Raw genomic sequence first — 144,179 nt, 5'->3', positions numbered from 1 at the left:
GTGAAATGCCTCGGGGATCAGTGTGAGCCACTGATGGATCTTGGAACTGCAGTAAACAAACAAGATGTTGTCATATTTAGCCAATGTGATTGCAAACCACAGACAAATAACTAGAGGATAGGGGAAATGCATTCTCTGGCTAGGAAGTTACTGACCATTTTAACCAGGGAGTAGACAGGTTAGAGAGGGAAATTTCTCACTTATAAGTAAATCACTGGGGGGGGGGGGGGGTGACTTCTTCACAGATGTGTAAGGGCCTGCCCCTGCAGAGTGTTCTCTGGCAAGGCTCCCATTGGGAGTTATGGAGTCTAGGGAGCAATCCTACCTTGGCTGGAGATGGACTGGATGATCTAATAGGTCTTATAATATCTATGGACTGCAAGACTGGGCTCTAAACAGCACTTGGAATTCACACAGCATGGCACTGGATACCAGCCTAATTAAACAGAAAAACAAAGCACCATAGCATAGCGTCAATCACCTGGCAACACTGGCAGTTTGCTTCCTTTAACATGTCTTGCTGACCTGGCAGCAGCTAGTGTCACTCCCCTAGGGTTCCACCTTGGAGCACACAGAACATCTCTGCTTACTGTTCTTACCAGTACTAATTCATTTTTAAACGATGCAGGTTGCTCAAGTGCAAGATCTACCTGATCTTCAAGATTGTTCTGAGTAAAGACTTGTCCCCCTTCACTGAAGTTGGACAAACCTTCTGGAGCAGTATGGGCATTTACCCAGGTTAGGCGGATCACAAACACAGCAATGTGCAAGCTAGATTTTACTTTGGGGCTTTGGAGACAGGAAACTCTGTTTGGTTTTAAAACAAAGGTGAAGGCTTTGGGCCAGAAAACCTTGCTTTGGGAAACAACAGATCTTTATTTCATTGGAGTTTGGGGTTACATAAAGGTGACATATTTTACAAACGATGCGTATATCTTCCTGATGGTGAGAGGATGATATTATGTGTTATACAGTATTACCTAATCACAATATGTGTTACAGGATATCATGTTACATTCCAGAGCTGGCTGCACTTCAGCGAGTATATGTTACAGGCCAGATTCTCCTACCCTTACTCACACTGGATAGTACCTTGCTTGGATGCCAGTCCTCTAAATGCTTCCTCAACCATGCAACTTTACCCATATGAGCAATCTCATTGAAATCACATGAGATTACTCGTATGACTACAGATTTCCCTGTACATAAGTGTTTGCAGAATCAGGGCCTTAGTGAGCAGTCCCACTGATTTCAATAGGGTTACTCATGCAGTAAGGCACTACTCATTGTAAGGATGGCAGAATCTTGTCCCAAAGTTAGCGAAGTACTTAGGCCCAGATCCTCAGGCCTAGGTGCCTTATTTCAAAGGGAGTTAGGTGCCTAAATACCTTTGAGGATCTGGGCCTTAGATGCCAAGGAAGTGGGCACTTTGGATGGAGAGAAAGGTGGGGATCCTAGGGACAGTAAAAAGGAAACAATCTAGGGATTCTTTGGAATGAAAAGGAGTATATATATGTATAACAATAATTACACATACAGTTCACAGCTTCAAAGCATTTTCCAAATATACTAATTACTCTCCACCACACTCCTATTAAAGGCAGGCAAGGGAGCACTATTATTTTACAGGAAGCAGATCGATTTTTGAGCTTTTGGGGGCAGGAACTGGCCTTCTACTCTCCATCTGTACAGCATCTAACACAATGGGCCTGTGATCTTGAAGGGGGTCTGATTACTGATTACTACTGTAATACAAATAACAGAAAAGTTAATTGATTTGCCCAAATTCATGTCTGATTTGGGATTAGAACGCAGGAATGCTTGGCTCCTAGCCCCATGCTCACACAACCAGAGCACAAGGCCTTTTGGTGACCTAAGATGCTGTCACTCATTCTTATGTAAGAGATGAAAGATCCTGTACCATGAATAATCATGACTATATAGCACATGCCCATTATGTAACACCTGCTGATGTCAATGGGAATTTTCCCCAGAAGGCAAAGGTCACACATTACAGGTCCTACACCTGTAAACATAGGAAAATACATCTTTCAAATTACACTGTAACCTCACCTCCACTTCCTGTGCTTGCCCTGTTAATGTCAGAATTCCTTACAAAATGGCAATAGCATCAAACTCTGACAATATTCCCAAAACTGGGGTCTGCTAAATTTTCTGTCATTATGGTACGTAAAATAGGAATAATGTTATTCTGCAGAATTATAAGCCTAGTGCAAATAGAACATTCACTGTATTGTCTCTTTGAAAATGAGCACAACACCTCCATCATTAGATACCGACTGCTCCTTGGAGAAACGTACTGAACAATAGTGAAAAGAACCAGCGCTACGTTTCCTCTTATACCTTCCCAAACCCCTGATATGATCTCCGAAGAACTTGAATTGCAAGAATGTGAATGTCTAAAGGTGAAGTGGAAAAAGTTTCCTACTTCCCTTCTCTCAGGAGGGGCTGGAATGAGCCCATTGGGCGAGGTACTCAGGAACTGCACTCAAACCTATAAAAAGAAAAGGAGTACTTGTGGCACCTTAGAGACTAACCAATTTATTTGAGCATGAGCTTTTGTGAGCTACAGCTCACTTCATCAGCTCACGAAAGCTCATGCTCAAATAAATTGGTTAGTCTCTAAGGTGAATCAAAATTGGCTCCGGGATTCTAATTCAACCCTATGAGTACATACATCTATAGCAGGGGTAGTCAATAGGTGGACGGCGGGCCAAAACCAGACCACCAGACGCTTTTGAAGGGACCCCAAAAATCTTTTTATTTACTCATTATCATTATTGTTATTATTTTTTTATTATTTTTCTCTGGAGTTCGGATCTTGACTATACCTTGACCAACAAATTTGGATCTTGACAAAAAATAATTGACTACCCCTGGTCTATGGCAAATTAGGATGTAATTGTAATGCAGGTAGGTGTTCCTGTACTGGCTTTAATCTAGCTAGCACGGATAACAGTGAAGACACGGCAGCACAGACCCTGGTGTGAGCCAGCAACCCGAGTTCACATCCAGGATCCCCAGCAGGTATGTCCTGGGTGGATAGTTCACACTGAAGGCTATGCCACCACATCCTGACTACCACTGTTACCTCTGCCAGCTAGATTAAAGCTTGTGTAGTTATGCCTCCCTGCACTGCAATCACGCCTTCATTTGGGATGTTCCATAGTTTACTGAACTAAGGCGATAGCTACACTACAGCTTAAGTCAACGTAAGTTATGTCGTTCAAGGGTGTGAATTAGCCATCCCCTCCCAAGTGACATAACTGATGCCGATTTAAGTGCTGGAGTGGACCGCAATTGTGTCAGCGGGAGAGCTTCTCCTGCCAACATAGCTGCTGCCACTCGCAGGGGCTGGAGTAAATTAAGCCAACGAGAGACCTCTCTCCCGTCGGCTTAAAGCAGCCACACAGAGAGCTTACAACAGCACAGCTGCATCAGTGCAACTGCGCCGCTGTAAGCTCTCTAGTGCAGCCATAGCCAAACGGTTACATCTCCTCCTGCATGGGACCTAAACCATGTAATGCAAAGCGTAGACGTGCATTCCAGAAACTAAAAACAGGAGGAGAAAGCAAGGACTCAGATCCACCCCCTGAAAAAATCCCTCCAGGCAACATTCATTAAATGCCAGATTCAGATACTCTTCATCCGGCTGAGCAGCACCTTTCTTTGTGACTAGCCCTACTGAAACCAATGGGACCACTCCCAGAATAAGCTACTTCTCAGCTGCACTGAGGCCCCTTTACACTACTAGAACAGTCCCAAGGAGTCTAGAAACTGAGAATCAGGCCTGATGTGAGTGAGGGTAGGAGGATCTGGCCCTAAGACATCACTGTGGAAACCAATCTTTATAGAGAAGCATTTGTCAAAGGGAATGAGAACCGTGGGAAGGGGAAGCGCTCAGCTTTCACAGCACTCCTTTCCCTTGACTATGGTTCCTTTCAAGGTTAATCAGAGGCCATGTCTACACTGAAAACACTCCAGCTGTGCCACTGGACCACTTCAGTGTTGACACTACAACAGTGAGGGGGATTCTCCCACCCCTGTAATTAATCCACTTCCCCAAGAGACAGTTTCTAGGTTGACAGAAGAATTCTTCCATCGACCTCATGCTGTCTACACTGGGGTTAGATTGGTTTAACTATGTCTCTCAGGGGTGTGGATTTTTCGTTCTAATCCTAAGATATGTAGCTATGAAAGTTTTCAGTGTAGACCAGCTCTTAGTATGTGTCAGGCAGGGTCACTGCAATATTACAAATTTATTTGAGTATAAGTGGGCTTTAGCCCACGAAAGCTTATGCTCAAATAAATTTGTTTGTCTCTAAGGTGCCACAAGTCCTCCTCCTTCTTTGTGCTGATACAAACTAACACGGCTACCACTCTGAAACCTACATTTATTACTGCTATTCAGACTGCCCGGCGAGACATCATTTTGCCACCCTTGAGGCCAGATTCTGTGCTCTGTTACTCCAGTGTAGATCTGGAGTAACTCTGTTGAAGTCAATGGAGTTATACCAGTGTAAAACTGTTGTGAGGGGAAACTATGTATGCAATATGCCTGTTACAGCAACTGAGACAGTCAAGATGCATGTAACAGCACTTCAGACACTCTTAGCCATTGTAAGTAATTCCCAGGTCGTCTCAGCGTTAGAGGGCTAACTTCACCTCTAATCAGCCATCATTCTCTACACACCATAATCTGCACTAGAGCTTTCAAACTGTGTTGAGGAAGGAATCTAAGAGAGACCGAAGGTGACACTTCCTGGGGGTAGATTTCATTTTTCTTAGTGAATTTACTGCTGGTGAGAAGTGCAGAATTGCTCTCCATGGCCCTACACACCATCTTCTAGCTAAGCATTTATGTTACTTACATATCTCTATAAGTTTAAAAGAACCCGCGGCAGAAGAACAAAGAAATTCCTCATCAACAATGCCCTTGGCTTGTCCAGTGTGTCCCATGCTTCCAAGGAAAGTAGTGACTTCCAGGCCTATGATTCTGCCGCTTCACAGTTGTTTGCATTTAGTTTTGCATCGTCTAGTACATAGAATATGTAACAAGTTCCACCTTGTGGTGACGCTAGGAATAAGCTAATTCACAAAGCAGGCAATGTGGTTTCTAGCCTCATATTTCACTGCAGGTTTGCTTAGACTTAGAATTTCTCTGCCTGCTCCACTCCTCCCTTCACAACAGCGAATGTGCTTGAGAGATCCTTTTACTGGTGTTAGCACTGATCCATTTTGTCTTGTGAGGGCTTTGAAGTTTACCTGTTGAGCCACGGATGTTCACTTTAAACCCCTGCCAGGCCGTTCCAGAGATCTCTCTGAATCTGTGGCCACACTGCCACTTTCGAACACTAGCATGGGGTCTGCCTGCAATAAGTAATTTTTCAGCCATTCAAAAACTGCATTTCAGAGCAGTGTTTGAATGCTGCTCGGGGACTGGGTTTTGAATCCTGTTCTCACTTGACATGGTTGAGTGCATCTGACGGTGTTGTTGGAGAAGTAATGTGGAACCACTAAACCAGTTAGGAAAGCTGTTTCATGTAACAATATTTCACTTCCGTTGACGAAACCACATTACTGAAACTTCTCTTAAATTTGGATTGTAAGTTCTTGGAGGCAGGGACTCTTTTATTCTGTGTTTGTACAGCACCTAGCACAATGGGGTCCTGATCCGTGTAATAATTCTCCCCCAAACCTGGTTAGATTATTGCTAGCATGGACCGGGCTATGGTTCCGAGCTTCAGAGTGAAGCTGAAAAGCTGGGAGAATTTCCCAGCTTTGGGGGGTTTGCTACCAATTCAAAATATAGCCCTTGTTTGCAGAAAGGTTCAGAAGCCCTTCAGTGAATCTGGGGCCTGAGTTTCCAGCAAGTTGGGACCTATGTATGGTGTTAACTGGGAATCGTGTGAAATTGCACGGTCACAGGAGACGGTTATCTACAAGCACATCATACTTCTCTATGGCTTTCCTGCAGCCACACTTGGTTACATCTCTTTCATCGGTGTGTTAGGTGGAATTATTCTTTGCTCCCCACATCGTTTGCAATGATGCCTGCCAGCTGGGCTGGCCTTGGGGAAAATGTCGCCCTGGGAGAACTTGTATTTTGGCACCCCTGGCCCGTGTTGCCTCACCAGGCTCCCCACCCTCCATCGCCCCCAGGATCTGCTGCCTCTCCCCCACATTGCCCCAAGCTCCCTTCCACAGCCTCACACCCCAGCCTTGCCCTGCTCCTTGCCTCCACGGCACCCCTCCCCCCGACCACAGCACCCAGGGCAGTCTGCCACACTGCCCACCCGTAAGGCCAGCCCTGCCTGCCAGTGCTGTGCATTCAAGGTCAGCAGTTGAAGATCCTCATCCTGGCCTTCATTGCCCCGCACGATCTCAGCTCTGTCTCTGCTCTCCCTTCCCCCTCTCCCCCATTCCTTGCACCCCTTCCAAACTTTTCACCTCCCCTCATTGCCCTCTCCCACTCTCAGCTTTATCCCTGCCCCTTTGCATGGAGCAGCCTCCCGACTTGCCAAGTGTGCTCCTTCTTCCTCTTCAAGTTCCTCATGAAGGCCCATCCCCGCACAAATCCACCCTACAGCTCTGCCTCCACACGCTGGCATGCGTGAACTGTTGACCCACATATTATTTTTGTCTGTGCTTGGGCCTGGTCTTCACCCTGGGGTCCATGTGCATTTCAGCACCCAGCACAACAGGGTCCCAATCCCAACTCGGGGCTTTGGGTGCTACCATCACTATTCACTACGAGTCAGGACAACCCCTGAGGTTAGTTATGTGTGGGTTAGGAATCCTCTCCAGTGTAACCGAGAGTCCTGGTCCCTGCCTTTCCCTATCAGGAATTAACTGTGCTGCAAAGATCAGCACAGTGCCAAACCTTTGGGGAGGTGAAGAGATGGCTGCAGACGACTCAACAGGAACCCCTCTCTGCCTAACAGTGTTAGATTCCAAACAGAGCTGGTCCACTGCCCCAGGTAGAAAAGATAGGGGACTATGACATGTGGCTTCAAGGGCTTAATTCAGGGAGGGGAAGGGGACAATCCTCAGGGCCCTGATGGGGACATGGGAAACAAGAAAGTGAACCATTCAATAAGGATTTTATGAATACTTCTAACCCCTTTACTGTTGACTCCCGCTCCAGTATTTTTGCTGCAGCAGAATGCAGTAGCCTTCCTTAAATGTGGCTGTGGCCCTTCGCACACCGTATAGGCCATGTTTTAACTGATGAACTGTGATAGAAACGCCAGCTGGAGGCAGAAGAGAAACAATTAATGGACTGCAGAATCCGGCTGATTTCTTGCCCAATAAATGGAGATGGCATTTTACAGAACAAGTAATAAGATAAGATCTGAGCCTTGAGGTGCCTACAGTTGAACCAAACAAATCCAGACATGAGGCACAGAAAAGTTAATTGATTGGAGCTGTACTGGTGTAACTGGCAAAACTTGACCAGTCCAGCTCTCCGCCCATCTCTCTTTAACAAACCAGCCTACAAATTCACTGAGCACATTCACTAGCTTGTAATACACGTATTGGACTTTTATGGCTTTTTAGTCTGTACGATCCCTTTAATGTCTTTAGAGTCATAGTGTTTAAGGCCAGAAGAGACCCCCCATATCATCCAATCTGACCTCCTGTATATAACAGGCTACCAACACCACCCAGTACCTGCTAGCTACCCTTTAGGACCAACATTAGACCAACGTATTACAGCCCATAGGAGATTAAACTATTGTATGCCGCAGGTAGAGAACTGATTAAGTAAAATATACCCAGATAATCTTTTAAGAACCACCGGATTCATTAAGCTCAGAATTATTCTGTGCTTGTTGTTTCTTCTGATGTTCTTCTCTTTGTTAATTAATTTTGTAATATACATTAATTATTATATCTCCACTAAACCCAGATTTAGAAACAGAAGGAGCCTCAACGTCTATCTGCCACACTGCCCTCCCATTTTACAATGCACCTATCACCAGAGAATCTGTGCGGTTTAGACACTTTGACATACATGATGGGTCCATATTTCCCCTGATCCTGCACACAGGTAAGCATGTGAGTAGTAACGCTGCTCACCTGAGCAGTTTGGCATGTGAAGGTACTGCTGTGCTTGTGTGTGTGCATGAAAGGGCTCTAATCTTTAAAATTGCCATTTTAAAAAAAAGTTCTAAGATTATGCAGTATTTACTTTTTTGCTTCAGACAAACAGTGAAGAATACAAACAGCCACTGAAATCCTGTCTAACAACTAGCCAGTTCCCAAGACTCAATAGTATCCACTTAAAAATGACCTAGAAGTCAGAATGGGAATGATTCCTCACAGTTTCAGATGCCTTTCTCGCCTTTCTTTTCCCTGATGAATAATGAATTATAATGAATAATTCCCCTGCAATGACTAATATTAACCCCAATTTCACCCCACAGACGGATTTCTAACATCTGACAAACCTGGAGGAAAGATATCCTGAGCATGTGGGAGCTTACCCCCCCGCCCCCATTTCTCTCGTTGAAAATGGCTGATTATATTTAGTGCCACAGATATGCATGGCACTTATTCATTTATGTATCTATATATTTCATTTAAATTGCCTCTATAACAAGAGATCACCTACACAGATGCCTCTGAAAAAGAATAGGCACCTTGAACACACTCTTTCAACATCATAATATCCCATTGTAGTACATAAACCATAGGTATGCATGGTGCTTATCTGTTTCTGCTCATTAAAGAGAATAAAATAACATGAAGTGGTAACATAATAACATAGTAAAGTTGAGGAAGGGAATAAGGGAGATCTGATTAACTCCTCTTCCTGTTATCAAGTGTCCTAGTCGTTGTAAATACATGGATTCAGACCACACAAGTCTCCCTCACTGGAAAGGAAGAGGAGATTTCTTCATTTCAGATACATTTTTAAAGTAGCTTTTATCGTGTCTGGGAAGCAGCTCCTCAGGTGGTGTGAACTGTCATAGCGCCAGTGATTTCAAAGGGGCTAGGACAGTTTACACCAGCTGAGGATCTGTCCTGTCCCATTGTCTCAGGCTATGTCTACACTACGCATCTTTTAGTGACACAGCTGTGCCGCTCCAGCCCTGCCGCTAAAAGGTGTGCAGTGTAGTCGCTCTTTGTCAGCAGGAGAGAGGTCTCCCGCCGACAAAATAAATCCACCCCCAACAAGGGTCCACACCGGTGCTTTTCTTTGGTAAAACTTTTGATGTCGGGGTAGGAGTGGTTTCACACCCCTGAATGACAAAAGTTTTATGGACAAAAGTGCAGTGTAGACAAAGCCTCAGTCTCATCATGAAGAAATTTTAGTGTGTTTCAAAAGGATAGTTGAAGCATAACTTTTTGGAATCTTCCATTCATATTATCACAACTCCACAGCCTTGAAACACATTCCGACACACACAAATAATCCCAATGAAAAAGAAATATCAATTGTTTCCTTGGTGCAAGGTTTGACCAGTGACACATCCCTGTAACATTACTCCCTGCAATGGTTCTATATAAAGTTTTACACGCACGCCCACACTCCCTTCTGGAGGAGTTAGAAAAAGCCCTGCAAATGCATAGATATTTATAGTCCCCACTATTGACTTACTGTTGCAAGGAAAGAAACTGCCATTGTATTCCATTGTGGGGAAAAGTGCAGATGTGAAGCAGCAGCAAAGAGCTCCTGGAACAGATATGCCCAGATGTTGGAATGTGACTTGGTGTGGGAGCCTGACGTGCCAGGCTCACTCTGTTTTCTGTCCTACTGACAAGTCTGTTAGCCAGGCTGGTTGGTATCGCTGGACCCTCACTTTGCGTGGACGTATTCCTCTGGGCTGGTGACTCATTTATTTCTCTGTTGCAGCCGAGAGCTGCTACAGCCACAACACAGAGACTAATTATGAGAGACCAAGAGCCCAACTGCCTGCTCTGCCCACAGCACAGACCCCTCCCAGCTCTCATGTCCCTGCCTGCAGTGGAAATCTAGGCCTCCGCCCATTGGTTCATCCCAACCCTGTTTCTGCTGTGGCTGAGATTGGCAGAAACACCCTTTCATTCACTGTCTGCTCTTTTCAGAGACACTTACGGTTCACAGAAGAAAGTGGATGCCACAAAACTATCCCAGAGGGTAAGAAGCCCCCAATTCAGAGAGACACTTACAGAAGCCACAGCCTGGGCAGTAAGACTAAATGGCTTGTCAGGAGAAATTGCATTCTGCAAAGGGAGTAAATGTGTGTGGAACAAATTGCCAAGAGCAGAAATAGAATCTGCAAACCACAAGCACACTCAGAATAGACACAGGAACTTAGAGAGGGGAGAATTTACAGGCTATAAATTCTAGACACAGAGGTGGAATGTAAAAGAACTCTGCCCTGCCCCAAAATTTTACTCTGTTAAGTTGATTTTCTACAGACGCCTTTCCCTGTTCTTGAGTTACATTTTGGTCTACAACAGAAAGGCACTGCTGACTGCTTGCATGGTGGGAGTAGAGCGCTCCAGTTTGGGGAGAAAACCTCCCCCAAAAAACAAATTGTTTTTTAATCAGGGGCATTTGGATACAAAACTAGAAGAGATACAGTGCAAGAGACTCAGCTGGTATAAATCGGCATAGATTTATAGCCATCAGTGGAACTTTGCCAGTTTGCCGCAGCTGAAGATCTAGGACACAGATGTTGAAAACAAGTGATATTAGCTCACCTAGTCCCTTCCCTCCCAGTTTTGCTATTGTCTACTGGGAAAGAGGATCAAAGTAAAAAAGTGGCAAAGCCCAACCAAAAAATAAAACACAAAAAGAGAAAGTTTTCAAAACAAAATGAGTACAGTATTCTCCTTTCTGTTTACTTTTTTTTCTTTTTTTTGGTCAAGAAGATAAAAAATTTTAAGCAAATTGAAATTTTTCATTTTGGTCAAAAAGTCATTTTTTGTAAAAAAAAAAAAAAAAAAAACCTTTTAGATGAAACATTTTCAACCAGCTCTCTGAATCATTATTATTTGTCTTTGTACTGCAGTTGCACCTAGCCCATTGTGCTAGGTACTGCACAGACACAGAACACAAAGAAAGTCCTGCCGCAGAGAATTTACAATCGAGGGTGACCAGATGTCCCGATTTTATAGGGACAGTCCCGATATTTGGGGCTTTTTCTTATATAGACTCCTATTACCCCGCCCCACCCTCTGTCCTGATTTTTCACACTTGCTATTTGGTCACCCTATTACAATCTAAAATCTTAACCAAGCTGTAGACCGCTCTTTCACTGCCTTTCTACAAACCAGTCCCCCTTGCTGTTGTTACTATTATTATTATTTATTAACATCTATACGCCCACCATTTGCCAGACACTTTCCAAATACTCAAGGAGGACTGTCTCTGGTCTGAGGACCTCACTGTTTCACGACAAACATGGAGACATTGGCTGGGGAAGGGAATAGGCAATTTATATACAAGTCAACTAGTTTCATCATAGGGAAGGTAGCGGACATAGGTCTTGACATAGACAGGGTAGGGGCTTTACAGATGGGCTCAGGGAAGTTCTATCACACATAGAATATCAGGGTTGGTTTGGACCTCAGGAGGTCATCTAGTCCAACCCCCTGCACAAAGCAGGACCACTCCCCAATTTTTGCCCCAGATCCCTAAATGGTCACCTCAAGGATTGAACTTGCAACCCTGGGTTTAACAGGCCAATGCTCAAACCACTGATCTATCCCTCCTCACATACTAGTGGGCCCTGTGGAAGAAAGCATAGAGGTGATTGCACAAGAAACTGACAAATGGGCAAAGAAGCTTGGGAACATTAGTGGAGCTGAAGTGATGGGGGCAACACGATCTTGACTAGGGTGACCAGATGTCCCATTTTTAAAGGGACAGTCCCATTTTTTGGCACTTTTTCTTATATAGGCACCTATTACCCCCCCACCTCCTGTCCCGTTTTTTCACAGTTGCTGTCTGGTAACCCTAATCTTGACAAGAGGGGATAAGTGAAGAGGGGCAGAGTTATTTCAAAGTGGTCACACGAAACTTAAATGTTGTCATCATTTTGTTCTTCTCTGTTTCTCTCCAGTTACCACTATCTCTCTGGTAAAGTAGTGCCCAGAACCCAAAACAGTATTCCAGAAATAGTCGCACCACAGCAGTGCAGAGAATTATTATGTTTGGGGTAGGGCTTCCTCAGATCCAGCCCAAATGCTCCTGGCCCTCTCAAGCTCAGGAGAATTCATATACATGAATGAAACTGTTTGAGTTTCTGTGCTCTCATCCCTTGAGATGAACGGAGGATGCCCAGCACTTTGAAAGGCTTCAGGAACCAGTGGTACCAGAAACAGAAAGGAGAAGATTAAACTGTGTGCATGAATCAGCCAATTCACTAACTCACAGCCTTATGGGTGTGTTTTGTCTCCTTGGTGAACACAAACATAACATTGTGATGTTAGCAGGAGTTATACATGCAAACTCAGGGCAAAATAGACCAACAAGAAAATAACCCACTTAGGACCCAAGTTCTGACCTCAGATAAAGGAAATCAATGGGAGTTGTACCTGTATATCTAGAGGATAGGCCTATGGTATACAGACTTCAGAAGCTGGGACAATATACTTACATAATTGAGCCTTACAGCTGATTGCAAGCATATGGGATGCTGCGTACCTCTCAGCTGGCCCTCATTTCAAGAGAGAGCACTCCTTTTAGTCCCACCATTACTTACATTCCATGCACGTATGTGGTTCCCCTCCTTTGTTTGTTGAAAATAATTTATGCCAGAAATAAAGAATTAGGAAACTGAGGAGATGGAAGGAATCATTTACACTAAAAAGAGGAATCCCACAGCAATTTAAGATTCCTCCATGAATGAAGTCTGTGACACCCTCATTTTGGGTTTTTGTCACACATTGCATTCCACATTTGGGCTTTGGCTGGTGAAGAGGGGCGAATTTAAGAACACAATGAAACATTGAGAACACCGTTCTTCATCTGGCTGAACCTGTATTAGAACAGGATGGGAGCCAATTTAATGTCACCGACACATTAGCGCAATGACAGCCGTCACCAGAAAGCTCCAAGAGAATGTGTTTGTTTTTCGCAATTCATTTCAATTCACAGTTAACAGAGGCTGAGCAATGTTTCCCACTGGGTGCTGTGCTTCATCTTCAAACTTCTAGCCCCATTCTGAATGCAGTTAAAGTTGGCTCTTGTGCTAACCTTTCCACTCTCTAAAGATACTAGGTGCTCAAATACCCAGCTCCTATGCTGTGACTCTGACATAAATACCTAGGAAGGTAGATAGGTAAAGACTAAGCTTCATCCATTAACAGAGCAAATGCCATTGGTAACATTCACAGAAACCAGCACCAGTGTACTTTCTTGAATGAGCCAGAAGGCAGCACTAGTTGTGGAGATGGGTCATCATCTGAGAGATCAGGCATGTCCATCTTCAAGAAGAATGAATGGATCACAGGGATGGTAATTGGATGAAGATTATTTTACCCCTGGATAGACTCCTCAAATACAGAACAAGTTAGTAGCAACCAAAAGTCATTCATTCCCACCAGACAGCCACTCAATGGCTTGTTTCATTGAAATGAACTTGTGGTTTCAGTCCTTTTCCTGAGGAGCAACACGGACCTGATTTTCAGAGTGGCTGAGCGCCTCCTCCTCCCCGTGTCTTCCGCTGGAGTTATGGGTAGTCACTACACCTCTGGAAAGCTAGGTCTCAAATGTCTAGATCACAAAACGTCACCACCACAATCAGCACTGAGTTACGTGCTGGCAGTCTCAGAAGTGTATATATGTGTGACCTTTGTTTCAGTTCCACCATACAAACTCCACAACACCACACATCATTGCTTTCTAGGAAGCTTCCATCTTCATAGAATCATAGAAGATAGAAATGGAAAAGACATGCTAGGTTGGTCATCGGGTCCATCTCCCACCCATGCAGGATTGCTCTGGTCCGACTTACAGGGAACTGGGGAGGAGCACTGAGAAATCACCTGGCATTGCTCTCTAGTGCAGTGGTTCTCAACCAGGAGTCTGGGGCCTCCTGGGGGGCCATGGGCAGGTTTCAGGGGAGCCGCCAAGCAGGGCCAATGTTAGACTTGCTGGGGCCCAGGGCAGCAAGCCGAAGCCTCACCACATGGGGCTGAAGTCCAGGGCCCTGAGCCCTGCCACCCAAGGCTGAAGCCAAACTTAGCTTCACGGGGGCCCCTGTGGCATGAGGCCCCAGGCAATTTCCCTGCTTGCGACCCCTTAATGCGAGCTCTGGCTTTTATATGCAGAAAATCAGTTGTTGTGGCACAGGTGGGCCGTGGAGTTTTTATATCATGTTGGGGGGGGCTCAGAAAGAAAGAGGTTGAGACCCCTGGTCTAGTGATCTCTCTTGGGCTAACTGGAGGGTTGCTATGTGGACTTAGGAGGGATTTTCCTCCGGCCAAAAGGTGGGGCACTATGCCATAGTGGAGAGAGAGGGAGGATATGAGAAGAATCCTCTGGGCATGGAGGTCTCCTTCCTACTGCAACCAGGCAAAAATGAAAAGTTGACATAGTTGGGCCTCTCTACCAACATGGGCCCAGCCCAGCCCAGCCCTGCCCTGCTCTGCCTTGCTCGGTCAGCTTTGTGGTGTAACCCTTCTGCCCGTCAGAGTTGGCAGCAACAAGGGCTGGGTTCAATATCTAGGGGATCCATTCCAATAACACAATGCAAACCGGCTCGAGCCCCCACCCAGTGACCTGGGACAAATATATACCACCCCTGCTGGGCGCCTCCAAGAGGCAATACTTCCCCTCTCGCAAGCACAGAGTCTGAGTGTAGCAAAAAGCCTTTTAATAACAGAGAGAAACAATGTGGCATTATGTTGGGGAAACACCACCAACAGGATTCATAACACAACCCATGAGCAAAAAAAAAACCCACCCCAAGCAAATTGGGGCATGCCCTTTCCCTTTGGGTCTTGAGTCTAGCAACCCCAAATCACCCAAAGTCCCAAAAGTCCAATGACCCAAAAGTCTCTGTCCCTGGTCAGGGCAGCCCCAGAGTTCGAAAGTTTATCTGCAGAGCTTTTAGCTCCCAACCTGGGTGGAGATGGGGGCGGGGGTAAGAGGCACCTTAAATGATCTGAAGCTGACCACCCCACAGCTCCATAGGGCTCCGCTCCGCCAGCCGCCCCCATGAACTGCTTCGCTCAGCTCCACTCTGCGGCCACAAGCAGCTCCCGCCGTCCCACAAACTGCCCCACCAGCCAGTCCACAAACTGCTCCGTGTCCCACCAGCAGCTTCCACCGTCCTATGAACTGCTCCACAATATAGCTTCAGGTTCCCCCACTACTTAACACAACACTCAGTGATTTCAGCTCTTAGTCAGTTCACCTCTTTGGTGAATTCAGCTTATAGTAGGGGAACCTCAGTGCACTATTAGCCCAAAGTGAGCTCAGCAGCCTGTAACTAGACTTCTAATGAAATCAAAATTAGCTCTGATATTCCACAGTGGAGAGAGGAGGAAGTGCAATTAGCATGTAAGGCCCTCACCAAGGCGCCCATGCCACCAAGTATTAATACTTGTCCCCAGCCTCTCTCAATTCACACAGTTTTGGAACCCATGACCCTTGCCTAGCGAGTGCTACTTAGTTGATGGTGAGTCCCTCCATCATAACAAAAGGCCAAGTACAGTTCCAAGCACAGTTCCCATAATCAGGGTAATAACAATTTATTCTTCCTGCCCCAATAACAGAGACACTGGGGATCCCACAGCAGCCAAAGTGACCATTTGGGCAGCTATGGCCTCATTCTAGGCAGGGTGGGTGTGCCTATGCAAATGAGATCGGCCTCTGAAGTTCTTTTCCACAACTTGCCACACCTCACCACCAGATGTCAGGGCGGAGCTCACAATGACACTGCTTACAGTGGCACCAGACTTGCAACTTGCATCATGTTGTTTTCAGTTACTAATATTATTGAAAGTAAACAGCAGTCCTGCCCTGCACCTCGTATTTTCTAACACAAGCTATGATGGCAGAGCAGGTGCCAGAGAGGGTATCAGGGTTTAAGTAGCAGATCTGAATGGCTGCTGAGTGCTGCAGTTTACACAGAGTGGATTGTTCCTGACACCACTATGGAATGGCAGATGAAGCCATTCCAGGCACCAGATCTGTCAATAAGATGAAAATCCAGAATTCCACAAATACTTCAATAATTCACTTTGGGGAGCTACATTTGTTCGCTCCGGTGTCCTGTGCACACTCCACATGCACCCGATACCTCATGGTGAGTGAGGGCCTTAAAGCTGAGTGCAGCTACGCCTCTCACCACAGTGTTTTATGTGCATTTTAGGGCACTCTATTTAATAAATCCCAGTGAGCTGGCATTCTATGGCTGTGAAGTGACCTTCCTTCCCGCCCTTTGTTGCCATGGTATTTAGTCCCAGAATCATTCTTCCTGGCCAAAGAGGAAGGTATGGAATTCTCCAGCAGTGCTAATCAAACTGCATCCCCATCCCCCCACTCAAGGCTGTGTGCTCTGCCTTCGTGGCACTTCCTACTCTGCCAACTCTGGAGTCAGTGATTGAACCCTGCAACATACCTGTCTCACATTGACCCATCTCCAGAGCTTCATGTAAGATCCATCTCTTCCCTCCCGCCCTTTGTCAATAAGAAGGGCTGGGCTGGAGAGGAGGAAGAAGAAAGAAATATAGTAACAATAAAAATGACAACAGCAACTGAGTAATGGCACCTAAATCAAAGAGAGGAAAGCTCTTTGCAGGCAGTTCTTATGTGATTCTTCATTCTCTATCTAATACAAGATTCTGCAATCTTTACTCACAAGGATAAGGGCTGCTGGATCAGGACTCAAAATACTACATTGATGGACCAGGAACCAATCATTTACACTCTCCATATCTTCTGGTCATCACTAGGGCCTTACCAAATTCACAGCCATGAAAAACGTCACGGACTGTGAAATTTGGTCTTGTGTGTGTTTTTCCTTATACGATACAGATTTCACAGGGGAGACCAGCGTTTCTCAAATTGGGGGTCCTGACCTAAAAGGGAGGTGCATGGGGGTCGCAATGTTATTTTAGGGGGGTTGTGGTATTGCCACCCTGACTTCTGCGCTGCCTGCAGAGCTGGGCGGCTGGAGAGTGGCAGCTGTTGGCCAGGCGCCCAGCTCAGAAGGCAGCGCCCTGCCAGCAGCAGCACAGAAGTAAAGGTAGCAGCACCAGACCATACCACCCTTTACTTCTGCACTCCTGCCTTTAGAGCTGGGTGGCCGGAGAGTGGTGGCTGTTAACTGAGGGCCCATCACTGCAGGCACCAGGACAGAAGTAGGGTGGCAATACCATACCATGCCATCCTTACTTCTGAGCTGCTGCTGCCAGCCGCGCTGCCTTCAGGGCTGGGTTCCCAGCCCGCAGCCGCCGCTCTCCAGCTGCCCAGCTCTGAAGGAAGAGTAGCAATACTGCAATGCCCCATCTACAATAACCTTGGGACTCCCTCCATAACTCCTTTTTGGGTGAGGACCCCTACCATAACAGCGCTGTGACATTTCAGCTAAAATTAAATAGCGGAAATCCTGAAATTTACCATTTTAAAAATCCTATGACCGTGAAATTGATCAAAATGGACCGTGAATTTGGTAGGGCCCTAGTCATCACACATTTATGCCTGTTCTCTGTGCATCACATCGCTATTGTGTTTTCCAGCTCTCTGCTGAATAAATTGGGCAGTGAAACACACAACAAGAGGAGGAGAGATGGATTAAGTACATCACTGCTTTTCTTAGGGATCATCATACAATGACAGGTTTCACTCAGTCATTCATCATAAATTATGCAATCCTCCCCTCGTAAATAATGTCCATATACGGCATTACCCTTCTACCCTTATTTGCCTTATATTAAAGTGAGCATTAATAGAACCCATCCCAGTTACAGAAGACGCATAGTAATAGGCTGCGTATCCATCCTCTGCCAGGGCAGGATAGTTCCTTCCAGTATTCCAATCCGGTTTTAAATGACTCAGGCAATAGACCTTCCATTCCCACTCTTGAGAGACTACCCCATGGTCTAACAGATCTCACTGACACGCTGAACACACACTGTATACTAAGGCATATACAGCCAGTGTGCCCAGACAACACACACCAGCATGATAGCTACACCAACTTTAGAAATGGTGAAACATGCTTTCCTCTCTCTGCCTGGCTAGCTCTGCTGACCAAAGATGAGACAGGGGAAGTGGTCATGGCTCCACCTTCACACCACCTCTTCCCATCCCTTTCACATAGGTAGGAGCCACAAAGTTGCTAAGGGAAGAGCAAGGCCTGCACTCCTCAGCCCCACATTGGGCACTGGGTCACCAGGGTCACCAGCTGCCAGCCAAAATCTGGCCCACTGTCCGATTGGGCAGGGCTTACAGCTTCTGTGGAAACCATCGCCTTGATTTTTCAGATGTTCATGTCCTTAAAATCTCAGCTCTATCACCCGGACCTGGTTCTGAATCCTGTACAAAAACAGTTCCTGCACAAACCCTGGAATGTATTCACTCGATGCTGAGTGCTAAAGGGCTGTGCTCCCCAGGGAACATTTCTGGAGGTGGAGAGGGGCATTGGTTTTCAACATTCGTAATAAATGCCGTAACACACACTGGTCTTCAAGCACAGTGCTCTCCTTGATTCTCACAAACAGGCTATGTCTACATCCAGAGCTTCTGACTTTTGCTGGGGACAGCCCCATTCCCCCAGCTGTCTCCAGAATCAAGGAGGCATAAAGGTGGCACACAGCTATTCTTGTCCCCATATATTCCATGGCTCAGTTCATCCACAGCGCAGAATTAGGGCTAAAGATTCCAAGACAGAGACAGAAAGAGAAAATAGTGACTCGCTCAATAATAATCTCCATCTGGAGCGAAGCACAAAATGGCAGCAGGGAATTCTGTACATTGGAAGGTGCAATACATAGGAAACAGAAAGACACCATCTCCTTTTGATGACATAGCTCATACACCATAGTGAGTGGGCCAGATTCTGATCTCATTTACAATAGTGTCAATCCAGAGTCACTCCACAGAAATCAGTGGAGTTATTCCAGATTTTAACCAGTGTAACTCAGATCCGAATCTGACTTACTGTGTTTAAGCATTGCTATTTCAGAGCATGAATGGAGCTCAGATTTATCTCAGTCATTGTGTAATCAGCCAAAGAGCTTACTGTGAGCTCTAACAGACTGCTTTTCTTGCTCAATTTCATCTGCCAATTTAAGATGCTCAGAAAGGAATTTGCAAAAACAGAGGTTTAAAAACATCCAGTTTGAACCTTAACTTCCCAGTTACCAGTGTAGAAATTGACTCTTTTCCCCAATGTGATTAGGAGGGAAGATCAGGGTATTTGCAGTGCCTGGTTAACATATAGTGTAGGTTTACAGTTGGCTGCCCAAGCAAATTCTACTGCAACCCCAAAGACTCTGAGGACAGTGCTACAAATTTTACTAAGGGTAAAGTTCTAAACCTTGATTAGCCTGACATGTGGGGTGGAAAGGAGACCAGAGTAACCTCTGTGGAGATCTGTGTAAAGTGCCCCCACCACCCACCTAGCTTTCCATACTCACTGTAATGATAAATTCCTCAACAGAATAGGAAATGGGTAGGGTAAAGGACAGCTAACCCCACCCCCTGGCACATTCCATGTAGACACAGGTTAAATCAGGGACAATCCATCCATGGGAAGCCAGATGCTTATGGAATTTAAAGGGAAGAAGGGTTGTTGTGCTTTTACTTAGAGGCAAACTCAACTACAATGAAACTCAAATTAAGCAGAGATGGATGTGCTGATCTTCTAATGAAGGCCTGAGGAATGTGTTTGTTGAATGACACTTACAGGAAGAAGTTCTTTATCATCTCAAAGGAATGTGACATTTCAGGATTACCAGGTATTTCCTAAGGAGAAGGTGCCTCCTGGCTGCCTCCGCCCGCCCCTCATTGTTGCCCACACACCCTCACCAAAGAAAAAGTTCTCTGTTACCTCTTCCAAAGTTTGTGGTGAATGCTTTCTTTTCTCGGTGTAAGTGTGGGAATGGTCCCGCTATTGTGCAGAACTTTCCTGGCTTATGAACTACCCGGGTGAAATTGGCCAGCGAAAGGATCTGAGTCCTCGCTCCCACTCCTTTTACCCTGAGGTCTGCCTGACCTCAAGGACTCCCCTTCCACTCTCCTATGTGGCAGAGCTGGGCCCAGGATTGCAGAGGTGCTCGACAACCCCCAATCTTGTCATGGTCACTTAGGCCAGGGTGTCCCCACTCTGGAGTACTCTCTCAGCACTGGACTCTTCCCTGACCCACTGATCATTGCATATAGTTCAAGCAAATACAATTTATTAAACAGCAACCAATTAAAAAAAAATAAGGAAAAATGGAAAAGGTTAACGGAAAACACGTAACCCCACGCTGTGGGCACAGGGACATCACAAACTGCTGTCTCTGGAATATAAGGGAAGCTCACAGTCTGGTCCTCGCATGTGCCAGGCCTTCCTCCCAGGTCCTGGCTGTACTGCAGGGATGCTGCATGGGTCGGACACTTGTTCTGGTGGTGGCCACACACCCTCAGGCTCTAAATGGCAGGACTCTTCTTCCCAGTGTCTGCCCTCCAGTCGGGGTTATGATCCCCCTCCAAGTCTGGCCTGCAAGACCTCTTGGCTGATGGCGTCTCCCTGTGCTGAGCCCTCTGCCCAGGTAGGGTTGCCAACTTGGTAATATTTAAACACCAGCCACTCCACCAGGAGTGCCAGAACCCCTCCTGCCCCGCCTCTTCCTGCCCAAGGCCCTGCCCCCATCCATTCCTTTTTTTTGTTGCTTGCTGCTTTTCCCCTCCCACCCCCACCACCCGTGTTAGGAGGGACACGCCTGCAGAGCCAGGGCTGGGAGCTGCAGCCGCCCAACCCAGGCAGGAGGCAGCCCCAACTGAGTAGGGGCTGGCATGGGTGATGACCCAGCACCTCTCTGCCTCTCCCACCTGCAGCAACTGGACATTGGGTGTCCGGTCAGTAGATCTGACCAGACACTATTGAGTCCTCTTTTTGACCGGACTTTTCAGTCGAAAACCAGGCACCTGGCCACCCTGCGCCCAGGGTGCCCCTCGCTCTCCCCAGCTGCTCACCACACCTAGCTCCAGACTGCTCCAGCCCCAGCTCCAGCCCCACTCTGCCTCAGGGCTGCTGCTGCTCTGCCTCCAGCACAGCTCCCTGGACTGCCCCTCTGGCTCTGGTTGCTGCAGCTCTGCTCCCAGCATGGATCTGCTCCCTGGGCTGCTTCTTGGGCCCCTCTGGCTGGTACAGTTCTGCTCTGCTCTCCAGCTCAGCCCAGGCTCCTGCTCTCTCCTTAGCTCAGTCTCACTCTGGCCCAGGCAGCTCCAGCTCACATGGAGGACAGCCAGGACCCCCTGGCATCCTGATTCCCTCATTGACAGGGGAGGCAGGCCAATCAGGGTAACCTGAAGCGTGGGCCTCTCCCCAATGCCCCAGAGGACTCTCAGTCTCAGAGTCCCAATTTCTCATTGTCCCTTCCCGTTTCTTTTGGTACTAGGAGCTAGCCAACCAAAAATACCTCACTATGGTTCAGTAAGGGGCCAACAGTCTCCTTACATCTGCATGAAGGGCTCGGGGTTTATGCTACAGCAAGGATGCAAGGAATGTAGCCCATATTCAGTGGTTTGATTCCCAGGTTTAGCCTGTGCCATTTTTCATATGAATGGCAGAGGAAATGATACTGAAGCCAAAGTAAAAGAAAGGGTTATATCAAGGCCAAGGTCACTTCTTATGCAGAACATGGACCTTTGTTTGCCAACCATTCCTGCTGGTATGTGGAATCTTTTCCTCCCACTCTGTGTTTACTTTGATTTTAAGTTCTTTAGGGCAGGGACTGTCATTTATTATGTATGTGTGGTCCTCGCACAATAGCGGCCCCATCTCAGGTGGGCTCTCTAGGAGCTATGGTAATATAAATAATATGATAAAAAAATCGCAAAACTTTCAAATGTCAATAGCGTTTCTCATTTTAGGAGCTGCTGAGGCCACTTATTTAGGTATCTGAATGTAGATTTAGAAACCTAACTTCAGGCAAACAAATATGAAAACCTTGTGTAAGCGGGGAAATAGTCCCGCTATTGTGGGGAACTTTCCTGGCTTCTGTACCACCCCGGTGAAGTGGGCTAGAGAAAGGGTCTGAGTCCTCGCTCCCACTTCCTTTACCCAAAAAGAAAAGGAGTACTTGTGGCACCTTAGAGACTAACCCATTTATTTGAGCATAAGCTTTCCTGAGCTACAGCTCACTTCATCGGATGCATAAAGTGGAAAATACAGTGAGGAGATTTATATACACACAGACCATGAAAAAATGGGTGTTTATCATACACATTGTAAGGAGAGTGATCACTTAAGATGAGCTATTACCAGCAGGAGAGTGGGGTGGGGGGAGAGAAAACCTTTTGAAGTGATAATCAAGGTGGGCCATTTCCAGGAGTTAACAAGAACGTCTGAGGAATAGTGGGGGGGTGTGGGGGGAGAGGAATAAACAAGGGGAAATAGTTTTACTTTGTATAATGACTCAACCACTCCCAATCTCTATTCAAGCCTAAGTTAATTGTATCCAATTTGCAAATTAATTCCAATTCAGCAGTCTCTCGTTGGAGTCTGTTTTCAAAGTTTTTTTTTGTTGAAGAATAGTCACTTTTAGATCAGAAATCGAGTGATCAGAGAGATTGAAGTGTTCTCCGACTGGTTTATAAATGTTATAATTCTTGACATCTGATTTGTGTCCATTTATTCTTTACATAGAGACTGTCCAGTTTGACCGATGTACATGGCAGAGGGGCATTGCTGGCACATGATGGCATATATCACATCGGTAGATGTGCAGGTGAACAAGCCTCTGATAGTGTGGCTGATGTGATTAGGCCCTATGATGGTGTACCCTGAATAGATATGTGGGCACAGTTGGCAACAGGCTTTGTTACAAGGATAGGTTCCTGGGTTAGTGGTTCTGTTGTGCGATGTGTGGTTGCTGGTGAGTATTTGCGTCAGGTTGGAGGGCTGTCTGTAGGCAAGGACTGGCCTGTCTCCCAAGATTTGTGAGAGTGATGGGTCGTCCTTTAGGATAGGTTGTAGATCCCTGATAATGCGTTGGAGAGGTTTAGTTGGGGGCTGAAGGTGATGGCTAGTGGCGTTCTGTTATTTTCTTTGTTGGGCCTGTCCTGTAGTACGTGACTTCTGGGTACTCTTCTGGCTCTGTCAATCTGTTTCTTCACTTCAGCAGGTGGGTATTGTAGTTGTAAGAATGCTTGATAGAGATCTTGTAGGTGTTTGTCTCTGTCTGAGGGGTTGGAGCAAATGCAGTTGTATCGTAGAGCTTGGCTGTAGACAATGGATCGTGTGGTGTGGTCTGGGTGAAAGCTGGAGGCTCCTTCACCTGCACATCTACCAATGTGATATATGCCATCATGTGCCAGCAATGCCCCTCTGCCCTGTACATTGGTCAAACTGGACAGTCTCTATGTAAAAGAATAAATGGACACAAATCAGATGTCAAGAATTATAACATTCATAAACCAGTCGGAGAACACTTCAATCTCTCTGGTCACTCAATTTCTGATCTAAAAGTGACTATTCTTCAACAAAAAAAACTTCTAAAACAGACTCCAACGAGAGACTGCTGAATTGGAATTAATTTGCAAATTGGATACAATTAACTTAGGCTTGAATAGAGATTGGGAGTGGTTGAGTCATTATACAAAGTAAAACTATTTCCCCTTGTTTATTCCTCTCCCCCCACACCCCCCCACTATTCCTCAGACGTTCTTGTTAACTCCTGGAAATGGCCCACCTTGATTATCACTTCAAAAGGTTTTCTCTCCCCCCACCCCACTCTCCTGCTGGTAATAGCTCATCTTAAGTGATCACTCTCCTTACAATGTGTATAATAAACACCCATTTTTTCATGGTCTGTGTGTATATAAATCTCCTCACTGTATTTTCCACTTTAGGCATCCGATGAAGTGAGCTGTAGCTCAGGAAAGCTTATGCTCAAATAAATGGGTTAGTCTCTAAGGTGCCTCAAGTACTCCTTTTCTTTTTGCAAATACAGACTAACACGGCTGCTACTCTGAAACCTTCCTTTACCCAGTGGCCTCCCTGCCCTTGAGGACTCCCCTTCCCCTCTCTGGCAGAGTCCTCGTAACCCCAACAAGGCTGGGCCCAGGATTCCGGGGGGGCTCGACCCCCAACCCTGCTGTGTTCACCTAGGATAGGGGCTAGGGTGTCCCCACTCCAGGGTACTCTCTCTGCACTAGGCACTTCTCTGACTCACTGACCATTACATACAATTTAAAGCAAATACAAGTTATTTAATGAACAATTAATTTTAAAAAGAATAAGGAAAAATGGGAAAGGTTAAAGGAAACACATCAACCCACTCGGTGGCAGGGAACATCACAAACAGTGTCTGGAATGTCAGGGCAGTTCACAGTCTATTCCTTGTAAGTCCCAGGCCTCCTGCTCAGGCCCTGGCTGTGCTGCAGGGATGCTGTGGGTTGGACACTTGCTCTGGTGGTGGCCACACGCTCGCAGGCTCTAAGTGGTAGGACCCTTCTACCCAGTGTCGCCCCAGCCCTGTCGGGGCTACGATCCAAGCCTGGCCTGCAGAGCCTCTTGGCTGAGGTGTCTCCCTGTGCTGGGCCCACTTCCCAGGGTCCCCCTTGCTCTCCCCAGCTGCTCACCGCACCCAGCTCCAGACTGCTCCAGCCCCAGCTGCACCACTCTGTCTCTGCACTGCTGCTGCTGCTCTGCCTCCAGCTCCCTGGGCTGCTTCTTTGGCCCCTCTGGCTCTGGTTGCTGCAGCTCTGCTCCCAGGACAGGTCTGCTCTGCAGGCTGCTTCTGTGACTCTGCTCCCAGCCCTGACCTGCTTCGTGGGCTGATTTTCTGGCCCCTCTGGCTCTGGTTGCTGCAGCTCTGCTCCCAGGACAGGTCTGCTCTGCAGGCTGCTTCTGTGACTCTGCTCCCAGCCCTGACCTGCTTCGTGGGCTGATTTTCTGGCCCCTCTGGCTCTGGTTGCTGCAGCTCTGCTCCCAGGGCAAGTCTGCTCTCTCTGGGCTGTGCCTCTGGCTTTGGGGCTGCAGCTCTGCTCCCAGCACAGGGTCTGCTCTCTCTGGTCCTTCTGGATCTGGCCCAGCTCTGCTCCCCAGCTCAGCTCAGGCACCGGCTTTCTCCTTAGCTCGGCCCCACTCTGTCTGACCCAGGCAATTCCAGCTCACACGGAGGACGACGGGACCTCCCTGGCCTCCCGACTCCCTGATTAGCCTGCCCGCCCTGTCATCCATGCTGACCTGGAGCATTGGCCTCTCCCCATTGTTCCTGGGGACTATCAGTCTCAGGGACCTGATTTCCCATAGACCCTTCCCCTTTTAGTACTGGGAGCTAGCAACTAAAACACCCTCACTGAATGTTAGTAAGGGGGCGACAGTCCCCTTACATTTGGTCTTATTTTGCATATTATGATTATATCTCCTTAAAGGGACATAGCACATCAGAGAATAAATAAGATGCATTCGCTGCCTATAAGACCTTAGAATCTAAGGACAAATCCTGCCACTGGATCTACTCTGTCGGACCTGTTCACATAGATGAAGCCTAGCTGACATCAATGGCACCTCTGTCAGAGCACAGGGCTCTGCCTACCTGGAGTCAGTTACAGTACTGGGTCCTAAGAAAGAAGCAGGCTTGCAAGTCAATGGGAGCTTCCAGTGCTCAATACAGCCATAAATCTGAAGTTAATCCATTGACTCCAGCACCGTTATTCCACATTTATGTCTCTGTAATGGAGAGCAAATTCTGACAATAGGAGTAGAAAACTGGTATTGCAGGTATAGAGCCAAATTCAGTGCTGGCATAACCAAGTGCATTGGCACACCACTGCCTCGGCGACACTGTTCTAGACTCAAAGAGTAAGTGCGGTAAATTTGGGGAGCATATACTGTATTTTTCATGCACAACAAAGATGATGAATCCTTGCTTTAAGAGGAAAATGGAACTTAACAATGGAGGCACAAGCAACATCCATAATTATGCTCTTATATTTTCTGTAATCATGGCAAGATCAAGTAGAGCAAACTATGCTGTTGCTTCTATGGATTTGTGGAAGTGAAACTTACTATGATGGTTAAAGAATGTAGAAAGAAACCTGAAGGTTGCCCATTGAGGAAGTAGTTTCATTAGTTTTATAAGGAGTTTGTATTTTTTGGCACATCCGCATGAGATCTGCAGCCTCAATACAGTCAAAGCTTATTGTTGAAATGATTCATTTCCTTCTCTCTCCTGTTTGCAGGATTCTCAAGTAATAAGAGCTCTCAGATACACATGTACACTTCCCACAGATGTTAATGGAGGGGAAGTGGATATAAGCAACTTGGGGGAAATTGTGTCTACGGAAACAATACTCAGAGATTGAAACAAGAAACCATGAGGCTGCTATTAACATAAAGCAACTACAATGCCAGCTAAGTGAGTGGTCTATTGGTTAGAAGAGGGAGTCAGAATTGATGTTGTGGTGGGTGTGTGCTATAGACCACTGGATCAGAAGGATGAGGTAGACTATGATGAGATAACTGGCACTGTGGATATGGGGAAAGTGGTGGATGTGATATATCTTGACTTTAGCAAAGGTTTTGATACAGTCTCCCACAGTATTCTTGCCAGCAAGTTAAAAAAGTATGGATTGGATGAATGGATTATAAGGTGGATAGAAAGCTGGCTAGATCGTTGGGCTCAACGGGTAGTGATCAACAGCTCAATGTCTAGTTGGCAGCCGGTATCAAACGGTGTGCCCCGGGGTCGGTCCTGAGGCTGGTTTTGTTCAACGTCTTTGTTAATGATCTGGATGATGGGATTAATTGCACCCTCAGCAAGTTCGCAGGTGACACTAAGCTGAGGGGAGAGGTAGATACGCTGGAGGGTAGGGATAGGGTCCAGAGCAACCTAGACAAATTGGAGGATAGGTCCAAAAGAAATCTGATGAAGTTCAACAAGGACAAGTGCAGAGTCCTGCACTTAGGAAGGAAGAATCCCATGCACCGCTACAGATGGGAATGACTAGCTAAGCAGCAGTTCTGCAGAAAAGGACCTGGGGATTACAGTGAACGAGAAGCTGGATATGAGTCAGCAGTGTGCCCTTGTTGCCAAGAAGGCCAACAGCATATTGGAGTGTCTTAGTAGGAGCATTGCCAGCAGAGAGGAGAATAATCACTTCCCTCGATATTTGGCACTGGTGAGGCCACATCTGGAGTATTGTGTCCAGTTTTGCTCCCCCCACTACAGAAGGGATGTGGACAAATTGGAGAGAGTCCCGCAGAGGGCAACGAAAATGATTAGGGGGCTGGGGCACATGACTTATGAGGAGAGGCTGAGGGAACTGGTCTTATTTAGTCTGCAGAAAAGAAGAGTGAGGGGGGATTTGATAGCAGCCTTCAACTGCCTGAAGGGGTGTTCCAAAGAAGATGGAGCTAGGCTGTTCTCAGTGGTGGCAGATGACAGAAGCAGCAGCAAAGGTCTCAGATTGCATTGGGGGAGGTCTACGATGGATATTAGGAAATTATTTCACTAGGAGGGTGGTGAAGCACTGGAATGGGTTACCTAGGGAGGTGGTGGAATCTCCGTCCTTAGACGTTTTTAAGGCCCGTCTTGACAAAGCCCTGGCTGAGATGATTTATTGGCAGTTGGTCCTGCTTTGAGCAGGGGATTGGACTAGATAACCTCCTGAGGTCTCTTCCAACCCTAATATTCTATGATTCCTGCATTGTATTTCTGGCTGTGCCATTAATTTTTTTGAGACTTTGGACAATTCCTCAAAGTTTTCTGTACTTCGTCTGTACAGTACATCTGTTCTACACAGCACAAAATTGAGATGTTAAGAACAAAACTAAATCAAGGACCCAAAGAACGTGAAAAGAAGAAATTCTTTAATTATCTGTATACCAATGCCAGGAGCCTGAGTAACAAACAAAAGGACTTGGAATTACTCATTTATGAGCATTGATTTAGTTGGGATTACTGAAACCTGGTGGGATAATTCCCATGACTGATATGTTAAAATCAATGGTTATAACCTATTTAGGAAGGATTGAGTGGACAAAAGGGAGGAGAGTGGCATTTTATATCAAAAATGGAATTTCATGTTTCCAAGTCACTGATATCTTGGAAGAAAATAATCTTGGAAGAAAAGCCATTCTTTTTGGGTGACAGATCTGAGGAACTCTTCCAAATTGAGGTGTCGTTAGAGGAGGTTTTGGAATAAATTGATAAACTAAATAGTAATAAGTTTCCAGGACCTGATGATATTCACCCAAGAGTTCTGAAGGAACTCAAATGTGAAATTGCAGGACTACTAACTGTCATCTGTAACCTACCATTTAAATCAGCTTCTATACCAAATGACTGGAGGATAGCTAATGTGATGCCAATTTTTAAAAAGGGCTCCAGAGGTGACCATGGCAACTACAGGCCAGTAAGCCTCACTTCAGTACTGGGTAAATTGGTTGAAACTATTGTAAAATTGTCAGACACATATATGAACATAATTTGTTGGGAAATAGTCAACGTGTTTTTTTTAAAGGGAAATCATGCCTCACCAATCTACTAGAATTCCTTGAGGGGGTCAACAAGCATGCGGACAAAGGAGCATTGATTTATGGCAGTGGATAGAGTGTATTTAGATTTTCAGAAAGCCTTTGACAAGGTCCCTCACCAAAGACTCTTAAGCAAAGCTCTTAAGTAGCCATGGGATAAAAGGGAAGGTTCTCTCGTGGATTGGTAACTGGTTAAAACATAGGAAACAAAGGGTAGGAATAAATGGTCAGTTTTCAGAATGGAGAGAGGTAAATAGTGATGTCCCTCAGGGATCTGTACTGGGCCCAGTCCTATTTAACATATTCATAAACGATCTGGAAAAAGGGGTAAACTTAGGTGGCAAAATTTGCAGATGATACAAAACTATTCAAGATACTTAAGTCACAAGCAGACAGTGAAGAGCTGCAGAAGGATCTCACAAAACTGGGTGACTGGGCAACAAAATGGCAGATGAAATTTAATGTTGATAAATGCAAAGTAATGCACATTGGAAAGCATAATCCTAACTATACATATACAATGATGGGGTCTAAATTAGCTGTTACCATTCAAGAAAGATCGTGGAGTCATTGTGGATAGTTCTCTGAAATCATCCACTCAATGTGCAGCGGCAGTCAAAAAAGCGAACAGAATGTTGGGAATCATCAAGAAAGGGATAGATAAGAAGACAGAAAATATCATATTGCCTCTATATCAATCCATGGTATGCCCACACCTTGAATACTGCATGCAGATGTGATCGCCTCATCTCAAAAAAGATATACTGGAATTGGAAAAGGTTCAGTAAAGGGCAACAAAAATGATTAGGGGTATAGAACGGCTTCCATATGAGGAGAGATTAATAAGACTTGGAGTTTTCAGCTTGGAAAAGAGGCGACTAAGGTGGGGATATGATAGAGGTCTATAAAATCACGAGTGGTATAGAGAAAGTAAATAAGGAAGGGTTATTTACTCCTTCTCATAATACAAGAACAAGGGGCACCAAATGAAATTAGTAGGTAGCAGGTTTAAAACAAACAAGAATTTTTTTTTTCTCGCAATGCACAGTCAACCTCTGGAACTCTCTGCCAGAGAGTGTTGTGAAGGCCAATACTATAACAGGATTCAAAAGGGAGCTAGATAGATTTATGGAAGGTAGGTCCATCAATGGCTTTTAGCCAGAATGGGCAGGGATGGTGTCCCTAGCCTCTGTTTGCCAGAAGCTGGGACTGGGTGACAAGGCATGGATCACTTTATGATAACTTGTCTGTTCATTCCCTTTGGGGCACCTGCCATTGGCCACTGTCAGAGTATAGGATACTGGGCTGTGTAGCGTTCATACAAGGTTCATGCACTTGGCAACATTCAGGGCACACCCGGAGTGTTGTGTAGGAGCAGTGCACACACGGCTCCTCTCAAGGGCATGAACCTTGGAATCTCGCCCAGATGACATGAACCGTGGGAAGCCTCCCAGGGCTGGGCTCAAGGCCCGAGAGCAAGGAATGCGGTAGATAGAAATTGGTAAATAAGAATGTTAAACAAAGCCAGTGTATTCCTTTTATCTGTTGGAGAATGTAATGCGCGGGGGGAGAGAAAGAATAAAGGAGAGGGTGGAAAGCTGACAGGACCAGCCCGTTGGCAGACCAGCCTGCTTGCTTGCTTAAAGCTTTGTGCTGTCTTGTATTTGGACCGCAACAACTGGCGCCCCAACGTGGGGCCCTCAGCACTCACCTCGCCCGGCAAGGGTTTCAGACGCGTCACTCATCCGCTTCGCGGATCCCAGTGAGTATTTTTTCTTTGTGGTAAGTATGGGAAGCTCCCTCTCTGCTTTGCAAGTGCAACACCGCAATGAGCTACAGTATTTGCTGCGTAAGGCTCAGCATGACTGCCCCACTCGAGAACTCCCTCTCCTGCTACAGGAGGTGAGTGCCCAATGCCCGTGGTACCCTGAAGCCAGAACCCTTAAGCTAGCGGACTGGGAGCGGTTGGGCCAGACATTGCACAAAGAGCCTCGGGCGCCCGTGCAGGCTTTACATGCCTGGCACCTCTGCCGCGACGCGATACAGCGTGTCGCCTCGGAAAGGCCCTCCCTCGTGGGGCTGGTGATCTCGCCACTCCCGTCCGCTCCTGCAGCCATCCCCCCTCCTGGCGATGCGACACAGCGTGTCGCCTCGGAAAGACCCTCTCCCGCGCCAATAGAGGGGCTGCCGATCTCGCCACCCCCGTCCGCTCCTGCAGCCATCCCTCCCCCTGCTTCGCCCCCAGTGCCTCAATTACTGCCGCCTCCTTTGGAGCCGGTGAGTGGTCACCATCCCCCCGTGGGGCCCCATGCTCTGAGGCCCCCCGGGGGGTCATCCGCGTCTGCTCAGGGGCTTTCGCTGGTGCAACAAATGGTTTACGCAGCGAGGACTCGCCCAGATCTTACAGCAGAGGAATTAGCTGATCTGGTCTCAGTTTGCCCGGCGACCTGGCAGGATGATGGCCAGGGCAACGAGCTTGCAAACTGGGTCAGTTTGCCTTACTCGGTGATCAGAGACGTAAAGAAAGCGATTCGCGAGTTCGGCCTCACTAGCACGTATGTACGTGGTCTCACTGAAGGGCTAGGTACTGGGTACACCCTGGTCCCGGAAGACTGGAAAGCGCTGTTGCGCATGATGCTGACGCCCAGTCAGTATGTTATTTGGCTTAGTGAGTATCGGCAGATGGCGGAACGCCAAGCCCAGGTATATAGAGAGCAAGGTGTCATTTATGAGCACTTGGCAGGGGAGGGCCAGTTTGCTACCGTTCAGATGCAATCTCAGCTCCCTCAGGCTGTCTTCCCCATTATTTCTGCCTGCGCCCAGCATGCTTTCCGGAAGGTCCCGGATTCAGGCAAGCCTACCAAAAGCTTTGCCAGTATCCGTCAGGGTGCATCAGAGTCCTTTATGGATTTTACCAACAGATTGCAGGAGGCTATCCTCCGACAGGTGGATAACCCTGCGGCAGCTCAGGAGATCCTGTTAAAAATGGCGGTTGAAAATGTGAACGAGGATTGCCGCTGTGCTCTCCAGGCGGCACAAGCCGCTGGCATTCTAGAGCTGTTGGACATGCTGCGGGCGTGCCAAAACATCGGCACACAAGCCCATAAAGCTGGGGTTCTGGCCGCCGCCCTGCGGAAAAGCGGGAAGGAGGGGAAGCGTTGTTACCGCTGTGGTAAGGAGGGTCACTTTCAGCGGGAGTGCCGCTCATCGACGGCGCCCGCCCGCCCCTCAAAGAAGTGCCCCAAGTGTCGGAAGGGCTATCACTGGGCTAATCAGTGTTGTAGCGGGTCGGGAAACCGCACGACGGGTCCCCCCCGAACCCAGGGCCAAACGGGGATGTTTCCCACTCAGACAACTGTTCCTCTGCCTTAAAATCCATAGACTCCATGAGGGCGTCGACTGCCGGAAGTGCAGGGCTTGATTTGATTATGCAGGAGGAAGCTGATTTTCGGTTGCCGGGGGAGGTTTGCGCCATACCTACACAGGTGATGGGACCTCTCCCTACTGGATTTGTGCGTCTGGTTCTCCCTCGCTCACACGCTGGGAAACAGGGTTTTTTTTGTCATCCCAGAGGTCATTGACGCCGATTACACCAGCGTTATTAAGGTTCAGGTATGGACCCATCTTCCACAGTCGCTCCCGCGTGGACGGTCAATTGCACAATTGATTTTAGTCCCCTATCAGGTGCCAGCCGCAGAGGATCAAGCCCGGGGCGGGAACGGCTTTGGATTGACGCTGTCTCAGTTGCCGCCTCACAACACGTCCTCTCCACTTGTTGCTCTAACAGTGTCGCTCCGCCCCTCAAAACCTCAGTTAACACTTCTCTTAAATAATTTTCCTTTTACAGGGCTGGTGGACACTGGAGCTGACGTTTCAGTGATTTGTGATCAGGACTGGCCAGTCAGTTGGCCAACAGTTCCTTCTAAAGAGTTGTGGGGGATCGGGGGTAGCAAACCCGGGCGCCAAAGTTTGTCTTGGGTCACGGTCTCTAAATCAGGAGGCCGTGCCCTTGCTACGATCCGCCCTTTTGTGCTCCCTGTCCACCTCAATATCTGGGGCCGTGACTTACTTACAAAGCTGGACACCACCCTCGATATTAATATATAATGGCCCAAAACCCTCCCCCACCTACCTTGCCCTCTGCATTACCATTGGTATGGCAATCCTTAGAGCCCGTATGGATTGACCAGTGGCCCCTGCCCCTAGGAAAACTGAAAGCGCTTCATTCACTTGTGCAACAACATTTGCATGCACAGCGCTTGGAGAGCTCCACTAGTCCCTGGAACACCCCGGTGTTCGTTATTAAGAAAAAATCTGGTGCATGGAGGCTGTCACATGATTTAGGGGAAATAAATAAACGCATCCAACCCATGGGCCCCTTGCAGTTTGGGTTGGCAAACCCGAATTTAATTCCTCAAACCGATCAGCTTTGTGTGTTAGATTTAAAAGATTGTTTCTTCACCATCTCCCTTTGCCCACAAGATCGCGAAAAATTTGCGTTTACGGTGCCAGAATATAATAATCAGCGACCCTCTCAAAGGTATCAGTGGAAGGTCTTGCCCCAGGGAATGCAAAATAGTCCAACCTTGTGTCAATTTTTTGTGGATCGGGCCCTCACTCCTTTTCGTGCCCGATACCCCACACTAAAGGTCTACCATTATATGGATGATATTTTGCTTAGTGGTCCACAGGTTACGGCACAACAGTTTGAATATTTGTCTCAGATTCTTGGCCAAAATGGCCTGTTAGTGGCACCAGAAAAAATTCAACGCTCTTATCCCTACCAATATCTCGGGCATAAGGTTTTACAAACCTATGCTGCCCCTGTTCGCCCAGAAGTGGTCCTACCCCAACCCCTAACCCTCGTTAAATTACAACAAATTTTGGGTCATTTAAATTGGATTCGACCCTACTTCCGTCTCCCCACATCGATGCTGCGGCCGTTGTTCGAGCTCCTACGTGGAGTTCGGGCACCGGGCGCAGTTATTGCCATCGCTGAGGCGCACATTGCCTGCATTCGACAGATCAATGCAGTGTTGAGTCAGCAGTTTGTGGATAGACTCACTGAGGTTCGTCCCCTGCGGTTAGTTCTCCTTGCCACCCCTCATACGCCTACTGCGGCTCTGTTTGTACCTCGTACAGACACAGCCGTCTCTATTATAGAGTGGATATATTTGTCTTCCACTCCTCCTCGGAACATTTATCCTTATTTAGACGCCCTGTCCGACCTTGTTCGTAAAGCCCGCCACCATGCAGTGCAACTCACGGGCACTGATTTAGTTGCCATTGTGTTCCCCTTGTCACGTAGTGAATTTGATTCCTTGTACCACACCTCCTTGGCCTGGCAGGTTGCTCTTTGTGATTATGTGGGAGAGATCTCTTATAATCCCCGAAAAGATCCTCGTTTGGTGATTACACAAAAGGTGCCACTAATCATACATCGTCTTAGCTGCTCTCGACCTATTGTTTCAGCTATCACTCTTTTTTACTGATGGCTCTCCACATCGCGGTGTTGTCACCTATCAATTAGGTGACCCCCCTTGTTGGCATTCTCGTTTTACGCTGCCTCAGCGTTCCGCGCAGCCCTCAGAACTGGCTGCTGTTATTTTGGCCTTTCAACTTTTTGCTGATTGTCCCTTTAATTTGATTGTGGACACCCATTATGTTTATCAGGTAATCGATCATTTACCCCTTGCCCTCATTACCCCTCAGATTGATGCGGACCTCCTCCGCCTGTTTTTGTCCTTACAGTATCTCATCACCACTCGTAATTTCCCTTATTTTGTTGCTCATATTCGCAGTCATAGCCCTCTGCCTGGGATACTCACTGAGGGCAATGCGCGCGCCGATCACACGTTACGTGGTTAGGTAAATTCCCTTTTTTCTGACCCCATCGAAAGCCATTCCTTTTTTCATCAGTCTGCCTCCATTTTGGCCCGACAATTTCACATTCCTGCTGATCATGCACGTTCTATTGTTCGTTCCTGCCCCCACTGTGCCGCTGCTGCCCCTACCTTTTCTTATGCCGTTAACCCCAGAGGTACCGCAGCGAATCAGCTGTGGCAAATGGATGTCACTCACGTGCCACAATTCCGCCCCTATTCGTTTTTACATGTTTCCATTGATACCTATTCGGGATTCCTCTGGGCTACCCCACAGCGTGGGGAAGCCACTCCCAAAGTTATTCACCATTTGCTAGCCTGTTTTGCTGTTATGGGTCGCCCGAGCCAGATAAAAATGGATAATGCCCCAGCCTATTGCTCCACAGCCCTCTCCACCTTTTGTGCCCAATGGGACGTCCGTCTCAAACACGTGATCCCTTATAATTCCACAGGACAAGCTATTGTTGAACGTGCAAATCGCATGCTAAAAACCTTGCTTGACAAACAATTAAAACAAGAGGAGCTGCGTCTCCGAACCTTAGGAGACATTCAGCAACAATTATATGTCCTTTTGTTTACTTTAAATAATTTAACACTGAATACAGATCAGCAGACCCCCGCGGATTGGCATTTTCATAAGTCCGAGGTACTGGAAAGACCGCGTGTCTATTACCGTCAGCTGCCCGATCCGCAATGGTTGGGCCCAGTACCTTTAATCACTTGGGGTCGGGGATATGCTGCTGTATCTCTCCCTGCAGGACCATTGTGGGTTCCGGCCCGGTGTGTGTGACCGGCACTGAAACAGCATGGCGTGGCACCAGGAGCTGTCGAACCCCATACCCGAGTTTCAGCTGACCTTGGAGGAGAACGCGGTGCCTCCCGGGTCGACAATGGCGGGATGGAGACGGAGGAGACGTAGCGTCCCAAGCCAGCCCGTGACATGGGGAGCAGTGAAAGCATTGATTGCCGCGGCTCAACGAAGACTGGCAGCAAACCAACAGCCAGAGACTCCTGAGACTCTGTTTGTGGCCATTCTCGCCCAAATTACTGATAATTCTATATTGATTGTGTGCCTTATATGCCTGCTATTCCCTGTAGGGGTTGACTCGGGAGCACCTCCTCCGTTACGAGCCCGAATGACATATAACCTATGGGAAAGATTGGCTTTAATAGTAAATGTTACCCACTTTTGTTTATCTGATTTTGTAGCAGCTGAAGAATTGTTAGGTACGTGCCTTATTCCAGTATGTTGTCACCCTGAGGAAATAGGGAATGAGATGATGCTTGCTGCTTATGCGAACCTCTCTTCCCAGTACTCTAGCATGGCTAACTGGGGCCCGGCCAATTACACTTTACCTTCTTGGGCTTATTTTTTGCTGTTGCTGTGTGCAATGTATTTCCTTTTTGTTAAGGCTTTGTCGAGACCCGCCCTGGCAGGCTCCACGAGTTATGACCTTGTTTGTCCTGGAGTTAATTGGCTTGCAAAAGCAAATTGATGGCTACCATGAGATGGCCGAGCACAAATAAACAAAAAAGGAGGGGATGTAGCATTCATACAAGGTTCATGCATTTGGCAACATTCAGGGCACACCCGGAGTGTTGTGTAGGAGTAGTGCACACACGGCTCCTCTCAAGGGCATGAACCTTGGAATCTCGCCCAGATGACATGAACCGTGGGAAGCCTCCCAGGACTGGGCTCAAGGCCCGAGAGCAAGGAATGCGATCGATAGAAATTGGTAAATAAGAATGTTAAACAAAGCCAGTGTATTCCTTTTATCTGTTGGAGAATGTAATGCGCGGGGGGAGAGAAAGAATAAAGGAGAGGGTGGAAAGCTGACAGGACCAGCCCGTTGGCAGACCAGCCTGCTTGCTTGCTTAAAGCTTTGTGCTGTCTTGTATTTGGACGGCAACAGGACTGGATGGACCTTTGGTCTAACCCAGTATGGCCGTTCTTATGTTCTTGAAGTGCTTGTGGATGAATGTCCTAACAGATAAAGCACAAGATGGTATACTCGCTGTTATCTGCTACAGACCACCAAATCACACTCCTTACACACCTATCTATTATGTGTAGGGGAAAAAGCTGCATGATCATGAGGGAATTCAATTTGAGTAACATATGCTGGAGGTTTCATTCTGCCAGTACTAAACCATCTTGGAATTTCTAAATATCATAGATGACAATTTCCTAACTCAAAAAGTGTTGCATCTAAGAAGGGAGAATTCTATATTAGACCTCATCTTGGCAGATAAAGAGCAACTGATCACAGAACTAAAAATTAGATACAAGTGCAAAGAGAATAAAGTCCAGACCAGTGATTTATATACTTGATGCTTTACAAGGATCAATTTCACAATGCTGAAAACAATGATGAGCCAAATCAACGGGGAGAAAGTATTTAATCAGAAAGATGTGAATGAAAATTAGGAATTTGTTGAACACCTTACTATATGCCCCAAAAAGCACAGTCCCACCCACAATCAAGGAAGAAGGCCATACTGGTTAAATAACTGACCTGGTTTAGAAGGAAAGTGAAATCAGCAATAAATAAGTAAATAAACAAACAAATGGAGGAAAGTGGATGTAGATAGTAATAAATATAAATCAGAAGCTAGGAACTGTAAAAAATTCATAAGAGAAGCAAAGAGACACAAGGGGAAATCTATGGCCAGCAATGTTAAGGGCAAAAAGAATCTTAACAATAGTACTGATCCATTACTAGATTATCAATAATAATGCAAAAAAGGCAAAGTGTTAAATAAATATTTCTGTTCTGTATTTGGAGAAAAATGATGATATAGTCATATCATATGATAACACTTGCCATTCCACTAGTATCTCAGGAGGATGTTAAACATTAGCTACTACAATTAGACATTTTTAAACCAGCAGGTCCTGATAACTTGCATCCAAGATTTTTAAAAGAGCTGGCTGAGGATCTCTCTGGATCATTAATGTTGATTTTCAATAAGCCTTGAAACATCAGGGAAGTTCCAGAAGACTAGAAAAAAATATTGTGCAAATATTTAAAAACAGTAAATGAGATGAACTGGATAATTATAGGCCTGTCAGTCTGACATCAATCCCAGGCAAGATAATGGAACAGCTGATACGGGACTAAATTAATAAAGAATTAAAAGAGGGTAATAATTAATGCCAATCAGTACAGGTTTATGGAAAATTGAGATCCTCTCAAATGAACTTGATTTTCTTTTTATGAGATTACAAGTTTGGCTGATAACGGTAATAGTGGTGATGTATTATACTTAAAATTCTGTAAGGCATTTGACTGGGCAACACAGGACATTTTAATTACAAAACTAGAATATGGCACATATTAAATGCTTAAACTGGCTAACTGATAGGTCTCAAAATATAATTGTAAGTGGGAAATCATCATCAAATGGGTATGTTTCTAGTGGGGTCCACAGGGATCAGTTCTTGGCCCTAGGCTATTTAACCTTTTTTATCTGTGACCTGGAAGAAAACAAAACCACCACCGATAAAGTTTGTAAATGACTCAAAATTGGGGGAAGTGGTAAATAATAAAGAGGACAGGTCACTGATGCAGAGTGACCTGGATCACTTGGCAAGTGGGCACAAGGAAACAATGTGTGTTTTAATATGGCTAAAAGTAAATGTATACATCTAGGAATAAAGAATGTAGGCCATACTTACCTGATGGGGGAACTCTATCCTAGGAAGCAGTGACTCTGAAAGAGATTGAGGTTGTGGTGGATAATAAACTGAACATGAGCTCCCAATGCGACACTGGCCACAATGGCTAATGCAGTCCTCGGATGCATAAACAGGGGAATCTTGAGCAGAAGTAAAGAGGTTATTTTACTTCTGTATTTGGCACTGCTGCAACCGCTGCTGGAATCCTGTGTCCACTTCTGGTGCCCACAGTTCAAGAAGGACGTTGATAAATTGGAAAGGGTACAAAGAAGAGCCATGAGAATGATAAACAGATTAGACTCAAGGAACTCAATCTATTCAGTTTAAAACAGAGAAGGGTAAGAGGTGTCTTGATGACCATCTATAAATACCTACATGAGAAACAAATATTTAATAAGGGGCTTGTGATGGGTTACAGACTCACAACTGCAGCACCTGCTGCTGGTAGCTCTGGGAATTAGCTCTGTCCAGCTGTGGAGCACCATCTGCAGGTGGTATCTCACCCATTGTCTGCTCTGCTGTCTGGGACCTGCATTGCTCCCTGGTTTGTGGCATCCTCTTCTGGACACATCCCTCCGGCTGTACCCCACTCGGTTCTCTCCCCTTCCGGGGGAATCCATAGTCCTCAGTCTGCACCTGCCCTCATAGTCAGCTGCAGCACCAAAGTCTAACCCCTTGCCTCAAGGGCAAGCCACAGTCTGTGCTGGGCCATGCTCCTCCACGGCCAGGTGCAGTGTAAGGGGGAGGGAGAGACCCAGGCCCACCCACTACTCTGGGTCCCGGTCCAGGGACCTTCTGGCATCAGCCATGTCCTGCCCTCCTTGTCTCCCCTCTACTGCTTGTGCTCCCTGGGCCACTTCCCCTTTGGCCCTTGCACCTTCTCAGCCCTTTCTTTCAGGGGCCTCAGCCTGGAGCTTTCCCTCTGCTCCCCTGAGCCTGCCCAGCGCTGCTCTATCTAAGGTGCTATCCCCAGAAGCCAGTCCTCCTCCCTTGCTGGTCAGGGAGAGACCCTGTCGCTTCTGCTTTGCAGCCTTTATATAGGGCCCAGCCTGGCCCTGATTGGCTGCCTTTCTGCCGTTCTCTGATTGGCTGGGTTCTGTGCAGACGCTTCAAGGACTGCTATCAATCCTTTGTCTGCCAAAGTTGGGCAATGGCCCCACTACAGGGCTGTTCAGTCTAGCAGAGAAAAGTATAACATGATCTAGTTGAAGTTGAAGCTAGACAAATTCAGATTAGAAATAAGGCATACATTTTTAACACTAAGGGCAATTAACAATTGGAACAACTTACCAAGGGTTGTGGTGGATTCTCCATCACTGACAATATTTACATCAAGATTGGATGTTTTCCTAAAACATATGCACTAGGAATTACTTTGGGGAAGTTCTATGGCCTGTGTCATACAGGTCAGACTAGATGATCCCTTTTGGCCTTGGAATCTACTAATCTAGTCTGACTGTAGTGGTAGAGATTCATCATATAGCTTCAGACTGGCACAAGGATGTTTAAATTTGCTGTCAGCCCTCATTAAGATATACTACATATTAGGGCTGTCAATTAATCACAGTTAACTCACACAATTAACTCAAAAAAATTAATCGCGATTAAAAAAATTAAAATCTCTGTGTTAATCGTACTGTTAAACAACAGAATACCAATTTAAATTTATTAAATATTTTGGATGTTTTTCTACATTTTCATATACACTGTATTCTGTATTGTAATTGAAATCAAAGTGTACATTCTTTTTTATTACAAATATTTGCACTGTAAAAATGATAGACAAAAGAAATAGTATTTTTCAATTCACCTCATACAAGTACTGTAGTGCAATCTCTTTGTCGTAAAAGTGCAATTTAGAAATGCAGATTTTTTTTGCTACGTAACTGCAGTCAAAAACAAAACAATGTAAAACTTCCGAGCCTACAAGTCCACTCAGTCCTACTTCTTGTTCAGCAAATCGCTAAGACAAACAAGTTTGTTTCCATTTACAGGAGATAATGCTGCCCACTTCTTATTTACAGTGTCACTAGAAAGTGAGAGCAGGCATTTGCATGGCACTTTTGTAGCCGGCATTGCATGGGATTTACATGCCAGATGTGCTAAACATTTGTATGCCCCTTCATGCTTCGGCCACCATTCCAGAGGACATACTTCCATGCTGATAATACTCGTTAAAAAAATAATGTGTTAATTAATTTGGGACTGAACTCCGTGGGGGAGAATTTTATGTCCCCTGCTCTGTTTTACCTGCATTCTGCCATATATTTCATGTTATAGCAGTCTTGGATGATGACCCAGCACATGTTGTTCGAGATTGCACTATTAGTCTTGTATTAGGTGAATTGAAAAATACTATTTCTTTGGGTTTTTACAGCGCAAATACTTGTCATCAAAAATAAATAAAAAGTGAGCACTGTACACTTTGTATTCTGTGTTGTAATTGAAATCAATATATTTGAAAATGTAGAAACCATCCAAAAATATTTAAATAAATGGTATTCAATTATTGTTTAACAGTGCGATTAATTTTTTTAATCGCTTGACAGCCCTAGTATATATTCCTGGTGTAATGATATGTTTACTCTCTTTAAATCTGTAGTAGGAAGGTAAGCAGGAGGGTCTAAAGATGGTTCTTGCACGTGTGCACAGAGGCAGCGCGTGGGGGGGAGCATGCAGGGTCACATGCCCCCCAAGATTTTTCAGGATGGCAGGGACACCCAGCAGCGAGGAGGCAGCGCTTCCCCTGGCAAGAGTGGCTGGCTGCTGACTGAGCTCCTTTCCGCCACATTGGGCTGCTTCTCCTTCCCTGCTTGTACTGTCCCAGCGCTGCTGCTTGCTTTGCAGACCGTCCACTGAGCTGGGGGATGGAGGCAGAGGCAACACATAGGACTCCAGCAGCAGAGAAGGCGAAGCAGCCCATGTGGCAGGGAAGGAGCTCAGCCGGCAGCCAGCTCAGCCCATGTGGCAGGGAAGGAGCTCAGCTGGCAGCCAGCTCAGCCCATGTGGCAGGGAAGGAGCTCAGCCGGCAGCCAGCTCAGCCCATGTGGCAGGGAAGGAGCTCAGCCCCTGATGCTTCCTCCATCCCCTTGTTGCATGGACACACTGACAGTGCCACTACCAGTGGGACTGGTGCCTCCTCACAACTAGGCATCTGTGCCAGAGGTGTCCCAAGAAATCTTAAAAGGTTCTGGGGGTCATGCGCCCCCCCCCCGCCACTAGCCACAGTTACGTGTTACCTCTGCCTATGCCCATCACAGCACCTTTTGCTCTCACATCCTTTGCTCTTACTCTCTCTCTCTCTCCCTTTAGTCTAATTTAAGAAGCTCAGTGTAGTAGAGACTAGTAATTGTATCGGTTTGTGAATCCCCATAGACAATTATGATAGGATTTCAGCTGAGGCAGGAGCCCAGACTGGCAATGATGCTGTTACCCAAGAACCTCTTAGTGCCAATCTGGCATGGGGCACAGAGGAGGTGCACAGGGGTTACAAGAATCTCCTGAGTCTGGTACGTGCATTCCAGCTCACCAAAGAACATCTTGTGAAGTCTGAAATAAAAGCCGGTGTCACATGAGTCATCAATATCATTGTGAAACGTACGTAAAGATACTATCTGAGGAGTTATGTATATACACTGAAAATACTTTCTTAAAGTGTGTCTAGGGACTGGTCACCAGCAAAGGTGAAAAACAGGATTTCTGTCAGACAAGAGATGTTTGTCTATCTATCCATGTTTATATGCAAATTGAGTACTGTCTTGTTCATAGGGGGTCCCTTATCACCAGTCTGAAATGAATGCAAATGAAGGATTGGGAGAACTTCAAAGAAGGAAACTAATACGAAGACAAAAACAGGGGGCGAGGGAAAGAACCCTGTCTGGCGGGTGCAGATCAAAGGTTTGCTCCACTATATTTGGAGGGAAAAGAAGACACCAGCTCACTCTTCACTGACCAAGTAAAAGGACAGCGAGTTTGCTTCATGAAAAAGGGGTCTCAACCAGGCTTGGTTGAAAATTCTGGAGAACTTTGCGTGAGATAAGCTTCTTTAGATAGGAGGGTAACCTGTACATTGAGTTTAGTCTCTTGAAAGTGTGTTATGAATTCTTTTTATACGTAACTGTTTGTTTCCAATAGTCTTACTCGCTATCACTGAAATCTCTCTTCTTTGATAATAAACATTTATTTTGCTTTTAGCTATAAATAGATCTCAGTGCTGTGGTGTTAAGCTAAGTGGTGATCTTGAGTTGAATCTTACAAGCTGGTGTGTACCGCTCCTTTGGGAACAGCAGGCCTGGTCATTCTGTGAGAGTTCAGTGAAAAAAGGGCTGGATGCTACAGAGAATACTCAGAGGACTCAGGGGTTAGTGTGTGCCTGCTCCTAGCCTGCACCGAGCAAGCGAGGCCTGCGGAGGCCTGGAAGGCAGTGCTTGTGTTACCAGAGGCTGTTCATTTCTGGGAGCTGACCCATAGCAAGCCTACATCAGATTGCTTTACAGTAAGGGCAGGTAGTGGGCAGACATCTCACAACCCTGGGTACCCCTGGAGAGTGTCACAGATGTGAGAAGCTCCAGCCCTGTAGCGAATATGAGTCCTGCCTGGGGGAACCCCTTCTCATTGGCTGCCTTCCCTACTGCCATGCCTCTTGGGGCCGTGCAACCAATCAGAAGAGGAAGGAAGAGCTCTCTTCTCCCCAAACCTCCCCCTCAACCCAAAGGCATTCCTATGATGGGGAAGGGGTGGCGAAGAAAAAAAAAACAAAACCCAATTGAGCTGCCGCTGAAGAGGGAGGGAGAGAGGGAATGAAGGACCTGCCGCCGAATTGCTGCTGAAGACCCGGACGTGCCGCCCCAATAATGAACGGAGTGCCGCCACTTTCTATTGGCAGCCCCAGGCATCTGCTTCCTTCATTGGTGCCTGGAGCCGGCCCTCTCTCATCAAATAATAGGTTCTTCTGATCCCAAAGGACTAGCCACACACCCAGGTCAATATATAACCCAGTTCTTACCCAAAAATCACGCTGATGCTAATCCTTTAGTATCTAAAAGGATATTTATAAAAAGAAAGAAAGAAAGAAAGAAAGAAAGGTGAGAGTTAAAATTGGTTTAAGGAATCAAATACATACAGTAATTGCAAAGTTCTTGGTTCAGGCTTGTAGCAGTGATGGAATAAACTGCTGGCTTAAGTCAAGTCTCTGGCTGTTTCGAAATCATTGGAAGGTCCTCAGTCCATTGGTTAGAATGCTCCTATTAATATAAGTTCATAGTCCAGAGGTTTGAGCTAGAGCAAAATAGAGGCAAAATGGAGGGGTTTCCAGGTCCTTTTATATCCTCTGCCATGTGGAGGGAAACCCATTGTTCTTACAGCAACAAGATTACAGCAACAAGATGGAGTTTGGAGTCACATGGGCAAGTCACATGTCCACGCATTTCACCTAGTCATTGCAGGAAAATCCATTAAGTGTAAATAGGTGTCTCCCATGGTCCATTGTTCTTTTGATGGACCACTCAATTTGAATAGTTCCTCCAAGATGTACTGGCTAACTACTTCCTGGGTGTTATTTTAGGAGCAAATATTTGAAATCCAGGTATAGAGCCAATATTCATAACTTCAAATACAAAAATGATCCATGCATACAGATAGCATAATCATAAGCAGCAAATCATAACTTTTTCATAGACACCTCACTTGATAACCTTTGTACAAGATTTGTTGCAAATATATAACAGTGGTTGCAACAATGATCTATATGGCACGGAGAAATAAGACATGGGAAATTATTGCAAAAGAAAAAAAATGATCATCTTCTATTAGGATCAAGCACATTTTATAATGTGTGGTTACCATTTCTGGAGTTTGAACAAAATAAATATACAGACAATGATATAAGGGTGATCAGACAGAAATGGGTCTTTTAAAGGTGGAATAACCAGAAGAGAAACAGGGCAAATGACTCATAAATGAAGGAAAATAGATAGCAGCTGGTTATGACTTACATAATATACAGAGGAAAAATGCCAGAAGAAGGGAAACATTTCTGGAAGATCTCATACATTGGAAGTAAGAGTAACTATTTATATCTGGACAATGTGTACTTTAGACAGTACTTTCTAAACTGGTATTTGTGTTGTCATAAGCTAGAGCTCTGAGAACCCTCTTGTTTCTTTGATGGCTAAATAAGGTGGAATTAGAAGGTGAGGTATGTGTGTTATTAATAAGATTTGTAATACTGTACTTGTGTGGGAATGTGAATTTATTAGATTCATGTTAATGAGAAACATCTGGCTCATTTGAAACTATATATATATATTCAGTTTACATATGTTAATAATGGGGAGGTGGAAAGTAGGCCTAATCTAAAATCTCTGAAGTCAGTGGGAGATTTTCAACTTACTTCAGTCAGCTTTGAATCAGCCCTTAAATTCTGACTGCAGGTTCCTTATTTGATTAGTGAACGGAAAGACTCCAGCTTGACTTTCAGATTCCAGGGTGAGTTTTCAAGGCAGAAGTTAGAAAAAAACATTTTTACCTATAAAAACTGAACAGACCTGATTTATAAGTAATTGTGAGACAAGAAATATGAAACCCCGCAAAGCTATTTTGATAGACACTTTTCAGTGTTGAACCACACATTATTTTAAACAAAAACATCTTTCCGATTGCCACTACTCTATCTGAGCTTATTTTGGTCCACCGGAAAGAACTGCTAAAAGAATATTGGATTTTATTGACTTTCCAGGTAAGTCCATAGATGTTATAGTCAACTGTAACAACAGATGACTAAAAAACTTGGTATCTTGAAGGACTGACACATCTGCATGCTGACATGCAGGGCCAGTTTTAAAGGCAAGAACATATGTAAATTCACAGGGTGCCATCAGAAAGAATAGTCATAATCCTTTTTTATGGGAAAACATTTGCACCTGGCAATACTAGATGAAAACTGAAACTGGTGCCAGATGACAGCAATTTCTCTGATTGGCCTTAGTCTCCTAAGCAGGATATTTTAGAAACCCTGAACTTCCCCTGCACGTGATAAGAAACTATGGCATTTTCATTTCCTAGTAAACGATGTGATCTCTAGATTTCTAAGAATCTCATTTGATAACATATTATACAAGGGAAATGCAGAGTTTAATGGCCTGATGTAGGAAGGATTGTTCCATTTATCCTATTGTAATTAATCCATGCACTGCATACATATAAACACAACTATTGTTAGCTACATTGCGCTAGGGTGACCAGATGTCCCGATTTTATGGAGACAATTCTGATATTTGCAGCTTTTTCTTATATAGGTGCCAATTACCCCCCACCCCCGTGCCAATTTTTCACACTTGCTATCTGGTCACCCAACATTGCACAAGAGTAGAGAGAAAAGAACCCAGGACTTTTTTGCTCACCCTGAATGAACGAATGCCCACTAGCTAGGAGTAGCTTCTGTAGGTGGGCTATTTTCTGCAAATTAAGGTTTCAGAGTAGCAGCCATGTTACTCTGTATCTGCAAAAAGAAAAGGAGTACCTGTGGCACCTTAGACACTAACAAATTTATTTGAGCACAAGCTTTCGTGAGCTACAGCAGTCACCAAGGGGCAGAAGCATGCATGCACCTTAGCCAGTATTTGACACCATCATGTATTTTTCTGCCCCAAGCCATATCTGAAGAGGCCTTCATGCTGGTTAACTACCTTGGTGGTTGTAGAAAAGTGATATGAATTACAATGCAGCTCTCTCAGTCTAAGTCAGAAGCAGAAAAAAAGGGGGGTGGGGGCGGCAAAATAAAAAATACTGGGAATGTAGTTATGGCAAACAGCACTGTCATATTTTACCACCAAAATAAGACTGCCAGTACAACCACTATAAACATGTTCCAAGCTTATACAATTAGATAGGAACAGAAAAAAGGGAGGACTGAACTAAGAAGCCTTTCACTTCTAGGGAACCAGTTTATAGTCCACCTATAATGGTAGTGAGTAAAAGTCATTCCCATCCAATGTTCCCTCTAATTTTTGACAGGCTGCGTGTGCAAAAAATTTCTTCTGCGCAAATTTTTGACAGGCCATGTGTGCAAAAAATTTCTTCTGGGCAAAATTTTGTGCTTCTGTGCAAAGTTTTGTGCACACGGTGTTTCACCGTGTGCGCGGGGTTTAGGATCTGCGTGTGCACGCACACACGCACACAGCTTAGAGGGAACAGTGTATGGCTTTTTGACTGCTTATATGTCAGGAGATGATGATTTCAGTCCATTACTACAAAATCTACTATTGCTACTAGCACTTGCTGGTAGTCTCAACAGAAAGGGCAAGAACTGAGTGATCAAGTCAACTGTATTATTTAATTATCCCTAGATGTGTTCCCTCCAAGTCAGATATGAGGTTCCTACCTTGTCTGGTTTTATGTTTGTTTTAGGCCTAATTCTAAGAGGTGTTGAGCACTGAGGTTCTCATTATTATCAGGATTACGCCATTCATAATGGCCATGTAAATTCTTCAGGGCAGTGCTCCAAATGCCCTGCTCCCATTCAACTCAGTAGGGGCTTTCCCAATGACTTTAGTAGGAGCAGGTTAATAAACCAATATTAGAACTGGCTGAAATGTTCTGAATGAAATGTTTTTTTTGTTGAACCCCCCCCCCTTTTTTTTGCAAAACTATCAACCTTCTCCATTTTTTTTATTTTTTGCCATTTTAAATCATTTAATCAAAGTGCTTATTAATTTACATAACTACTTTGATAAAAATATTACAAAAAATGACAAAAGGATCCCTGTTAAGCCCTGCAAAAGGAAAAAAAACTTCTTTGAAATTTCACATTTTTTCAGAATTGTTTTGCTGCATTGTTGACCAGTTCCAACTACTTTTATTATTAATAATAATTACATAGTGGGATGGTGTCAGGAAGCCTCATAGTTTCTCCATTATTGAGGGGGAAAAGAGGGGAGAGGGATATTAGCCCAGCTGTGATGCATTAGAGCAGTGGTTCCCAAACTGGGGTTCATGAAATGTTACAGGGGGTTCTCAGGGAAAAATTCCCTAATGGCGGACAGAGCTGTCCTTAGAGACCCCAGGCAGCATGGGGCCAGCAGCCTGGAGCCCCTGGACTTCCAAGAGCGAAGCAGATCAAAGCAAGCATATCTATCACACTGAGGAGATTTAAACTTCAAGACTCCTTATAAGAAATGGAAAGGGAGGTGGATATTTTTTGCTGTTTTTAAAATTAAATAGGCAGCTAGTATTGTTTTTAAAATTATTATGAAGAACAGGTTGAAGCTTTGTTTTAATGTGTCGTTTACCTGGACTGCTCAAGACCTGAATGCTTGTGGCGGAGAAACTGTTTGCGTTGGCTTCTTAAATACTTTCATGCTGTTTCACATCGGATATTCCTTGATGAAACATAGGAGCCTTGTCTTATTACAGGCTTATTCAAAGTGATACAAGATACCAAAGTGAGATCTTGGAAGAGTGTTGCCGTTTTCATAATGTAATAAAACTACTGTAATGATAAATAATAATTAATAATAAATCGTGTGTAATAAGCATGTCATAAAAACAAATTGTATATTTCCAAGATCACTGCTTTTATAATTTATACTCAGGTAAAGGAGAAAATCCCCGGAAACATTCATTTTTTAGGAGCTTTGGGTTCGCCAGACTTGACATTTTCGTGAAAGGGGTTCACAGGCTGTTAAAGTTTGGGACCCACTGACCTAGAGTGAACTGAGACAGGAAAAGCAAAGGCTACCAGGAGCCCCCAGAGCTGGAAGTGTGGCCTGGTGGGGAGCGAAATCCGGGGTCATAAGCCCAGGGCTAGATCTCAGGCTGTGGGGCAGCCTGCGAGGGGGCAGGGGCCATGTCACAGAGAGGAGGGAGAGGGTGAATACCGCTAAGTGACGACCACAGCGCACCTCCAGAAAGGGGACGGGGTGGGGGGGCTACAAACACTGCTACCCGCCCAGCCCCAGCTCTGCGCTCCCTGCTGCCCCCAGGGCGGTCTCCCCAAGGAAGGGGCGCGATGGCGCCCAGGCGCTCGCCAGCCCCGGCGCGGGAGGAACCCGCTGCTGGCTGGGAGGAGGCGCCGTCGCTAGGGCAGGGCGCTGGTAAACTGAGCCGGCCGCTCCCCTAGCGACAGGCTCCGGCCGAGCCTGCCCGGTGCGAGCGGCGGGGCCGGGGCTGCCTGGCCTCCGGGCCCCGCGTGGGGGATGGCGGCGGGCGGGGCCCCCAGCAGCCCTGAGCCCTCCATGGACAGACACAGACCCGCCTCCGAGCGGACTCAGGTAACGGCCCCGGCATGGCCCTTCCCCGCCTCCGAGACCGACCCCCGCCCCAGGCCAGCAGGGCCCCCCCGAGACTGAGCCCCCCCCCCCCGAGACCGACCCCCCCAGGCCAGCAGGACCCCCCCCCGAGACCGACCCCCGCAGGCCACCAAGGCCCCCCCCAGGCCAGTAGGGTGCCCTCCCCGAGACTAACTCCCCCAGGCCAGCAGGCCTCCCCCCCGAGACCGACCCCCGCAGGCCAGCAAGGCCCCCCCCAGGCCAGCAGGGTGCCCCCCCCCCGAGACCAACCCCCCCCAGGCCAGCAGGGCCTCCCCGGGACCGACCCCCCACGGGACCGAGCCCCCCCCTCCAAGACCGACCCCCCTCAGGCCAGCAGGGCCCCCCCGCCAGCAGGGTCCTCCCCCCTCTGAGACCAACCCCCTCCCCTCCTAGACAGACCCCCAGGCCAGCAGGACCTTCCCCCCCCACCCCCCGAGACAGACCCTCCCCTCTTTGAGACCGACCCCCCAGGACCCTTCTCCCTGCGAGACCAACCCCCCACAGCAGGCCCCTCCAAGACCGACCCCACCAGGCCAGCTGGGCCCTCCCCCCTCAGAGACCGACCCCCCCCCGCCCCGTAGGGCCCTCCCTCCTCAGAACCTTCTCTTCCCCCCCCCCCCCCCCCCAAAGTCCTCCCCTGCCTTCAGAGATCAACCCCCTACCCTGCACTCAAAGACCAATGCTCCTGCCCGGTCCTTCCCCTGCCCTCAAAAACTGATTCCCCTGCCCCTGCAGGGCCCTCCACACACACAAACCTCCCTCTCTCACCCTCCAATACTTCCCCCCCCCCAGGGCCTTCCCCCCTCCAGACCAACACTTCCCAGACGCCCCTCTGCCTTAGAGACACCCCCCCCTTCCCCGCTGGAGACCCCCTCCACAGAGATACCTCCCGCAACCACACCCCGATGCCACCTCCACCCTCAGAGACACCCCCTCCACCCATGATCCAATGGCTGGAAGTTGAAGCTAGGCAAATTCAGACTAGAAACATGGTGTAGATTTTTAACAGGGTAATAAAACATTGAAACAATTTACCAAGGGTCATGGTGGAGTCTCCATCACTGACCATTATAAAATCAAGATGGAATGTTTTTCTAAAATATCTGCTCTTGGGATTTGCCGGGGGGCGGGGGAAGGGGGGGGGATTTCTATGGCCTGTGATATACAGGAAGTCAAACCAGATGATCACAATGGTCCCTTCTGGGCTAGGGATCTATGAATCACAAAGAGAGAGAGAGACGCACACACCCCAGCAGCCCATTCACTGTGCCTGGACACCCCAACCCATTCAGAGCTCCAGCAGGGAGCCTCTTTGCCCCACTTGGAGAGACACCCCCCAGCCTATCCAGAAAGACACCCCTGTACACACACTCCCTCTCAGACACGCCTCTCTTGGACCTTCCTGTGAACCCCCCTTCTGTGCCCCTATAGTATCCACTGCAGACAGGACCCCCTTTCCACCACCATCTGACATTTCCTCTACCTCCTAAGTCCCCTCTCTGGCAGACCCCAATTCCCCCCTGCAGATAGTCCTTTACAGACAGAGCCTTCCAGCCCTAGAAAGTCCACACCTAGCCACCCACCCAGCCATTCTCTGGAGGATCTGAATGGAATTTGCTTTTGCAGCCTATATCTTTATATAACCCAGATTTCTATAAAGCAAATAGATACACAGAGCTTCTATATCCAGAACATTATGTACATAGTCCCCTTTCTTACCAAAGCACTGGTAATCTGAAGCTACTGCTGTGGAACCAAACTGATTTACAAAAAGAAAAGGAGTACTTGTGGCACCTTAGAGACTAACCAATTTATTTGAGCATAAGCTTTCGTGAGCTACAGCTCATTTCATCGGATGCATACTGTGGAAAGTTTAGCAGATCTTATTATATACACACAAAGCATGAAAAAATACCTCCTCCCACCCCACTCTCCTGCTGGTAATAGCTTATCTAAAGTGGTCACTCTCCTTACAATGTGTATGATAATCAAGTTGGGCCATTTCCAGCACAAATCCAGGTTTTCTCACCCCCCCCCCCCAACTCACTCTCCTGCTGGTAATAGCTTATCCAAAGTGACCACTCTCCTTACATTGTGTATGATAATCAAGGTGGGCCATTTCCAGCACAAATCCAGGGTTTAACAAGAACGTCTCGGGGGGGGGGGGGGGGTGGTAGGAAAAAACAAGGGGAAATAGGCTACCTTGCATAATGACTAAGCCACTCCCAGTCTCTATTCAAGCCTAAGTTAATTGTATCCAATTTGCGAATGAATTCCAATTCAGCAGTTTCTCGCTGGAGTCTGGATTTGAAGTTTTTTTGTTGTAAAATAGCGACTTTCATGTCTGTAATCGCGTGACCAGAGAGATTGAAGTGTTCTCCGACTGGTTTATGAATGTTATAATTCTTGACATCTGATTTGTGTCCATTTACTCTTTTACGTAAAGACTGTCCAGTTTGACCAATGTACATGGCAGAGGGGCATTGCTGGCACATGATGGCATATAACACATTGGTGGATGTGCAGGTGAACGAGCCTCTGATAGTGTGGCTGATGTTATTAGGCCCTGTGATGGTGTCCCCTGAATAGATATGTGGGCACAGTTGGCAACGGGCTTTGTTGCAAGGATAGGTTCCTGGGTTAGTGGTTCTGTTGTGTGGTATGTGGTTGCTGGTGAGTATTTGCTTCAGGTTGGGGGGCTGTCTGCAGGCAAGGACTGGCCTGTCTCCCAAGATTTGTGAGAGTGTTGGGTCATCCTTCAGGATAGGTTGTAAATCCTTAATAATGCGTTGGAGGGGTTTTAGTTGGGGGCTGAAGGCAATGGCCCACCTTGATTATCATACACAATGTAAGGAGGGTGGTCACTTTGGATAAGCTATTACCAGCAGGAGAGTGAGTTTGTGTGTGGGGGGGGGGGGGGTGGGCGGAGGAAACCTGGATTTGTGTTGGAAATATGACCAGGGAAAAGTATAAAAATATTGCTCGGGCATGTAGGAATGAAATCAGGAGGGCCAAATCGCACCTGGAGCTGCAGCTAGCGAGAGATGTCAAGAGTAACAAGAAGGGTTTCTTCAGGTATGTTGGCAACAAGAAGAAAGCCAAGGAAAGTGTGGGCCCCTTACTGAATGAGGGAGGCAACCTAGTGACAGAGGATGTGGAAAAAGCTAATGTACTCAATGCTTTTTTTGCCTCTGTTTTCACTAACAAGGTCAGCTCCCAGACTGCTACGCTGGGCATCACAAAATGGGGAAGAGATGGCCAGCCCTCTGTGGAGATAGAGGTGGTTAGGGACTATTTAGAAAAGCTGGACGTGCACAAGTCCATGGGGCTGGACGAGTTGCATCCGAGAGTGCTGAAGGAATTGGCGGCTGTGATTGCAGAGCCATTGGCCATTATCTTTGAAAACTCGTGGCGAACCGGGGAAGTCCCGGATGACTGGAAAAAGGCTAATGTAGTGCCAATCTTTAAAAAAGGGAAGAAGGAGGATCCTGGGAACTACAGGCCAGTCAGCCTCACCTCAGTCCCTGGAAAAATCATGGAGCAGGTCCTCAAAGAATCAATCTTGAAGTACTTGCGTGAGAGGAAAGTGATCAGGAACAGCCAGCATGGATTCACCAAGGGAAGGTCATGCCTGACTAATCTAATCGCCTTTTATCATGAGATTACTGGTTCTGTGGATGAAGGGAAAGCAGTGGATGTATTGTTTCTTGACTTTAGCAAAGCTTTTGACACGGTCTCCCACAGTATTCTTGTCAGCAAGTTAAGGAAGTATGGGCTGGATGAATGCACTATAGGGTGGGTAGAAAGCTGGCTAGATTGTCGGGCTCAACGGGTAGTGATCAATGGCTCCATGTCTAGTTGGCAGCCGGTGTCAAGTGGAGTGCCCCAGGGGTCAGTCCTGGGGCCGGTTTTGTTCAATATCTTCATAAATGATCTGGAGGATGGTGTGGATTGCACTCTCAGCAAATTTGCGGACGATACTAAACTGGGAGGAGTGGTAGATACGCTGGAGGGGAGGGATAGGATACAGAAGGACCTAGACAAATTGGAGGATTGGGCCAAAAGAAATCTGATGAGGTTCAACAAGGATAAGTGCAGGGTCCTGCACTTAGGACGGAAGAATCCAATGCACCGCTACAGACTAGGGACCGAATGGCTAGGCAGCAGTTCTGCGGAAAAGGACCTAGGGGTGACAGTGGACGAGAAGCTGGATATGAGTCAGCAGTGTGCCCTTGTTGCCAAGAAGGCCAATGGCATTTTGGGATGTATAAGTAGGGGCATAGCGAGCAGATCGAGGGACGTGATCGTCCCCCTCTATTCGACATTGGTGAGGCCTCATCTGGAGTACTGTGTCCAGTTTTGGGCCCCACACTACAAGAAGGATGTGGATAAATTGGAGAGAGTCCAGCGAAGGGCAACAAAAATGATTAGGGGTCTAGAACACATGACTTATGAGGAGAGGCTGAGGGAGCTGGGATTGTTTAGCCTGCAGAAGAGAAGAATGAGGGGGGATTTGATAGCTGCTTTCAACTACCTGAAAGGGGGTTCCAAAGAGGATGGCTCTAGACTGTTCTCAATGGTAGCAGATGACAGAACGAGGAGTAATGGCCTCAAGTTGCAGTGGGGGAGGTTTAGATTGGATATTAGGAAAAACTTTTTCACTAAGAGGGTGGTGAAACACTGGAATGCGTTGCCTAGGGAGGTGGTGGAATCTCCTTCCTTGGAAGTTTTTAAGGTCAGGCTTGACAAAGCCCTGGCTGGGATGATTTAACTGGGAATTGGTCCTGCTTCGAGCAGGGGGTTGGACTAGATGACCTTCAGGGGTCCCTTCCAACCCTGATATTCTATGATTCGGCCCACCTTGATTATCATACACATTGTAAGGAAAGTGATCACTTTAGATAAGCTATTACCAGCAGGAGAGTGGGGTGGGAGGAGGCATTTTTTCATGCTTTGTGTGTATATAATAAGATCTGCTAAACTTTCCACAGTATGCATCCGATGAAGTGAGCTGTAGCTCACGAAAGCTTATGCTCAAATAAATTGGTTAGTCTCTAGGGTGCCACAAGTACTCCTTTTCTTTTTGCGAATACAGACTAACACGGCTGTTACTCTGCAAACTGATTTAATCACTGTTGCATGTATGGTTTAATATTCATGCCCCTCACCCTCAATCCTGTCTCTGTTTCTAAAGATTAACAATTTCTCACCCTAAATTTTTCCCCTTCAGGACATTTCTCATTTGTTGACTAGCGTCTTTAAGAGCACGTATACTGCAGATGTTATAGGGATGGACACTGGAACAAATCTGATCAAGTCCCGTGGAGGAGACAATCTCTATCATGAGAAGTTTGTGGGGGAGCTGCAAAAGGTAAAGCAAATAAACAAAAAACAGAGGCAATTTTCAGAGCTGTTCTGAGATTTAGCAAAATGTTTGTCAATGTTAATTCAGACCTCCCAGGATTTTTTTTCACAATGGTTTCCTAGAATCGCAACGAGATTTTCATGAACAGTTTGAATGCTAGTGGCAAATACCCTTCTTAAGACCAATTTTGCTTGTGTAGCCTCTCATCTCAGGTATTAGCCACCTGATGCTCCTAACTGTTGTTCTGGGAGTTTTTTCAGATGTGAAGTAAAAAACAATTCTCTTTAAAGTTCCTAAAGCACTATCTGCTTTTACCCTACATTCTCCCTGCAGTTTCAAGTGGATGTGATAGTCTTCTTACTATCCTTCAATAAATTGTTGTGTAGTGTTGTTGTATGCTCTTAAGGAGCTGCTGAATGGAGTGAAGTGATCCTTATATAACCATTTCCTACCTCACTGGTGGGTTGTGATACATAATTCATTAATGTTTGCAAAGCACTTTTGAGACAAAAATGATGAAAAAAGCTATAGAAGTGCAAAGTATTTTTTGTAATCCTGTTGCTTCAGTAGGTGCTGAGCGAGAGAATAGGAGACGAGATCACTGTTAAAATGAACAGATATTCTGATTTTGGCAACAGATGTTAATTTTGTAGGCACCATCTATCTCTTCGTACTGTTCACAGACTCATAGATGACTCGTGCCTCCCCATATTGGGGGGGCACAAATCTAAAGGCAAAGAGACATGACCGCACCATGTGTCTCCCCTGCTTGGTGCCCCAAGCCCTGTGCCCAGTCTGGGACCTCTGCACTCTCCCCGCCCCACCAACATTATCTGCAGGGGGGAACTCTGTCCTTCCCCCGCTGTGCCTTCCCCCCTCCCCAGCATGTTCGGCTGCTCTCCCTGGGAGCCGGCCCCAGGCGGGGAGCAGGACAGAGCCATTTCTCACGCAGCTGAAGCTGGCTACTGAGGGTCGCTGACTCTGTGCAGCGCAGCAACTGCCCGAGAGATCCTGGCTGGGGAGATGGTGGCACCTGGGCCTGACTGCTGGGGATAGGGGCTGAGTGAGCCGGAAATGTGCCTGGGGGGAGAGGGGATTCTGGCTCACTTGGCCCCTGTCCCTAGCAGCTGGGCCTAACTGGGGCCTGCCACCTTCCCAACCAGGCTCTCTCAGGCAGCCACTATGCCGCACAGAGCAGTGACCCTGAACGGCTAGCATAAGAAGTGGCTGGTTCTGCCCCTTCTGCTTCCTGCCCAGGCCCGGCAGCCACAGTCAGAGGCCGAGCATGCCAGGGGGCAGGGGCAGTGGGAGAAGGATAGAGCCCCTCTCCTTCCCCATGCTGGCAGCCCATGCAGAAATCTGGTGTGGCACCTGACCCTGCATACCCCACAACGCATCACCTATGCACAGACTGCAAGACAGACAAGCATGAATTTCAGATTCTATATTTTTCTCCTGAATTGAGTTTCTTAAGAAGGTACCAGTGAATGGAGTCTGCTTTTTCTTGACAATATCTGAGTAGTGTGTTTGAATGATCTCTCCTCAAACATTGACATCTTGTCATTTAAAGTAAGATGCTTCCCAAAAGAAGTACCATATATACTCGTTCAGAAGCCGAATATTTTGGTAAAAAAGTGACACATCGAAGAGTGGGGGTCGGCTTATAAACGGGTCTACACCAAAATTTGATGATTTAAAACTCTATGAAATCATTGAATTGAATATCTAATACGTTGTCGTTTTGTTTACCTGGAGCGTCTGCAGGCACGGAGCCCCTCAGTTCCCAGTGGCCGCGGTTTGCCGTTCCCAGCCAATGGGAACTGCGGGAAGTGGCGCCACAGGTAAACAAAACATCCTGACCCTCCAGCGGCTTACCCTGATGGGCCGGGAGCCAAAGTTTGCCAGCCCCTGAAATATAGGGTCGGCTTATGAAAGGGTCATACGGTTTTTACCATTTTTACTTATCCCTCTTGGGGAGGAGGTGTCGGCTTATAAACGAACCGGCTTATGATCGAGTATATGCGGTAGTTAGCATTAAGATAAACCATGTTATCAGAAAGTTATTTAGATTTTCTTTTAAAGTGGGTGGTGCTCTATCCATCTGAGGAACGGGTACAATATGTGCTGTATATTCAGTGCAAATCAGAGCTTTACAAAATCCACTTTCCAGCTTGCTATTGGAGAACAGAAAACTTACAAGTTAGAGGTGGGTGAAACTGAGCTATCAATTCACTTTTAACTGCAGATTTTAAGCTTTCAGGTTTTGAAGGGTTTTTAAAAGTTGTTTTTAGTCCTAAATCTGAACAGATGTGCAGTCTTTCTGAGTCTGTAGACAGGTAATCTTAAAACCTCTCTTGTTGGAGCAGCTGTGGAATGAAATCAACAAGACTTTGGTCATTTTCACGGCTGATATTCAAAACCAGTAGGAAAAAATTGATGATGAATGCTGTTTTGTTGAAACTGAAATTTTCTCAGATCCAAGATGGAATTGGGGGATCGGGGAAGAAGGACAGAGAGAGAAGAATAGTCAATAGCCTACTATTTAGGACACTCACCTGGGATGTGGGAGACTTGGTTCAAATCCCTGCTCTGAATCAGTGAATTAAAAAACTTTCTAGTAACTAGGGGAGAGAGAACACTTTAAATTTAATCATATACCTGATATAGTATCTGGAACACAAGCAGGGTCCAAGCATAGCACCTTCCCTCTTTCCAGTAGTTGAGGTTGAAGGTCAGGCTTCTCAGTAGGGTATTGCCCCTGGAATTCATTGGTAAAGGGGCTCCTTTCGTCATATCTGCCTCTGGTTATAAAGTTTAGTGATCTGACTGGTAGGCATCTGGTAAATGTTTCAAGCCCCACCACAAGTTAAATGTTAGAAAATAATGCATTCTATTCTGAGAGTTTATTCTTGTAAAGCAAAAACATTCTAGCAAGACTTCAGAAAGAAACAGAAAACATTTATTTTTCTATTACATGTACTGAAATTAGTAATAATTTGTGATAGCTAAAAATATATTTATTTATTTACATTCACCAATCTACTTGCCAGATTCATACTGAATATAACCATCGACTGACAGAAGTTGACATAGTAGAAAAGCACATCATTCAGGCAAGAGCTCGAGCAACAGCAGCAGAAGAAAGGGCTCTGAACATGTTGAAGGTAGATGTTGGGGAGGACTTCCACAACATTGGATTGCCACCAGGTGAGGTTTCTGGGAATGTTACCTATCCCAGTACACATTTATGGGATCTGGAGCCAAATTCAATGCTTATTTAAGTCAATGGAAAGACTCCCATTGACTTCAGCGAACTTTTGATCATAATGCCAGGGTTTAATACCACTTATACTAAAAGAGCAGCTCTGAGAAACTGTAAGGAGAGAATCAAAAAGAAAAAAATTAATCTTACATAATAAGAAACTAATTGGGCAGGTCATTTTCAATGCCTGAAACCTGCCATTAATGGTTCTATACCTTAATTTTGTTGCAAGCATATATAAACAGCTGTACAAAAATCATTAATACAAATGTCTTCACAATTGCCCTATTGATAAGTGTTATTACAGGCAGGGAAACTGACACAGAGATTAAGTGATTGGTCCAAGGCCCCAGAGCCATGAATCAGAACTGAATTTAGAATTCTGGAGTTGTTTGAGTCAAGTTCTGTGCTCAGTTTACAGACCATATTTCTCTCCAAAATACTTCATTGTAGTGATGTGAAGGAGAAACAACAGAAATGTGGACTGACCATTGTTAGTGTATCTTAAAATACCAATCTTTTGTTTGTTTTTGTTTTTTTTTAATATTGTAGTGAAGTCCTCCTTTCGATGGTGTGTGGATAATGACCTTCTCAAAAAACATAATTTAATCTGCCCTGAAGATTACATCACTGATAGAATACCCATTACCAAAGCACCTAAAGGTAACTTTTAAAGTAGAGACTAATACGGATTTCTGATAATGCTCTGAAGAATTAGACATGGATAGCCTGCGCATAATGCTCTGTACTTCTGCCTAATGAGCAGAATCACTAAGGGCTTTACCATATGCACACTTAGTTCGTGGCAAGCTGGGGTGTAAATTGACTGTGCTGTAGCCTGTTGTGCACTAGGTGTCCATGTAGACCATGTTGCTGAGCACTAACAGTTCTCTAGTGCACTTTAATGTACCCTGCTTTGAAATGGGAATAGATTAAGGAGGACGATAGACTGTTTAGTCTATGGCAACCGGCTCCACACAGAGATGTTGTGTGCTGCAGGCTAGTGTGAGGTAGATTTGCACCCAGCTTGTTGTGAACTAAGTGTTTATATAGACAAGCCCTAACATTTAAAGTACTAAGAATTAGCTTAAAGGACACAGTAAAGATATTACATTTGTAATATATTACAAAAATTCTCCTTTCTGTGTAACTAATAAATTACTAAAACTGCAATTTGTTTTAAATATCAAATTTACTTTTCATTACCAATGCTGTTTGTTTATTTTTTTCAGCTCACTCACTTTAGACAGCGAATCTGTGGTGGTCAGTTTCACCCTGTGATTCTTCTGCATTAGCAAATGCAGCAGTATTTATGTGATAAACAGAGCAGACAAATAATTAAATTATTTAAATGAAAGCAGTTTTTATTTTAAAAATTTGTTCTGATTAATCTCTGTGCCTTTGTTTTAGAGCTGATCAAAAATTTTCTAACAGAATGTTTTTCCATCTAAAATGCTGATTTGGTTAAATTGAAATGTGTTATGAGAACATATTAATTTTGTCTGAAATTTTTATGGGAAAGTATCAAAACGTTTTTAATAATGTCAAAATATTTCATTTTTACTTTATCAAAACTTTTTTTCAATAAGGTGAAATGTTCCACTTTGATTTTATCATTTTCACACACACACATATATAAACAAAACATTTCAATACGGTCAAAATGAAATATTTCAGAACATTTCATTTTGCAAAAAAATCCGTGGTTTCTACTTTTTGTCCAAATTAAGGATGATATGAAATTTCAAATCTTGGAATTTCTTCAGTGTGAGAATTCCATTTTTTTTATCAACTCTGTTTATCCATTTGTAAAGTGGAGATAGTAACTTATCTACCTCAGAGAGGAGTTATAAGGCTTAATTAACTGTTTTTAGATCATATTAAGATCCTCAAATAAAGGGTGTTAAAGAAGTTGAATGCAGTGTTGTTGTAACTGTGTTGGTCCCAGGGTATTAGAGAGACAAAGTAGGTGAGGTAATATCTTTATTATTTATTTATTTATTTATTTATTATTATTTTATTATTATTGTATTTTGATCATTGTAAGTTTGTCCTAAATGTTATCAGTATGATTTGTGATTGAAACAGATTAACCTACTTGTAACAAAATAAACTGTAAATATGGCGGAAACACTAGAGCACTTAAATATTTAGTTGTTTTGCTAACTCCAAGACCAATCTTGTATTATTAATAATTAGGGCTCTCAAGCAATTAAAAAAATTAATTGTGATTAATAGTGCAATTAATCGCACTGTTAAACAATAATTGAATACCATTTATTTAAATATTTTTGGATGTTTTCTACATTTTCAAATATATTGATTTCAATTACAACACAGAATACCAAGTGTACAGTGCTCACTTTATATTTATTTTTGATTACAAGTATTTGAACTATAAAAAAAAAAAGAAATCGTAGTATTCAGTTCACCTAATACAAGTACTGTAGTGCAATCTCTTTATCATGAAAGTTGAATTTACAAGTGTAGAATTATGTACAAAAAAAACTGCATTCAAAAATAAAACAATGTAAAATTTTAGAGCCTGCAAGTCCACTCAGTCCTACTTCTTGTTCAGCCAATCAAATTTGTTTACATTTGCAGGAGATATAATGCTGCCCGCTTCTTGATTACAATGTCACCTGAAAGTGAGAACAGGTGTTCTTGTCGCACTGTTGTAGCTGGCGTCGCAAGATATTTACGTGCCAAATGCACTGAAGATTCATATGTCCCTTCATGCTTCAACCACCATTCCAGGGGACATGCATCCATGCTTATGATGGGTTCTGCTGCATAACAATCCAAAGCAGTATTGACCCACGCATACTCATTTTCATTATCTAAGTCAGATGCCACTAGCAGAAGGTTGATTTTCTTTTTTAGTCGTTCGGGTTCTGTAATTTCCGCATTGGAGTGTTGCTTTTTTAAGGCTTCTGAAAGTATGCTCCACACCTCGTCCCACTCAGATTTTGGAAAGCACTTCAGATTCTTAAACCTTGGTTCAAGTGCTGTGGCTATCTTTAGAAATCTCACATTGGTTCCTTCTTTGCGTTTTGTCAGATCTGCAGTGAAAGTGTTCTTAAAACAAATAACATGTGCTGGGTCATCATCCGAGACGACTATAACATGAAATATGTGGCAGAATGCAGGTAAAACACAGACCAGGGGACATACAATTCTCCCCAAAAACGTTCAGTCACAAATTTAATTAACACGTTATTTTTTTAACAAGTGTCATCAGCATGGAAGCATGTGCTCTGGAATGGTGGCTGAAGCATGAAGAGGCATACGAATGTTTAGCATATCTGGTACGTAAATACCTTGCAATGCCAGCTACAAAAGTGCCATGCAAATGCCTGTTCTCACTTTCAGGTGACATTGTAAATAAGAAGAGGACAGCATTATCTCCTGTAAATGTAAACAAACTTGTTTGTCTTAGCAATTGGCTGAACAAGAAGTAGGACTGAGTGGACTTGCAGGCTCTAAAGTTTTACATTGTTTTATTTTTGAGTGCAGTTATGTAACAAAAAAATCTACATTTGTAAGTTGCACTTTCACGATAACGAGATTGCACTACAGTACTTGTATGAGGTGAATTGAAAAATGCTATTTCTTTTGTTTATCATTTTTACAGTGAAAATATTTGTAGTAAAAATAATATACACTTTGATTTCAATTACAACACAGAATGCAATGTATATGAAAATCTAGAAAAACACCCAAAATATTTAATACATTTCAATTGGTAGTCTATCGTTTAACAGTTTGATTAAAACTGAGATTAATCGCGATTAATTTTTTCGAGTTAATTGCATGAGTTAACGGCAATTAATTGACAGCCCTATTAATGTTTCTCTGCTTACAGTAAGTTTCTAAAATGAATACTTTTCTCCCTATTGCTCAGAAAATGTCAATACTTTTCTTTGAACTGCAGGAAAAAAAGAGCCTGACTATATCAAGGAGACGCTTAGTTTTAAACAACTCATTTCTAAAAGTCCACGGGATCAGAAACATACAGAAATCCCACACTTGAGGAAAACATTAGATAGTCTGCCAGATGTATCTTTATCCACCTTAACGCTGACTTCAACTCCTGAGCCTAGACATCAGACTAAGAAACAATCAAGTAAGGTATATTTCAGAGATGCACTCTTTTTAGCCCGTCAAACAGTTTAGGACTTATTGCTATCCCTGTAGAAAGAGGCAAGTCCTAGCACATTGCTATTTTAGTGTAAGTTGTTGCTTTCCATGTTGGAGAAGAGAAAAATACGGTAGTTTGCTGAGGGTGAAATTCTATACTGTTACATAAAGCCTAAGTAATCAGGAATAGGTATTTTATATAACACCCCCCCCCCCAAAAGCTGCTGTATTTGACACTGAATTTTGCATCACACTCTCTGTTTGTTTCAAAGAAATCTAGCTCCTCTCACAAATCAGTCTGGAAAGATGATATGTACAAAGCGGATAGAGAACAAGACCGCGTTTACCTTGCCAGACTTGAGAACCGACATAATTGCCTGAAGAATCCCCGCTTTTTCCCACCAAATACTCTTAATGGAGGAAAATCTCTTATTTTTCCTCAGAAGAAGGTAGATCGAATGATAACAGGAAGAAAAGTGACATTTGATAAAAGGTACGTATCTTGACTCAGACCCTGATCCTGCAGAGAGTTTTGCTTTGGAGTTATTCTGGTTTTATACCAGTTTAGCCAAAACAGTATTTTCTCCTGTGTATCTTGATTATAATCATTCAGAAATAATATCTTGCAAGGTTTTTATAATTTTTGTTATTCATGCTTATGGATGCAATCAGGACATTCTTAAGGCATAGATAAATAACTGACAGTGTAAGAGCTCACTGAATATTTCTCAAAGTCTCTCCCATTATTTTATTTCAGTGATCCTCAGTCTGTTCCTGTATTTCTAGCTACCCCGCCCGCTGTTTTGTTTTCTGAGTATGAAGTTGGTCAGGTTTATGAGGTAACAGCTTTTTCATCTACAAAGAATTTATTCTACCTCTGAGAAACTTGATGTCTCTCCATGACTTTCATAGTTCCCCCACCCCTATGCAGACTTCCACATAGCTAACTAAACTCTCCTGAGCCTCATTTTCATCTCTCTTTCAATCATCAGCAGAACTTCCTGCAAGGAGTACTAAGTGTGATCCTTTTCAACCTCAGGTTGCTTTTGTATGACATGTCCTTTACTTCAGATGCTGACAGAAATGTTCAGTTTTTCCATTTACAAAATACCTACCTTCTAGGCGTGTTGTGAGAAGTAATTCACTGCTGTATGCAGAGTATTATGAAAATGAACAGTGGTGCATAAGTGTTATTTGGTATTCTATTCTTTTTTAAACAAAGATGACTATAGAGCTGCAGAACCTGACTTCAGTGTGTCGCCATGTAAGAGTCATTCCTCCATCTACTTCAGCCTTTGCTATTGGGCTGGGTAAGTTGCTATACTAGCTCTGAAGATGCAAAATTGTACAAGAACTAATTTGTCTACTTGAATATAATACATTGATTTTTGTATGTGTCCCATCTACAATGCAATCCAGGTGGGCAGATCCTTAATCCCATAGAGTCTCATATCACTTCTTAGAAGTTAGAGGTTGTCTTACCTGTCTAGGACAGTCTACATGAAACTCCCAGACAGAAGTCTGAGACTCTAGTGGTCTAATTAAAAATGAAATGTAGGGAGATCAGACTGAAACAAAAGAAATGGTATGCATAACACATCTAGACGTAGGCTATGTCTACACTACTGTGGTAAATCGATCTACACTACGCAACTCCAGCTACGTGAACAACGTAGCTGGAGTCGACATTCCTTAGATCGAGTTACCGCGTGGTCTACACCGCGGGTGGTCGACAGGAAAAAATCTCCCATTGACTTACCTTACTCTTTTTGTCGGGGGTAGAATACAGGGATTGACTGGAGAGCGATCTGCAGTTGATTTGGCGGGTCTTTGCTAGACCCGCTAGATCGACCGCCAGTGGATCGATCTCAGAGCATTGATCCCTGCCGTAGTGTAGACCTGCCCTGAGACTGCAAAAACTCATCTAGGTCCTGATTCAATGCCCATTGAAATCAGTGTAAAGAGTCCCTTACTGCCCATTGACTTCAGAGGGAGCCATGGATATATAAGGACTGCAGGGTCAGGCTCTCTTATGGTCACACCATTTATGGCAAATTATCTAAGATAGCACATATTAAGAGTTCACTAAGAGCAGCTTTCAAAGGGCAGAATATGGTCATGAAAGCATAGAACAACTTTTGTATTTGAAATTTTAAATCACCTGCATTTTCTTTCCTAGGAAAATTTCCAGGAGAGGGTGGACTTGTCGCTCCTGGGATGACTTGCCAGTACACAATTCAGTTTATTCCTGAATATTTAGCTAATTATGAAGATTATATTCTAGTGGAGACGCAAGCACCAAACTCTCTCCTAATCCCTATAGAAGCTAGGAGACCACCTCCTGTATTAACATGTAGGTGCAAGCACTCAATAGTTTCTGTTAAGCTTTAGGTCTCTGATTTTTAAAGGGCCTTGACTGTCTCCAACTTTATGGAGGATTGTAGAATAATGTTGCAGGTGCATTTCATACCACTTACGTGTCTAACTGTCTGATTTACATGCATAATCTGATTAATAGGCATTTAAATGCTGTAAAATACTCCCTTAATTATTTGTATCTGCCAAATTGTGCCAACAGTTATTTTCAGGGTGCAGAGCCAGAGGCCCAAAAATCTGAAGCCACTTTTGAAACTCAGATTCTATATATTTGCTATGTCCATCACTTCCTCAATTGTTAAACATTAAATATCTAGGGTGCTGTTTACTGCAAAACTCTCCTCTGAAAATATCTAGCCCAGCCTGTAATATCTCAAATCTCAACTGGCATAAATCTGCATAGCTCAATGGAGTTATGCCTATTTATTCGAGCTGAAGATGTACTGTTAGCCATCAGTGATTTACTTTCCCCCAGCACAAAGCTCTTTTACAAAATCTTCTTTATTGTTATCAAAGTTTGACACAATCCTTAAGTACTTGGAGCTGGAAGCATCATTTAATATGGGAGAGTTATAGCAAGTTACAGCTCAAACTGCTGCACCTTTAAAGTAACCATTTAAAGTGTTTAGCATCTTTAGAGTCTTAATAATTCATATTCAATGAGTCCATGTTTAAAGAGTAATTGATTAAATAACTATTTTTCCTGCAGTTAGCTTTCACTACGTGCGTATTTTCCTTTGTTGTATTGTTTGTTGCAGTGCCTCGCATCATCAATTGTGGTTCCTGCCTTGTGGGGGGAGTAAAAATGACAGAATTTGTGTGCAGAAATGAAGGGTCCAGTAATGGAAAGTTCTGTATTATGCCAAAGAAAGTATGGCCACCTCCTAATTTCAGGGTAAGTGATTGGGAGGAACCATTGGACACAGTTTAGGTATCTCAAAGTATAAAGACTTTGTGGGCCATGACAATCAGCAGGGCTGGCCTGAAGTCATACATGCTCCTCTGTAAACTTCTAAAAAGGCCCCTTGTATCTGCCACTTGATTGTGACAACAGCACCCTTCCTGCCCTCTGCTCCCCCCAGGTAACCCAGAAAACCATGAGGATTTTCTGTCAATTAAGCAATGGTATATACCTTTGAGATTTATTAAAGAAGAAGAAGAATTATATGGAAAGAAAAAACTTTAATTGTCACAGGATGTCACCTATTCTAAATAGCTGGCTACAAAAACCCAACATGATCAATTTATTTTGTTTGTTCTTTTCACTTCAAGGCTGTTGCAACTATTGGTTTTGTGGAGCAAGGTCCATTTGGGATCCGACCTGCTGTTTTTGAGCTAGGTCCAGATCAAGCTATGTTATTAGAGGTCAGTAATTAGTGTTTAATATTTTGTACTTTACCAAATATATGAGCAATATAGGCCATTTTAAAATCCCTAAGTGTGATGCTTAGGGGGTTCACCCAGACCAGTAAGGGATTGTGTCACTGCCTGCCCTATAGCCTTGGCTGCTTCTGTGCTGTGCAGCTTTGGCTCAGAGTCCTGACACCAGCAGCCTGCTTACAGCACAGTGGCCTCCCCCTGGCTTCCAGCAGCCTGGTTACTCCTTCCAGGGTGACACCAAGAGCCCTTCCAGTCCCAAGTCTACCTAAAACCATCTCCTCTGCAGTGTGCAGCCCCTCTCACTGTAGCACTAACAAAATCTTATCAAGTCGCTGCTCCTTTAAAGAGGCAGTATGCAGTACCAGCCTGTAAGTTTGGCTGAGGATTTTACTCTTCAGTTTGAAACACTGCACTTTGATGTTTGTGTAATAAAAGAAGATTATATATTAACGAAGAACAGATATTTAAGTGATACCAAGTAAGGAATTGAGATAGAAATGGTTACAAATAAACAAAAGTAAAAATACGCTTCTAAGACTAAAACCTAACTCAACAAACTAGAGTCTTCTGTTCAAAGTAGATTTCTCACCACAGCTGGTCTTTCAGCATGGCTGGCCAGTCTTTAGCCAGGATCCAACAGAGCTCAAGCTCTTGATTTCTTTGTCTCCTCAGGTGAAGTGTGAGAAATTGGCTTTTTCTCTCTGCCTATATCCTCAAAGTTTATCTTTGTTTTCAAAGTCAAGAAGCCCTCCTGCATCCACCATGGAGTTGACGCCACATTAATTTTTATAGTCTCCACCACCATCATGATAGTTAAATGGTTATCTCCCCCACTCGTTAATTTGATGGCTTTGTTTATCTTTTATGTAAATATACTTCTGTAGGCTTTCTCTTTGCTCAGTTTACATTGGAGACACATTCAAGCAGGTGCAACCATATTCCTTTGTCTAGGGCAGGATGATTTAAGCCCTACTTGCCAAACACATTTTAAGAACGTATTTCCAGCCCATATTTATAATTTTTTGTATATCACCTGTACATATACATGTACATACATGCCTCTTGGAGGTCTCCCATGCATAGGAAGAATGCACTCACTAAGCCACCCATTAGGAGGCTGTAGTGTACACTCCTTTCTTTCACGTATGTGGACAGTGGTGAGGGGAGTGGTGCCATGGCCCTATCACCTTTCTACGCCTTTGGGGAGGCTTGTACTCCAGGAGGTGCTAGTGAGTAGCATTTGAGAGCATAGAGACTGCAATTATAGGTGCTTGTAAGGGGAGAAGGCTCCTGTGCCCTTCCAGCTCTGCTCACATATCCAGGGGACAAGCCCAGTCTGACCCTAATCAAGGGATCCTGTGTGAAGCCAGAGACAACAACAGTTTGAGATCACAGGAGTACATCCCTTACTGTAATGGAGAGAGTCAAATCCAAGAAAGCACTTTCCTTCACAGATTGCCTTGGGAAGGAAGGGCAATCTCTCCTCCTCTTTCCTTTTGGAGCATAAATTCCTTTGTTGCATGCCTACAGATGCTTATGCTCCATTTTGGATGCCGGTTGTGCTCTTTTTGAAGAGGGACACTCCAATTAATATATAGATCTTGCTGATCTGTACTGCTTTCTTTGCTGTCCTTTCCCATTTTCTCAGATCCAGATTACACAGAGATCTTCTGCAGAGTGCTGATTGCTTGAAGGATGCATAGGGGTGGATGAATAACGTTGATAATGATCTCTACATGCTATCCACACTCTTTTGCAGTATATTTATCCCATATTTAAGACTTGATTCTGCCCTCAGTTACATTGGTGGAACACCAGTGAATTCAGAAGGCCTACTCTTGATTTACCTCAAAGTAACTGAGAGCAGACTCTGAACATTAAAGACTTTTTATGACATATGTAAGGTTTTATAATTGATTAATTGATCGCTAGAGTTTTTTTGTAATGAACATCTCTGTATAGAAGTCTAAGAATTGTATGAAATTAATTATGGGCACTGCTATTTCACTGTGTGTAATCGTCTCTTTTAGATACTGTTTTCCCCCTCGTCTCCTGAAAACCTGAAGCAGACATTCACTATTGTTTGTGATAATTGCCAGATCAATGACATCACAGTTACAGGTTTGTTTCTAATGTGTTTTGAGATATTGTATAAAGCGGAAAGTACAAGGTGTTTTAAACATTTTTAAATCAATGGATTTATCAGTGTTTGCAAAGCATTTTGAAGATGTTAACGTCAATGTTCAATGTATGTTATTATTGTTACATTATTCTACTAAATGAAACATTTGGAATCCCAACTGCACTAGAAACATACCTCTTAACTTGATGCATGACGCTGGCCTTTAAACTATGTGAGAAAGTCCTATAATGAATCATAGAAGATTAGGGTTGGAAGAGACCTCAGGAGGTCATCTAGTCTAACCCCCTGCTCAAAGCAGGACCAACCCCAACTAAATCATCCCAGCCAGGGCTTTGTCAAGTCGGGCCTTAAAAACCTTTAAGGATGGAGATTCCACCACCTCCCTAAGTAACCCTTTCCAGTGCTTCACCACCCTCCTAGTGAAATAATGTCCAACTAGACCTCCCCCACTGTAACTTGAGACCATTGCTTCTTGTTCTGTCATCTGCTACCACTGAGAACAGCCGAGCTCCATCCTCTTTGGCACCCCCCTTCAGGTAGTTGAAGGCTGCTACCAAATCCCCCCTCAGTCTTCTCTTCTGCAGACTAAATAAGCCCAGTTCCCTCAGCCTCTCCTCGTAAGTCATGTGCCCCAGCCCCCTAATCATTTTAGATGCCCTACGCTACACTCGCTCCAATTTGTCCACATCATTTCTGTAGTGGGGGGCCCAAAACTGGACGCAATACTCCAGATGTGGCTTTACCAGTGCCGAATAGAGGGGAATAATCACTTCCCTCGATCTGCTGGCAATGCTCGTACTAATGCAGCCCAATATGCTGTTAGCCTTCTTGGCAACGAGAGCACACTACTGTCTCATATCCAGCTTCTCATCCACTGTAATCCCCAGATCCTTTTCTGCAGAACTGCCGCTTAGCCAGTCGGTCCCCAGTCTGTAGCAGTGCATGGGATTCTTTCGTCCTAAGTGCAGGACTCTGCACTTGTCCTTGCTGAACCTCATCAGATTTCTTTTGGCCCAATCCTCCAATTTGTCTAGGTCACTCTGGACCCTATCCCTACCCTCCAGCATATCTACCTCTCCCCCCAGCTTAGTGTCATCTGCAAACTTTCTGAGGGTGCAATCCATCCCATCATCTAGATCATTAATGAAGATGTTGAAAAGGACCAACCCCTGGGGCACTTCCCTTGATACTGGCTGCCAACTAGACATCGAGCCGTTGATCACTACCCATTGAGCCCAACGATCTAGCCAGCTTTCTATCCACCTTATTAGTCCATTCATCCAATCCATACTTTTTTAACTTGCTGGCAAGAATACTGTGGGAGACCGTATCAAAAGCTTTGCTAAAGTCAAGGTATACCACATCCACCGCTTTCCCCATATCCACAGAGCCAGTTATCTCATCATAGAAGGCAATCAGGTTGGTCAGGCATGACTTGCCCTTGGTGAATCCATGTTGACTGTTTCTGATCATCTTCCTCTCCTCCAAGTGCTTCAAAATGGATTCCTTGAGGACTTGCTCCATGATTTTTTCCGGGAACTGAGGTGAGGCTGACCAGTCTATAGTTCCCCGGATTCTCCTTTTTCAAAGATGGGCAATATATTTGCTTTTTTCCAATCGTCCGGGACCTCTCACGATTCCCACGAGTTTTAGAAATAATGGCCAATGGCTCTGCAATCACATCAGCCAGCTCCCTCGGCACCCTCGGATGTGTTGCATCTGGCCCCATGGACTTGTGCATGTCCAGCTTTTCTATATAGTCCTTAACCTGCTCTTTCACCACTGAGGGCTGCTCAGCTCCTCGCCATACTGTGCAGCCCAGTGCAGCAGTCTGGGAGCTGACCTTGTCTGTGAAGACTGAGGCAAAAAAAGCATTGAGTACTTCAGCTTTTCCCACATCATCTGTCACTAGGTTGCCTCCCCCATTCAGTAAGGGTCCCACACTTTCCTTGACCAACTTCTTGTTACTAACATACCTGTAGAAACCCTTCTTGTTACCCTTCACATCCCTTGCTAGCTGCAACTCGAATTGTGCTTTGGCCTTTCTGATTACGCCCCTGCATGCTCGAGCAATATTTGTATACTCCTCCCTAGTCATCTGTCCAGGTTTCCACTTCTTGTAAGTGTCCTTTTTATGTTTAAGCTCACCAAAGATTTCTCTGTTAAGCCAAGCTGGTCGCCTGCCATATTTGCTATTTTTTCTGCACCTCAGGATGGTTTGTTCCTGTGTCCTCAATAAGGCTTCTTTAAAATATAGCCTGCTCTCCTGGATTCCTTTCCTCCTCATATTAGCCTCCCGGGGATCCTGCCCATCAGTTCCCTGAGGGAGTCAAAGTCTGCTTTTCTGAAGTTCAGGGTCTCCAGTAGTTGCACCAGGAAGTTGTCCCCAACACTCTCCAAAAACTTCCTGGATTTTCTGTGCACTGCTGTATTGCTCTCCCAGCAGATGTCAGGGTGATTATAAGTCCCCCATGACAACCAGGGCCTGTGATCTGGAAACTTCTGTTAGTTGTCCAAAGAAAGCCTTGCCTACCTCATCCTCCTGGTCTGGTGGTCTGTAGTAGATACCCACCATGACATCATCCTTGTTGCTCTCACCTCGAAACTTAATCCAAAGACTCTCAACAGGCTTTTCTCCAGTTTCATACTGGAGCTCTGAGCAATCATACTGCTCTCTTACATGGAGTGCAACTTCTCCACCCTTTCTCCCCTTCCTGTCCTTCCTGAATAGTTTATACCCATCCATGATAGTGCTCCAGTCATGTGATTTACCCCGTCAAGTCTCTGTTATTCCAATCACATCATAGTTCCTTGACTGTGCAAGGACTTCCAATTCTTCCTGCTTGTTTCCAAAGCTTCTGGTGTTTGTTTTACAGGCATCCAAGATAACTAGCTGATTGCCCTACTTTCTCAGTATGAATTAGGTGGCCAATGAGGGGAATTAGCAAGGGAGAAAACTTAAAATAATGTGTGATTCATTTCATTGGCCTTATACCATTTTGCATTGACTCAAGATCTGATATTTATGATATCAAGAATATACGGTGACAAATTGTAAAATTCCAGTTTTTGTGGGAAAGACATGCATTTGGGTTTGAAACGTGTTGTGGCATACCCAGTCTTAAGCTATGTAGGCAATTGTGTTATGTTTGCTAATTTAACCTTTTGATTTTTAACCTAAATGCTTTTCTTACCAAGGACTTGTAAATACTTAAGAAATTATATATAATTTCCAGGCTTCCTAATAATTTTATTGAAAAATTTGCAGCAGTGCAAAGGTTTTTACTATTTGCTGTAGTTGTTAATGTACAACTCTTTTTTTTAATTGGTTATTTTCTGTGATAAAGATTGGGGGTCAGATTCTCAATTGAACTCTCATAGCTCAATTGACTTCAGTGGAACTATGCCAGTTTACATCAAATCATATCTGTTTATACTAGCTGATGAGCTGACCTTGCAACCCCAAAGTGTGTTAAATACATAAGGAAACTATCTGTATATATTGGTGTAGATTGGCAGTGAAATGATATCATGAAGGTACTGTAGTCTTAGCACGTTGGAGCGCAGAAGGCTGAGGAAAACCCAGATTTATCAGTAGTGTCCATTGCTATAGGTATGGTCATGAATAAGCAAGCAGTGTGAATAAACTTAACTGCCATATGGTAAACAGCGATTCTTATTTATTTTCTTGCAGGAAGTGGACAGCTGATAGCTTTAGAGCTTTTATCTGTCACTGGTGGAGAAAGCCACCCAGCCCCTGGTGAGCCTAGAGACATAGCAGCACAGCACCTCATACGTTTTGACCCCCAAAATCCACATGCAACAACAGAGAAGAAACTCCTTATAAGAAACTCTACGTACGTAGCTGCTAGTAATATAATAGCACGTTAGGACTGTAGAGTGTTGTTTTATGATCTAATATGTGCTACACTCTTCTGTTAGACTGGGACAGCAAGAATCCCCTGGGTTGGGGAAATATTCATGCAATTAATCAGCAATATGGATAAATGTTATTCTTGTTTGCAATAGCAGCCATGGGCACAATATACATATATCAGAGTGCTAAAGGCAGCCACAGATCACACTCCTGACTGAATGGCTGATCTGCTGCCGTATTTTGATACATTTTCAGCTCTTTATACTGTATCCCTCCAGCCCCAGAAGATTTGTAAATGGGAGAGTTGGGGACAAAATGCCCTTAGTGGGAATAAACTCTCTTTGGGATAAGGACCACATCTTAAAGTGCATTTATATTGTGCCTAGTACAATGGTACCCTGATCCTGATTGAGACCACTGGGTTTTGCTGTAACACTAATAATAATTAACAATATAATTAACAATAAGTTCAATATCTCTGATGACTGAAGTTAGAGGTTTGCAGATAACCAAAGCATCAATGGGCCAGATACTTATCTTGATTACATTAATGTAAATCCTTACTGACTGTATTGACTTCACTGGAGTGCAGAACCTGACATGGAAACTGTATACAGCAAAATGAAAAGTGACAGAGAATTGTGTTTGGATTTATAAACGACGGGTCAGATTCTCAACTAGGGTAAATTGGCAGAGCTCCATTGCTATTGTGATTCCTGCCTGTTGAGGATCCAGCATCACATTTTCTGTACATTTTAATTGCACTGGCATGGTCACTACACTTTTATTGTAAAGCATTTGTATGAAACAAACCTGTACTTTGTGAAACAAACTTGCATACAATGCAGTAGTAAACAGGTGACTATCAAGAATAGTTTTATAGTTTCTGTCATACCAGGCAGTATAAAAATTGCACTTGTTCTTTTAGTTTCACCTCATTTGCACTCAGAAATTAAAATATCAGCTTCCTGCCATACCTATTGTGTAGTGTGAGGTTTTAGATGTCACAGTGAAGTGGATTTTAAAGCCTATTAAATTACACAAAATTCCCCATGAAGCAACTCAATTAAGCAAGCATTCTTATTGACTGCTTTCTAGTTAAGTGGCATGATTGGCTAACAATGCATAGTCATTTACTTACATGTCAAGAGTCTAAGCCTGACCTCATTTTACAATTAAATATAGATACCTACCTACATAATAGCTAGCAGTACAGTCCAAACCCACTGAAGTCAATGGGAGTGTTTCCATTGATTTCAGTGGGCTTTGGATGAAATTCCAGAAAGGGAAAAGTTTGATGTCAGCAAAGGCTACTTCTGTCACCTAAATGCTGCACTACATTATAGGTTAAGAAGGCTAGAATCATAGAAATGTAGGGGTGGAAAGGATCTTAAAATGTCATTTAATCCATCCTCCTGCGCTGAGGCAGGATTAAGTATACTCAGACCACCCCTGGTAGGTGTTTGTCTAACCTGTTCTTAAAAGCCTCCAATGATGGGGATTCCACAACCTCCCTTACTAACCTATTCTAGCTCTTAATTATTCTTATAGTTTAAAAGTTTTTCCTAATATCTAACCTAAATCTCCCTTGCAGCAGATTAAGCTCATTACTTCTTGTCGTACTTTCAATGGACATGGAGAACTATTGATCACAGTCCTCTTTATAACAGCCCTTAACATATCTGAAAACTGTTATCAGGTCCCTTCTCAGTTTTCTTTTCTCAGGACTCAACATGGCCAGTTTTTTAACGTTTCCTCATAGGTCAAGTTTTCTAAACCTTTTACGATTTTTTTTGCTCTCCTCTGGTCTCTCTCCAGTTTGTCCACATCTTGTGCTAATAGCTTTTCAATACTTATATAGTTTATCGCAGCTTCCTTGTATTTTTATACTGTAACAATCTTCCTACACAACTCTATCAGTTTTGTGACTAGTAGAGATTTTCTTATGATCTTTAAGGAAAAGGATATTGTGGACTGTGGTACAATTTTATGCTATGATCTTACAGAAAAAAATCTATCTAAATATTTGGTATTATAGTCTTTTTCTGTTTATTAATCTATTTCCAGTCATGTGGAACTTCCTTTCTACTGGCAGATAATGAAGCCTAATCTGCAACCATTAATGCCTGAAGAAACTGGGGACCTTGCAAAGGTCAAGTACCACCTAGATGTAGAGTCAGCTTTCTCTATAAATCCTAACCTGGGAATTCTGCAGCCCCACACTGATCACGAGTTTATTCTCACTTATGCTCCGCAGGAGGTACGGGTCAAGATTTCTTATTTCCTATAAATTCCAGCTGTGTATTTTTATGCAAGTCATAAAAACCTTGCTGTAGAGATTTTTGAATTAAGTTTAATCAACTGTTGTGATGCTGGGATACATAGTATTAAAAATCTACAGCGTTATTAAAGGAAAATATGTTTTGGTTGCAAAATATCGAGCCTGATTCTGATCTCAGTTTTATACTGATTCAGCTCCATTAACTTCATCTGAGATGCTTGAGATTTACAGTGGCATCAGAGCAGAATTGGGTTAGTGTATTTAAAAAGACTTGATCCAAACAGATTACAGAGTTGAGGGTGATTAGGGTCACATAACTGCCTAAACAGGAGTGGAATGTATTGTGGTTTAAGAAAGATCTTAATACAGGTTAATAGAAAACTGAATTAATAAATGTTTCATTAGTGAAAACATAAAATGACACATATTGCATTATTCAGATTACTGGTATTTATAAATAAGTGAGCTCTTTGTAACACATTACAGTATTAAGGTCCGACTGTATGTCATTCCTTCACACTATTAGCATAAAAGAAGAGCCATCTTTAAATTTAGTACTGCCAACAGATACAACAGTGCCTCTTTTTCAAGCACAGTTTGGAGTTTGATGACCTCTGAATTTTGATATTAGTGGGATGGATAGACAAATACTTCAGCTGTTAAGGCATTAAAGTAATTTTATTCTTGATTTAGGGAAATCTCTCAGATATTTGTCTACAGTATGTAATATACTAGGGCAAATTAAAGGAAAAAGTCTGAATTACAGTAGAACCTCAGAATTACGAACACCAAAGTTACAAACTGACTGGTCAACCACACACACCTCATTTGGAACTGGACGTATGCAATCAGGCAGCAGCAGAAATCTTAAAAAAAAAAAGTAAATACAGTACAGTACTGTATTAAACATACACTACTAAAAAATAAAGGGAAAGTTTAAAAAAAAGATTTGACAAGGCAAGGAAACTGTTTCTGTGCTTGTTTCATTTAAGATGGTTAAAAGCAGCATTTTTCTTCTGCATAGTAAAGTTTCAAAGCTATATTAAGTCAATGTTCAGTTATACACTTTTGAAAGAACAACCATAACGCTTTGTTCAGAGTTATGAATATTTCAGAATTACGAACAGCCTCCATTCCCAAGCTGTTCCTAATTCTGAGGTTCTACTGTAACGAGTATTTTTCTTGTAACCATGCAATATAGTTGTAGTCCTTTAACTTTTAATTATAGATTATTTTGCATCCACTTTTCCCCATTTTAAATGTTCTTGATTGCGGGGGGGGGGAGATGGATACCTCAGCATAAATGATTTAAATTATGTCCTCTTTCATATAGCTGAAAGATTATCACAGTGTGATTCAAATTGTACTGAGGGACATCCCAGAGCCACCTAGGTAAGCTGAGAAGCAGTAGTGACATGCAACAGACACATAATAGTGTAATTAAATTATTAGCATTAAGTTTATTGGTGGTGGTTTATTTCTCTAGTGATTGTAATGCTTGTGAATGGTCCTGGATCAACAACGCTACATAATTTATCCACAGAATAGATAGCAGACAGCATCATTGCAAGCTTTCCCACATGCTTTAGTACTTCCCAGAGGGACCACCTATGTGGGCAAGAGGTAATTCAGTCTCCATGCCCATTAATTCCGTGGCCTTTCTGCTGAGACTACCAACAAGTTTGCCAATTATTGCCAGTTGTCATAGTGGTCTTTGTGATATGGATACCTGCTCAGTAGAAATTGAACTGGGATGACTAAACTCGTTTCATGTAGAAGGAAGGACGATTATATTTTCCACATTTGCATAATTCAAAAAAAGATCAGCCAAAAAATATTTATTGCCAGGGTTGAGGCCTGTCATGGAAAACTTCCTTTCAGACTCAGTTTGCTTGAGAAGGTTATGAGCAATTGCAAAAGAGACCTGTTATGGGACTTGGCAGTAGTAAAGTTTAGCTGTAGTGCACACTGCTCTCACCCATCAATAACCCTCTGTATTTGTACTGCGCTTTTCATCTGTGGAGCTCAAAGTGCTTTATGAATATTAATTCTCACAACATCTCCATAAGGAAGGTAATGTTGTTATCATGATTTTTAGCTGAGGCACATTACAGGCCCACAATTCCACAAGTGGCCTGTAATTTTAGGTGCTTTGATTTTTAAGTGTCCAGTTTTAGACACCTGATGTTCAGAGGTGGTGAGCACCTTCAACTTCAGCTGAAGTCACTGGGAGCTAGGAGTGCTCAATACTTCTGAAGGTCACATCCTAGAGGTCAAATTCTGCTTTTAATTACACTGGTGTATATCCAGAAGCCAACAGATTTATTCTGGATATAACTGAGTGGGGAACCTGATCTTAGGTGTCTAAAACACCCCAGTATGGAGACACACAATTTAAAAATTTGAATCTAAGCATTTTCCCATTATCACAAGGCAATATGGTAGCAGACCAGGCAATAGGTCGCTGGAGTCTTGACTCCCAGTGTCCTATTCTAACCACTAGATACCCTGGGTCTGATTCTCCTGTCATTCCAGTTTTATTTCATGGCTTCAGTAAAGTTACAGCTCATTCACTTCAGTGTAAGTTAAAGGCAAATCAAACCCCCTATATCACACTAGATCAGATCATATATAAATGCAAAATCTGCTCAGTAATTCTAATGATTTCCTCACACAGCTCAGAAAAGCAGGTGATGCTTGGAAATTCAGAATCCAAAACAGATGATGTGATTGCACTGGAAATAGAAGTTAAAGGTTCAACAGAACCATTTCAACTCCTTTTGGAACCCTATGTCATTATCATCCCTGGAGAAAACTTTATTGGCGTAAATGTAAAAAAAACATTTAAGGTTTGTTTGCTTCTACCTTTATGTTGTTGTTCAATGCATGTAACTAGGCTTCATGGGCGTAATGGGAGCGCATATATTGCTGTATTCTAACAGTAGCTTTGGTTAGCCACGCTTTTCTGGGTTTAACTTTAACCATCAATGTTGCTTTAAACTCTTGGGTTTTATGTTTTTTGTTTGTTCTTGATTCATTTCAGGGAAGGGGTTCAAGTACTATGGTGATACAGGCCACGCAAATAACTAGATAGACCTGTCACATCCTAAAACTGATCTTAGCATGTTTATAGTAGAATGGTTTTGACATGAGTTCACTGTTGAAGATAAAATTGAAACAGTGCAAACACTGAAATACCTTGTTTCTAAGGCAGCACTATTGACAACATATTGGCATTTTGCAGACTCCCGTGAAAGCATAAAGTGCATTATTTAGCTCATTAATTTTTCAATTGTTTTAGATGTGGAATAACAGCAAATCATCCATCAAATATACATGGGGAAAAATCAGTGCACATGATATAGTTGAAGTTGAACCTTATACTGGAGTGTTAGGTAAAGTTTCTGTGCTTTGTAAATAATTATTAGTAGAAATATTTAAATTGTTGAGTGTTACATTAAGAAAGAAATGGTAGAGTGTGATGTTGTCAACACGTTTGTGAAATTAGGGCCTGATCCAAAGCAGATGGAAGTCAATGGGAGTCTTCCCATTGACGTTCAAAGGCTTTGGGGATTTAGCCGTGTAAAGTGGGGAGGAGGGGAAAGATGATGATTATGAAGAAACTGAATTTTTCTTTTCTAGAAGCCAATGAATTCTGTGAATTTGAATTGAATTTTACTGGAAGCAAACCTGGATATGCCAGCCATAACCTGCATTGTAAAATCGAACACTCTGTGGAGCCAGTTGTGCTGCATGTGGAGGCTGCTTTTAAGGTGACAACACATACAACATTTCAGGAGCATGGGCTGGCTGAGAGAGCTGATAATGATGGGATATAATGATATATGTATAAATATAACCTTTCACCTTTTGGGTGTCTGACGTTTGGTACTATCTAATGGTTGGTGAGTGGCCTATGTGAAATGAGTTGGTGGTCTCAGTCCAATACCTAGAAGAAATCCCTTATTTCATCACTAGTTAGAACTCTTATTGTAATAGGTGTACATAAACTAGAGGGCTGCACAATTCGTTGCTTCTATAGGCTGAGCTCAAGGCACACATTGGGGCTCCTTGCATTCTTCCATTCCCCACCACAAGGTCCCTTTATGCTACCCTAACTTCCTCCTCTATTTCAGGGACTCCTTGTAACCCACTTCCACCTACCCCATGCCAGGGGTTCTGTTTGCACCCTATCCCATTCCCTCCATTCCAGCGTCTCCCATTCTCCCTCCCCATTACAGAGGCTCTGTATGCCCCTTCATTGCCCCCTCTGCCACATTCCAGGGGATGTGTGTCCTCCATTCCTCCCTCCCCCTATACCACTGTCCCCCATTCTCCCCTTGTGATGTCAGGAGCTCTTGTGCTCCGTGTTCCGCCATCCCCACATGCCTTCCATACCAGGGTTGCCCGTGCCATAGGATCTATGTGTGACGGGTTCTCCCCAGGCTTTCCACCTGGAACTGGGGTACCACTGAGCCCCCTGACCCACCAGCTTGGACTCCCTCTCACACTGTACTGCTGTGACAAGCTACAAAGCCCTCCAGCCTGCACTTTCACCAGCATACAAACAGGTAGGGACACACCCAGCTGCAGTTACAAGCAGGCTCTCTGACCAGCCCTGCATGGGAAGGCTACTCTCAGCTACTCAGGCATGCACCTCCTCTGAAGTGTAAACCCAAAATTATACCGTCTTGCATTGCACAGGGAACTGTACAGCGTAAGCTCATAAAATTCACCCCCCTCCCTCAATGGGGAGAGGAATATGCAACAGCTTTTGTTACACAACAGCCCCTGAGTTATGATTCCCACACACTTCACTCCAACTCAGTCGTTTAGATAAAGCAAAAACAAGTTTATTAACTACAAAAGATAGATTTTAAGTGATAAGTGATAGCAAACAGATCAAATCAGATTACCTAGCAAATAAACAAAACCGCAAACTAAACGTAATATACTAAATGGATTAGATATGAATAGCAGATTCTCACCCTAAGAGATGATACAAGCAGGCTGTAGTTTCTTAAGGGGCAAGCTGCACTTGCTTTACAGCTTGGAATCCCCAGGTGTTTCATTCACAGGCTAAAAATCCCTTTAGTCTGGGTCCAGCACTTCTCCCAGTTCAGTCTTTATTCCTCAGGTCTTTTCAGGAGTTTTCTTGTGTGGGGAGCGAAGAACACCAGATGATGTCACTACCTGCCTTATATAACTTTTGCATATGGTGGGAATCCTTTGTTCCCAAAGCTTGGTTTCCAGACTGGTCTGTGGAAAAATACTGACATCCCAAGATGGAGTCTAGAGACGTGGTCTCATCACATGTCCTTGTAGGGTCATAGCAGCCATCGTTCACAGCCTGTTTGGAGCATTGACAGGAAGGTTTACCAGGTGGGGGATAAGCTTCTCCTAAGGCCTGTTGTTTTTTCCTGATGGCCCATTGCTCTGAATTGGCCCTTCCAATGTATTCAAAAATGATACATGCATACAAATAGGATAATCATGTTCAGCAAATCATAACCTTTCCAATGACATCTCACATAACCCGTCTTGCATAAAATGCATCATAATTATGCCATAATCATATCATAATAATATCACTGTGAAGATTATGGGGTGCAGTGTCACGCTGTGTATTTGTGTACCTACCCCTGTCTTCTCATGCCAGTACCTCTGTATCCTTCCCCCCATGCCAAGATCCCTGCATTTTTCTCCCCGACCCATGCTAGGGGCTGTGTGTATGCCCCCCCATTCCCTCCCATCGTATTTCTTTTCTTTCTGTCTGGAAGATAAGTCATTCAGCATTTTACACTGTATTGGGACAATAAGCAGAACTGAAATGGGGGGTATTTTTATACTGGAAGGTGTTAATGGTTGCCATCAACCAGTTCTTCCATTTTTCTCTGAGACAATTACAGAGGTGGCTAAAGCTGCTGTTCCGCTAACCAGATGCCAGGGGCTTCATGTGTCCCCCTTTTCCCTCTTCCAATTTTCACCAGAGTCAATAGGTTTCTGCCCTTTGCTGCCTAAAACATTTTTGGACATTTTGAAATTAATTAGATGTTATTGTGTTTCATACACAGAAACAGATAAATGCCATCAAGTTGAGTGTAAGCCAAATTTATGTGGCACTGTCTACGCAAGCAGCCAAACTCTTTTCAACCTTGTTCTGAGGGAACAGAGACAGGACCCAGGGCTGACACTCTTATAATTAATTAGTAATTTTTCTAGGGTATAGACAGTGCTCTGAGATAATCCTCGGGTTGAAGTACAAGGCTAGATTTTCAAGGGGCTAAAGTTTTTAAAGGGGTTTAGTTTTCAAGGGGCCCTTTAAAATCTCCTTTTTGTGCATACAGTTTGTACCCCTCAAATAAATGATGAAGAGAAATCGGAGTAATCTAGTTTATGCCCACAATTGGGTAGGTAGGGCAGATTTGAGTTGTGGGTGCAGTTTGTGCCCGCAGTTCATTTTTGCAGGTCTAAATTGTGTGGCTGCAAATTGCTGCTACAGACAGGTAGCCTGGGCCTTCGAGAAGTCTGGCCCACAGCGTAGGGAAGATACAGGTGAGGCAGTGTGGGCGGGCTTCCTCTGCTGCTCCCTGTGCTATATATGTTCTTTGCAGAAAGGGCCTAATCTAAAACCCACTGAAGTAAATGGAAAGACTCCCATTGACTTTAGTGGGCTTTGGATCAGGCCCGAAAAGAGGATTTCAGTCTTTAGGGTTATCAGAAGCCTTTTCAGGAGTACTAAATTCACATAAAAGTACTGGCATGAATGTCACCCAGATAGTAACGATTCTGTCACCACCTGTCCTGTAACCGTAAGTGCTTCTGTACTGTGCAGTTTTGGCCGAAAGCCCTAACACCAGAAGCATGCTCACTGCACAATGGCCTCAGCCTGGTTACTCCTTGCAGGATAACACCAACAGCTCTTCCAGTCCCGAGTTTCCCCCAAAACCGTCTGACCTGGACCTGCAGTATCCAATACCTTTCACTGGATACTGACAGAGGTTGTTAAGCTTGCTGCCTCCAAAGAGCTGTTAGTTTAGCTGAGGACTTTACCCTTCCGTTTAATACACAGCACTGAGATGGATTGTCTATTAAAAGGAACGTATTTAAATGATAATAAGTAAGAACAGAAGACACGGATATGATTACAAATAAAACAAAACACACTTTCTAGTGACTAAAACTTAACTTCAGCAAGTTACAATTTTGTTGAAGCAGGTTTCTCACCAAAAGTCATTTCCAGCTACTCTTGGTGTGCAGGCCAAGAGGATCCACTCTTCAGGAACTCAAAAGGTGCTGCTTCCCCTTTGTCTGCCAGGTGATGGATGCCAAACTGTCACTCTCTTTCTGCTTATATTTACCAAGGTCGACTGTCACCCTTTCAAGAGCCAGGAAGGCTGCATCATAATCATTAAGTTGTCTTCTCCCCCACCCCATGCATTTAGCTTGATGGCTTTTTTTATCTTATATGTAGATGTAATCTTCATTGTCTTCTGAGGTATTACCTGGCTCAGTGTACACTGGAGACACAGGAAAACAGGCCAGGACAGGCCTGTCTAGGACAGGCTGGGCTTAGAGTCTAGGCCTGTCTAGGACAGACTGTTTCCAAAACACCTTTTAAGAACATATTTCCAGCACACATTTATATTTGTTTATACACCACCCGTACATTCATCATTCAATAATATTAATGACCAGCATGTTATTGGTTTGCATACCTTACATGACACCTTTTAGGTACAGATTATGCGAACAGTGTTTTGGGGGAATGTGTTTGTCGCAGGCCAGAGGTGAGTTATGGTATGGGCTGCCGTCTGCCTGTTAGCATTGAGGGACTCCCGGGCCACAAATGAAATCTCAGTGTAGTGCGATGTATTAGTCAGAAGAAGGATATTTTCTTGATGATTTTATGATCTCTTCTGTATTAGAAACTGAACCTTTGCTTTCTGTTATAAGTTAATGTAAACACAAATCTTAGCTAATGTATGCTTTTTAATCAGGCAATTTCGGTATTGATATCCATTTTAATGTATATTTCTTGGTGTCCTAGGGTCCAGCTCTCTCTATCGATGTTCCATCACTCCATTTAGGTTTGATTAAATTGGGAGAAAATGTGTTAAGTACCTTTGAGATTCAAAACCTAAGTCAATTGCCAGCATGGTGGAGAATGCAAGAAAGTCAAGCTTGCTTAGCTGAAAGGAACGAAGATGTAAGTCGTTCCAAGAGGTTCTTCATAAGACTGGTAATATAGTTCTGTACGACTCTGCCCAGAACCAGCTACACTATCTTCTTTATCATTTGTGTCTCAGCTCCCAGGGCACTAAATTTCATCCCCCAAATCAGAAAAGTAATTTTCAGTTTTCTTATGATGATGAACAAACTGATTTTTGCACATCAAGAAAGTACAGCACAAGTCTTATTAAGTGCAATAATGTTTAGCTATTTTTCTTTGTTTCTATTTATAATGTGCCTAGGACAAATTCCCTGCTGGCCTAATTCTGTGATATGCTGAGCATATCCTCCAGGGGCAGTGAATGACCTCAACTCCCACTGCTGTTAATAGGAGCCTCCTGGAAGGATATCAGCACCTTGCAGGATTGGGCCTTATGGTCATTAAACAATACATTTGAAAAAGTGCAAATTTGTCACAAAAACAACTATAAAACTTCATACCCAACAAAATACCAAAAGCATTGTTTATGATCACCTAGAATGTTACGTATCAAATATATTCCATCCACGTTCTTGACCCCATTGTTTGTCGAGGAAATCTTTCTTCTCTTAGATGGTATCTGTTGGCCAAGAACTGGCTTAGACATGGTTTAAAATGGTGGTCACACTAATGTTCTTGTGTACCTGTCCCCAGTGCCAGATTTATCTGTCTCACTCCCCAGAATATTTTGGCACTGTCCATCTTGGTACATTCGTAGCTGTTATGAACAGAGAGCTATTATGAACAGGAAGGTGTATCTCTGCCACCCTCACTGAAAACCAGATTTGGTCCCATGTTCTTTCAAGGGAAAGATCTGGACATAGTGATTCATGCCACTGTCATACTCTGCCTGGGGTACATATTAAATCTCTTTGGAGCCTGATGCTGGAAATTTGTTAAGCAAGTACATTACATTGGTCCTTTGTAATCTGAGTTGGCTGCCCATGAGTTTCTGGATTAAGATGATTAAGATTGTCTTTGACATATAAAGGCCTGAAACTTACTTACTTTGAAAGATCATGTCTCTCTTCATATTATACAGTTGCAGTTAAGGTCAGCAGAAGCAAGATGGAGGTTTCTTGTTTAAAAGAGAAGGGGCTACTGGCAGGGTGTTTCCCAGGAGGGCCTGTTTGCTTTGGAACACACTCCCCACTTTGGTCTGTGATAGCCAGAATATGTTGACCTTCAGACCATGCTACAAATCCAGGATTTTGGGGGTAGGGAGGCTGGTGGCAGAGGGTTGACTCTGAGGAGCATAGGGAGCTGTATCGGATATCTGATTATTGCTAGCATATGGTTGCATTTGTGGCTGGATTTGTCATGCTTTGTGTTTTAAAATAAATGTCTAGGGCACCTAGAATCTGGGATAGATGCTTTTTATTTTTATATAAAGAATCATTGTAGGTCCATATCTCTAAAACAAAGAAGGCAAAATTCTGCCCTTCGAGTTGTTCATGTAATTCCTACTGTAGTCAGTAGAAGTTGGACATGATTGTTGGCCAAAATTTGGTCTAAAGACATTTTGTAAGCACAGCTTTCTTGGACAGAATGGGTCAGGCTAGCAGAACTAAATGAGGGACCCTATCTAGTTAATTAAAAGTTACTTCTTACCTTAAACAGTGAAAGATCCACAATGTCATGTGCTGTATTCTCAGTCTCCTGATCGATATCCTGAGTTCTTCAGTTTGGGTCTTTAGCTGCATGGTATGCAAAGCGCTTACCAAACTGAGAACTTGGGTTCAGCATTTTACATTGCCTAGCAAGGTTTTGAGTGACATTCACATTTGTTTCTCTATCACCTAGGCATCCCCATTCACGATTCAGCCATCTGATGGAGAATTACCTCCTTTGGGCAAATGCAGCGTGTCAGTTCTGTTCAGGTCCTTGCTATGTCAACGTCTCCAGACAGTATTAGAGCTAGATGTCGAAAATGGAGAAGGAAGGTGAGGAAAAAAATGGAAGTTTTCCTTTAAGCCATATTTTAGTTTTGATATTTTTGTCTCCTGAAACACCACGGACAATGACCCACACCTGCAGCACTCAGAATAGTATAATATATCAATAAGCTGCTCAATTACACATATTGCTAAATTAACACTACCCTCATGCTTCCCAGAATGTCTGTGTAAATTCACTAACTACGCAACAGTAAAACTGGGCCATTTCTGGGTCTATTTCCAGTCATCTTCCTGTTTTTGTTGAAGTTCAGACCCCCCAAGCATGTCTGATGTCTAGTCACTTGGTGTTCAGTGAAATTTATATTGGAGTTCCAGCACAAGCTACTGTCAAACTCTTTAACCAGACACTGCTGCCAGCAAAATACTTTTGGGAAGAGGTAAGTGACTTTCTACTGTGACAGTAGTGACACTAAACTGGGAGGAGTGGTAGATACGCTGGAGGGTAGGGATAGGATACAGAGGTACATAGACAAAATAGAGGATTGGGCCAAAAGAAATCTGATGAGGTTCAACAAGGACCAGTGCAGAGTCCTGCAATTAGGACAGAAGAATCCCATGTACTGCTACAGACTAGGGACCAAATGACTAGGCAGCAGTTCTGCAGAAAAGAACCTAGGGGTTACAGTGGACGAGAAGCTGGATATGAGTCGACAGTGTGCCCTTATTGCCAAGAAGGCTAACAGCATTTTGAGCTGTATAAGTAGGGGCATTGCCAGCAGATCGAGGGAAGTGATTATTCCCCTCTATTCGACATTGGTGAGGCCTCATCTGGAGTACCGTGTCCAGTTTTGGGCCACACTACAAGAAGGATGTGGAAAAATTGGAAAGAGTCCAGTGGAGGGCAACAAAAATAATTAGGGGGCTGGAGCACATGACTTATGAGGCGATGCTGAGGAAACTGGGATTGTTTAGTCTGCAGAAGAGAAGAATGAGGTGGGATTTGATAGCTGCTTTCAACTCCCTGAAGGGGGCGTTCCAAAGAGGATGGATCTAGACTGTTCTCAGTGGTACCAGATGACAGAACAAGGAGTAATGGTCTCAAGTTGCAGTGGGGGAGGTTTAGGTTGGATGTTAGGAAAAACTTTTTCACTCGGAGGGTGGTGAAGCACTGGAATGGGTTACCTAGGGAGATGGTGGAATCTCCTTCCTTAGAGGTTTTCAAGGTCAGGCTTGACAAAGCCCTGGCTGGGATGATTTAGTTGGGGATTGGTCCTGCTTTGAGCAAGGGGTTGGACTAGATGACCTCCTGAGGTCTCTTCCAACTCTGAATTCTGTGATTCTATGACACAAGATAGGGGCTGAGCTCTGTAGTTGCTATCACAATACAAATAATAAAAAATAATAATAAGATAACTTCTGCGATGTGTCCTATGTGTGGTGACCCCTTGATTGGGTCATCAGCAGGAATTAAATCTGGGAACTCCTGCTCTGAAGCAGCGGTACTCAACCCGGGGTCCGTGGCCCCCTGGCAGTCTGTGAGCCCTTTCAGGGGGGCCGCATGGTCCCGCAGCTGAAACCCGGTGCCCCTAGCCGCACGTGGGGCTGAAGCTGGGAGCGGTGCGGGGCTGAAGCCAGCATCCCCCTTCCCCAGCCAGGAGCGGCACGGGGCTATCCCTTGCCTGCACCCTGAGCTACTTCCCTGCCCACACACAGCCCCTAGCTATGCCCTCCCTGCACCCTGAACCACAGCCCTCACTGCACACAGCCCGTAGGTGCCCCCCTGCCTGCACCCTGAGTGGTTTTCATACTTTTTGAGCTGAGTCCCCCCTTTGAGTTATATTTTTTGGTTGCGGCCCTCCACAACCCAGACTGGTTGGGTGGCCTGCTGAGGTGAGTCAGGGGGTGGAGGTGGTGCTCCATCCCTGGACTCCCCTGTGCGGAGCTGGCGCGAGCCCCACCAGCCCTCATCTCCCAAAATAGAAGTCAAACTATGCCTATGCCTATGCCTAAGGGTCCCCTTCCCACCCCCTGCTTTGCCCTGGAGTTTTTATAGCATGTTGAGGGGGGCCTCAGCAAGAAAAGGGTTGAGAACCCCTGGACTAAGGCACAATCCTTTCCCCTTCAGCTAAAGGAGTAACTCTGTTAACTGGGAGCAGTAGATCTATCTTATTCTCTATGTTGACTGGCCACTAGAGAAGCGACAGGACACACTTAGCCTGCGTGTTACACAACGTATTGTGCTGTGTCAGGAATTCCATTGATTTATTGGAGTTAATTTATGATTCTGTGATTATATTATGAGGTAACTGAGAAATCCCTCATTCTGGACTTCTATACCACATTTGGGCTTTGGAGGCAGACTTGTGTGGGAAAAGTGTACATATAATAATAATTACTATTAGGGCTGTCAAGTGATTACAAAAATTAATCACGATTAATTGCATTGTTAGAGAATAATAGAATAGCATTCATTTAAATATTTTGGATGTTTTCTATATTTTCAAATATATTGATTACCACACAGAATACAAAGTGTACAGTGCTCACTTTATATTATTATTTTTATGTTATATATATTATATTATAATATTACATTATTATTATAAATATACAAATATTTGCACAGTAAAAAACAAAAAAAATAGTATTTTTCAATTCACCTAATACAAATAATGTAGTGCAATCTCTTTATCATGAAAGCTGAACTTACAAATGTAGAATTATGTAAAAAAAAAATAACTGCACTCAAAAATAAAACAATGTAAAACGTTAGAGCCTACAAGTCCCCTCAGTCTTACTTGTTCAGCCAGTCGCTCAAACAAACAGGTTTGTTTACGTGTGCAGGAGATAATGCTGCCCACTTCTTGTTTACGTGTCACCTGAAAATGACAACAGGTGTTTGTATGGCACTGTTTGTAGCCAGCGTTGCAAGATATTTACATGCCAGATGCGTTAAAAATGTCCCTTCATGCTTCAACTATCCTTCCAGAGGACATGTGTCCATGCCAATGACGGGTTCTGCTCGATAATGATCCAAAGCAATGCTGACTGACGCATATTCATTTTCACCATCTCAGTCAGATGCCACCAGCAGAAGGTTGATTTTCTTTTTTGGTGGTTCAGTTCTGTAGTTTCCGCATCGGAGTGTTGCTCTTTTAAGACTTCTGAAAGCATGCTCCACACCTCGTCCCTCTTCAGATTCTTAAACCTTGGGTTGAGTGCTGTAGCTATCTTTAGAAATCTCACATTGGAACCTTCTTTGCATTTTGTCAAACCTGAAGTGAAAGTGTTCTTAAAATGAACAACATGTGCTGGGTCATCATCCAAGATTGCTATAACATGAAATATATGGTAGAATGTGGGTAAAACAGAGCAGGAGACATACAGTTCTCCCCCAAGGAGTTCAGTCACAAATTTGCATTTTTTTTTAACGAATGCCATCAGCATGGAAGCGTGTCCTCTGGAATGGTGACCAAAGAATGAAGGGGCATATGAATGTTTAGCACCTCTGGCACGTAAATACCTTGCAATGCCGGCTACAAAAGTGCCATGCAAACGCCTGTTCTCACTTTAAGGTGACATTGTAAATAAGCAGGAAACATTATGTCCCGTAAATGTAAACAAACTTGTTTGTCTTAGCGATTGGTTGAACAAGAAGTAGAACTGAGTGGACTTGTAGGCTCTACAGCTTTACATTGTTTTGTTGTTTGAGTGCAGTTATGTAACAAAAAAAACCTTTATTTGTAAGTTGCACTTTCACGATAAAGAGATTGCATTTCAGTACTTGTGTGAGGTGAATTGAAAAATACAATTTCTTTGTTTATCATTTTTACAGTGCAAATATTTGTAATAAAAACAATAATATAAGGTTAGCACTGTACACTTTGCATTCTGTGTTGTAATTTAAATTAATATATTTGAAAATGTAGAAATATATCCAAAAATATTTAATACATTTCAATTGGTATTCTATTGTTTAAAAGTGCGATTAATTGTGATAAAAAAATTGAGTTAATTGCGTGAATTAACTGTGATTAATTGACAGCCCTAATTACTATTAAAAAAAAAAGTAATGGACAAAAGCATCTAAGTAACTGAACGTAGTGGAATTAAAGTGCATGTAAAGTGTGTCCAGACTCTACATATCAGATCTATCATTTTCCTGAAACATATAGATTCTCTGTGTTGCTTCATCCTGATAATCATTTCCAATTTGGAGATGAATTTTTAATGGCGTAGATTTCATCACAGTTAACTGAATGTTCAAGTGTTTATCCTACTTGATAGCTTATCGGAAGTCAGTCAGCTTTCTGCTCTGCCAGTGTCTCCCCAAGAAGTGGCACTTTGGGCCCACATGAAGAAAAAGAATTGTGTATAGAGCTAACAGCTAATATTATGGTAAGTTTAAAAACTGGTCTAATTTTAATAGCACAGAGAACACTGGGATTCTTATTTCAAGACCATGTGGCAAAAACAGTATTTGCAAGTACAGTACAATGCAATTGTGCATAGAATCTGTCTCAAACTGCCTTTCAGATATGCTTTATAGACTAACATGATTGAAGACAGAAGATAATATGATTTAAACTATAGGCACCTTAAATTGACTTTGTAACCGGCTTGCTTGCTGCTTTGTTTTATTTTTTTTCTACTATTCCCTTTTCTTTACACTTTATGATTAATGCTGCTTTTGTAATATACAAAACTATTTTTGACCTTTATTCTTAATACATATTAAATTGATTAAATTTTACTTTATGGTCCTGAAAACATCTTCCTTACATTAATTCTCACCATTTTTCTCTCTCATTCTAAGGCTTGGCTACATCTAAAACTTAGGTCAATCTAGCTCATTTCTCAGGGGTGTGAAAAATTCACACCTCCGAGAGACATAATTGTCATCCTAAACCCTGCTATAGACACCATTAGGTTGACAGAAAAATTCTTCTGTCGACCTGCCTACCACCTCTCATCCTCTTGAGAGAAATGGGAAAACCCCTTCCGTCACTGTGCAGCTGCAGCGCCATAACTATGCCACTGTAGCATCTGTAGTGTAGACATATCCTAACTCTTCCTTACCTGGAAAAACTTAAAGGAGGGAGGTCAGAATTAATGTGTCCAGACAATGAGATCCATTTCCACAAGCAGTCCTGCACTGAAAAGACAGGCTTCTACCACAAAATGTGGCAAAAATCAGTAATGGTGCATTTTTAGGTTTACAGTATTTGATGTTGATGCAAAACATACAGTAACATCAGCAAATTTTTAATTTGGTATCTACTACCAAACAAATCTGATGCAGTGTTTTGGTAGGAAATCCATGTCAAGCAACCTGTAAAACTTCTCAGTCTTCCCCTGCAATTCTGTTCGTTTTTTTAATCCAGTAAGATTTTTACCTGTTTTACTAATACATTTTTGATGATGACATCTTTTGTCTGTATGTTTGACTCCATTTACAAAGAAGATGTGACTTTCTCCTGTTAGGATGAGCTGAATGACCTTACCCTCTGCTGTAGCATAGAAGATATGATTGAACCTCTTTTTATGAGCATTTCTGGCCAAGTAAAGGGACTGCATGTCACATACTTGATACCTTGTGACAGTAAAGTTACCAGGTAAATGAAGGTGTTATAAAATAATCACCCAGACTTGTTTGTTGGTTTTTAACATCTAATACACTGTAATAGTCCATCTATATTCTGATTGAATATCTTTGCTTTCTCTGCTTGGAGTGAAAGAATTAGCCCTCTCACTGCCAGCCAAAGGATGGGGATCCTATGCCCATCATACCTTCACAAGCCAAAGTAACTGTCTGCAATGTTTAAAATATGTAAATTTAACTCTCAGATATGGATATTAAAGTATTGAGTTCTATACCATACAATTTAAGATCAAATATCCTGGGCTGTTTCGAAGTTTTCCTGCCACATTGCCAAATCTGGTATATAACAAATGCAACTCTCCTTGATAATTTCAAAGCCTACGTCTGCCTGGAATTTTTAATTGTATCCTTGTGATACCTAACATGACTACTCTGTTTCAGGATGTACTTTAAGTCCTTGTTGTTTCTTTTTTTCAGGTGAGCCAGAAATAGTTTTAATTTGGCAGATCAGCATAATCACTACACCTGAAATAAATTCCTACAGGAATATAATTGAGGGAAACCAATACTGGCAAATGCTGATGGTATAAATCTTAGGCTAGCTGGTCCTTTTAGCAAGGGACATCAAAATTGCCTTATGTTGGAAATCTCAACTCTGCCTAAACTGTTTCTATGCTATGAAGAAAGAGGAGTGCTAGCTTTAATATCTGACGTCACTTTTATCTTTAGTGATGAGAAGCAAATGTTACAAAGTCCTCAAGATCTTCTGTTGGACTTTGGATCTGAAGTTGCATTGAGGAGCATAGTAACACGCCAACTAATACTTACCAATCATACTGGAATCGATGCTCCATTCACACTAGAAGCTGAATATTTCAGTAGCTGTCCAGTTACCACAGAGGAACAAGGAAACAGTCTGTAAGTTGTGCCTTTTTTGCTAATGAATCAGATTCTCAGCCTGATTTTCCTTTCATGTTGCTGTGTAAATTTGGAATAATTTCATTGAAATGGAGGTATACTGGTGTGAGGGGACAATCCCCTATTGCCATGCCACTTCGTGCAATACTGGGTGTTTCTTGAGTTGACTTTGCTTTGCTTATGAGAAATGATGAATCCTCTGGCTGAGGTACTATGATTGCAGGCCATCAACTTTTGCAGGAAACACAAAGGGCAGGATTCTCATTTGGTGTAAATAGCATTGCACTATTGACATTAGTGGAGCTATGCTGATTTACACCAGCTGAGGATCTGGCTTACGGAATCCTGAACTTGTGTCTTGGCATTTAAATGGCTTCACATATAAAGAAGCTATTTTAAAAATTCATTTAGCAGGTGATTCTAGGAGGTCTGTCTTTGAGCAATAGTTACCCACAATCTAGGAGTTTGGTTGAACTAGCTTGTAAAGTTAGCAAAGACTTGTGCGGCTCACAGACTTATCATTGAGTCTTTTCCTTTTACAAGCTCCACAGCCAGCCTGGTGAAAAGAACAGCACATACCAGAAGACATGGAGCCAAGAGAGCACAATCAGGTATGAGAAAAGCTATTTTTATTGGCCAGAAAGATATCTCCTCACAATTGGCACACTCAGCAACAGCATTTATGGAAAGAGGGCTGAATGGAAATGGAAATCCCTTTATATTAGAGTTTGGGCCTCCAGGACAGGACTGAAACATACTGGTGGACATTGTGGGGCTTGCCCACAGCATTCAGTGTCTAGTCTGTAGATAGAGGAGTCCAGGCCCCAGGGCAGTCAATCTGGTCCTTTTTACAAGCTCTAAAATTTAAAAAAATTAGGCCAAATTCCAAGCTGATTTCCATCCCCTGCAGCCTCATTGATTTTAGTAGGGTTGGATGGACTGACCAGACAGGATTTGATCCTTTGTTGTTTATTATTTATATTGCAGTAGCTCCCAGAGGTCCTAATCAGGAAGGTTCACAGCTCCGTTGTGCAAGGTATTATACCAGTACAAAGAATCAGACGCTGATACCCTTATTCATCTAGAGGAGCACCTTACTTCACAAGTAGCCATTCAGACTACTTATAAAGTAAGGTGCTATGAGTGAGTAGTGATATCAGAATCTAGCCAATAGCAAATAAAACATAATTTAAAAGGCGCAATAGAAGGTCTACTCCCAGGGGAATTCTGTGCCAGCGCGCGTGTGCATCATTCATGTGCCACAGAAAATAACTTCTGCCGGAAAGTTGCTGCAGTTACACCTTTTGCCCACCAGGGTCCGCTGTGGCTCTAGAACAGAGCAGACACTCTGGGGCCCTCCCCTGCTGCTATAGGGAAGAGAAAACACTGTGTTCCTTGCAGCGCCCTGCCTGTGGGGCCAGGACAGAAGACAGGGGATATGGGTGGACAGGCAGCGAGGGGCACACGGGGCTGGTGGGGGCATCACAGACTAAGGGCTAGTGGGGCAGGACAGACAGGTGCAGGACCACATGGGGACAGGGGTAGATGTGCCTGACTGAATGGGAGAAGCTAGGAGTCAGCGAGGGTCTGTCTGGGGGAGAGGCCCCAACTGCCTAACAATCCTGCCCTTCCTCCCCCAAAAAACCCTGTTTCATATTTCTCCCACCAACAACCCTCCAGGTACACTCCCAGGATCCTTTTTTCCTCAGCTCCTCTGGTGCCTCTGACTCCCCCAAGCCTTTGCCCTGCTTCTGACAGGTGTGGGAAATAGGGTCTGTATTGTCGTTTAAATTAATTACTCAGAGTTCTGTATTTATATGCCTAGTAAGGAATCTATTTGTCAAAAAACATTTCCTGAATCTTTTTCGTTGTCTGTATCGTTACAGACATACTGACTGACTGACAGGAATTTTGAAATAAAGTACCAAAAATAATGGAAACTGGTGTGATTATATTGTTTTATTTTGACAAATAAAATATGAGAATTTTGCAGAATTTTTAATTTTTTGGCACAGAATTTCCCCAGAAGTAAATGCCTAACATTAGTTCTCACGTTGTATCCTGTGATACACTTCCACGTGGTCCATGGAGCTGCATCTATGTCAATAGCAGAGCATCTCTGTTTTCAAGAAGTGATGCCTCCTGCCACGTATTATCCAGTCAGGACTGTCTTGGGGTTTCTGGGACATTTTTTTGATCAAGTAAACAAACAAGTCCTTATCTACATCTGGAGTGCTTGCTAAATATCTTAGTCAGGTGTATGTTAGATGTTTAGATTTCCAGACGCTACCACAACTAGAGGGCTAGCAGACATCTAGAAATAAATAAATAGCATAGATCACGAAGTTAACCAATCAGTCACTCCAATCCCATTGGAGTCAATTTACTTTCATCTTACCAATATTGCTTTTTCATGTAATAAAGCATTACATTTGTGACAGAAAAGTGCAGAATTAGGAGGCTGGCAGGGGAGGTTGTCCTTGGAAGAATCTTTGTCTTAACAAGTGATCCGTAATATAAAAACAGATTGAGAACCACTGAATAGGAAGCTGGAGTGAAAATGATTTGATTCTAGAGCAGCGGTTCCCAAACTGTGGTACATGTACCCCTGGGGTATGTGAGACACCACTGGGGGGTATGCAGGAGAAATTGTGTAATGGTGGGTTTTATTTATTATTTTATTTATTGCATTTTCATAATAGGCTACTCAGACAAAGCTTTAAAATTCTGTGGGAATTTGTTATATAAAGTACGGTAGTTAATTTACTTCAAGATGTACCAGTGAGAACACAAATACACAGAGATGCTGACGTACAGAGCCCTCACCTCCAATCACTGTACAGTGCAGGTTCAGTTGCCCAGCAACTGTCCAGTCTAGTCTATCTGAGCTCAGAACTTAGGGGTTTTTTCGGTTGTATACATTGCACTATACCTATATCCGTATATAACAGTGAAATACAGACAGATGGCTAAAGACAAATAGTGTTAAGAAGGTTTCAGAGTAACACCCGTGTTAGTCTGTATTCGCAAAAAGAAAAGGAGTACTTGTGGCACCTTAGAGACTAAGCAATTTATTTGAGCAATTTATTTATTTATTCGTGCTCACGAAAGCTCATGCTCAAATAAATTGGTTAGTCTCTAAGGTGCCACAAGTACTCCTTTTCTTTTAGTGTTAAGAAGAACACACAAAGTATCAGTGATAAGAAGGGTAGGGGTACATGGGCAGCTGGTAGATCTGGAAGGGGGTATGTGGGCTGCTGGCAGCTCTGGAAGGGGGTATACAATAGGAAAAGTTTGGGAAACTATTCTAGAGGCTGAATTCTCAACTTTGTAAATAGGCATAGCTTCACTGAAGCCAGTGGAACTACCCTGATTAATACCAGCTGATGATCTGAACATGTATTTTGTTTGAAAAACAAACCTTATTCCATTTCCTAGAAATCTTATCAAATGCTCTTCTATTCTTTCAGCATTTATGCTGGCATTACTGTCTCATGGGAGAGGAGTGGCTTTCCATGCCCAACCTTCCACAGGAACTCTGAAAGCCTTCCAGCAGCTAATTATAGAAATAACAGCTTATAACAACATGTGGGGAGAGTACCATGATGATCTCATCTGTAGGGTAGGTGAGGCTTTTTCTTCTGATAACCAAATCTGCATGGTCAGTTTGGGGCCAATTGTCTTTCCCCAAATTCCTCTTTGCTAAAACACATTCTTCTGCTTGTCAGGATTTCAATAAAGATTCAGAGTAGCTTTTTCTAGACTGTTTCTTCTGACAAGGTTTAGTTGACAATTGTCCTCTCCTGTTAAAATGTATGGATCTGGTTTTGGCCACATGTTGGAGGCCTTTTTTTTCAGAGGGCTGTAACAGAGTTCCACAACATAGTTTTGTTCCATCTACAAAATCCAGTTGTAACAGTCGCTACTCGGCTCCACCAACCCAATATGTTGTGCTGTTGTGCCTGGTGGAAGGGCTCTTAGGCTTTGTCTACACTGGCACTTCGTCGGCAAAACTTTTGTCATTCCGGGGTGTTAAAAAACCACACACACACACCCCGAATGTTTTACCGACAAAAAGCACTGTTGTGAACAGCACTTTGTCACCAGGGAGCGCTCTTCTGCCGACAAAGCCACTGCATCTCGTGGGGGCTGGAAGATTTTTGTCAGCAGGAGAGCTCTCTCCTGCTGACAAACAGCAGCTACATGGCGTGCCTTTTAGTGGCACGGCTGTAGCGGCAAAACCGTGTTGCTAAAAGCCTCGTAGTGTAGCCATAGCCTTAGAAAGGCATTAAGCAGAATGACCAATAGATTAGGTACAGGACTTTTCTGGTGACAAGAGTCCTCATTAGATCTCTTGCTTCACTAATGTCCTTTAAAAGAGAGAGTTAAAAAAAACTGAAAATCCATTTGGCTCAAAGGCTACAATATAATTTAGTAACCCACGTTCTAAGGTAGCATTTAATTCTAATTGCCAAGATGCATTGTTTTTTCTTAGGTGGGAGACTTACGGCCTACATTAATTCCTATGCAAATGACTGTGAAAGGTTGCCCAATCTTCTTGCAGATGACAGGACCCCAGACTGAACACCAAACAAAGATACCAATAATCAGGTATAGCCCCCCCAAATGCTGTTTGTAAGGACGTCAGACGTTTCAAATGCCATTAGACTATGCCTACCTACAGTGTTCATTTTTGGTCATTTGCTGTTGTTCAGTAAGAAGGCAGACAATGTTCAATGGTATATTTGTCAAAATACAGTGTGTGCTTTATTTTGTTTAGACAGTCAAACATTACACTAAGGCCTTATCTGATGTAGATAAGTTTAGCATACCGCTTTGTTTGTGTTTCCTAGCATGACTGTAAAATGCCCTGTTTCCATATACAACATCTCCTAAATCCTTCATCAGCTATGCTACCAACCATTCTTCCAGACTGTTTTCTCGGGGTTTAATACTGATTGAATTTCAGTCATTCCAGGCTCAATTGATTCAGGGCCAGCATGGACAGAGATCACTGGCATGCCAGTACCAATGGTGGAAAAAGTCCTGCTACTCCTGTCACTGAGGAGGTAGCCTCTGCCACTCCAACGCTTCTATTGACTTCTTTATCCACCATCTTTCATAAGCACATTTGCTCACACACACGAGTCTGAGACAACTATGTCATCAGAATATGGAGGAAATGGATAATGGAATGTAATCTGAATGTACAAAATAACTTTGTTTCCTAGATTGACTGTAGATTATCTGGTTTCCAATACAACAAACTTCCAACAGTAACTCTTGAAGCTGATCTGTTTCCACTTTGTTAATGTCTCATTTAAAAGAAAAATTCTTAGGAGTTGACTTAACAATTGCACATTGTAACATTAACTTATTCCTCCTTTCCAGGTTTGGTGCTCATGTCTCTGGTGGGGATACTGTCACCCGCTGCATCAGACTCAACAACCCCACTCCCTGTGGTAAGGCTGGTTTCATATTCTAAGATATACGAGCTAGGCTGGGATCCTTGGACCTGGCTAGACTGTGTCTAGTGCAAGACCAGTGACAGGCAAAGATGGGTTTAAGTCACATTTACGCTCTTCTGATCCTTGAGGAATCCCTGACTGGTCCTGAGAGTAAAAAACTTCCACTTAAGTGCGCTTGGCATCCGTGTGTCCGTGTGCCATTGTCAAACTAGTCCACTTTTTCTCAAGGGCCAAAAAAGCTATGTTATTGTTGGCCTGACTAAGATTAATAGTTCTTTCCTTTTTCATTCAGACATTCGCATGGACTGGAAAACTTACAATCAAGAAAAAGATCATGAGAAGCTGGTGGACCTCTTGCTGTTTTATGGCCCTCACTTTCCTATGAAGAACGTAGAGGAGAATGAGATTGAGTCAACTGCGAGCGCCTCAGAGACTGAAATTGTGTTAAACTGGGATAAAATTCCAAGCAGCCCAGACACCATTTCTCCAGCCTCTTTCGTGACAGATGATGTAAGGTCATGGCAGCCTGGTTTTCTAAACCCCATTATCAGAAAAGAGAACAGAATGCTGGGAATCATTAGGAAAGGGCTGGATAATAAGACAGAAAATATCATACTGCCTCTGTATAAATCCATGCTACATTCATATTTTGAATGCTGCGGGCAGATGTGGCTGCCCCATTTCAAAAGATACACTGCAATTTGAAAGGTGGAGAAAAGGGCAACAACAATGGTTAGAAGTATATAACAGCTTCCATATGAGGAGAGATGAATAAGACTGGAACTTTTCAGCTTGGAAAAGAGATGATTAAGGGGGATATAATAGAGGTCTATAAAATCATGACAGGTGTGTAGAAAGTAAATAGGGAAGTGTTATTTACTCCTTCTCGTAACAGAAGAACTAGGGGGTCACCAAATGAAATTAATAGGCAGCAGGTTTAAAACAAACAAAAGGAAGTATTTCTTTACACAAGGCACAGTCAACCTGTGGAACTCCTTGCCAGAGGATGTTGTGGAGGCCACTGGGGAAGTTCCAGAAGATTGGAAGGGAGCTAATGTGTCAATTTTTTAAAAGAGGTTAAGGGGTGACTTGATTAGACTATAAGTACCTACATGGGGAGCAAATATTAAATAAGTGGCTCTTCAATCTAGCAGAGAAAGATATAACATGATCCAATGGCTGGAAGATGAAGCTAGACAAAGTCAGACTGGAAATTAATAAATTTTTAATGGTAAGAGTAATTAAAAATTGTTAACAATTTATCAAGGGTCATGGTGGATACTGCATCACTGACCATTTTAAAATCAATCAGGATGGGATGTTTTTCTAAACGATCTACCCTAGGAATTATTTTGGAGAAGTTCTCTGGCCTGTGTTATACAGGAGGTCAGACTAGATGATCATAATGGTAATTTCGGTTCTTAGAATCTATGAATCGGTATTAAACCAACACTATTTTTTGTTTTGAAAACATTAATCTAGGAAGCCATGGGCTGGAATGCTGCTTTGCATGATGAGCAAGACACTCTTAAGGCTCAGTCTTACTGTCATCTGAACAGCATTGGGGTACCTGACCTTCCATTGATTTCAGTGGGAGGTCAGGGCATCCAGCGCCCGCAGGAGTTACCCCGAGTCACAATGTTTAATGGGAGAAACCAGGGTTTATGCTGGAAAGTGAGACAAAATGATATTAGCTATTTTTGCTCTCTCCCTTTGTTTTGAGAATGATGGTTCTGCCTTCCCATAGTCCTGTGCTGAATATGTAACATTCCTTACCCTTTCATACCTGTAGGAGTCAGATGTAGACAACAAGAAAGAGAAAGGAAGGAGTGATTCTGAAGTCTGGAGACCAGTAAATAATCAAAAGAAAATAATCTCTGTCCTTGTACAAGCTCATGAAGGGTTTCCTTCCGACTATCCCTACTGTATAACTCCTACACAAATCGTAAGCTGTGGCTCTTATGTGTCCTTATAGTTTGCAAATAGCCAACTGTATAGAACTGGGGAGATGGGACAGAAAGGGAAGTCTTTTCATTGGTACAGAGCAAGAGCAGTGGAAAAACGAAATCTTAAAGAAGGTGTGGAGAAATACTTCTGCAGACCTTAGGAAGTCAACAGGATAACAATGGTCTCCAACAGACTTCCCAAGGTCCAAGAAGTCCAAGTACCAAGCTCTGGAAGCAGGTCCTTTGCCCTGTGAAGAACAGGCAAACATAACTGGCTGAGCTTGAATGCAGGCCTTTCGACCTCAGGCTGTCTTCACAGGTGACTCATCCTGTACAAATATACTGTATAACTCATACTGCTTCAAAAATAATTGATCCAAAATCAGTTAGGGACCACAAGATCTAGAATAAAATATGCTCAGAAATTTGACAGGAAAAAAATGACAAACAGTTTATTGGAAACAAAGTTATGAGTGTGTGTGTCCATACATCAAAAATTTGAACATTAATGAACTTTTAAAAAAACCCACCACATCTTAAATCTTGGATTAATCTAGCAGTGTATCAATTTTCAGTTCCCAAATGTAAGAAACTTCTTTGCCAAAGGGTTAAAGTACAAGGTTAGACTTAATAAAAGAAAATTTTAAAGGGGTCATTTGTAAATTCTTGGAACTCAACAGTAATTAGAAACTTAACTAAGTTCTCAGAAAATTAATTCAGTTTCTTAAAACTAATTTAGTTATTTTGGTGCACGTGTATGCATGGACCCCTTTATTTCAGAATAAAAGTGGCTAAAGTTGAGTGTACCCACATAGATTTGCATGGAAATAGTTACATTGGTTTTAATTCATATTTTGTCATTTTTGTGCAAGTCTGGGCATAGAGCAGCCCAAAGAGATTTTTATGTATGCTTTAACTGCAAAGCTCAATGCAACCTTAGATGTAGATCTGTTAAGATGCTTCCATAATGCAAAACTGCTCATTTGCTTTAGCTAAATGTCTGTATAATATTTTGATTCCAGGTTGTTCCTGCAGGTGGCAGTGCCTCCATCCATATTTCCTTCACTCCACTCATGTTACCAAAGCTCATTAACAAAGTTGAATGTGAGGGGTTTGCATTGGGTTTCGTGAGTCTAGACAGCAAGGTAAATGTACTAGCACAGCTAAGTATTTAGCTAAGTGGTATTGTCACTTCCGTTTGCTTCTTTCTGCGCTGAATGCTGATCAGTAACAGTGAAGCTATTTTATTATTTATTCCTTACAACTATGGGGAGCAGGTGGTGAATAGTGATTTCTGCTACTGATTAGCTAATAACGGCACACACAGCTAATTTATACTAAAACCGTTTTTAATAAGGAAATAGGGAATTAGGACTTAGACTCCTGAGTGCTATTCCCAGCTCTCCCTCTCATTCACTGTGTGAATTTGAACAAGTCACCTATCTTCTATCAGACTCTTCCCTGGTGAAATTGGAGTACAAGTTACAGGCTGCTGCAAAGCTTAAATAATGTTTGTAAAGAACTTTGAGATCCTCAGCTGTGAAGCACAAAGTGTTATTAACTATAATAAAATATTTAGTAAAGAAATTTTATAAAATTTTAGAACATATGAGTTGCCCCCATATTAATGAGAGGCTTTCACCTAATTTATTAAGAATTTTTGTTTGCATTCAAAATGCAAATATAGCTCAGATTCTGCTATTCACAGAATTTTTATAGAGGTAGCATAATTTACTACAAAGAATAGGCCAAACACTGCCAGAGTTCATCTATGGCTGACAGCTTTGAGAAACACCCTCTCAGATTGAAGTTAGTGCTTCAGCTTTGACACATTAGTTTGATCCTCATGTATTCTTCCTTTTCTTATCAGCTTGCACAAGGGATACCTGGCAAGGTGACTCGTTCATATGGCTATGGAGTTGCACCGTTCCGAATGGACTTGCAAGCTTTTGTAAAGCCTGCTTTGTGAGTACAACAGCTCCGACAGGTCATAAACTTACAGTAAACAACTAAATGAAATCAGAGACTAAGGAAAGGGTTCTAACAGCCTGTGATTCCTTATGTTCAGGTTAACTATAGAAATGGATCATGATGGAGGAATGGTGTTTCATTCCATGGCAAGTGATCTCATACCAAATCAACCCCTTTCTGGAGTGAGTATCTAACATATTACTGTATTAAGGTGTATTTAAATATACTGCTCAGCTGTTAAGATCATTCATGGCAACACTCACGTTGGTGTAAAATAATGTTTTTACTGACCACGTCCTGGTGATGCAGTGTTAAATGTTTACCCACAACGCAATACCTTTATTTTTTTTGGTAGACTACAAACTAGGCCAGAGGAGACTAGAGTATAATTACCTGTAAGTCAAGAAGGGAGATGTTATTTCAGGAAGACGGCTATTCTGTGTTAGGTTAATTTACCGTAGTGATCTTTTAAGTATCAAAACAATTATTCATTTTCAGATTTTAAAAGATTCTGGAGCAGAATGAAGGTGATTTAACTCCCAGCATGTCTGTGAATTTTGGTGATTCACAAAGTTCTATCAAATTTTGTTTTTAAACCTTTTATTATATTTTTATTTTACATTTTAATCAAGAGATTCTGAAGCACCCACACCGAGAAAAAAGAAAGTGGTTTGGGGAAGGATCTCCAAATCTCAGATGCTATGGAATGGCTCGAGAGACTAGATAGCCTTCAAGCCTCTGGAGGGAATTCAGATTGAAAGTAGTTTAATAAATACATTCTCCTTCAGGTTTTGACAGAGTCAGTCCTTACTCACAACCTGAAACTCACCAATTCCACAGAGGCTCCCCTGCACTTCAGGATCCTTCTATCTGTGCCCTTCACTGTGTCCAGTATCGACCCCAACAGGAGCCTGAAAACATCCCACAGCGACAGGGAGGAGCAAGGGAAGCAACTTCTACTTCATCCACAGCAAAATGTGCTGGTAGGTTCAAAAAAGCCCCTCAGGCCAGGACAGTTTAAGGCTTGTCAACCCAGTGCATTAGTCCGCACTAAAGGGGTGTCAATTCTATTGCACACTAACTGGCCCACATGGACCCTGCTGGCATGCACTAGCCGTTCCCTAGTGCATGTTCATGTAGTACTGTTTCAGCAGGGACTGGTGTCCACTCTAGTACCCACTAGAATTCACACCTCTCTAGTGCAGATTAATCCTCCATGTAGACAAGCCCTTAGTAATCAGTATACAAACATGGCCTAGGTGAACTGCAAAGCTTTGGGGAGGAAGGAAAAACACAATTGTACAATGGTGCTTGTTATGCTTTTCTTACTAGCAATGTCCCACTGAAGTCACTTTGCAGGAAGCACTGAATCAGTATCAGAATATCATAATGATAGATGTATTTACAATGTAAAAGAAAATACTTGGCTTTCCACTCTTCCTTTCAAGGCCTGAGCTTCCCATCTGCTAACTCCTATGTTAGATGACAGGGGAAGGCAGAAGAATCCTGTTTCATTTTAGGTGTATATGTTGGTGTCAGGGAATAGTCACTCAGCAAAGAATGAAATAACTACACTTCAACATGGGCACACGGGGCTTGATTCTGACAGCAAAACTAACAACTCCACGGAAGGCAATAGAATTACTTCTGTAAAAGTGCAATTAGGGAGAGGAGAATCTGGAGAATTCACAATCTTCAACTTGCGGGTTTTTCTCCTCATATTTTAAAGCATTACAGTTCACCTTTCGCCCTCTGTTTCACTGTACTCGCCTTTAGGAAATAGTTCTGGATTTTGAAAAAAATGTCAAGATTTTTTTTAAACCTTTGCCTTGTTGTACAGGATCCCATGGGATTTTGGGCACTGGCATGATTCTTTTGGGTTATGATGGAAATGTGCGCTCTGGGGCAGAGCTGTGGATTTCCTACAGTTACTTCACACATTTTCATCTGAATTTCCCCCCAGGTGAAAGTGTCATTTCACACAACTCTGGAGTTACTTACGTATCAGAATCTGCCAGCTGACCAGCTGCTCTCAGGAATCAAAGTGCTCCAGTTTGAGAATGGAGACAGGAAAGTGGAATTCAGTCAAAATCTGGTTATTGAATACAGTAACAGAACGACCCAGGTAACAAGCACTGAAGAACAAAAGTAACTCTAAAAACTTATGTTCATGATGGACCTTTAATACAGAATGATCAGTTATTTTTCATAACTTACCCACCACTGAAATGCAGCTGCTTCTAGGGTAAAGTATGCCAACTAACCAATAATGAACAGCAGCGCTGCACAAAAGTAATAGCTTTCAACTGAAACTGCAGGGGACTCTCAGGATAACAGACGGTTAATCTCAGTGTGGCGGCCTAATTCAAAGAGTCCCATAGGTTCTTTGATTGTACAACAGGAAGGCCTAGATTTCAGCCAAAAGACAGCACCCTCCAATGAGACTTTGCCCCTTGACACCATGCGGAGGCATTTGCTCAGTACTGACTCAGCGAGAGTGCTAGGGACTGAGTTACCAGCATCACCGCCTGCAGCAATATTCCTTGGAGGTCTCTTGTGGCTGCTTAGCTGATGGGATGGGATATGATCACAGCCCCCACAGTTTGAAACTGACCTCTTCCAGACTGAAGGCTATAAAATCAGCAGTTTCAGTGCTGTGCAGAATTTTTACATTCAAGGTATTTCTAAAGTTTTGCTCACTGTGGTATCTAAGATATGGACAACATAATGATAACTGTAGACAGCCTGTGTAAAAAAACAATTTGCAACTATGTGCCAGATACAGCTCTAAAGAAGGAAGAGAAACTAGAATGTCTGTGTCTTCATACATCAGAATGTACAACGAACATTACCTTGCTGAGGACATACAATGTTGCTGTTCTGAAAACCTCCCTGAAAAAGCAACACAGCACCCTTAACTGTCGTAATAGGCCACAGGCTTAAACAAAGTCTGAACTATAGAGTGTAATCTCTCTTCTCTTGCCTAAGCCAACATCTGAGAAACTAAGGTCTGGTCTACACTAGACCTGTACTGGTATAATTACGTCATTCAGGGGTGTGAAAAATCCACATCACAGAGCAACGTAGTTATAGCAACCTAATCCCCCTTGTATACAGCGTTATGTCAGCAGAAGAGCTACCATCTCTCAGGAGGTGGATTAACTCTGCTGACAGACGAGCTCTCTCCTGGCAGCTTAAAGCATCTTCATTAAAGCGCTACAGTAGCACAGCTGTGCCAATGCAGTGTTTTAAGCGTGGGCTTGCCCTAAATAATCACAGAATCATAGATTTTAAGGTCAGAAGGGACCATTATGATCATCTCCAGCACAAAGCAGGCCACAGAATCTCACCCACCCAGTCCTGTAAGAAACCCCTAACTTATGTCTGAGCTACTGAAGTCCTCAAATCGTGGTTTAAAGACTTCAGTGCTCGTTACATTTTGGACAAAGTTATGGATTGTTGTTTTTTTAACTCCCTTCCTCTCTTGTATTCTTCCAGCTCGTGCCAGTGACTGCATACCTTACTGTCCCACTATTGGAGCTCTCTTGTGAGACAGTTGATTTTGAGACCTGCTTTGTAGACCAAACCAGGACAGAAGATGTCTTCCTGTTAAACAGGAGCAGATGCAGAAGTTACTGGACTGCTTTACTGGGTATTAAGCCTGTGCAATAGATTCCCTTTGTTATAAGAGGCTAACACTTTGTGTTCTGTTTTAGTAAGATGAGCACGCACATCTAGTCAATACATACAACATGATGACAACCATTCAGTAAGAAGCAGGTCAGGTTCTGATCTCACTATTTTTACTCCAATGTTTCTTCGCTGACTTCAGTAATTACTTCAGATGTACACCAGAGAATAGAATCAGACCCACCATATTTATTGATCTCTCTTTTCTAACTTAAGGCCTGATCCTAAGAGGAAGTGAGCACCAGGAACTCCCATTGACTTCAGCCTGAGCTTGCTTCTAATGAGGTTCATGGTAAAATGCCCATTTATTTCAGTGGGAGCAGGACTAGACCATTTTATTTTGCCATTTACAACTCCCACTACCCCAGCTTGCCCTGCAAATGAAAATGTAGACAAGTCAAATGTGACAATACCAGACACTTTTTCATTGGCAAGTCAGGAGATGTTTTGTTTACTTACATGAATACTGTGTTATACACAAGGCTCTTATATCATGTCAATTGATATTTTCATACTTTGCTGCAGACCACCAGGAAGAGCATAAGAGCATGGCAGTATTTTCCATCTGCCCCACTCACGGAATTCTTGAGGCACATGAAGGCAGCTTACCCACCAAAGCAGCTTTAAAGATCAGTTTTACCGCAAGGTAGAGTAAGAGAACAGAAGTTTTGCTGTCTTTGGAGTTGACTAAGAACGACCTTGCAGACTGCTATGGTGCAAGGAGTAGTTAAAACAGAAATTAACTGTTACCCCAGTGTGTGCCTCCATCGAACAGCTGCCCAGTTCTCTGGGCTACAGTGTTGTCTATGAGAAGAGAATAAAAGTGGTTTTGCTTCCCTCATAATCCAAGAACAAATGTTTCTGCTAAAATTATCAGCCATTATGTAGCTGAATTATTGAGACATATTCAGTCAATAGAGGCCCATTTACACATGGGAATGCATTTTAACATGGCTGTACTGCGCAGTTCCTGCATGTACCCGGACAAAGGGGATTTAGACATCTTAATTCCCATTTGCCCATACATTTCCACAGCATGCACACAAGAGTCACGGTACAGTAAATGCCCAAATCAAGGTACACGCTTTTTCATGCAAACCTTAGGCAATGACGTTTTGGAAATACTACCATGAGTTAGAGTTCAGAGGCACCCCGCTGAGATGAAGCTCTTACAGCTATTGTTTCTGTGCTGGTACTACAAACTGCTGTGCATGGCCAATGTCCGAGCCCTCTGGCTGTCTCCTTAGATTTTAAATTCCTTATCATAAGGCTCATATCCTGCCCATGGTGCCCAACAAGTGCTCAGGAAAGTTGAACCCTTGCTGTTCCACATAGTATTCTGTGAAGTCACACTAAGAAGCTTACCACACTGTCTCTACATGCTGAACTAGCCAGGAATGGCGAATTGCGGCCACGGGGAGCTGCAAGGGGCCATGCCTGCGGACTACCAACGTAAACAAAATGTCTCGTGGCCTACCAGTGGACTACCCTGACGGGCCACTTGCTGAAGGTTGGCGACTCCTGCTCTAGATCTAGAATTCACACGTCACAAGTTAACCAAAACTACACTTACTGTAAATGTTTGCCTAAAGCTAACATTCAGTTGACTGCCTCCTGCCCTATTAGAACCAATGGGAAAATTTTCTCATCTAACTTGCCTTTTCCATAGGACAATAGCTGTCCCCTGGAGAAAGCTCAGCGTCATTCCCTGCCATCACAATAATACCTGTCATTTAGATATTTATAAAAATACAACTACACAACAAAAAGAACATTGAAGCTTTCCTTCCAAACACCACATTAACACATTCAACATCATATATACCATTAGGTAAGACACTGTTAAAAAGCATACTGGTACCCAGTTACTACATGTGATGTGATGGTACATGAAACTGGGCCAGGCTACAGTAGTCAAAACTCACCCATAAGGAAAGCAAAGTTAACTTCTGCAGTATCAGATAGCTGGCCAGCACAACAAATGTCAGAGAACAGCATCATTGTCCCCCTCCCAGCCCCCTTATAGAACTGTGCTGTATTCTTGCACGTAGTAGAATGGCAAACTAACTGAATGTCTTCTCCCTTTGTATTTTAGGAGTAATGTGGAATATGAAACTACAGTGACTGTTTCTGGAATGCTGGGAGAAAAGCCCTGCAAACTACAGATCAGAGGCAGAGGATCTTACGATGAGAAATATGAAGATCTCCGCTTAATATAAGAGAGATGGTATAGATTAGGTGTCAAGATCACATTCTTGGCTATTGAAGTCACTGGAAGTTACATATGTATACTGAATGGCACTATTTAAACTACATTGCCCATATTTTCATGTACTTGAGATTTAAATAAAAATTGTAGTTTTAAAATAAATTCCAAGTAGTGTATAACAAAGAATTTTACTGAACTAGGATAATTGTCTACTGGACAAATCCCATTCAACAGGTGTTTAGTATGTGTTGAGTTTTATAGTTACCTTTTATTGGCATATGCCCATTGATACTTCCAAGGTATCTGTTTCACAGTTCTTTTAAAATTGCCCTGCTTTGTAGAAGGAGGCTCCTGTAACAGTTTAGTTTGCTCCTTGGTTTAAAAGTAAGTCAGCCATTAATTCCACATAATAATAGTTAGGTGCAAACTAGAGACTTAGAAATAGTGAACAAGACCATCATTCTGACTGCCTCAGTTTCTTTCAGTGCCTTGGAATATAAAAGTCAATGGGAGCTGGGTATCTATATCCCTTAGGCACCTTTAAACATTTAGGTTGGTATTTTTTAAGTAGTAAGTGTCTGGGAGTTGGTCATGGTCCCCTACCCCTGCAACTATAGAAGGGGGATTCCACCCCACTTCATGTTCTTGCGCTCCCTTGGTTCCCACCTACTCACACTTTCGTGTTTACAGTAATACCAACAAAACTGAAAGTCACTCTGATGTTCCCATTTCTGAGAGCATAACAGTTTCCCACCCTCATCCTGCAACAGAAGTATTTTGCAGACAGTGTGTGAGGAATCTTTGCTGGCAAAGAGCAGAAACAGAAGTAGTTTTAGCAAGCGTCAGACAGATTTTTTCAACCAGTCAATCCCATGTATCCATAAAAGCCTGGGCCAGAATTTTCAAATGTGGGCATGCAAAGTGAGGCATCTCATAGACTCACAGACTTTAAGGCCAGAAGGGCTGATTGCAATCATCTAGGCTGACCTCCTGCATATCACAGGTCACAGAACCTCACCCACACCCTACTGTAATAGACCCATAACCCCTGGCTGAGCTACTGAAGTCCTCTACTAATGAGTGAAAGACTTCAAGTTATGGAGAAGCCACCATTTACTCTAGTGTAAACCAGAAAGTGGCCCCTTCCCTATGCTGCAGAAGAAGGTAACCCCCTTCACCCACGCCCCAGGGTCTCTGCCAATCTGACCTGGAAGAAAATTCCTTCCTGACCCAAAACATGATCAGTTGAACTATGAGTATGTCAGCAAGACCACCAGCCAGACACCTGGGAAAGAATTCTCTCTGTAGTAACTCATCTAAATCAAAACAGTCTAATTTTTCCAGAGATAGGAACTGGAGGCCTCCCTGTCCCTCTGATTTCAGCATCTCACTTTGCAGCCCCACCTCAGACTTCTGCCTTGGAACTCTAGCATGCTGCTCACATACCATTTGAATAAGTGTGACTAGTTTAGTGGGTTTTTTCCCCATTCGTAGGGAAAGAATATAAAAAATCAGCCCATCTTTAACTGTGGCCTTTAATTACTGATCCCGATTTTTAGAACATAGCAATTACATTCAAGTACCCAATTATGTTAAGTGCATAACCAAGAAACAGGACACAACTTTTCAGCTTGTCAGATGACAATAAGTACATTTCCTTTTAAAATAGTTAGCATTAGGAGTTTAAATGGTCTTTTGAAGGTAGTAACTAAATCCATTTATTCATGTCTGAATACCAGTGACATCACAGCAGAAATTTTGGAAGCCTTCACAATCTATCACTAACTTCTAGCAGCTAACCTTCCGGTGATCTGCCACACACCATCCATTTCCTCTCTGGTCATCCCTACTACGATAACCCTCCACCATTCCTTCCATAATAACTGTCTCAAGGTTATCTCCAACTCTACGCCTAATGTGACCAAAGTACATTAGCTTGCTACTGAAGAAGCGAAATGGTTGTACAATACAAAAAGTATGTCTTTGCACTGGTAATAAAACCATACTGACTCAGGGAGAATGCTACTGATATTCATGCAGAGTTAACAGAAAAAAAAAGGGGGGGGGGGGCAAAATCAGTCCTATATTAGGGTAGTGAGATACAAAATAAGCTTTTATTAAATGTTAATTCAGAAAAAAGGCTGATTTTTTTAGAAGTCACAAAACAAGCTAACATTAAGTAAAAACGCTATAAAGTTAAGGATGGAATGGTCAGCTTTTATTTTACAATTACTAGTTTGCATAGCCTGCTCAGCCCTTCTCTGCCTTTTATTTCACTCCTCTCATTTACAAGAGAAATCTTATTCGTGAATGGACAAACTTGCATACAATTCCATCTACTCTGCCCAAATTTGTTTAACAGAAAAACATGGGAGTTTTTTAATAAAAAAAAAAAACACCACACATACTGGGCAAGTGGACAAATTAGATGAGCCATAAAGGATCGTTATAACCTGAATGTAATCACTCAGGCTGTTGGTGAAATACCAGGGCTTAACCACTTTAAAAAAACATTTTCATTGTTGCTGCTGATTTAATCAATCATCCCAGGATGATCCCTTAAAAACGTTATCGTTAGGTAGTAAAAAATCTACATGTGTGTTGGAAAAATTGCTCCATGTGCATCAACATTCAGTTGCCTATGCAACTGTACCTTAACATCTGTCATTAAAAAAACCAAGATCCACATGAACTTCATCTTTCTGAATTACAGCCCTGATCCCCTGGTTCCACACGAGTAATTTTACCTATGAATACCATTGACTCCAGTGGGATTACTAATATGCATGTGAATTGAGGCCTCTATTTTTAAGATCAAAACTGACTGAACTGAGCTCATCTATGTCCCCTGGCATTTGCATACCTTAGCTTTGAGGCAGCCACCAAGCTCATTTCCTCCCACCCCAAAGTATTTCAGTATACAGTGCACAGACATTTATACCCTTTAAGTTCCATTAAACAAATTCCTGAACCCACTTGCATTTTTACAGTGCAAATTATTCATCATCATTGGAAAATGAAGAGTCAGATGCGGTGCTTCTCTTGTACAATGGAATTCACTTCCCTGGGTATTCAAATACTGCTGCAGCTCCCATACCAGTTCCAATGCACATGGATACAACACCATACGCTCTGGAACAAAACAAGTTAGTGTGTGGTTAGAAACAACAACCCTGGTTCTAGATTGCCTGAAAAAAATCAGTCAATAAAGTTAACTTATACTGCCCACAAACCTAAAGGTTGGCTTAGATACAAAAAGATTCTAATTCAGGAACAGTCTCTGGTGCCTATTTCCCTAAAGTGGGAAAGAGAGATTCCTTATACAAGTTTCCTTTCAGCCAACTCTTCTATGCCCCATGGCATCACAGATATATCCACTCTCCCGGGAGTGGCACACTGTAAGAACTGTGCCCCTCAGCGATCAAAGAAGATAAATTAACTGGGGACGTGGGTTATAGAGGGGGTGAGCTTTAGGACTCTGCTTTGATTGAGGTCGTGTTGAAGAAGAAACTCACCCTCTGAGATGAAGGGATGGGATCAGTTCAGAATACTGCCACAAGAAAACCACCACACTGCCTCCCTCTACTACTCTTCAGAAAGCTCAGCTATGATCTACTCCAGGTGTACAATGAAACTCTCATGCTGTTCATCAGAATTTGTGGGGAAATACGCTGTGTGTAAATCCACCAGGAAACTCTAAACTAAGTTTCTCTACTCTGTTTGAAGACACCTGAGTCGCTCTTACTCAACTTGTTTAGCAATAATAGCCTGCCATCTCCTACTGTCCTCTAGACTATGGCAGAAACATGAACGCTCCATTTTAAGGAAGGGACATCACAAGCTTTGACCATTACCTTGTAGATACTTTACAGAAACAACCATTTACCACATTATTTTAAATGCTCACCGTTTTCCCCTTCGCTTCAGTTCATTGAGCAAAGTGACAACTTGACGAGCCCCAGTACAGCCTAGTGGGTGACCCAATGCTATAGCTCCTCCAAGGGGGTTGACCTTCTCCTTTGGGATCCCCAGTTTCTCAACACAATACACAACCTAGAAAGACATATCAAGAATGTCCTTGTGAAATTAATCACGTTATGTGTCAGTTCTCAGCATGTATCCTATACTGGGGAACAGCCTGGATTGCCACAAGAATGGCCATACTGGGGCAGACCAATGGTCCATATAGCCCAGTATCCTGTCTTCTGACAGTGTCCAATGCCAGATGCTTCAGAGGGAATGAGCAGAACAGGGCAATCTATCAAATGATCCACACTGTTCTCCAGTCCCGGCTTCTGGCAGTCAGAGGTTTACGGACATCCAGAGCATGGGATTGCATCCCTGACCATCTTGGCTAACAGCCATTGATTGACCTATCCTCCTTGAACCTAATTCTTTCTTGAACCTAGTTACACTTTTAACATTCCCCACATTCCCTGGTAACGAATTCCACAGGTTGACTGTGCCTTGTGTGAAGAATTACTGCCTTTTGCTTTAAACCAGCTGCCTATTTATTTCATCAGGTCCCCCGGCTCTTGTGTTATGTGAAGGGGTAAATAACACTTCTTTATTCACTTGCTCCACACCATTAATGATTTTATAGACCTCTATCATATCTCCCGCTAGTCGTCTCTTTTCTAAACAGAGCAGTCCCCGTCTTCTTAATCTCTCCTCATATGGAAGCTGTTCCATTCCCCAAGACATTTCTGCTGCCCTTCTCTGTACTTTTTCCGATTCTAATATATCTTTTTTGAGATGGGGCCCCCAGAACTGCACGTAGTATTCAAGGATTGGGCATACCATGGATTTATGTAGTAGCATTATGATTTTGTGTGTCTTTTTATCTATCCCTTTCCTAATAGTTCCTAACATTCTGCTAGCTTCTTTGACATCCACATTGAGTGGATGTTTTCAGAGAACTATCCATGATTACTCCAAGATCCCTTGCTTGAGTGGTAACAGCTAATTTAGACACCATCATTTTGTTTATATAGTTGGGATTATGTTTTCCAATGTACATTACTTTGCATTTATCAACATTGAATTTCATCTGCCATTTTGTTGCCCAGTCACCCAGTTTGGTTAGATCCCTTTGTAACTCTTTGCAGTCAGATTTAGACTTCACTATCTTGAGTAATTTTATATCATCTCCAAATTTTAGCTCCTCACTGCTTACCCCTTTTTCCAGATAATTTATAAAAATGGTGAACAGCACTGGTCCTAGTACAGATCCCAGGGGGACACTGCTATTTACCCCTCTTCATTCTGAAAACTGACCATTCATTCCTACCCTTTGTTTCCTATCTTTTAACCAGTTACTGATCCATGAGAGGACCTTCTCTCTTATCCCATGACTGCCTATACTTTGCTAAAGAACCTTTCGTGAGAGATCTGGTCAAAGACTTTCTGAAAGTCCAAGTACACTATATCCATTGGATTATCCTTGTTCACATTTGTTGACCTCCTCAAAGAATTCTAATAGATTAGGAAGCACGATTTCCCTTTACAAAAGCCAGGGATTCCCCAACAAATTGTGTTTTATCTGTATGTCTAATAATTCTGTCCTTTACTACAGTGTCAACCAATTTGCCTGGTATTGAAATTAGGCTTACTGGCCTGTAATTGCCAGGATCACCTCTCAAGGCTTTTAAAAATATCAGTGTTACATTAGCTATTCTGCAATCATCTGATACAGAGGCTGATTTAAATGACAGATTACATAGCACAGTTAGTAGTTCTGCAGTTTCATATTTAAGTTCCTTCAGAACTCTTTGGTGCATACCACTTGGTTCTGGTGATTTATGACTGTTTAATTTATCAATTTGCTCCAAAACCACCTCTCCCAACAACTTAATCTGGGACAGTTCCTCAGATTTATTACCTAAAAAGAATGGCTCAGGTGCGGGAATCTCCAGCACATCCTCTGCAACGGCCTTGTCTACCTTGATGCTCCACTGGCACCTTAATCAGACAGTGGCCCCACTGATTTTGTCACAGGTTCCTGCTTCTGATGTACTTAAAACAAATTTGCTGTTAGTTTTTGTGTCTTTTGCTAGTTGCTCTTCAAATCCTTTTTTGGCCTGCCTCATTATACTTTTACACTTGACTTGCCAGAGTTTATGCTCAGTAGAATTTGTCTTCCAATTTTTAAAAGATGTCTTTTTGTCTCTAACTGCCTCTCTAACTCCGCTGTTTATCCATGGTGGCATTTTTTGACCTGTTACTATTAACTTTTAGTTGTGGTTTATATGTAGTTTGAGCCTCTACTCCGGTGTTTTTAAAAAGTTTCCATGCAGCTTGCAGGCATTTCACTCTTGTGACTGTTCCTTTTAATTTCCATTTAACTAGCCTCCTCATTTTTGCATAGTTCCCCTTTCTGAAGCTAAATGTTACGATGGTTTGGTTTTTGGGGTATTTTCCACCCTACAAGGATTTTAAATGTAATTACATTATGTTTGCTTTTACCTAGCAATTCAGCTATATTCACTTCTTGGACCAGATCCTGTACGGCACTTAGGACTAAATCAAGAATTGCCTCTCCCATTGTGCATTCCAGGACTAGCTCCAAGAAGCATCCATTAATGGTATCTAGAAATTTTCTCTCTGAAACCCATTCTGCGGTGACATGTGCCTAGTCAATATGAGGATAGTTGAAATCCCCCATTATTATTAGGTTTTCTCTTTTTCAAGCCTCTCTAATCTCCCTGAGCTCTTCACAATCATCATCATCATGCCAGTCAGGTTGGTAATATATTCCTACTGCTATACACTTATTATTCAAGCGTGGAATTTCTACCCATAGAGTTTTTATGGTACTGTTTGATTCATTTAAGATTTTTACGCTATTGGACTATGTTTTCTTTCACATATAGTGCCATTCCCCCACCAGTACGACCTATACTGTGATTGCTATTTATTTTATACCCTGACTTTACCATGTCCCAATGATTATCATCATTCTACCAAAAAGAAAAGGAGTACTTGTGGCACCTGAGAGACTAACCAATTTATTTGAGCATAAGCTTTCATGAGCTACAGCTCACTTCATCGGATGCATACTGTGGAAAGTTTAGAAGATCTTATTATATACACACAAAGCATGAAAAAATACCTCCTCCCACCCCACTCTCCTGCTGGTAATAGCTTATCTAAAGTGATCACTCTCCTTACAATGTGTATGATAATCAAGGTGGGCCATTTCCAGCACAAATCCAGGTTTTCTCACCCCCCCCCGCCCCAAAACTCACTCTCCTGCTGGTAATAGCTTATCCAAAGTGACCACTCTCCTTATATTGTGTATGATAATCAAGGTGGGCCATTTCCAGCACAAATCCAGGGTTTAACAAGAACGTCTGGGGGGGGGGTAGGAAAAAACAAGGGGAAATAGGCTACCTTGCATAATGACTAAGCCACTCCCAGTCTCTATTCAAGCCTAAGTTAATTGTATCCAATTTGCGAATGAATTCCAATTCAGCAGTTTCTCGCTGGAGTCTGGATTTGAAGTTTTTTTGTTGTAATATAGCGACTTTCATGTCTGTAATCGCGTGACCAGAGAGATTGAAGTGTTCTCCGACTGGTTTATGAATGTTATAATTCTTGACATCCGATTTGGGTCCATTTACTCTTTTACGTAGAGACTGTCCAGTTTGACCAATGTACATGGCAGAGGGGCATTGCTGGCACATGATGGCATATAACACATTGGAGGATGTGCAGGTGAACGAGCCTCTGGTAGCGTGGCTGATGTTATTAGGCCCTGTGATGGTGTCCCCTGAATAGATATGTGGGCACAGTTGGCAACGGGCTTTGTTGCAAGGATAGGTTCCTGGGTTAGTGGTTCTGTTGTGTGGTATGTGGTTGCTGGTGAGAATTTGCTTCAGGTTGGGGGGCTGTCTGCAGGCAAGGACTGGCTTGTCTCCCAAGATTTGTGAGAGTGTTGGGTCATCCTTCAGGATAGGTTGTAGATCCTTAATAATGCGTTGGAGGGGTTTTAGTTGGGGGCTGAAGGTGACGGCTAGTGGCGTTCTGTTATTTTCTTTGTTAGGCCTGTCCTGTAGTAGGTGACTTCTGGGAACTCTTCTGGCTCTATCAATCTGTTTCTTCACTTCCGCAGGTGGGTATTGTAGTTGTAAGAATGCTTGATAGAGATCTTGTAGGTGTCTGTCTCTGTCTGAGGGGTTGGAGCAAATGCGGTTGTATCGCAGACCTTGGCTGTAGACGATGGATCGTGTGGTGTGGTCAGGTTGAAAGCTGGAGGCTTTCTGTGATGCCTGTTATATCAATATCCTCATTTAATAGCAGGCACTCAAGTTCACCCATCTTAGTATTAGGCACCTTGCATTTGTACACAGTTGCAAAGCTTATAAGTAAACTCAGGTCTGTACATTCAATGGAATACTGAACCCAACTGGCTACGTGCATTCCCAGTGTAAGTCTGTTGTCTTCAGTGGATTTACACCAGGGATGAATTTAGCTCAAAATATATAATTTAAGGAAAAGCATGGCATTCAGATTTACCACTCCAAATAAGTATTTAAAATAAATTTGTGTTAGTAACTGAGCCTACATGATGTTTCTTGCATACTGAGAGTGAAGATATTCGTAGGTCTGTCTTCAGCATCCACATGCATCTCTAGGAAAGACACTGGAACTACACTGTGTACCCAAGACACATGGGAAACTGAGCTAGACTGATACATTTATAAATTCACCTTTATGAAATAAGCCATAAGATACAATTAGGGAGATTTTAAACACACCTGAGTTTGGTTTCTAGAGCAGAAGACACTATAGTGAAGATTCCATCTGGGTTTTTATTAAACACCCCTCTTACTAGATCCGTTACATTTATAGTTGTAACCACTATGTAATTCTGCTCAGTCACCAGGCAACGTAGAAATCCAAAATTAAACAAGATGGGCAGTCTCACCTGACTAGCAAAGGCTTCATTAATTTCATATATATCAATATCATTCACAGTCAAACCTGTGTGTTAGAGAGAGACCAGAAGTTAAAAGAAGATTTAATAACTGAAAAATAGTGTCTGAAAGAAAATATTCCTAAATAGAAGGCTTTCAATGAAACATTTCCACTTCCCCCTCACAGGAATGAGGGGATATACAGGTAATTGCAGCATAGTTGGATATCAAAGGTCATAAAACTTAAAATTGTGCATAATGATTTAAGTATCACTACTAGACTTTTGGATAAGATATAAACAAAATTCCCTTCCACCCAACCCTTGTAGAGGTTAAAGATCTTAGGATATTTTTAGAGAGGATGTGAGAGCAAAAGAACTGCTGTTAAATTTACTTAACTCATTGCCAAACTCATTCTGTGAGACTCCTGGAGTATGAAAGGAATTACAGAAACCGCTCAAATTCCATGGATAAAACATGTAAAATACTATGCTTATTTACAGAATATAAATAGTTGTCATTTTGAACTGGCCTCTCCTGGAAGAGTATTCATTAATAATGAGGTTAGTTTACAGGCATGTGATTTCAGACTGGAGTGTCTCACCCATATTAAGATGAGAGAAGCACAACATCGGAGAACAAATCATGTACTACGCTTATTAATGCTTTGCTGGAACTGCAAAAGGTTTCAAGGCAAGTTTCTGAGCACATACAAATGAAATTATTATTTATATTTTGTAATGCATGTGAATAGAATCTTACAATAATCCTAGGCAGGATTTCTTCTAAGATTATAAATTTAACGAATCAGTATTCCCACTGCTGCTAAATAACTCCATGAGCTGAAGTGACCGAGATCACATTATAATTTATAATACTGCAGCACTTAGGACCCCTACTCATGGACCAGGACTCCATTTTGCTTGTCACAGTATAACAGAACAAAAAACATGATACCTTACCAGCCTTCTCCAAAGCTACTGGAATGGCATAGGCTGGCCCTATGCCCATGACATCGGGTGGGACTCCAACCACAGCATAAGATTTTAACACCCCTAGGACTGGAAGCCCCAGCTGTGTTGCTTTAGAGCGTTTTGCCAGTAGAACTGCAGCAGCTCCATCGCTGACCTGACTGGAGTTCCCTGTCGAGAGAGATTTCACTGACAATATCACCTTTGCCTGGGCATGTTTAGTTACCAGTAATGCAGGTGGGACTGGGAGGATAACAAAATGGCTAATAGTACATGCCAACAGAACACAGATTCACAAATAACTATTCATCTACTGAGAGTGCTTACCAGCTGTAGTGGAGCCATTTTCCTTGAAGGCAGGCTTCAGTTTTGCCAAGCCTTCCAGAGTTGTACTAGGTCTGATCCCTTCATCTTGGAGTACAGTGATAGTTTTCTGATTGCCCTGGTCATCCTTAACAGTGGTCCTCACTGGAATGATTTCATTTTTAAACAATCCCATCTGCTGAGCTCTCGCAGCTCTATTAGTATAGAATGCATGAATGGTTAAAAATCTGGAGTAGGACTGTACCAAATGCTTCTAAAATCACCAGAGCTAATTAATGACAACATAAATTATGAAGGGATTGGTTTACAGATGCATCATTCATTGCTTAAAAATAGTCGAGTATGTGTAGTGTTGTTCTTTAACAAATAGAAACAGAACTGTACAACTGTGTGCAATGGGCCCTATACTGCTAACATAATGAAAATTCTCCTTTAGCATAAGTGGTAGGAGGCCATGTTTTTGAAGCAGGAAGAGCCAGGTTCTACCCCTGCTATCACGAGAGCTGGGTGAATAATGGATTTTTTTGATTCTCTGGCAATTCAAACACACACATACACACACACACACGCTTACTTTTAATTATTTAAATAAAATTAAAGGAAATTCTGAACCAAAGGTCACTTCAAATCTAAAATCAAAATATTTCAAAAATGTCAAAACAAAACATACGGTTGGACTCTTTCATTCTTTAAGAGTTTAAGTACGGGCTGAGCAAGCTAAGCAGCATGATGGCAGTTACGTTTTCCTGCTAGTTACCACAGAATGCATCAAGTTTCTCCCACTCGTCTGCCTTCCAATAAAGAGAAGTTGAACTTTATGCTGGGGTGTTGAAATCTATTGGGATAATGCACTAACATTTAAATATCTAATTTCATCCCAGAAGGATTCCAGAGCACATGACATAATTTATCAAACTACATACACCAGAATCACTTCACCTAGCACCAAAATGCAGGTGGAGTGGAGTGTGGCAGCTATTTCAGCACAGAGAAATATTAAGTCTGGGACAGAAAATAAAAATACTGTATTGAACTAAAATTACTGGTCCTGTTTAGGAGGGGCTGAATGCAATTAACCAAACTGGAATCTGATTTTGACACTACGATGCAATACTCTGTTTCAGAAAGTACGAAGGGCTCTTTTACACCAAGAAGGGGTTTAAGAACCCCTACTGGACATCTGATTTGAGAAATGGCACCTCCAACAGCACATGCTCCTATTCCTATGGGTCAGAGAGGAGTGCCATCTACTGAATAGGTGACTATTATGAGTTGCTCAAATACAACCCCACCACTTCATGCTTTCATTCAAAAAGTGAATTGATGCTTAAACAAATGTAATGGTTCAGGAAAGTGAAAGATAAGAGTGAAATGCTGTAGGATGAGCCAATACAGTCGCAGATACTCCAAGACCAAGGACAGAGCAGCACCCACTTCTCCTGCTCACAGGGATGAGTGTGTACACATACCTTTTTACGTTACTGGTCCAATACCAATAAGAAGAGTTACCACACCAAGTTTTCTAGGAGCAGGGCCAAAATCTAAAGGTTAACTAGCTTGTGCAGTGGCTTCCTGTATTACATAAATAGCTGGACCAGGCAACACTTGATTAGATCTGTGTTTTTCAAAGTTTGGGCCACATAAGCCACTGAGTCGCCTTGCTCAGCACCCAGGGACCCTAGCTGCTCTGGTCAGCACTGCCAACCAGGACATAAAACTCCCATCAGCGGTGCTGACCATCTAAGGCAGGCTAGTGCCTACCTGTTTCCGTGCCTACCTGTTCCCACACTGCACTTCCACCCTGGAAGCAGCCAGCAGCAGGTCCTGCTTCTAGGCAGGTGGACCACAGGGTTCTGCGTGCTGCCCCCGCCCCAAGCACCAGCTCCGCACTCCCATTGGCCAGTTCCCAGGGTGTGGTGCCAGTGGGCAAGAGCCACTTGGAGCTGCTTACGCGCCTCTGCCTAGGAGCCAAACCTGCTTCCAGGGTGCAACGTGGTCTGCGGTGTCAGGACAGGCGGGAAGCCAGCCTCTGCACCCTGGCTGAGCAGCTTACTGGGAGCCGCAGGAGGTAAATCCCTGCCCCAACCCCACACCACAATCCCCTCCCCCAGCCCTGAGCCCCCCTCAAACCTGGAACCCCTTCTTCCACCCCAAACCCCTTATCCCTGGCCCCACCCAAGAGCCTGCACCCCTCCTGCACCCCAACCCCCTGCCCCAGCCCTGAACCCCCACAAACCCAGAGGCCCTCCACCCCAACCCCTCATCCCTGGCCCCACCCGAGCCTGCACCCCCAGCCCAGAGCCCTGACCCCCTCCCACACCGCAACCCCCTACCCCATCCCAGAGCCCCCTCCCACTTCCTGAACCCCTCATTTCTGGCCCCACCCCGCAGCCCTTAGCCTCGCACCCCAACCCTCTGCCCCAGCCCTGAGCCCCTCATCCCCAGTTCCATTGGGTCGTGGGCATCAACAATATTTTTCAACTGGGTCCCCAGAAAAAAAGTTTGAAAACCACTGGATTAGACTGTTACTGTAATTTAGTTTAACTCCTTGGTACCAATTGTTGCAGATAATCCATAGTCAGCAACGGATTATCTATCAGAACAGTTCTATTGTCACCAGGAAATCAATCAATTTAGTTTTGCAATAACTTAATCTAAGGAAAGGATAGATTACTAGAGTTTGTACTGGGCTCATATGAAGCAAAACATCCACGGCAATGACCGCCAGCTACACTCACAAGTTTAGGGCTTCTCTAGAAGTGACATATTTTGTGTCTGCACCCACACTTTTCCTTCCAGAAAAGCCTCCTTCTACCACAGCATTAGACTTCAGTCCAAGGGGATCTCAAGCTATCTAGCTAAAGCGCATTTAACTGTATTTTGGGTTTCACAGAAACCATGAAAGCTGTGACCCATTTGAGTGGTGGGAAATATAGAAAGCCTGATCTCAACTACAGATACTTCTAAACACTCTTGACTAAGTTTTCTAGCGATATGTACATAGTGGGCTTAGAGGGGGGCTTGGATCAGCATTCACATTGCACTCCCTGTCAGTACCTGGCCTGAGCCAGGGAAGCTAATGATCCAACCAGCAGACCAAATTTGGTGATGAATCCTGGTCACGTGTCAACTCAGGCATGTTGTGTATATGCTAAGAAGAAGGGGGTTTAGTCATGTGACTCCCATTACAGTTCAGGAGTCACAGCTACCCCCACCTCCACCTCCAGGATCCTCATTCTCTTGGCAGTCGCCTATTTACACTTCACTACATTGCTGTTATTTGAAATATTACATTTTAAGCCTTTACCACAGGATAACACAAAAACTGTTAAGGGGAAATAGGAAAGTTTTCTCTATAGAAATCAGGCATTTTAGATTATCTATGTAATTTTTATTTCCTTGGCACACAAATAAAACCCATGTATTTACTTTTGCTGAGAAGCCATGGCAAAGTCATCTTGCTTCTTTCGGGAAATGCCGAACCTTTCTGCCACATTTTCTGAGGTCATTCTGGGAAAAAATACCACTGGTATTAATCTACCGAGACAGAATTTTATTAAAATTCCATTTGCCATCAAAGACAAGCAGAGAGGGAAGAGTGCAAGCTCTACTCTCAAGTTGACTGATCCCTCCGTGGGCTTAGTGTTCTGCAGTACCACATGACAGAATTATGTCACGTTTCAAATCCGCTCACTTGCTTTCCAAATGAAGAGGGGCTGGGACAGATGCAGAGGCCCCACACGCAGTCCTTGGGGGGAAGGGGAGTGCACAGGTAGCCCCTAATGTGATTCTGGCTACATCTCCACAATGGAAAGCAACAGAAACTTCAGCGTTTGTGAAATGCAGCAAAATTTCTAGAAACACTAAAAAGGTAGAATTTGCAGTTCTGAGCCCCTCAAAATGTTCTCCTATTCCTGCTAATTAAGCCATTGATCTTTACTGTAAGACAACGACAACTGATTTCAAAAGGTCTGGACTACTACTAGTCCTTATACAATTAATCTTCTACCATAACCACAGGAAACGCTGAAGTGCACAGACTTCAGTAGCGAACCTAACGGTCAACCATTAAAGAGAGTGAGTTTGAGACAATAAGTTTGGTGCATTTTAAAATACAACAAAACATTGTCTTATGAGATACACAGTCAAGAAAATCACTAAGTTCTAGGAAGGAAAATAATACTTACCCCATAGGAATAAGGCAATCTCTGGCTTTACTATTGTCCATCATACGTGAGCTAACATCACCAGGGGTGTCTACATTTCTGAGGGACATTGTTTCCACTCTGAACAGGAAGAAAAGTTAGAATTTACTACCATTGTTTGCCTTAGAAGAATTCATGCAAATTTAGTACCATATTTGCACAGTCAAAAGCTCAGAATCCTAATAAAAACCTTGTATATCATACTGCAGAAGCAACTGGCACCTAACCTGTGCCTCACTCTGGTTTCAATCTGCAACATAAATGTAAAGCAATAAAACTACCTCCCTACAGATTAAGGTGCCTGTTATTTTTCTAGGGAAGAATATCACAGTGTCAGTTCATTTCTAGTGTTTTCACAGCATGGGAAGGAGAGTTTACTGGTCGTTCTTGGAGCCCTTCTCTGCAGTAAACATACGGGGAAAGCAAAGGTTTCTGGGCAGGAGTTTCCATGGGTAAAATATAAACAAAAGCAAAAAAATACAAGAGTTGCATCTTCAAAAAAGCTGGCTAGTATCCTAACAGGGCAAGTGATAAGGAAACCACTACAGAGAGACTTCATGGAAGTGGTGCCATTTGTCTTGTATTGCACAAGATAAACAAGAAAGGATTACTATCCAACAAAGAGCTGCAGCCTTTGTCCTACAAGTGAGTTAACAGATTAAGAAATGAAAATATCAATTCCATGATTATGAAGCCATTTATTACACTAATAAGTTACTGTAAAGTTAAATCAAGCCATGAGTCCTAAGATGGGATAAAGGTTTGTTTTTATATTTTATGCCATCCGTGTATCTGTTTTCCAGCCATATTATTTACATACCACCATCAGGCAAGCAGGAAAACAAGCCCCCACCCCAAGGAGCCTACAATTTAGAGGTCTAATCCTGCACCTTTACTCTAAGTAGTATCTTATTCTTTACTTAAATTGACTCCACTGAAACTACTCAGAGTAAGGTGGCAAAACTCAGGCCCTAAATTAGAGTGAACGACAACAATTGAGCATGATTAAGGTAAAGGGAGACAAGTGGGAGGGGGAATACTGCCACAGGTAGTGTCTGGTTTCGTAAAGGGATCAGCACATAAAAGCTGTTTTGTTTAACATTTGTTCATTAAAATCCATAAAGTTACTAAACACAAGATGTGAAGGGACCATTGTGATCATCCAGCCTGACCTCCCACATAACACAGGCCGTAGAATTTCACTCAGCGACTCCTGCCTGCACTGATCCCAACAACTTGTGGATCAGGAGGTGAAAGGACTGGATCCAGTGCCATGAGCCATCCAGGGCCTTTAAATTGCATCAACTCAGTGGGTTACTGTTGAAAGACTTCCTGGAACAAGCATGTTAACAGAAGTGAATTTGAATGAGAGCAGAGTACCAAGTGTTCGGCCAGCACCAGGCTGTTCCAGGTACATGCCAATTGCTATGCATCCAGCCATGAGACAGACTTGTTACCTTGCTATGCTAGTTACTTCACAGCAGTCCTAAGAAGGGTAGTGACTAGTTCTCTTGTCTGAGGGTACAGCTACACAGCAGTCAAGGGGTGCAATTCCCAGCTCGAGTAGACATCCACACCCTAGTCTGGCTCAAATTAGTGCCTAAAAACTAGCGGTGTGGCCATGGCAGCACAGGCAGGAGCTTAGGCTATACCTAGGGAGTCATACCTAGGGGCTCCAGTGGGACTGTATTCGTTGGGCAGCTAGCCCGAGTTGCCATTGCCACAGAGCTATTTTTAGCGCACTACCTCGAGCAAAGCTAGTACATGTATGTCTACCTGACTGGAGAATTACGCCACCCAGCTACTCTGCAGACATACCCTAACTCTTATAAATCTTCTCATAAGGTGAGATTTTCAATGATGCTGAATTATAAGAGCAATGATTAGGGTAACAGATTGTCACTGAAGGTTACAAATTGATCTCCTTACTGATTTAAGTTAGTAACCCAAGCCAGATTGGAAACTTCAGAGGTAAACACACACTCACCACTTTAATCTAAAAGATTTTGCTTCTGTATAATTCAGATTCTTCTGAAGTGTGTTACATCCCAGCTCATGATTTCATTACCCTGTACAGCATTAGTACATTTCATCCCACTCACTGTTCCAGTAAAGTCACCAGCACTAAGAGAAGCACTATGTATTAATTCAACTGCATTTATAACAGTGCACAAAGAAATATCTGTTACACTCCTTTGGAACATCAGTGACTAGAACAGATGAGATGTTCATTTCCAAATATGAGACAACTGGGATCTGAGATCAACACAAACTGACCAGAGGCTTATAAAAAGCCAATCACAGATGGCATTTTTTCAGGTCCTTAGATCTCCACACACAAAAAGTGCACATGATGGCAGGGCACCAGAGGGGCCTAACAAACCAATTCTTTAAAAAAAGGCTTATAAGGGATGGATGACTAACTAGCACTCTGTTCTTGGGTTCCATTCTCAGATTACTCACTGCCTTGTTGTGACCCTGTGGACAAGTAACTGTGGCCTACATTTTCCAAGAGAAACTAGGTACACTGAGTGCCCTGCTTGACACACCTTAAAAGAGCCTGGTTTTCAGGGTGTGGGTTCTCAAACTTTCTGAAAGAGTCAGGCCACTTTAAAACATCTCCTATGAGGCACCCAAAAATCACTAGTCACTTTTAAAAAGTCCAGACCTTAATCTCAGAGACTCTGTTCACCCATCTGTAATACAGGGATAATGCCTACCTCAAGGGAGTTCTGAAGTTTGTTTGGAGAGCACTTTGAGATTCTCATATGAGAGATGTTATAGAAGGCAAAGTACTATCTAGAAGTCTACAGGAGTAAATGTGTATATAGAAATTTTCTTACCCACAGGCCAAACCAATGTCATAAGACCCATTTCTGATGCCACCTGCAACAAAAGTACTGTGTAAACATTTTTACCACCACTTAGCAGTAAATATTTGTTCAGCATCTTGTTACTCAGAGGATCATATTTTCCTGGAATAAGGTAGCCCACTCTTTTTCAAGGACAGTGATAATTTTCAGAGAGGACTGTTAGGAGTATATTGAGTTCCTTTAGCTACCATTTCTACAGAGTAGAATTATGGGATCTTCACAGAAAGTTTCTTTCAGACATAAAGGCTATATTCAGTCACACAAAAGTATAAGAAATTCATAGGGGAGAGAGAATTAGGGATCAAATCATTATTTCAGAGTCTGGCTGCAGCAGTCTAAATCACCATCAATAAAGGAAAATTCTGATTCTCTGACTGCCCATAAGGCTCATTACATGCTTACCAGCTATATTGATCACAGCTTGCAACCCAGAGGAACATTGTCTGTTAACACATGATATGGGTACAGTCTCTGGAATGCCACTAGAACAGAAGACACAACAGAAAAGGCACAGAGTGAAAGACACCATATACCAAAACAACAACAAATTTAAAAAGGAAACTAGTCTCTTAAATTATCTTTAACTCAGTCAATTCTAACACAATAACAGACATACCTGTTGTCAGACTCCTCTAAGGCCATGTCTACAGTACAGAGTTAAGTCGACTTAAATTACATCAACGATCATAAACCACTGTAATTACATCACTTGTGCATGTTCACAAAACGCTCCTTCTTTTGGCGAAGCCTGTTCGCAGTTGGTGCAGTAGCATGACAGGGAGAGCAGTGCATTGTGGGTAACTATCCTACTGTGCAAATCGCCACCTTCTGCCGTTTGGATTTCTGGGAATGGATTGTAGTGCATCATGGGGTGGGCTCACAGCCCCATGATGCAGTTTTCTAAATCCCATCATCCCATGGGACTCCAAATATGTATTGCACCGTTTTTCAAATGCCCCTGTAAATTTTGCACCTGCCATCTCTGCCTGAAAGCATGGATCCTGCACTGCTCTCCAGTCTTGTGATGAGTGTTACGAACACAACGCAACTGATCCTGCAGTATTTCATGAGCTGCAAATCTGAACAGGAATTCGTGGTACCTGCCCTGCTATGTACCACGGAAAGAAGCAATTCAAGATTGATATTGGCATTCACGGAGCAGCTGTATACAGTGAACCATTGCTACTGGGCTCAGGAAACAAGCACCCACTGGTGGGACTGGATTGTGATGCAAGTATGGGATGGCAAGCAGTGGCTGTGCAAAGCCACCTTCCTTGAACTGTGTACAGAGCTTGCCCCTGCCCTGTGGTGCACAGACACTAAAATGAGAGTTGCCCTCAAGCTCGAAAAGCATGTGGCAATCATTGTGTGGAAGCTGGCAATTCCAGATTGCTACCTGTCAGTCGTGAATCAGTTTGGGGTTAGGAAGTCCACTGTGGGGGTTGCAGTGATACAAGTATGCAGGACCATTAATCACCTTCTGCTATAAAGGACTGTAACTCTGGGCAACATGTAGGAAATGGTGGATGGCTGAGGTGGGGCAATAGATGGCATGCATATCCCAATTTTGGCCCCAGACCATCTTGTGAGGGAGTACATCAACAGAAAGGGCTACTTCTCTATGGTATTCCAGGCGCTTGTGGATCACCATGGGCATTTCACTGACATCAATGTAGGGTGGTCAGGGAAGGTGCATGACGCACACATCTTCAGGAACACTGGTCTATACAGAAAGCTGCATGCAGGGACCTTCTTTCCAGACCAGAAGATTCCAATAGGGGATGTTTAAATGCCCACTGTGATCCTGGGAGACCGAGCCTATCCCTGACTCCCGTGGCTCATGAAGCCTTACACCGGAAATCTTCCCAGCAGCAAGGTTTGCTTCAACAACAGGCTCAGCAGGTGCAGAATGATGGCAGAATGTGTGTTTGGCAGATGAAAGGGTCGCAGCACTGTCCTTTTGGCTATTTAGACCTCAATGAGGAAAATATTCTCATGGTCATAGCAGCCTGCTCTGCTCCGCATAATATTTGTGAAGCCAAAGGCGAAAGTTTCCCCACAAGTGGAGCATTGAGGTGGATCACCTGGCAGTTCATTTTGAGCAGCCAGACACCATGGCTATTAGAGGGACTCAACAGGGAGGCTATTCAAATCAGGGAGGCTTTGAAGCTGCATTTTGATAGAGAGCTCCAGTAATGTATCTTTCTGTAAAGCATTCAGCCAGTCATTGTTTACTTGCCACCTTGAACGACCCTTGTAATGATTGCTACCTGAATGTCAACTGTAGTCTGCAAATGTGCCAGTTGCCACTGGGTATGAATTTCTGCTGCAACCACTGCGTGTAGGACACAAATAAAGAACCACTGTTTAATAAAAACTCAGTTTTACAAGACAGCAATACACAGATTTACATTTCTTACAGGAAACATGACACTGAGCAGCACTCTCTGAAATGAGATTCCACAGCTGTGTGTAAGTCCAGCTGTCATTATGGAACATGTCCCTAGGGGGTGAGTGCCAGGGCCATGAGAGGAATGTGGGGGAGGGGGGAAGAGAGTTTTTGGAGGGCATGGAACGCAGTTCTGTATGGGCTGCCAGGGAACTCTAGCATGGATATGTTTCAACTGCAGCACAATCAGGGACCTGAGCATCTGTTTGCTTCTCTGTGAGCTTTACCGTCTGCTCCTTTGACTCTCTATTATCCGCTCCTGCCCGTCTCCTCTCCTGGGTATCCATTTCTAGTTTCTCATTTATTGTCTCTCTCTACGATCTGTGTTCGCTATCTGCATGATCTGACAATTGCACCACTTCTCAAAACATGTCCTCCTTACTCCTCATTTGCCTGCTTGTTTGATGGAGGCGCTACACTGGTGTGTAGGAGCTGGTCCTAAAGGGCACCTCTGCAGAAACAAAAGAAACAATACACAGAGTCAGTATTGTGTGTGCACTCGCAATCTTGAATCATAAAAGTTACATACATGTCTTTCTCACTTTCCCTTGGCAAGCACACAGCATGGCCAGAACACTAAATATGATGAGTTTGGCCTAGGGTGTGCAGGATGATACAAAGGGTCTGGGTGGTTTCAGAAGGGGATCAGTACAAGTGCCTAGGAACACTAGGACACTATTCTGAATACTGGCACCGTTTTCCACAGATGTGGGTGATTGAAGTGGATATCTCACTACTGAGGGTAATCGAGGATGCAAGGGTGCATCTCCGGCACGTGTGTGACTTCAGACTGAGTCCGCATGCTGCTTGCCAGTGTGCTGCTTTGGTTCCTGCAGAAGTAATTGCTGACTGTCATGGCAAAGTTTCCTACAATGGAGGGAAGAAACAAAACAGCTCTGCCAAGGAACATTTGGCAGAGGATTGCAGAGTAACTTCAGGAAAGTTTCCTAGAGATCTCTATGGAGGATTCCCAGGTGATCTCGGTGTGCATTAAACTTTTTTTTGCAGGGCCCACATTGTATAGCTGCATAGGGGAATGAGAAGCAGATGAAAACAGTAGCTAGTGTTGTTAGTTTCTATCCCTTCTCCCACGTGCAGCGTATAACAAAATTAAGGACATCTCTACCTCATGTAACCGTGTAGTATTAAAACGAGTACTTACCAGTGCTCTCCCTTCTGCTTCAGGGAGGCCAAAGCACTGGGACTGGCTAGACCGCTCCAGAGTCAAAAAGAGGTCCTGGCTTGCCACGCCACCGGATGCCCCTGTTGCCTGTCCCACATCCTCCTCCAACTCTACCTCCTCGTCCACCACTTCACCCTCGGGGTGGACTCCACTGGCTGCTGCCTCCAGTCCCCCTGAAGCATCCACAGGCTCTGGGTGGGGGAGGTGAGGTCACTGCCGAGGATGGCGTGCAGCTCCTTGTAGAAGTGGCATGCTTTTGGTGCCACACCAAATCAACCGATGGCCTCCCTTGCCTTCTGGTATGCCTGCCTCAGCTCCTTGATCTTAGCATGGCACTGCTGCGTGTCCCCTTCGTACCCCTTCTCCTCCATGCCATGAGCAATCTGCTCGTAGATGTCAACATTCCTACGGCTGGATCGGAGCTGCGACTGCACAGCCTCCTCTCCTCATAGACCCAACAACTCCAGTGTACTCCAGATTGGAGCGTGTTTGCTATGAAAAGTCAGCATGGCCAGCTGGAAATATGTTATGTGAAATGTCCACACCAAGCAAACAGAAAGTAGAATTTCAAAAATTCCTGGGGCTTTAAAGGGGGAGGGGCGCATGCCTGTGTTACTGGCTGCAGGGCAGTGGAGTTCAAATTACTGACCAGAGTGGTCACGATGGGCATTGTGGGATACCTCCTGGAGATCAGTGTCTACACTTACAGTGTGTCGCTCTCACTTGGTCACCGAAAGCTCTATGCCACTCATTGAGATGGTTTAATTACGTTGGTGTAACAGGAGAGTTAAATCGGTGGAAGGCACACTGCAGCGTGTACACCTCCACTGTTTTGTTGACGAAACCTGACTGTGTAGTGTAGAAAAGACCTTTAGACTACTCAGTGATCTGTATTGTGGTACAAACAGCAGCAGGTACAGTAAGTCCCTGGAGAAAGCGTTTAGTCACACAGCACCCATGTCACAGCCCTGGCATCCAGTGAACCCAACTAGCAGTGAGAAGAGAATTCAGTCCTTAACCTCTCTGTTATCTTTGCCAGTTGTGCTGGTGCAAGAAACTGAGACAATGATTCACGAGGTATTGGGCAGAGCCAACAAATCATTTCACAAGAGCCACTAATCATTTGTGCAGTAGTGACTTAGTTACTACCAACCCAACCTGACTTTACCTCTATGGGTGAAAAGCTGTTCATACCATTATCAATTTCCTTCCTGACTTCCAAAATTATTTTTCTACCTCATTTTTGCTAGTTTTGCTAGAAATTGGTAACTACATGTAAGAGAATATATTAAAAGCTAACAATATATTATGCAATAGAGCTTGCTCCTCCCAGTCTGAAATGTGTGAGACAATATAAAATAAGCAGGGACTTTGAACTGTGAGTCAAGGTTTAACTTCTAGTTTAAAGATTAGGGGACATTGGCTTTGGAAGAGTTCAAGAATCACATCTCCACTTTTCTCTCAGTACCCAGGAGAACTCAGTGCCAGAGAACACAATGAAAGGAGTCTCACTCAAGGAGAAAGAAAATTTACCTTAGAAATTGGGAAATTCTTGCAGTGAAAGCCCCAGCTCCAGGTTGCAGCACATTCCCTGCATGCAAAGACATGTAATTCCAATTGATTAGCTGCATTTTCTTTACCCTGGCTATTTAACACTCTGTAGACGCTTGAGCGTATTAAGATCTTAATTAATATTAAGATCACGACAGTCAGCGTTTTAGAAGAACTCTTAAATCAGAGCCCATACCCCTGACAGAAGAGGAAACAGCCCCCTGGCAGAGGACACACTGGAGATTAAGCTAATACTATTCTAGTGTAGTGTTAACACCCTGCTGATTTCAGAGCTCTGCCTAGATGGCATCCATTGGTCACAAAGGGCACTCTTGTTTTCAGAGAGAGGCCCAAGACTGGAAGTTTAAGTTCAGAATGAAGAGGGCTCACTTACCAACACAGATATCTCCCACTTTCTCAGGACTCAGACTGACATCTGTAAGGACAGCTGTCATAACAGCAGATAGCAGCTCATCAGGAGTAGTATCCTGAAAGGAAAAACGGCACATCCTGTGAAGTATGCAGTGTTGTTGTAGCTGTGTGGGTCCCAGGATATTAGGGAGGCATGGTGAGTGAGCTAATATCTTTTATTGGATGAACTTCTGTTAGTGAGAGAAAGAGAAACTTTCAAGCAAAGAGGTGTGCAGCCAAAGTGTGGGTTATTTCTGTATTGAGGCATGTACTTCAGCAGCCATCACCCATCCATTAAACTCTCTCCGGAACATTCCCAGACTAGCATCAGCTTCCTGAACACCACAATCAGCTTCAGCACTGGTACCTGATAGACAACTATATACAAAAAAGCCATAGATGATCGCATCCGATGAAGTGAGCTGTTGCTCACGAAAGCTTATGCTCAAATAAACTGGTTAGTCTCTAAGGTGCCACAAGTACTCCTTTTCTTTTTACACCTAACTTAATAAATCCAGTAACCGCTCCAAACGCACCAGGAAATCTGTTATCTACAGCCAGGCACTCAGATACCACAAAATATGTTCTGAGGAGAAAGTCTGTGATATACACTGTAACACACTCAAAACCACCTTCAACAAAAAAGGACATTACCAGAGAAGTAGAAGCATCATGGAACGGGCACCCAAATATCCACAGAGAACCTGTTCAGTACAGAATTAAAACCCTCTCCAACTACACACCCCTAATTTTCACCTACCACCCCACACTGGAAACCATAGAGGGCATCATCAAGCAACTACAACCCGTACTCAATGGCGACTCCATCTTCCAAGAAATCTTTCCTAAACCCCATCTTCTGGCCTTCAAACAACCCACCAAACCTCTCCAAAGCTCATCATCAGAAGCAAGCTCCCCATGGACTAGGATACACCAACGCAAAGTGGCACCAGATCCTTCCAGAACAACAGATGCAAAACCTGCAGACATATCTCCACTGCTACAATGATCAACACCCCCCACAAAACACCTTTCAAGATCTATGGGTCATACACATGCCTATCACATGTTGTGTATCTCATCCCATGCAATAAAAGCCCCAACAACAACTATGTGGGTAAAACCAGACAATCACTATGCTCTCAGATGAACTCACAGGAAAATGATAAAAGAGAAAAACACCACATCCCCTGTGGCTGAACACTTTTCACAAAGCAATCACTCTATATCTGACCTTTCAGTTCTCATCCTCAAAGGAAATCTGCACAACACTTTCAAAAGACAGCCTGTGAGCTTAAATTAATAACTTTGCTAGACACTAAAAACCATGGACTGAATATAGACATTGTGGTAATAAGCCATAAATCCAATCTATAACTCACTAACAACCCCGCCCAGCTGCCTTTGTCCCCCCCCCCCCGGACACCCATTTCTTTCCTCCCTATGACTAGAGGGCTGTTAACAGGCCACTTCACCTTGAATGGTCCCTTGAAATACATGTTAACTACTTATGCTAAACAATCTCTTCCACCTTGTATTCATCTGTGACATTCCGAGTACCTTTCCCAGACCTGATTCCTGAAGAACTCTGTGTAAGCTTGGATCTCTCACCAACAGAACTCAGTCCAATAAAACATGCTATGAAGAGCATTTAAGAGAGTGAATGTTGCTTTAAGGGGAAATTAGAAACAATGCCCTCCCACTGACTTGCCCCGATACTATTTTAATGGCCAACTGATTTATGTTAGTACAGGGCTTGAAAAATTTGCAGATCTACTAATCCTACCAGCCAATATACCAGTAACTAACCACATGTTCTGCAATTTAGAGCAACATTTGTATATTGTCCATGTTACATTGTGGATTTTTCAAGCCCTGTGACAACACGCTGCCTTCCATTCTGCTTTGGTAAGTACAAGAAATAGTGCTGTTGTAAATCTTTCCAATTCAAAAGCAGCTCCAGTTTGTTAGCCATAACAGTGCACAACAGCCCAGCATTTCAGACTAGATTCTATGGTTCCTGGGTTTACTTTGGCAAAAGAAAGAGGTCACTGGAAAGATATATGGCCAGATCCCACAAGCTGATATACTTGAGTTGAAGGAGCTTGGTGCTTCACAGGATTGATGCTATACTAAATCAACCCAGAAAGAGCCCTTGTTGTTTAAACCTTAGTCCAAAAGCTTCACTAATGCAGAAATAAGGTTGCCTGGTGGCAGGGCTGGATTAAGACCTTTAGAGGCCCTAAGCACTGAAAAGATTATGGTGCCCCCCATATGTAATTCAAAATAAAAACAATACCATACCGTAAAATAAAATTTTATTTTTCGAAATGACACAAAATTTACATGTATGCTGAAATTAAAATAGCTTCTTTCTAGATTTTCTGATTGCAAAATTCTGGATAAGTTCATTGAAGCTGACTCGACGAAAACATGTCTGCTTCAATACACAATAGAGAAAGTGAATCAAGTCTGTGCTGACACATTGTTGTTCTCTGAGAGTTTTTTATTCTTTTCAGCTGAGAAAGAGCGTTCTGCAGAGCAGTTAGTAATCATCAATGTTAGACAAATACGTAGTGCAATCTCTGCATTTGGAAATACACACTGTATTCCGTCTTTCAGTATTGTGTCATGAAGATCAATGTGACTGAATTTCATTTTTCCTGTTTCATTAAACTTTGCGCGCATATCACAGTGGAACTGCCGCAATTCTCCACAGAGATTCATGTTCAAGCCAACAGGGTATGAGTCAACTAGCTTTTGGAAAACTTGCGAATATTGTTTGTCAGATAAGTCCATACTGTTTAGAAAAGAAAATCTACTTGATACTTCTTTGTACACTTCACCTCTCCTCTTCATATGAGCTTCAAGTGTATCAATTATAGTGTAGTAAGTAGATACGTGAAATTTGTCTCTAAGATTCAATGCTGTTTCTGTTGCACAGCTATCATTTGCTTGTTTTTTCCCCGATTCGCTTGCGGGACTGGGCTTCTTTGTAGGTAGTACCAGGCAAGAGATCTTTTGATATGTCTTCAAATCTTTCGAAGTCATTCCTCAAAGTGTGTAAGTGGTCTGCTAATGACTGACAGAGGTCTGCACACGTTTTCAAATCCAATTCTCTTTCTTGGAGAGCTTAATTTGTGTGGTAAAAGTGTTGTAAAATTTCATTCCACATGGTCAACATGAATACAAACTCTAGTTCTTGCATCTTGCTTGCAATGTTTTCTGCCTCTCGTATAATTTCTCCCTTTTGTGATTGGTCTTCAGCTATACTTTCTAATGCATCCACAATCTTTGAGTAGGACTCGAGAATTGTACTTGTTGCCACTGCATGTGCCTCCCAGCGAGTATTAGAAAGAGATTTCAACACACAATCATTGCCCAAATATGGTTTAAGAACTGCCCATTGGAGTGTTGGGGCAGAGAAAAATGTATAAAGTAACTGGACTGTTGAGAAAAAACGTACTGCCACCGGACAACAACCAACAGCACTGCGGCCAACAAGATTGAGAGTATGCGCAGCACATGGTAGGTGGGGATAAGTAATAAAAAGAGAACAGAAAAATGGGAGAAGAGTGTGTAGTGGCATGTAAGAAAGTCTAACAAAGTTCTGATTTTTCCCCATGATGACTACTTCGATGCTTTTTTTGAAATATCAAATATCAAATTTAAAAAAAACACACTCATTGTTTTGGTGCCCCCTGCTCTGCTGGTGCCCTAAGCACATGTTTAGTCTGCCTATTGGGCAATTCAGCCCTGCCTGGTGGTGCCTTGTGCCCTTCCAGAACCTCGAATTCAACTACACTCAAAAGTCTGACAACCAGGAAATGTAGAGTTAAGAAAAACGCCACCCCACAATGCAATCTTGACCTATCCCATTAAGCTGGTAATAGCCACTGGGAATGGTTCAGTAAGGGTAGTGCCATAATATGTAGATGTACAGGACAACTAAGAAAATGTGCCATTGTGTGTCTTGTATTCTTGTAGTATTTATTTGCATGCACTCCAGCTGTGTTTAGTGTAGCTGTACTGAATTGTAGAGGGATCAGTTGGAGCAGACTGGAAGAGTTGATATAAGAAGTGCAGATGTACTTTGAGGGATCAAGTACCCATCATTTCAGTACTGAGTTCTGTACATGTCAGTAACAGTGCACAGGGGTTGTTGTCGTCACAGGGACTGTCTGCAGTCTGGTGGCATACATAGAATCATAGAATATCTGGGTTGGAAGGGACCTCAGGAGATCATCTAGTCCAACCCCCTGCTCAAAGCAGGACCAATCCCCAATTTTTGCCCCAGATCCCTAAATGGCCATGACTAAGCCAGTCAGAGCTGGGTATGAATGGTTATAAATAGGGGAGTTTGAGACAACCCTATGGATTCAGTAGTTGAACAACAGAGGACGAAGGTGTGTCCGCCATGAGAACCCATCCCAGAACCTGTGTGACTTTGAATCCAGGCTGTGGACTTCTTGCTGGATGCTGGTGATGGAACTTTTGGAATTACTGCCGACTTTCAAAACTCTCTGTAATCTGCCTGTGACAATATTTCTGGTGATAAATTACTATTTGTAGCTAATTTCTTTAGTGAATCAAGCTTCGTTTGCGTGTTTTGTTTTATTTGCTTAGTAACCTGCTCTGTTCTTTTTGCTATTCCTTTAACTACTTAAAATCTGCCTTTTATAGTTAATAAATTTGTTTTGTTTATTATTAAACCCAGTTTGTAAAATTTCTAACTGAAGGGGCAAGAAGATGTGCATATCTCTCTTCACACTGAGGGGTGTGCACATGAATGCTGGATGAGTCCACTCACACAGAGCTGACTTCAGTCTGTGTCTGCAGATGGGTGTGGTTCTACCTGTGTGTGTGTGCGCTGCAAGAGGCCAGAGAGCCTAATTCAGCAAAACAGGGAGAGGGAATCCAGGCTGGTGGAGCAGGAGGGCTCAGAGAAACTCCAGAACATCACGTGGCATCCCGGATGGGCGGGGGTCCAACCCATCACACCTAATACAGTACTCCCTAATCCACTGCACTAGTATGTGTATTACTAGCATGTTGGGGCATCCTCAATGTGGATAGATAAGGTTGAGGAGAATGAGGCAGGATTACATTACCCTAACTGCTTACTAGAGTCTTCCATCTTCCCTCTAATTAGCATTAATTTCCTTGACAATCAGAAAATCAGAATCTGTACGTGGATTTTAGAACACTTTTAATATCACTGTTAAACCAGAAATTTTGGTCTCAGGATAAAGCTTCCAAAAGTAGCTCCTGCAGAATGCAGGCAGAGCCAGGAACATGCACACGACACATTCTCTGAAAGAGGCCAAGAATAGCGCTCCAACTCAATACATGGGTGTAGCTCAGTGGCAGTGCCAACGGCAACAGCATGTTCATGTTGAGCAACTCAATTACTGTGACAACTGGCTGCCAGCAAACCTGCCGGCTTGCAACAGAAGCTCTCTCTTTGCACACATACGCTTCAGTTCCTTTGAAGCATCAGTTTGGTTCAAGCTGAGCTGGAGTTCCACAAACTTAGGCTTTGTCTACAAAAGCACTTTGTCGGTAAAATTTTTGTCTGTCAGGGGTGTGAAAAAACATGCCATGCACTATCTGAGATTAATCCAGAACAATATCAGTTTGGAGAGGCTCAGAACCTTAGTCTGAGCCTTGGATGTGCACAAAAACATTATAAGAACTAAACGATTTTGTAAACTCATGAATTAAGGGGCTTTATCTTGGGAATATCTAGCTCATATGACCCAACTTTGGACCTCTAACCTATCCCCAAATTGCGAGGCACAGCAAATTTCAAGACAATCTGAGTCACCATGTATATTTTAGAATGCTTACAATAGTAGTCTTTTATAACCAAGCTGCCATTCCATTATAATTCTTTTTATTTAATATCCAGTTCAGTATAGAGATTAATTCCTATTAACCTCTGTCTACTGCTTCAATTCCTCTCAATTTCCAAATCGCAACATACAGTTAAAATCCTCATTTAGCTATGAGGTCTCACACTTCATAGCCTTACTTGCACCACACCTGGGGCTTCTTGCATCCCTCCCCTTCCCCCAAGTTCCCTGTGTGCCACTCTCCCATCCCTCTCTCTTTCAGGAACTCCCAACTCCACCCATTCTCTCTCCTGCCAGAGATTCTGTGTGCCCCCATTCCTCCTATACCAGGGCCTCCCCTTCTCCCCATGCCACTGTGTATGCACCTCCCCATTCCTCCTATGCCATTGGGTGTATGTTCCCCCCCGCCCCCATTTCCACCTTCCCCCCTGCCAGAGGTTCTGTGGGTCCCTCTTCCCTCATATCACAGTCCCCCCATCCTACTCCCCCATACCAGGAGCAATACATGTACCATCATTCCTTTCCCCCCAACCCACATTATTATTTGTCTAGGAGACTGACATTCTGAATGTCAATCTATTAAACTCCTTTGGGAAGATGAACAGAAATGAGATAGGGTAACTGTTAGGCTAAAAGGCATAATGGGTGCGATCAACCAGTTATTTACTCTATAGATAGGACTTCTGGTTTTGAGGGTTTATAAATTATATTTGTCAGAGGGTAGGAGGGGAGAGCAGCATTTGTGTTTTATGTAAACGTCCAAAACGCAGGGGTTTTCAGGGCTTTTTGTATGTACCATTACAATAGCATATACTGTAATGAGTAGTCTTTGTAATGTTCCCTGGGGTGCTTTAATATGGTACCGTTTCAAACAGTAGTACATTAAAGTGCACTAGGGAACCTTTAGTGCCCACCAAGAGGGTCTACAAGGATTAATTCATCTGCAACACATTAGCGAGCTTTAGAAATCACCGCCCCCGTCCCATAGTGCACATTACTGCTCCACATAAACAAGCCCTTAGAAACAAGTAGCCATTTCTGTTGTTTTTCCAGTGTTTATTGGATAAGCGCTCATTTCATTCCCTGAGTGCAGCAAGTTTCCGTGCTGTAAAGTGCCGGTATAGACAGTGCTGGGAGCTACGCCCCTTGTGGAGGTGGTTTTTTTAGAACACCGGGAGAGCTCTCTCCCAGTGCTTTGCCACGACTACACAAGCTACGTTAAAGCACTGCTGCAGCAGCACTTTAATGTTGCCAGTGTAGACTAGCCCACAGTCCAGGCTCTGGCAGGGGTGAGCGTCCCGACAGTCTAGTGGCTTCCATTGGGGGGAGAGCCAGCCAAGCTTACAATCCTAGCTTGGCAGACAGTAGACTTACCCAGGCCTCCTGGCCCAAGGTTAGGGTGGCAGGGGAATGCGGGCCCGCCCGACTCCATGGCGTTCCAGCCCAGGGCCCTAACAATGGCGGACTGGTCCGCCACTGGGTCAGCGGGAATCCAGCAGCAACACACTGACCTAGAGTCAGCCAGCAACACAGCCAGACAGTAGTCGGCTATCCCTGGGCTACTTCCTATCTCCCCAGAGTTTGGTACCTCTGTAGTCCACAGGTTCTCGGACTCCTCTGGGTACGCAGTGGACAGCAGTCCCGGCAACTCCTCTTCAGGGTCAGTCTTCTCCGAGGGCAGGTGCTGCAGAGTGCATGTTCCGTTCCAGGGTGCCACAGCAGAGTGGAGGCATCCATCTCCTTCCTTGGCTTCTGCTCAACTGAGATGCAGAGTCCTCCCTTTATACTTCCTGTCCCGCTCTGGTACTTCCAGGAAGAGTGGCGGGGCAGATTCGGCTTTGCCCACCAGGGGGAGCGTAGTGGTCCTTCGCTCTCAAGTCTGGAGGGAGGCTATTCCGCCTCACTACAGGGTGTTTATCAGTTAAAGCTTAAAATAAGAAGCCCTATCTATAGATAACACAGTCTTGAGACCCTCTGCAAAAGAGCAGGCAGAGCCTTCGTGTGTCTTCAATTTCCCCCGTTTTCAGTTACCCAGTTTTCCTCAAAATCAGTAGGGTTTTGACCACTGATGCCCAGAATATTCTCTAAAATTTTGGAATTGATCAGATGCAGTGTTCAAATGTTATCACATTACTAATGTAAGCAGTGTTGTTGTAGCTGTGTCAGTCCCAGGATGTTAGAGAGACAAGGTGGATGAGACAATATCTTTTATTACACCAATGTCTGTTGGTGAGAAAGACAAGCTTCCCAGCTTACACAGAGCTCTTCTTCACATTATTCAGGCAAACAGCTGCAAGTTGAGTGCAAGGCCTTTGCAACCTGGCCAACTAGTTTTATTTAATGACTACATCAATCTTCTTTCCATACACTGTTTAAGAGGAAACAGAGCAGCTTTTCAGGTCACAAATCTACAGTAGGCAAGAGACCTCCTGCAGACAGGGATAGCCAGGCCGGGGCTTCAGGGCAGAAGTTTGCGCACAACACATTGGGGATTTATCAGTTTAGATCCACTGGTTCCATGCCTTAGACTATGTCTACACTACAGTTTATGTTGGCATAACTTGTGTCTCTCAGAGTTATGAATCAGAGTGAATTAAGATTTATTGGGGGCCTGGGCAAAAAGAACATTTGGGCCCCCCACATCCTGCAAGCCCAGAACCAGGGAGGCCAGGGCCCCAACGCTTTCAAAAGGTGGAGGGTCATGCCCGCCCATTTTTTAACATCAGCATAGTAGCCTCGGGCAGGCATGGAGCAGCAGTGGCATGGCGATAGTTTGGCGAATGGAGGGGGGGCGTTGTCCGAGGCTTGCAATTTGGGAAGGCCAGAGGCAACAGGAGGCGCACTGCTGCACGTAATGGCTGCCTTCGGCATGTGAAAGTAGAATGAATTATACTGAAATTATAATTCATTAAAGAAATGCTACTTGAAGGGTTTGTTGAAATATAGTTGTCAGGAAGAGAAACATTAAGGAGTGTGAGACAATGGGTCCTCAAACTAATTAACTTAGAGCTCCTACTGAGCTAGGAGATTGGTAAACGTTAGTATGCAAATAAGATATGTATGTATATTTCTCAGTTTCTGCTTCCTTTTATCTCTTATGTTAAATTGGCTTTGGCTTATCTGTATAAATAAGTTAGCTTGAGCCTCAGAGAGGGGCTCACATATCTGGGTGCATTGGCAAAGTGCTTTGCTAATAAACAGAGTGGTCTGACAAATTATGTGAGTCCTGAATCTGACTTTGACAGGCACAAAGCACAGTTGGCAGCAGGTGCAGCTTGTCACCAGGGCCCATGGGCAGCGGTGTGCCCTTGGAGGCGGGGACATGGTCTGGGGGCCGCTCTCAGGCAGCCCAGGGCAGGTGGAGGGTCCAGGGTTCCCCAAAGCAGCCTGGGCTCCCTGGGTGGCTCTTACCACTGCCCATTCTCCCGCTGACATAGCTTCTGCCATTTGCAGAGGATGTTTTATTATGCTGACAGGAGAGCTCTCCCGTCGGCATAGAGTGTCTTCACCAGGCACGCTTCAGTGGCACAGCTGCACTGCAGCAGCAACGTCTATGCCCTCAGAGACTGCACTAGTGCAGAAAGCGACTCGCACCAATAAAGTCACTTGCACGCTTCTAATATCCGTGCAGCAGGTCCACACTGGGGATTTGCCCTCCTATAGCCACCCTGGTGCAGAGAGGGGAGAGCCCGAGAACACAGGGGAAGGGGACACAGAGGTGTGGAGAAAGAAGTGCAGAGCCCCCTTTAAAGCAGGGGAGATGAGGGCACACATGGTAAGAGCAGAGAGGGAAAAACCCTTTACCGTGGGGGCTCCGGCCCCAACCCCTACTCCCCTGAATTTCCCAACCCCCCCAATCCCAAATTCCACCCCCTCAGGCCTCCCCCCAAAACCCCTCAGGGCTCCCCCCAGCCCCCTACCCCAAAACCCCTCCTCCCCTCAGGGCTCCCCCGCCCCAGCCAACCACTGCGGCTCTAGGGGCTGGCCCCCCAGCCCGCACCCCCGGGGCCCCCTTGGGATTCCCCCAACCGGGGTTACCTTGAAGCCGCCCCGCTTGGCTTTGGCGATGGGGGTCCGCCGCCCGTGCACCACCACCACGTCGTCCTGCTCCCCGTCATGGCCGGGCGCCGTCGCTACCCCCCCGCACTGAGCCGCCCGCAGCGCCGGCCCCCCGGCAGGCCTAGCCGCCAGGTGCCCCAGCACCACCGTCACCCGCTGCATCGCGCGCCCCAGCCAACGGCCTCCCGGAGCCTGCGGCCGCGCGGGACTCTGGGACAGAGCCGGCCCGCCCCGCCCCGGCCCTGCGGGCGGGGCCAAGGGCGAGCGAGTGAGGGGCCGCCCCCTGATTTGCATAACATGGCGCCCGGTGACAATTCCCTACTTTGAAGGGGTGGGCTCCTGGGAGACTACAGGCCCCAGGATGCAACGCGCCACCGCGAGTGGACAGACTTTTGGCGCTTTGCCTGCTGGGGCCTGTAGTCTTCCATCCTCCCAGTTGAGTGCTGTGTCCAACCGGTTCAGTTACCCTCGCAATGGACCCTGACCTACTGCTGACACTGTCCTGCCGGCCTTGTGTATGAGACAGCGTAGCTACTGCCTAGTGTGGAGGCATAACCTAAGCCCACTTAGATAGGGTCCCCTCCTAGGTCAATTTTGGACCTATTCCTTCTTCCTCCCAGCTTGACCTAGAGTCAGACACAACCCCACTACTGTCAAACCCATCCTTCCACACGAATGTCACAGCGCCCAGGTTTGCTAGAGCAGGCTGTCAAGGAAAAGCATCTATTGTCCCGTTATGGAAATGTCTGATAGAATTTAACAGGGATGAGACAAGTAGAGTCCTATGGAAATTTGAAAGGGTTCTGTAGAAATGACTCTAAACACCTGTAGAATATAAACAGAGAATAAGAGCCTGCCTCTACACTTTTTTATTTTAGTTAGGTTGTGGTTTTTTTGAGTGAGTTTGTTTTGTTTGAACGAACATCCTATAATAGTGTCGGGGGGGGGGGGGGGGCTCAATTCTTATTTGAAGTCTATATGATAGTTATAAAAATATAAATATTTTCATTTTCTATTAAATCCTATAAGGATTTTTCACAAACAGAGAAAATAACCGGATTGTATATATGTCCACACTCTTCCCTAGATATTTCCTTGTAACACTGTTGCTCAGAAGAAATCTCATCCTGCACCTCAGGGAAACACTCTGTTGGATCACAAAGAATAGTAATAAGGATCTTGGACCTTGAGTCTGGTAAGGGCTTTTTGCTGGAGAAGAATTGAACGGTGCCTCCAGCCAAGCAATGTCACAAATGAACCATTATTGCTACTGCCCCATAGGTGGTGCCCACTAAGAAGGTATTATTATTCTTATTAATACTATTTATTATTGTTTTCTCTGTTATTCTCTGATGGTTCAGTGGTGATATTCCTTGACTGAAGGCACTGTTCAGTACAAGAGGCACATTTCTGGGAGAAGGCCTGAGACTGGAAAGTTGCTGGTGTCGCCCAGTGTGTGAGCAGGACCAGGAGTGGTTGCTCTCATAGCAAAGTAGTGTAAAAGGCAGGGGTGATAATCAAGTTGGGCCATTTCCAGCACAAACCCAGGTTTTCTCACCTCTGTGTACATAATGTCTTCTGCAGTTTCCACAGTATGCATCCGATGAAGTGAACTGTAGCTCACGAAAGCTCATGCTCAAATAAATTGGTTAGTAGCTAAGGTGCCACAAGTACTCCTTTTCTTTTTGCGAATACAGACTAACACGGCTGTTACTCTGAAACCTATGTGCTGCTCCAAGCTTCCGCCCTGAGGGTAAGGAGTTTGTTTATAAACTGAGGCAAGGTGATTAAGATAACAAAAGGCTTGTCATTAAATTAAATTAAGGGTCATTAGATGATACTGAAAGCACTGCCAGGCACTCTAGTTAAAAGATAGGAAACAAAGGGTAGGACTAAATGGTCAGTTTTCAGAATGGAGAGAGGTAAATAGTGGTGTCTCCCAGGGGTCTGTACTGGGACAAGTGCTGTTCAGTTTATTCATAAATGATCTGGAAAAAGGGGTAAATGGTGGGGTGGCAAAATTGCAGATGATATAAAATTACTCAAGACAGGTAAGTCCAAACCTGAGTGCAAAGAGTTACAACGGGATCTCACAAAACTGGTTGACTGGACAACAAAATAGCAGATGAAAATAATGTTGACAAATGCAACGTAGTGCACATGGCAAAATATAATCCCAACTATACATACAAAATGATGGGGTCTAAATTAGCTGTTAACCGTCACAAAAGAGATCTTGGAGTTATTATGGATAGTTCTCTGAAAACAACTTCTCAATGTGCAGTGGCAATCAAAAAAGCTAACAGAGTATTGGGAATCATTAAGAAAGGGATAATAAACATAATCCTAACTCTCTCTCTCTCTCTCTAAAATGATGGGGTCTAAATTAGCTGTTACCACTCACAAAAGCGATCGTGGAGTCTCTGTGGATAGTCCTCTGAAAACATCCACTCAATGGGCAGCATCAGTCAAAAAAGATAGTAGAATGTTGGGAATCATTAGGAAAGGGATGGATAATAAGACAGAAAATATCATACTGCCTCTATATAAATCCATGGTATGCCCACATACTGATCTCAAAAAAGATATACTGGATTTGGAAACGGTACAGAGAAGGGCAACAAAAATGATTTAGGGTATGGAACAGCTTCTGTATGAGGAGAGATTAAAAAGACTGACTTTTCATCTTGGAAAAGAGATGACTAAGGAGGGATATGATAGTGGTCTATAAAATCATGAATGGCAGGAAAAATTGAATAAGGAAATGTTAGTTACTCCTTCACATAACACAAAAACTAGGGGTCACGCAATTAAATTAATAGGCAGCAGATTTAAAACAAACAAAAGAAAGTATTTTTTCACAGTCAACCTGTGGCACTCTTTGCCAGGGGATGTTGTGAAGGCCAAAACTATAACATCTGTTATCAGTCCGGCAACAAGCCTGGCTCCCCTTTTCCCCAGACCCCTTACTCTGAGCTACATTATCCTTGAAGGGGAGATTTCTGCTGTTGCCTGGACCTCCTTGGGAAATCTTGATGACTGCAACCAAGAGGCCCCACTCATAAGTACTGAGGTCACCACGGGACAAGAAACCTGCTGCATCAAGTGATGCCTGAATGGACGATCTGGCAACCCATTTCCCTTTGTCCAGGTCTAAGGTCCTACATTCCTGTGTAGTTTATTGGCGAACTCCAACAGTTTGCTGTAATTAATAAAATCATACATTGACATTAGTACCTGGTAATTTGCAGTAGGCTGGCTAATGAAAACCTCTTTTTGCTGAAGAGCTCTAGTCTCTTGGCATCCTTATCGCAGAGAGTGGTTCTGGGTTGGTGGAGCCTGTTTCGCTCCATGATCTCCTGGATGACTAGAGAATTCAGGTTAGGATGGGAAGACAAAATATTCCACCCTGTTGGAGGGAACAAACTACCTTTTCCTCTGCCCTTTTCAGAGTCAGGGCACAGGTGGTTGATGTGTGCCAATACTGTTAACGGGCTACAAATACATCCTCATTGATGGAGAGCACCACTTTAGAAGGAGCCCTAGAGTGGATAATATCCAGAAGTTTAAGGGTGGTATCCTGAATCTCTTCCAATGGGATCTGGAGGGTTTCTGTTATCCTCCTCAGGAGGTTCTGGTATGGTCTCTAATTGTCTGGTGGAGAGGGAGAAGGTGCCACCACCTCATCTGGAGGTGAAGAAAGAGCTGTCAGGGGGGCGGGATAGCTCAGTGGTTTGAGCATTGCGAGTTCAATCCTTGAGGGGGCCATTTCGGGATCTGCGGCAAAAATTGGGGATTGGTCCTGCTTTGAGCAGGGGGTTGGACTAGATGACCCCCTGAGGTCCCTTCCAACCCTGATATTCTATGATTCTATGATCTGGTGAGACCAGTTGTTCCTGCTCCATAAAGTACGCCTGGGGTGGTGGCATGGGGGACAACTGAGATTCCTGTCTAGAAGATTATCTCTGCTGAAAACAGTGCCCAAAGTCCTTCTAGTCTGGGGCCCAAAAATATGGCTCTCAGGAGTCTCAGTATGGGCAGTGGGTGAGATCATAAGGGTACAGACACAGGCCCTGGGCTGTGTGTGTGTGTATAATTGATCCCCCAATAGCACAGTTCAGGGGGACATAGAGGCCTCCAGGAGGATCTGGGAGCCCTGTACTGGCTGATGTTTCATGTCTGGAACAACAGGGAAACCATCAGTGCCACCTCCTGTTTGTCCAAGGCACAGGAGTTGTCTGAGGGTACAGTCTGTCTTGTGGCAGCAGGACTGAAACAGGAACCGGTGAATAGCTCCCTGATAATGTCAGAGCATCCAGAACATGGCAGGTGTTCAGGACCAGTGAAACCTGGAATCTTGGGAAGACTGGAATCTGGGGAGGTGCCCCCAAACAGTTCAGAGCAATGTGGGGGGATGACCCCCAATTCTCAAACTAAGATAAAACTATTACAAATTATTCAGAACTGAAGTCTGAGCAGAATGGTAGAGAGGCTACGTACACTGAAGGGTTCTGTCCCAGACCATGAGCGGTAGAAAGGAACAGGCCAGGCAGTTGGTGTGCACCACAGCTTATGCCCTTGGTTCAGAGCATGAGGAGATGGAGGATGCAGGTGTTGACTTCAACTAGACTGTTCATATGAGCACTCATGGCTATTGAAGAGGTTCCAGTCTTGGGCACATGTGCATCCCACTGTGAACAACAATAGGGACTAGCAGTCAAAGAAACACATCACACCATCTTCCAGTCCAGTAACAGGCACAAGGCAACTCCATGCTGAAGAACAAAAGCATTTTACACATGGAGCTGGCTGTATAATCAACTCAACTGTGCTCTGGGCTGCTAGCAGCTCTCCCATAGCAGCTACCACATGGTTGGGGCTGTGGGCAATAGATTAGAGTTAGACACAGAAGGCATGGCTCTGCTCACCTTCTTAGTGCCAAGGAGCGAACTCAGGTAGCAAAAACTATCACCACAACCCTGCTGCTTCTGAAGCCCAGTTTGAACGCATCTTTCATGCCACCTGGAAAAGGAATGGAGAGTTGTGCAGGGGAATGTTAGAGCTCAGTCACTAGCAGTGAGGACAAACTGGATATCAGGGAGAGCCCCCTTATAAATACTTATCTTATGCACCTGCAATCCCCGATCATATGAGTATTTTTCAAGTTTCAGAATAATAATGATTCTATTAGTGGTTGGGTTGCTTTATGCTTCCTGGCACAAAAGATTTGTGTCTGCAAACAGACACCATAATGGCCAGGTAACTGCACGCATGGCATTGGAAACAGAACTGAACGTTTTCTGGACAAAAAACCCCAAACACAGTTTCCCCCTCCCCCACTCCCATCTGAAATATAATCTCTGTTCGCTGTGGTAGCATTTCCCTTATACTCTGAAGGCTGCAGCAACCTAAGGGTGATTTAGGCCTCAGTCCTAAAAGACTGACGTGAGCAGTCCAATTGAAGTCAACGTGGCCACTCACATGAGTGTGTTACTTGCCTACATAATCCAGGTTCAGGATTGGGGCCACAGCCACTCTTGAAAGTCTGCCCTTCCATTCAGTTGAGGACTCAGCCGCAGATTGTCTCCTGTGCAGGAATCTCCACACGAAATGGAGAGACTGGTCAGTCAGCTAGGGGCTGCTTTAACTTACGCTGGCTAGCTACAGCTCTGTATACTTGTTGAGCATTGGCTGAGCGCAAGTGTGCTGTGTCTTGCTCCTGACACCATCCCTAGGCCAACCTCGCTGTTTGTGTGCGCACGCATGGGAGGGAAGGGTGTCAATTGCCGTAGGACCTGGTTACACTGGTTTCTAGCAGTTAAGCTCCTCTGCACTAGGGCAATTCTCATCCAACCAGTCAGGGCCATATTCCTGAGCAGCACAAAGTGGCTGGAACAGAATAGATAAAATACTATATATGACAGAGCATGCATCTCTATTAATAGCGGACGTGTGTGTGTGCATACTATAATGCTGCACTTTAAGATGAAACATTTCACCTCATAATGAACATACTTCTCTTATTCCCACCCCCCCAACCAAGAAAACAGGAAAATTGGTTTCACAATACCACAAAGTTAAAAAATATTTAATTTCATGCGTGGGGG

At 43.7% G+C, this 144,179-nt stretch overlaps 2 protein-coding genes across 4 annotated transcripts; one reads left to right on the top strand and one right to left on the bottom strand.

Moving 5' to 3' along the window:
* The first annotated feature begins 48,421 nt into the window (after positions 1 to 48,421).
* Positions 48,422 to 105,283, top strand: DLEC1 (DLEC1 cilia and flagella associated protein). Its single transcript, XM_077808418.1, has 38 exons — positions 48,422 to 48,496; positions 53,766 to 53,906; positions 56,951 to 57,107; positions 57,715 to 57,825; positions 61,097 to 61,293; positions 61,575 to 61,795; positions 62,060 to 62,141; positions 62,525 to 62,612; positions 63,482 to 63,655; positions 64,437 to 64,573; positions 64,951 to 65,043; positions 67,089 to 67,179; positions 70,896 to 71,058; positions 73,146 to 73,338; positions 74,693 to 74,751; positions 76,037 to 76,208; positions 76,661 to 76,754; positions 77,002 to 77,132; positions 81,410 to 81,568; positions 83,375 to 83,514; positions 83,753 to 83,906; positions 87,757 to 87,867; positions 88,954 to 89,084; positions 89,801 to 89,989; positions 90,533 to 90,600; positions 93,460 to 93,611; positions 94,485 to 94,600; positions 95,381 to 95,451; positions 95,750 to 95,967; positions 97,250 to 97,402; positions 98,426 to 98,548; positions 99,274 to 99,368; positions 99,472 to 99,556; positions 100,163 to 100,357; positions 101,338 to 101,499; positions 102,873 to 103,026; positions 103,590 to 103,710; positions 105,160 to 105,283. Exons 1-38 carry the CDS (start codon positions 48,422 to 48,424, stop codon positions 105,281 to 105,283), a joined length of 5,100 nt encoding a protein of 1,699 aa, XP_077664544.1.
* A 1,506-nt stretch (positions 105,284 to 106,789) lies between these two features.
* On the bottom strand, positions 106,790 to 138,302 carry ACAA1 (acetyl-CoA acyltransferase 1). Of its 3 annotated transcripts, XM_077808420.1 has the most exons (13): positions 128,142 to 128,219; positions 127,730 to 127,787; positions 125,241 to 125,464; positions 124,835 to 124,899; positions 122,967 to 123,046; positions 122,535 to 122,577; positions 119,674 to 119,772; positions 118,916 to 118,996; positions 115,490 to 115,680; positions 115,154 to 115,333; positions 114,203 to 114,258; positions 109,181 to 109,326; positions 106,790 to 108,405 (listed from the first exon to the last, which is right to left on the bottom strand). In XM_077808420.1, exons 3-13 carry the CDS (start codon positions 125,298 to 125,300, stop codon positions 108,330 to 108,332), a joined length of 1,077 nt encoding a protein of 358 aa, XP_077664546.1. In that variant the 5' UTR covers positions 125,301 to 125,464; positions 127,730 to 127,787; positions 128,142 to 128,219; the 3' UTR covers positions 106,790 to 108,329. The 3 variants fall into 3 exon arrangements, with proteins under 3 accessions (XP_077664546.1, XP_077664545.1, XP_077664547.1); XM_077808419.1 differs by lacking the exons at positions 124,835 to 124,899; positions 125,241 to 125,464 and adding an exon at positions 138,052 to 138,302 and having other exon boundaries at positions 128,142 to 128,235; XM_077808421.1 differs by lacking the exons at positions 127,730 to 127,787; positions 128,142 to 128,219 and adding an exon at positions 126,176 to 127,702.
* Positions 138,303 to 144,179: the final 5,877 nt, after the last annotated feature.

This window comes from Eretmochelys imbricata, chromosome 2 (genome assembly GCF_965152235.1).
Source record: "Eretmochelys imbricata isolate rEreImb1 chromosome 2, rEreImb1.hap1, whole genome shotgun sequence".
NCBI classification, from domain to species: Eukaryota; Metazoa; Chordata; order Testudines; family Cheloniidae; genus Eretmochelys; species Eretmochelys imbricata.
This window is presented reverse-complemented; position numbering and strand designations above follow the sequence as displayed.

Coding starts and splice junctions, on each gene's coding strand:
- DLEC1 (XM_077808418.1), top strand. CDS start 48,422: ATGGCGGCGGGCGGGGCCCCCAGCAGCCCTGAGCCCTCCATGGACAGA. Junction 61,796..62,059: donor AAAGTGACATTTGATAAAAG/GTACGTATCTTG, acceptor ATTTTATTTCAG/TGATCCTCAGTCTGTTCCTG. Junction 71,059..73,145: donor CTCCTTATAAGAAACTCTAC/GTACGTAGCTGC, acceptor ATCTATTTCCAG/TCATGTGGAACTTCCTTTCT.
- ACAA1 (XM_077808419.1), bottom strand. CDS start 138,234: ATGCAGCGGGTGACGGTGGTGCTGGGGCACCTGGCGGCTAGGCCTGCC. Junction 122,578..122,966: donor AGCTGTGATCAATATAGCTG/GTAAGCATGTAA, acceptor CTTTTGTTGCAG/GTGGCATCAGAAATGGGTCT. Junction 115,334..115,489: donor AAATGGCTCCACTACAGCTG/GTAAGCACTCTC, acceptor CTCTCTCGACAG/GGAACTCCAGTCAGGTCAGC.